Source organism: Bos taurus, chromosome 12 (genome assembly GCF_002263795.3).
Source record: "Bos taurus isolate L1 Dominette 01449 registration number 42190680 breed Hereford chromosome 12, ARS-UCD2.0, whole genome shotgun sequence".
NCBI lineage: Eukaryota > Metazoa > Chordata > Mammalia > Artiodactyla > Bovidae > Bos > Bos taurus.
The window spans coordinates 11,474,646-11,611,698 of record NC_037339.1 but is presented as its reverse complement, the minus strand read 5'-3'; the positions used below and the strand labels follow the sequence as shown (position 1 = coordinate 11,611,698).

General features: G+C 41.5%; 2 protein-coding genes across 12 annotated transcripts; both read right to left on the bottom strand.

The window, feature by feature from the left end:
* Positions 1-1,531: 1,531 nt before the first annotated feature.
* RGCC (regulator of cell cycle) lies at positions 1,532-16,822 on the bottom strand. 2 transcript variants are annotated; one of them, NM_001102276.2, is given in 5 exon segments: positions 1,532-1,905; positions 3,610-3,672; positions 6,287-6,394; positions 15,747-15,932; positions 16,581-16,804. In NM_001102276.2, coding segments are annotated over 5 exon segments (414 nt in total). In that variant the 5' UTR covers positions 16,630-16,804; the 3' UTR covers positions 1,532-1,897.
* Positions 16,823-68,900: 52,078 nt separating this feature from the next.
* NAA16 (N-alpha-acetyltransferase 16, NatA auxiliary subunit) lies at positions 68,901-132,779 on the bottom strand. Of its 10 annotated transcripts, NM_001103100.2 has the most exons (20): positions 132,447-132,779; positions 128,262-128,346; positions 126,509-126,613; positions 124,190-124,347; positions 121,898-122,032; positions 115,892-116,045; positions 112,862-112,981; positions 110,287-110,382; positions 103,015-103,121; positions 88,384-88,456; positions 86,100-86,269; positions 85,607-85,759; positions 83,668-83,796; positions 77,976-78,189; positions 76,845-77,035; positions 74,742-74,850; positions 74,228-74,326; positions 73,774-73,917; positions 71,802-71,899; positions 68,901-71,037 (listed from the first exon to the last, which is right to left on the bottom strand). In NM_001103100.2, the coding sequence occupies exons 1-20, from the start codon at positions 132,498-132,500 to the stop codon at positions 70,840-70,842; spliced, it is 2,592 nt and encodes an 863-aa protein (NP_001096570.2). In that variant the 5' UTR covers positions 132,501-132,779; the 3' UTR covers positions 68,901-70,839. The 10 variants fall into 10 exon arrangements, with proteins under 10 accessions (NP_001096570.2, XP_059748073.1, XP_059748074.1 ...); XM_059892090.1 differs by lacking the exon at positions 110,287-110,382 and having other exon boundaries at positions 132,447-132,755; XM_059892091.1 differs by lacking the exon at positions 112,862-112,981 and having other exon boundaries at positions 132,447-132,755.
* Between the last annotated feature and the right edge of the window lie 4,274 nt (positions 132,780-137,053).

Sequence of the window (137,053 nt, the reverse complement as noted above, 5' to 3'; positions counted from 1 at the left end):
CTGCTGCTGCTGCCAAGTCGCTTCAGTTGTGTCTGACTCTGTGACCCCGTAGACGGCGGCCCACCAGGCTCCCCCATCCCTGGGATTCTCTAGGCAAGAACACTGGAGTGGGTTGCCATTTCCTTCTCCAATGCGTGAAAGTGAAAAGTGAAAGTGAAGTCGCTCAGTCGTGTCCGACTCTTTGTGACCCCGTGGTCTGCAGCCTACCACGCTCCTCCATCCATGGGATTTTCCAGGCAAGAGTACTGGAGTGGGGTGCCATTGCCTTCTCCATAATCAGCTATACTCCGGTATAAAATAAAATTTTCTAAAAAATGAAAAGTTAAAAAAAAAAAGAATTAAAGAAAATATTTGGGTTCAACCCAAAAGGTTTCCCAGAAATTTGGGGAAAAGAAAAGTTTTAAAGAAAAGGCAATTTAGTTTGCCAATGCCCTAAAAAACAGACCACATTAGTAGTTATCTTTTGAAAGTGTCAATAAAGTCATAAGGCCTTATGGATTTCTGTAAAAGTAGAAGTACTTATGTTTTGGATTTGTGTTCTACAGGAACATAAGGACTGGAGTTTTTACATAACTTGATTCTGCATGTCAAAGCAATGCCTGGTTATTTCAAATGTTTTAAGGGTAGAAAAGCATAGACAAGAAAACTATGGACTTGCCTGTTTTCACGGCTCACCCCATCCTCCATAAAAGGCAGGTGGGGGCGGGAGGTGGGGCTGTTGGCTTCTACAAACAAGCCTACTGCCTGGGAGACCTTGCATGTGGGCCCCCAGCTCCACTGGGACCCCTCCAGCTCCCGGCTCCTGCACATTAGCACCCAGGCCAGCACATCAAATTTGCCTCAGCACACAGGTCTTATGAGAGCACCACCATTTACAAGTCCTCCAGCTGCCCCAACCTACCCTGGATTCTTCGTGCACCTAGTATTTCCTTTAATTGAAGGAAAGCACACATGGCAACCAAACAGGTGCTAAGAAATGGGGAGAACAGAGGAGAGAAACCCAACTTCCATCAAAACCACAGTCCTCAAAGGATGGAGGGCAGAGACAGGGAGTTTGGGCTGGACATACACGCACTGCTATATTTAAAACAGGACCACCAAGGTCCTCCTGTGTAGCACAGGGAGCTCTGTTCAATGTTACGTGGCGGCTTGGATGGCAGGGGAGTTTGGAGGAGAATGGATACATGTATATGTATGGCTGAGTCTCTTGGCTGCTCACCTGAAACTCTCACAACATTGTTAATTGGCTATACCCCAGTACAAAATAAAAAGCTTTAAAAAAAAAACCCCACAATCCTCAAATTAAAATTTCCCACCAACCATATGCCAGAATTTCCCTTCAGAGTGCAGAATGAGCTTCAAAGTAATACTTTCTCTCACTAATCATCCCACTGACTAGTGCAACGTGGCAGCACCCAGAGTCCCCATTAGAAGTCAAGAGGTATGTTATTTCCACTTGAACACCACCTGGATGGAAACATACTGAAAGAAACCAAGAGGGGGAAAAAAGGAAGGCTTCCAAAAGACAGACTCCAGTTCAAACTTTATTTGCATACAAAAATATATTATAATGGGGAAAGCATATTACTGTTTCCAACTATATATAATTAATTACAAATATTTTCATAAAAGCATTTTAAATTACAGAGAAGCTATGTTTTAAGAGGAAATACAACATTAGCATGAGTCATCTGCTCTAATACGCTGCAAGCAGGTAAACAAAGTCAGTCTCTAACCTGCCCAGAGATGAGCCCAAAGGTGTTTTTAGGACGAGCCTGGTGGTGGGTGAGCAACATCTCTGCCCCCTCCAGCAGCATATTCTGTAGCTGATTTCATCAGGTCCTCTGAGCTTTCTGAAACTTCTCCCTTAGGATGGAAGGACCCAAAACTTCTTGTTTCACATGCCTGTCAATAGGAGACAGAGAAGGTGATCCACTCGCAAAAGCTGACAATTCCTATGCTTAACCATGTGCTTCCCAGGCGGCACAAGTGGGAAAGAACCCGCCTGCCAATGCAGGAGACCAAGAGATACAGGTTCGATTCCTGGGTCGGGAAGGTCTCCTGGAGGAGGGCATGGCAACCCATGCCAGTATTCTTGCCTGGAGAATCCCATGGACAAAGGAGCCTGGTGGGCTACGGTCCGTAAGATCGAAAAGAGTTAGACACGACTGAAGCGACTTAGCTCACATGCTTAACCGGAGCACACCTCCCAGACAGGCATCCAAGCACCAAACTTAATGGCAGGCTTCCCCTGTAATGTACGTCTGAAGAACTGGTATGACTGGGCAGCCTGCTGCAATTTTCATGACGCCAACAAGCACGTTCCACGGGTCTAACACAAAATGTGTTGCAATTACAATCATCTCTGTCAAAACAGACCTTGGTCTTCTGATGGAGGATGGTATGGGTGATAACGTCTTCTAGTACACAGAAATTGCAGAAGAACTTCCCACCTAATAGTAGGTAGGTCTGTCTGAAACCTTGTTTAAGAACAGAATTCTTTTTAAGTAACCAGCTTTGGATCTATTTTTTCAGATCCTATCCAGCTATTTAGCATAGCACAGCATAAGATATGGAAAACTGACTCTTTCATTGTAAAATGGAAGGGGCTAAGATGAAATTCTCCAGGGCTGCTCTGTGACTGAACAAGGCCCCCCAAGGGTAAGTTGTGGAAAGTGTCATCCAGGAAACTCCAGCTGACCCTTCTGGCACTTGTGAGCCTGTTCTTTGGAAGTGGAATGTGTGGATTGATTCTCGGGGTCCTTTCTTCCAGGCACCCCCATGGCAATTATGATCTGATACCTTCAGTTCTCAAAAATTTTGGTCACAGAGAATGGGGTGCCATTAGCGTAACTGACAAATGGGAAACGGGGTACCAAATACCTGATCCAGGTCTTTCAGTAACTGGTGTAGGTCTTTGGTTATAAGATCTCCCCAAGCCAATTTTCTCTTTGGGAACCCAACCCTCTGGAAGTCAGATCAAACCCCTGGCTCTAACTTGTGAAGTTTTCTCCGACCCCTGAGATTGAACCCTCTGGTTTGTCAGTATAATGCTGTTCAGTCGTGAGGTTGTGTCTGACTCTTTGAGACCCCATGGACTGTAGCCCACCAGGCTCCTTTTCCTCCACTCTCTCCCTTAGTTTGCTCAAATTAATGTCCACTGTGTCAGTAATGCTATCTAACTGTCTCACTCCCTTCTCCTTTTGCCTTCAATCTTTCCCAGCATCAGGGGCTTTTCCGATGAGTCAGCTCTATTAATCAGTATAATACTCGGTGGTCAATAAGCTGATTTCTTTTCTGAAAAAGCCTGGCAGGCCATCATGCTGGGAAGGCTCCAACCTCACTTTAACTACTACTTTACTCTCCACTTCTCAAACAAAATGCCATTGTTTGTTGGGGGCCAAGTTCTCACTGGTTGCAAAGGCAGTCAACTTCAATGCCAGCTTATCCTCAGGATTTCTTTCTGAGCCACTAGGGTCCTGTTTCTGAACCTAAAAACACCTTATGATATAACTTCCTGCCACAGACAAGCTGGTAAACATCACTGCACTTTATCAGAGGTGCTGGTTGGTTTTGTTTTGTTTTTTAAACTACCAGGCATGTACTCACTTGCTAAGGTTCTGTCCAGATCAGCAATAAAGTCTTCTAGCTCTTTTGTATCTCCAAGTTTGGCTGAAAAACAAAGAGTTCAGGTTCAGTTTCTATATTCAAGACAGCTGATGAATCTGATTTTTCCAGAATTATATGACCCTCATCTCTCTGTCTTCTGAGATTTTATTAAATAGTGTCCTGTACAAACCCTAAGTGGTTGCTCCAAAGTTTACTTACAAGCAACTCAGAAGCTTTTTCTGAAGATTAGCCTAAATGTTTCTTTCTGAGTTTTGTAGTTCATCATCCCCCCATCCCCCACCCATATCCCAGCAGCCTGGAAGAAGTATCTCTCTTCGCTACTTTAAAAGCTGGGAGGTGGAGGCTTCCCTGCAGTCCAGTGGTTAAGAATCCGCCTCCCACTGCAGGGGACAAGTGGATCCCTGGTCCACAAAGATCCCACGTGCCGCGGAGCAAAGAAGCCTGTGTGCCACAGCCACTGAGCCTGGGCTCTGGTGCCTATGAAACAGAACTACTGAGCCCGCGTCCCTAGAGCCCCTGCTCCACAACAGGAGAAGCCCCTACAACGAGAAGCCCCTGCACCACAATTGGAGAGCGAGCCCCTGCTCACCACGCCGAGAGAAAGCCTGTGCGCAGCAGCGAAGACCCAGCACAGCCAGAAATAAATAAAATCGAGAAGCAAACAAACAAGTTGGAAGGTACAGTGAGACAGGGACAGGGAAGGAAGATTGAAAGTTTTAACTCTCTGATTGTGTAGAATTTGAGTTAGCAGCCAAAATATTCGGGAAGCAATGCAGTGTGTGGAATGCACACCCAGAGTCCCTACTTCCTGCTCAACTTCTCTGACGCAGTCTTGTTCACACTATCACTCCAGGGCAGTACTTCAGCCCACGTGGTGCCCCCAGGATGGAATTCACTAAGCGCTACTGTTCCTTGTCAAAAGGGTACAGGGAAGGCGACAGGGGGCTCCTGGGTCTGGGCGGCCTTGTGCCATGCAGGTGCCAACACAGGGTAACAAGGCCCCACCGTGATCTTGTTCCATCCACATCCTAAGACTTGTCCTTCTTTCTGCGTGTCTTGCTTTCTCCTCTAGAGCTCATTGTTCATGCCTTCTCTGGATGCACGTCTTTATTAATCAGACCCCTCAGTAGCACATGCTCGAGCTTAGTCGCCTCCGATTCTTTGCGATCCCACGGACTGAGCCCACCAGACTCCTACAGCCAAAGGACTTCCCAGGCAAGAATACTGGGGTGGGTTGCCATTTCCTAATCCAGGGAATTTTCCTGACCCAGGGATCAAACCCACATCTCTTGTGTCTCCTGCCTTGGCAGGCGGATTCTTTACCACCTAGGAAGCTGGCTACAAATAACTCACTGTTTTTAGCTTTTAAAGTCAATTTGCCACTAGGGCTTTTTTCCCCCTCTTTAATTTCTACCTCTAGAGGATCAGGTAGCAAATCTGGGCTTGTTTTAAGCCACTTTCTAGACTGTTCTGTCTCTCTCAATTCAACAGATCCATTACAGACGGAGGGCTGGACAATGGCGGAATTCCCAGGGGCTGCTGGCTTTGCTATGTGGGGAGGAGAACTTTAAAAGGTCTCTTTTGAAAAAGGGTGAAATTCTGCCTTCCTGCCTGAGTGAGAAAATGATGAAATCTTCATATTTCTTTTTAACTATGTTCCATTTTTATTGCATTCTGCAACTATTTTCAGTGAGTGTAACATTTCTTAAGGGGAAAAAAAACTCCTTTTGTTTTCAAAGGGCACTTGCCCAATAGAACATTCAGCTCTCTGGCTGGAGACAATTTACTTAGCTCCAAAATATAAGAAACTGTTCATGCATCTTTAAAAACTTTTTTGTCTATTAATATCGCAGTAGAGGCAGGCTGAAGCTGCTATTTTGAATTATGTTAGATCATCACTTGTTTCATAATGATGACCCCATTTAATTGCTAAATTGGTCATCTGAGAGCATTCTTTAAAGAGTTAATGCAATTAAAAAAAAAAAAGAACTCAACTTTCTGCAAATCCTAACTGCTGAGTTTTACATTCTAGAACCAGCCAGTCTAGGAAAGCACTATCATTTAGCACCGAATTGATAACAACACACAAGAGAAAACAACGTCTGCAGTCTGCACATTTTCTTTCTCCCACGGTTTCTCTACATCGTTTCCTGAATAAAAAAGTGCAAGTGTTAGTGGCTCAGTTGTGTCCGACTCCTTGCAACCCCATGGACTGCAGCCCACCAGGCTCGCCTGTCCATGGGATTCTCCAGGCAAGAATTCTGGAGTGGGGAGCCATTCCCTTGTCTAGAGGATCTTCCTGACCCCGGGGACTGAAACGGGATCTTCCTGCATTTCGGGTGGATTCTGTAACATCTGAGCCACCCATCCCCTGCCACCCACCAGTTACCTGATTTCACTTTCATGCTGATCAAAATTCTGAGAAATAACAAAATCTACTCTACACTGTACTGTACAAAGACACTGCTGCTGCTGCTGCTAAGTCACTTCAGTCGTGTCCGACTCTGTGCGACCCCAGGTATGAAGATATTAGTCTTCTCTATTTGTTTTGCACATTTGGAAAAGACTGGTTAGGGGTAAGGCAGAAGAGAGAAGAGGCTGAGGAGTAGAGGGAATAAAGAAGCCAAAAAACTCACATTCCAACTAGTAGACTTACCTTTCCGAGCAGGAGCAGAAGAACAGAGCAGAGCTGGAGTGCTGTCTGTTGGAGAATTCAATTTTTCATCACTGAAGCTGAAGCTGTTCCTATAAAGCGATTCAGCACCTTTCAGGAAAGAAAACATAACTCATTAGAAATGGTTTATCAGTCTCCTAGTCTATTGATAACCAACAGTGTTTCTCCAAAGGGAGCAAAGTTATTAAAAAAAAAAAAATTTGATTTCCAGATTTTATATTTGTTGTTGTTTAGTTGCTAAGTCATGTCCGACTCTTTGTGATCCCATGGACTGCAGCATGCCAGGCTTTCCTGTTCCTCACTATCTCCTGAAGTTTGCCCAAGTTCACGCCCATTTTATATTTATGCTCCTAAATTTGAGACAGGAGAGTATGCCTGTGTATGTGTGAGTGTGTGTCTCCAATCAGGCACACCAAAGGTCCTTGCTTCCCTAAAAAAAGAAGGGTCAACAGGACCATCATGACCAGACCAGCCTCCTTTGCAACACATGGGTGCCCACTGCCCAGGTGTCTGACAGCTAAGCCAACGTTTGGCCGATGGAGGCCAGGGGCGGGGGGCGGGGGTGGCTTGGGATGTGAGACATAAGGAACCATCTTTCCTGAAAAATGTCCCTTCAGCTCTCTGAACCCCCTAAAATACAAAGTTAAGGTTGGATCCCACTACTTAATAATCCTCCCTGTCTGCTCACCAGAGAGTCTTTGGCATGGTCTTTCCTGAGCTCCTGTATTCTGGGGATAAGCTAGAAGGTCAAAGACAAAGATTTCTTCTCCTGGAGGCTGTGGATTACAAACACGTTGGGTGACTGGGTGGCTCCATTGTCCTGCTCCTGAAAACAAGAGCGAGGCAAGGTACCAGAAGCAAAGCTGAGCTGAGCATCTAGGAAATCATCTCAGCTACCAAGTATTTGGGAGCCCTGGAACAAGACAATGTCTCTGGGCCCTTGCTTGTGTGTGTGTGTGTGTGCTTGATCACTCAGTCGAGTCCAACTCTTTGCGACCCCATGGGCTGTAGCCTCCTCTGTTCATGGGATTCTTCAGGCAAGAATACTGGAGTGGGTTGCCATTTCCTTTTGGGGGTGGGGGGTGGGTTTTCTTACAGAATGGACTTGAAGGATGACTCAGTCCACCTTCCCATTATACAGATGGGCCTTTGCTTACCCATCTGTAAAATGGGAAGGTGGACTGAATGATCCTTAAAGTCCCTTCCAGCTCTGAAGTTCTGAGATCCTATTTCTGAGTCCTGCCAAGGGAAAGGAAACCAACCCCAACCAGCCCAGTCCTATGGTGGTGACACAGAAAGGGCGCTCACTGCTGGCTGAGCTGTACCAACTCAAAGACTCAGAGGCAGAGCCGGCGGTGGAAGCAGGATGTGGCCTCTGAGGTCACAGATGAACAGCCTTCCTGGTTAAAACAAAACACAAAGCCTGGCACGAGGGTAGCACAGACGTGCTCTGGGAAGGCTGCTCAGGTGCAAGAGGGCAGCTGAACCAAAATGGCCAGGCCGGGCTCCCTGTCCTCCTCGGGATGCACCTGGTTTCATCCAATCGCCTCCAGCTCAGGAGGAGGCAAAACCATCTTTCTTTGCTCCTCTTAACTCAAAAGGAACAGGACTCAGTGACAAGAGACAACCAGAATAAAAGACAGCTTTCAGAAACAGAAGGTTCTGGCCTGAAGAGAATTCCTCTTCATCCCTAAAGAAGGCACCTCACGGGTCCCCCATGGCCCCTAGGAGGTGGTCCCAGGCCATCTTGTCTTCCTGGCCAACACACCCATCACGTTCAGTTTTCCAAACACATACAACCCTCGCGGTTGATCCTTCCTTCTTAGGTCCAGTCCAGGCCACCTAAAAGGACCACAAGCCTTTTTCAGGGCTTTGATGACGAACACCTACTGAGATCTGAAACTCTGAATGTTAGGCTTACATTTCCGCAAAAATGTATTTCCCAGAATAGTGGTCCTTTGAGAAGAACTGCATGGTCCCTGGACCCTGAGACACACTGAGCCCCTTGGAGGGTCCTCTGATGAAACTCCGACGTGCCTGAGATGTCTTGTGATAAACAAGCCGGCTTAGCCCTATTTGGCGGTTTCACGTGCCCACGGGACACTGTTTTGGTGGCACCTCTGTTATTATCTCCCGGGACACTTGTACTCGGTGAACTCAAAGTGGGAAGCCCTCGCGCTGGCTTGTCAGCTGAGCCCCACTCGAGCGATGCGGGTTTTCTCAAGTGAAGGCCTTTCCCCCCGACACACGGGAGAGCAGTCATGCTCACTGCAGACCCACCACGTCATCTTACCACCTGTCACCTCATAAGAGGCAAGGGAATCGCCATAAATAGAACCCAAGAGACTTGTGGGGAAAAGGCGAAACGAGCCTGAGGGGCAGGAAAACCACAGACAGCCCAGGGCGGGCAGGCCTCAAGACCGGACCCGGGAGCCAGGAGGAAGGCATGCAGGTCTCTGCCACAGTGCCTTTGGCTGCAAAGGGCCCCGCGAGCATCGCCCTCTTCCCGGGCCCCGCAGGCGGCACCCTGGCCTCCACCTTTCAGGGGCGGTTGGCCCCGCCACAGTCACCACCCTGCCTCCCCGGCATTCCTGCACCCGGTCCTGCACCCGGGCCCTGGTTCTGGGCCTCACTTCTGTCCTGCCCCAACTCCCCAGAAATTTTACATCGACGTATACTTACCCCTTGGGGACGGGGAAACACACACACACACACACAATTTGTTTGCTTCACACACCAAGTAGACCAAGTGCTATTGAGTTTGGGAGAAAGTAATGAACTAGACATGGAGATGGTCCCCGAAAAATGGTAGGGAACAGGAATCCGGTGGGGATTCACGACTCCTCAGGTAACTCGGTTGCTTTAGGGGACCCTGCAGAGTCACACTGCACCAGGACATCACCACAGCTCACGGCTCACCCTTTAGAGCCTGGGGCTTAAATTCCTTTTTGTATTAAATTCCTTTAATTATTTTATTAAGTAATTATTTAATTACTAAATTTAATAATAATATTTATTATTATTAATTGATATTAATTAATATTTTAATTATTAAATATTTATATTATATATTGTAATTTATATTATATAATATTAATTAATAATATTTATTATTATAATTAATTGATGTTAATGTTTTAATTATTAAATATTTAATAATTATTTAAAATATTAAATAATTAGTAAATTATTTTATTAAATTCCTTTAATTATTAAATTCCTTAAATTCCTTTAAGTATTTTCCTCAACCTCAGGAAATGTATATAGACAAGCTGACTGCTCCTTGACTGGCAGATTCAGCTGCAAACTACTGAGCCAACCTTTCAAATAATCAGGAGTTGCCTCTAATTGATAATGAGCTCAGGCTACTCTCACAATGAGACGGAGGGGGGGGAAAAATCCTAGTTGCTGTCCCCCTAGAGCTGTGTGGCACCGAGGCCGTGTGATGCTGTGCGAGTCACTTCGTCTCGGAGCTTCAGTTTCTTTTAAGAAAGGGGGATAAGAAACCCAGGCGCTCCGTGTGCTGCCTATGGTTTTCAGGCTTTATTTTTTCAACAAACTGGAGGAAGGCATGCTCAGAAGAAAGGCCACCACAGGGAATAATAAGACTCCAGATTCTGGGGCCAAGCTTCTTCCTCTTCTTTAGAGAGTAGCAAAACTCTTAAGAAAAAAATTTATCTTCAGAGGCGCCTTAGAACAAACCTCCCAAGAACAATCCCACCAACACAGAAGTAATCCAACCTCTCTCAACCCTTTATCCAATAAAGTTTCATTCCACAGTGAATAAGATTGCATGCTAGGTGTAAATTAAAAGGGAAGCAAAGCTTGCCTTCCTGTTCTTTTCACTCCCCTAGAACTCGATTTCTTGCAAAATAACAGCCAGTTAGTCTGACAAGTGACAGCAATGTGTTGCTGGCTGATAGCATAGTAATGTACTATTGCCCGCCCAGTATCAGTCACTGCCATTAATAAGGGCTCAAGGGACATATAGCAGTGATGATCTGGGGACCCCTGGCAGGTGGCAAGGCTAGATATTGCAAGGCCTTACAACATCTACCGCCATCAGCTCCGCAGTCCCATCAGAAATGTCCTTGGCAAGTCGAACTGGCACCCTGAAGCCAGGAACCTCAAATTCAGGGAGCAAGTTTGCTAAGACATCATCAAAAGAAATGTGAGCATATTAAATATTCGAACATCTTAACCATAGGAGCGCCCACAAAGCTTGGAAAACCTGGCTATAAAAACAAAGACTTGTTTAAAAGGTAGACGTGTTGTTTTCATTTGGGGGTGGGGAGAAAGGTAATTTGGGGGTTGGCACCAGCGTGTGTTACTCCAGAGGGAAGGAAAACCACAGACAGTAACCGTGGCCCGGAGCTCCTGTAAATATAGAACAATCCCACATGTTTCAGGCAAGCAAACCATAGTAATTAACTGAGAAAAAGAAAGCCTTGGACCTGTTTCCCTTTCGCCACAGGGAATGGTTTGTGCGGGGTGGGGGAGGGGGTCAGCTCTCCCACTCAACAGCTACATCCCAACAGCTACACCGATAGAATAAGAACGCATTTCTCAATCTCACCACTATTGTTCCAGCTTCTCTTCTGGGGCTGCTCGGTCCCTCTATATGCCTTCAGGTGTCCACCAGTGATGGGGCTTCCCTGGTGGCTCAGCGGTGAAGATTATGCTTGCAACGCAGGAGCCTCTGGAGACCCAGGTTCCGATCCCTGGGTCGGGAAGATGCCCTGGAGGAGGGCACAGCAACTCACTCCAGTATTCTTGCCTGGAGAATCCTACAGACAGAGGAGCCTGGCGAGCCACAGTCCATAAGGTCACAAAGAGTCAGCCACGACTGAAGCGACTTAGCACACACATGCATACACGTCTACCAGTGACACTTGTTCACACCAGGACACCCTGAGGGCTCCGAACCCCTCATTCCCTCTCGGGTTGAACAAGTTCAAGTCCTGGCCTCAGTGGCTCTTACGTCAGATCAGCTAGTAGGCTACCTGTCACGTGTGCCCCCCAGGTCCTCTCTCCCAGGGTCAAGCTAGAACAGTCAAGGCAAAGAAATACAGACGATCTAGGTCTTGCACAAGCTGCTGCTGCTGCTAAGTCCCTTCAGTCGTGTCCAACTCTGTGCGACCCCATAGACGGCAGCCCACCAGGCTCCCCCATCCCTGGGACTCTCCAGGCAAGAACACTGGAGTGGGTTGCCACTTCCTTCTCCAAAGCATGAAAGTGAAAAGTGGAAGGAAAGTCGCTCAGTTGTGTCCGACTCTTCTCGACCCCATGGACTGCAGCCCACCAGGCTCCTCCGCCCATGGGATTTTCCAGGCAAGAGTCCTGGAGTGGGGTGCCATCGCCTTCTCTGTTGCACAAGCTAGAGAAGCCAGTTCCTCATTCCCTCCAATGGCCCAACAGAATCATAAAAGCCCCAGCATGCAGAGTAGACCTTGGACCTTTTCTGTTAAGAAGCAAAAAACTTCCCCCCTCAAAGGAAAAAGGAACCTCCAATCCATCAAAGATGTGAGTTCACATCACCTTTTAAAGTGCCAGTTAATATTGGAAACTTCCTGTAAAATCAATCTGTGGAATCATAAATTAACACTTTGGTTAAAATTTAGTATATGATGAGTTAAAATGTTATTGAACACATTTGAGAAGTCACGATGTATACATACAGTGCTGAAAATACTGAAAGAACAACAGGGTTTTCGAGCTAAGTTCAAATCAAAGATGTTCACCATGCCTGCAGCATGTCTGAGGATCAGGCTTGAACTTCACTGCCCCGGCTCCTAACCGAGCTGCCTTCCACTGCTAAAGCTGAAACTGCTCTCACGAAAATGCCTGGTGTTGACTGTTGGAACCAAAATCTAGAAGAAAAGTACAATTCTCATCAAGCCCGATTTGAATCGCTCCTAACGTGAAGTTGCCTCGCCACTGTTACAGTGGTCCTCTTCAAGTCTTAGGAGGATTCCCTGTAAGTAGAAACAGGAAGACATATTTCCTTATTAAACATCCGCTCTTCTCTCCAATGGATGTAACTTGCTTCTCTGGTTAAAAGAAGGAATGTCTAGTTTTTCTCCTTTGGATGCTAGCAACCAATTTTTTAATTGAAATGTAGTTGATTTACAATATTGTATTAGTTTCAAGTGTACAGCAAAATGATTCAGATACACATATATACTCTTTTTTTATTCTTTTCCATTATAGGTTATTACAAGATATGGAATATAGTTCCCTGTGCTACACAATAAATCCTGCTGTTTCTCTGTTTCATATATGGTAGTATGTATCTGTTAGTCCCATACTCCTAATTTATCCTTCTCCCTGCTCCCCCCGCCCTCAGTAACCTTGTTTCCTATGTCCGTAAGAGTCTGTTTCTGTTCTGTATATAAGTTCTTTGGTATTATACTTTTAGATCCCACATATATGTGATATCATAGAACATTTGTCTTTCCCTCTAAATTTTTTTAAGAGAAAAAGAAAGGTTCTTCAAAAAAGCAGGAATGCAGTGGGTACGTCTTCAGAGTGATGGAGTTGTAAAATGCAGAGCGAAAAACCAAAGTCCCAAAGGTTCAGAGCTTCGTGGGAGCTTCATAATAACATGTTCATGCAAAACATTGGCCCAAATGTATCTGGCCTATGTGACACACCATGGCATGTGCATTTTATTGTTCTCTTAAAAACATCAAACAGGGCAAATATTTTCTTTCTAATCCTGAGCTTATGGATGTTTCTAGTGAGTGAAAGTCGCTCAGTCATGTCGACTCTTTGCGACTCCATGGACTATACAGTCCATGGAACTCTCCAGGCCAGAATTCTGGAGTGGGTAGCATTTTCATTCTCCAAGGGATCTTCCCAACCCAGGGATCGAACCCAAGTCTCCCACATTGCAGGCGGATTCTTTACCAGCTGAGCCACAAGGGAAGCCCAAGAATACTGGAGTGGGCGGCTAACAGCATCATTAAATAGAATCCTTTCCATTTCACAGCTAGAGAAACTAAGGCCCACTCCTCATGCAGGGCCCCAACAGAGCTCAGCCGTGGCTCCATGGACCCAGCGAGGGGGCCACGGCCTTGAAGAGACACCTTCAAACATGACCATGATTGACAAACAGGCACGTGATCCCTGTCCAAGTCTATCCAGGAGGGCCTGGTTTCCATACCAGCCAGCCATCCACGGTGACAGACAAAACCTTAGAGACTGTCCAAGTGGTTCCACTATTTAATCAGAAAAAAAGGAGACAATAGGGCCTGCATTGCTGGACTGTGGTAGGGAACGTGGGAGATAGCACATTTAAGGCTAAGCAAAGAGCTTGCTAATCGTGGACTAATAGATAATAACAGTAATCACAGAAAAGGCTTGGCAAAAGAGAGCTGCTCTTACTTCCATCATCCTAGGGTGTCTCCTTTTTGCTGGGGAGATCCTACATTTCAGTAGGACCCACCTCTCTCAAATACTCTCTTCCACAGAAAAGCACTGAACAGATAGATGAGTATAACAAATGTCTGTGATCCACTCTTGGCGGCAATTAAGACACGTATTATGCATCCTCAAGAAATGACTATTTAGATACACAGCGCTTCTGCCAAGACTATTTCTAACCAGCCTCGTGAGGGCCAAACTACACATTTATAGGAAAGACTAATGTCATCCAAGCCTTCTTCATACCCTCCCGTTTACTTCTCTAACCACCAAACCAAGGGTTAGTTTAGCAGTTAACAACAAAGGCAGAAAACACAGTCCACACACCCTAAGAAAAACTACAGACCATTCCAAACAATCTCCCCTGAAGCTGTGAAGAATGTGTTTCGAGTGCCTTTTCTTTGAGGCCCCCCTGAAAACGGATCCCAGATCTGAAATCCTACCCAGGGGGAGTTGCAATCACCCATGAATGAGTGAGCTCAGGCCCTATTCTAGCCAAGTGCAGCTGTGGTTTAGAATGGAGCTGTTCTTTGCAAGAGAGCAACCCTGAACACACTGTGCCAGCTTTCTTTCCCACGGGGGAGAGAATTTGTACTTGATGAATGTGCCCCAGTAGAAGGAGACACATTTAAGTTTGGCTACATACATTGAGACAAATTTCAAAATTTTCTCGACTTCCCTTTGAAATTGAAAATAAGCGGTCTGGTCATTAGCAACAAAGTCCAAACATACAGAATGGAAAATTAACAGCAGATGATTCCATTCCCTTTCACCTCAAAAGCTGCAATTAGATCTAACCCTTGGGCAGGGCTGCCAAGGCAAGTCAAGCTGGAACTCTTAAGTTTCTGACTCCAGGCCTGAACTGGATGGCCAGTGCTCTTTATTCCTTTTCAGGAGGACAGCTCATGTGTAAGTCCAAGACTGTATCTTTGCCTGTAACAAGGAGAAGCTTCAGATGGCAAAAGAAGGGAATCACAAGGAAAGCTCATTGTTTTTACTTCCAGAGTAAAGGGCAGCAAAGGGAGTGACATTTTGGCAAGTAACCCATCTAGGGAATGAAACCTCAAGAATTATCCAGTAGTGTTCAAAATTCACTTTGAAAAATAGTAAGTCATGCGGGTTGGGAAAAACGACAGTCACAGAAGATTGAAAAGTCACCCAGTTTGCTGTTTGATCCTACAGGACATTTGAGGTCCTGGAAAAAGTGGCCTTTCTTTATAACAAGGTGATTTAGGGCAGCCTGGGGGGTGGTCTCCACCATGAAACAGTAAGCAGGAAGCAGCTCTGCGTCCATCTGCTCTCTACCGGCACCCACCCACCCACCCACCCACGCCGCCGCCCCCGCCCCAGCCCTCTCCCACCCTATCCCCTCTTCCTCCCCACCCCCAGCCCCAGACTGGGTACCGGGGTGGGGCCGGGAGTCTGAGCCAGCAGTTCACGTCATGGACCTGCCTGAAGGATGAGGGACACTCTCTAAATACTTGGACTTGGCAGTGCTAGGATTCTTTCAAAACTTCGGACAGTGTAATACCAAGTTCGGCGGGCTCAGGGCCAGGAGAAAGTGCAAGAAGCGTTTCAAACACCCCAAGAACGGGAGCTTAAGAAACCTTTCCTGGTTTCACCAATATGTCCATCCTGCGCCCTCTCGGGGGCCCTGGACCCCACGCCTGTGGCGCTTTCTCCACATCCTCTGAAGATGCCGCTGAAAGCGGCAAGGAGCAGGGAGAGGGCGCCCTGGGGAGGCCCTCCTGGGTCCTGACACCTGCCGGCGGGCGGCGTGGAGCCCAGCCTGCCTTCCGGAGACCGCCCTGCGGGGTCTGGTCCCTGCCGGCCTTGCGGCCCCGGAGACTCCCAGAGTCCTAGAGACGGCGCTGGGCTTCGGGGCTCGCTCGGCCGGGCCCCCAGCCCGCGGTTTTCCCGATGAGCACGCGGAGCCCCGAGCCCTGGGCGCTCCCCCGCGGGCCGGGTGCCCGGAGTGCCCGGGGCGCGACAGCTTCCGCGGCGGCGCCACACTCACTCTCGGAGTCGCTGAAGCCGCTGCTGTCACTGACGCTGGCGCTGCTGCGCCGCTTCATGCGCTCCAGGTGCTCCTCGTAGCGGAAGTGGCGCTCGTGGAAGGGCGACGCGAAGTCGGCCAGCACCGCATCAAACTCGCACAGCGCGTCCGTCAGGTCCCCCGCGTCGGCAGAGTCCAAGGCCGGGGCTGCGCAGAGGCGGAGGGCGCGGGTGAGGGCGGGAGCCGGGCCACGGTGGGGTCCCGCGTCCCGCCGGCGCCCGCGGGGTACCCGAGGGTCGCCAGACCACGTGGACTGCTTTCCGGCCGGGGTCGGGCGGGGTGGGGCAGCCCGCGATCGCCGCCGGCCGCTGGCTGTTACCGTTCAAGACTCCACCGCCCCCTGAAATGCGCGCTAGCATCGCGCCCATTTTAGAGATAAAGAAACTGAGCCTCCACCCGGGGGAGTTGCAAGTCAAAGGTCACGCCGCTAAGCCGCACGGCCGAGCTCTTTCGGGTGGTGGACGGATCCCCACGCTCGCGGCCCCGGGGGCGGCGGGAGGACTGAGTCAGGATGCGCCCGTGACGTGTCCCCCAGCCGGGCGGGGGCAGAGGGGAGGCAGGGGGAGGGATGGAGAGAGACTACGCGGGACCCTGCTTCTTTCGCCCCCAGCCCCCTGCAAGTAAGTGAAGTCGCTCAGTCGTGTCCTACTCTTTGCGACCCCGTGGACTGTAGCCTACCAGGCTTCTCTGTCCATGGGATTCTCCAGGCAAGAATACTGGAGTGGGTTACCATTTCCTTCTCCAATGCCCGGGTTTAAGGAGACCCACCCCCCACCCCCACCCCTCGCCACTCACCTGCGGCCGCGGCGGCCGCGGGGCTGCCCTGCGCGGCGGGCGGCTTCATGGGGGGCTCCGCCGGCGCGTGTCGCTGAGGGGCCGGAATCCTGCGAGGTCTGGGCGCTGGGGTCGTGCAGACGTGCGTGCTGCTCGCGCCGTCCCCTCTCCGGGCAGCGTCCCGCTCAGTCTGCTCCCTCGTCCGGCAGTGCTCCAGCCGCGCCGCTGCCGGCACCGCGCGCCCGCCCGCCCTTTCCCGGGTCTCCTCCGCCCGCGCGCCCCGAAGTCTTATAGCCGCGGGCGGGGGCGGGCTGGGGCGGGGCCGCGGGAGCCGGGCCGCCGGGTCTGTCCCCGCCGCCGCGCCTCGGATGCCTCTGTCCCCACCCCGGGCACCGGGCACCGCCCTCGCCACGCGCGCGCCGGGGAACCGCGGTGACGCCCAGTCGCCCGAGCCCGGGTTACAGCCCCAAATATTTACCCGCCGCTTCCCCCGCGCGCCCTGACGACGGGCCCCCACGGACGTGGCTTTGGCGACACCACCAGAATCCCCAAGACTTTGCGGCTGTGCCTCCCTGCCGGTGCCCTTAAGCTCCTCCAGCCTCCGTTTCCTCATCTGTGAAAGGGAAATGCCTAGCCCTCCGGCTTTGTTGCGAAGAATAAAGCAGCCAGGAGCCGTGGGAGACCCTGACCCACGTTGGAACCGCAGGGGTCCCTCCCGCGGGTTCCCTCGCCATTGCTCCCAAGGCCCGTGAGGACTTCGGGTGCACGGAGTGCTGAGGGCAAGGGGGCAGAAGTCGTAGAGTCCACGGTTTTACAGTTGTTCCCATCTCGGCGCCCGGGGCCTGACTACATACAGTCCTGGGTCTTCGTGGTAGAATTTTGTTCAGGGAAGAAATTACTACGTGGATGCAGCGCTAAGCCGGCGCCTCTCAGGGTCCACACTGAGCCACCCCGCCCAGCCGCCTGGCAGGGGACCAGTCCTGACCCTAAAAGCCCTACACGGTGCGCTGCCCCGAGGCTTTAGCCCCTTGGCACAGGTGGCTTCTTAAATGTAAAGCAACTGAGTTGTGTTTTTTGCTCAGTTGTGTCTGACTCTTTGAGACCCCCATGTAGCCTGCCAGGCTCCTTTGTCCATGGGATTTTCCAGGCAAGAATACTGGAGAGGGTGGCTATGCCCTCTTGCAGGGGATCTTCGGCATCCAGGGATCCAACCCAGGGCTCCTGCCATGTCTTCTGCATTGCAGGCAGATTCTGTATTGCTGAGCCACCAGGAAAGCCCATAGGTAACTAAAATAGAATAGAATAAGGTGAGCAATTCAGTACCCCAGTTGCTCGGGACATCTATCAGGTGCTTAAGAGCCATCCTCACTCAAAGTCCTATTGAACGGTGCTGCCAGGGTGTCTGCCGGCAAACCAGCCTCGGAGGGAAGGGAGGTGTCTTACTCCAGTTGTCAAAGGCCTCCTTGGGCAGGTCTTGGCGTGCACCCTTTTCAGGCCCACAGCAGCCTTGAGAAGTAGAATTACTGCTTCTGTTTACACGTGAGGAAACTGAGGCAAAGAGAGCTTAAATAGCATGCTAGTCACCTAGTGATGGAAAGGCAGGTCTGTCTGGTTTCAGAGCTGCTCAGGGCTTCTAGTAAAGTAGAGAATGGAGCAAACAGGAGGAAGAGGCTCCAGTTAAGGGGGCAGTTAGCCCAGGTTCTTGATGCAACGAGGCAAAGCCTACACATCCTTTTTTCTTCCTTTTGCCACTTTCGTTGCTTTTTAAAAATCTCTTTCCCTCTGTCATACTCTTTGACTTGCTGTGGTACCCACAGGGGGGTGCCCTGGGATAAAGGAGCAGTCGCCCACCTGGGAGCTGAGGCAAAGAGGGCTGCCTTACAAATGCAGCAGCCCGCTCTTTCTTTGGCTTGGCTGGGAAGCAGAGCAGTGGACATCCCAGCCCAGCTCTTGCACGACGGTTGGGAAGTCAGGTCCTCTGGGTTGAAGAAACAGTTTAGCTAATCTTCAGAGAACCTTGTTGTTATTCAGTTGCTCAGTCATGTCCACTCTTTGTGATCCCACAGACTGCAGCACACCAGGCTTCCCTGTCCTTTACTATCTCCCGGAGCTTGCTCAAACTCACGTCCCTTGAGTCGGTGATGCCATGCAACCATCTCATCCTCTGCTGCCCCCTTCTTCTGCCATCAATCTTTCCCATCATCAGGATCTTTTCCAATGAGTTGGCTCTTCACATCAGGTGGCCAAAGTACTGGAGCTTCAGCATTAGTCCTTTCGATCAATATTCAGGGTTGATTTCCTTTAGGATTGACTGGTTTGATTTCCTTTCAGTCCACGAGCCCACAGAACACTTTTTAGTGGCTATGCCAATTTACTAAGACAGTGACAATGAGGATCACCTTACCTCTACCAGGAGAAGTTGGTTGGTTGGTTGGTGTCTTCTGCACCCTACTGTAAGGGAACTCCCTCGCCCAAGCTCTGGGGAGATGGATGGGCAGGGGTCTCAACTCAAAGTGTCACCTCCTCTAGGAAGGTGTCACTTCCGTTCTGGAGAACTACTGCTCCCTCTCTTTCCTAATTATAAATGTAATAGCACTGTGTACCCACCACTGAAAATGAACACATGTTAACGTTCTGTCATTTTTGCTTCAGATTTTTTGATGTGTAACTTATATACAATGAAGTATGCAAATCTTGAGTGCCCAGTTTGGTAAATTCCTGCCTATATGTGTGCTCAGTCCATGCTCGGCCCCTCGGTTGTGTCTGACTCTTTGCGACCCCATGGACTGTAGCCCACCAGGCTCCTCTGTCCATGGGGTTTTCCAGGCATGAATACTGGAATGGGTTGCCATTTCCTTCTCCAGGGGATCTTCCCGATCCAGGGATCAAACCTGTGTCTCGTGCATCTCCTGCTTTGGCAAGTGGATTCAGCACCACCTGGCAAGCCCAAGAATAGTAGCCTTTCCCTTCTCCAGGGGATCTTCCCACCTCAGGGATCAAACCTAGGTTTCCTGCATTGCAGGCAGATTCTTCACCATCTGAGCCACCAGGGAACCTATGTGTACCCCCATGTAATTACTATCCGGATCAAGATACAGTAGTTTGTCATCATCCCAGAAGGGTCTCTATGCCATTTTCCAGTCAATAGCTCCTCAAAAGTAACTCCTATTCAGAACAGTAACTCCTCTTCCGAATTCTGCCACCAGGAGTGACTTTTGCCAACTAAAATCGTAGTGTATGTATTATTTCATATCTGACTTCTTTTGTTTAACATTATGACCATGAGATGCGTCCATGTTGTTGCAGTATGAACCCATCCTCCTGTTGGAGATGTGAGTTGTTATGCTGCTGTTGTTGTTGCAAATGTAATGTAATGTAACAACAAGTATTCTTGCACCTGTCTACTGGTATACAAAATCATTGTCTGTGGGATATACATCTGGAAAGGGAATAACCAGAATGGCTTGAGGATCTCTAGTCACTGGCTAGTATAAATAAGCTGCTATGTACAGCTTGTACATTTCTTTTGCTGCCCATAAACACTCAAGTCTCTTGGGTTGATACGTAGGAGGGAATTTCAGAATCACATGATGGGTTTATGTTTTGCTTTTGAAGATACTGCCAAAGGGTTTTCTGAAGTAGTTGAATGAACTGTCAGCAATGAGAAGAATTCCAGTTGTTCCATATTTGGGTCAATACATGATTCTTGTTCATTTTAGCCATAGCAGTAACTGTGTACTAGTATCTTACTGCGGGTTCTTTTTTCTTCTTCCTGTGACTTTAATTCATACTTCCCTAGTAAGTAAGTAAATTGACCACCTTTTCATATGCTTCACACATTTCTTGGCAAGAGAAGTAGAACAATACAGGTACAATGGAAAACTCCTTTTCCGTCCTTCCAGGTCCCATCCTCTCCCTCCCCAGAGATCAACATGACCATGAATTTGGGAAGTGCCCTCTCAGTCCATGTTTGTGCAACTAAATCGTATGTACACTAAAAAAAAAATAGTATTGCTTTGTGTGGTTTTTAAATTTACATAACTAACGCTGAACATGCTTCGTTTTCATTCAACAGTTTTTACATAAGTTGATACACACAGATCTACTTTATTCACTAAGTCTGCCAAATAGAATTCTATTGGATGACTACAGAACAGTATATTTACCCACTCTCAAGTTGATGGGCACTTAGGGTTGTTTCCCGTCTTTCTCTGTCGCTCGCAGTCCTTAGCTAAGCTGCTCTTACCCGTCTCTTAGTGTAAGCATGCGAGTCCACTTCTACGTTCATTGTGAGTCCTTTCCTAGAACCATACAGAAGGCAGAAGTTAAACCCTCTCTCCCTCGAGCCTTCTGGCCAGGTTTCGTTTTCTATTCCAGGGCCTCTGTGGTCGTCAGTTACCTGACCTTAGTGATGAAGGTGGTAAGTGACCATATTGTTCGGGTGTGACCTTGTCTCTCACTGAGGAGGGCTGGGGAGCCTTGTCTTTCATGAGCCCTGAACCCAAATTAGCTATAAAGTCTTTGCAGTATGAGGGCTTCATTGGTGACTCAGATGGTAAAGAATCCGCCTGCAATCTGGGAGATCTGGGTTCAATCCCTGGGTTGGGAAGATCCCTTGGAGGAGGCCATAGCAACTCACTCCAGTATTCTTGCCTGGAGAATCTCCATGTACAGAGAAGCCTGGTGGGCTACAGTCCACGGGGTTGCAAAGAGTTGGACACGACTGAGCGACTAAGCATGGCAACACACTCACTTTACACTATAGTTTACATATATTTCAAGTTCCAGAGGTCATTCGGTCACACAGGTCTGCTTTGAGGAAGACTTGAGGTAGCTTATAATTCTGAAACAGGAAATCACAACTTCTTACATTTTTAAAGACCAGTTCTCTATCTTAATTGGCATCTCTTCCCCTTGCAAACTGTTAACCACTCTCTCCTGAAAGTTTTTCCTGCACATCTGTCTAACCACCTCTCCATTTCTTCTCAGAACCATTTCGTCTCTACTGCATAATTAAAGTCTGAATCCCCTACAACTCTTTCTTCTCACCTATACTCTGGCTGGGCCATCTCATCCCCTATCAAGATTGTAACTAACATTTATAAGTTTTCAAAGTTTTATCTCCAGACAAGATTTTTTTCCCCTTAAGCCTCTAAAATCCAATCAGCAAAAGACTCCTAGCATTCCTTTACGGGTGTTATATGGAAGAAACTTTTGTTTCCTAATGTCGGTTCTCCCCTTCAGACCCATGGATTCCTGAAATAAAGACTGTATTTCTCAACTGCCCTTGCAGTTGTGAGTGGTCATGTGACTTAATTCTGGACCACAGGTTCTGGGCAGATACTCTATGCAAATCTTTGAGATGTAGCCTCAAGGGAAGGGGACAGGCACCCTTGTCCTCGCTACTCCGGATGGAGACTTGAAGCTGGATTTCACACCATGAGGTGGAAGCTGTATATTGAGGATGGTGGTGAAAGGATAGAAGAATTCCAGAGCCTTATTTCCTGCCGCCCCCATACCAACCAAATCCAAGAATACCAACACCTACATGAGAGAAAAACAAAAAACAGTGTCCATCTGTGTAAGCCACTACTGTGGGGATTTCTGACCTTTATAGCTGAACTTCATCCTAACACCTAATACCTCGCACAAATCTCACCAGGAGTCCATCATCTCTGGACGAGTAAGAGATAGGCATTTCCTTATTGCTTAAGCAGGTTTGGATTATGTTTCATTGACTATATTAGTTTTCTAGGGCTGCCATAAGCAAATACCACAGACTGGGTGGTTACAACAAAAGAATTATATTATCTCACAGTTCTGGAGGCCAGAAGTGCAAAACCAAGGGGTCAGCAGGGTTGGTTCCTTCTGAAGGCTGTGAGGCAGAATCAGTCCCACGCCTCTCCCCAAGCTTCCGGAGGTTTCCTGGTCTGCAGATGCATCACTCTGATCCCTGATCCATCTTCACATGGCCTTTTCCCTGTGTGTCTTTGTCTGTGTCCCTTCTCATCTTCTTAAGGACACAGTCATATTAGATTAGGGTTCACCCTAATTCAGTATGTGTGTGTGTGCACTCAGTCATGTAGCAACTGCAGTCCCCCATGAACTGTAGCCCACTGGGTTCCTCCATCTGTGGGATTTTCCAGGCAAGGATACTGGAGCCTTGTGCCATTTCCTACTCCAGGGAATCTTCTCAACCCAGAGATCCAACCCACGTCTCTTGTGTCTCCTGCATTGGCAGGAAGATTCTTTAACACTTGTGCTACCTGGGAAGCTCTGTACTACCTTGACTTACGTTGATTACATCTATGCTGCTGCTAAGTCACTTCAGTCGTGTCCGACTCTGTGCAACCCCATAGGCGGCAGCCCACCAGGCTCCCCTGTCCCTGGGATTCTCCAGGCAAGAACACTGGAGTGGGTTGCCACTTCCTTCACCAATGCATGAAAGTGAAAAGTGAAAGTGAAGTCGCTCAGTCATGTCCGACTCTTAGCAACCCCATGGTCTGCAGCCTACCAGGCTCCTCCGTCCATGGGATTTTCCAGGCAAGAGTACTGGAGTGGGGTGCCATTGCCTTCTCCTGATTATATCTATAAAAAGCCTATTGCCAAACAAGGTCCCATTCACAGGTATGAGGGCTGAGGACTTCAACATATCGTTGGGGGCTAGCAAGGGGTTAAATTCAACTCACAACAGTGCTATAAGTAAAAAAATTGACCTATAATAGTGAAAATCATCTTGCAGAAGAAATTAAAGTTACACTATCTGATTTTAAGACTTCCTTTAAAGTTAAAGTTATTAAAATTGTATTATTGGCAAGGATTGCCAATACCAGAAAAAAGTTCAAAAATAAATGCACGCATATTTGGTTAATTGATTTATGAGAAAGGTGTCAATGCAGTTCAACAAGGAAATAAAAATCTTTTCAACAAGTGGTGCTGGAATAACTAGATATCTGTACAGAAGAAAAATGAACAATAAAACTTACTGTACACTCTATATAAAAAGTAACTTGAGATAGATCATAGACCTAAACATAAAAGCTATATGTACAGAGCTTCTAGAAGAAAACATAAGCACGTATACTCAAGGCTTGGATATAGGGGAAGATTTTTAAACAGTATATAAATGACACTAATCATTTTTTAATTGAGAAATCAGACCATCAGAATTTTAAAATTTTGTTCATTAGATACCATTACAAAAAGAAAAAGGCAAGCCACAGACTGAAAGAAAATATTGAAATTTATACATCTCACAGGATTTGCTTTTAGAACATAGGAAGATCATCTATTAATACAAACTAAGAAGTTGGACTGTGAAGAAAGCTGAGCACCGAAGAACTGATGCTTTTGAACTCTGGTGTTGGAGAAGACTCCTGAGAGTCCCTTGGACTGCAAGGAGATCCAACCAGTCCATTCTAAAGGAGATCAGTCCTGGGTGTTCTTTGGAAGGACTGATGCTAAAGCTGAAACTCCAGTACTTTGGCCACCTCATGTGAAGAGTTGACTCATTGGAAAAGACTCTGATGCTGGGAGGGACTGGGGGCAAGAGGAGAAGGGGACGACAGAGGATGAGATGGCTGGATGGCATCACTGACTCGATGGACGTGAGTTTGAGTGAACTCCAGGAGTTGGTGATGGACAGGGACGCCTGGTGTGCTGCAATTCATGGGATCAAAAGAGTTGGACACGACTGAGCAACTGAACTGAACTGAACTGAAGAAGAAGATAAACAACCTAGGGGAACAAAACATGGACAAAACATTTGAACACACATCTCACAAAAAAAGATATAGGAATGACTAAGAAACACATGAGAAGTCCAACATGGAATGACCCTGTGGTCTAGCAATTCTCATACATTTTTGTCCAAGGAAAAAATATATGTAGGAATGAATTTTTATTCATAATAACCAAACACTGGTGACAAGCCAAATGTCCATCAACAGAATAGAAGCACAACTGAGTATGTTTACCAGAATACAGCTCAGCAAAGAAGAAGCAAACTACTGAGACACTCAACCACATGGACAAAACTTAGAGATATGGTGCTCGCCAAAGGATGCTGCAGCAGGCGGGATAACAGCCCTCAAAGACATCCAGCTCTAATCCCCGCGACCACATGGCAGAAGGGAAGGTGGGTGATGGGGGGAGGCTGTGCTTGTGTGCGGGCAGGAGGTCACTAAAAAGTCTCTGTACTTCCACACATTTTGTTGTGAACCTAAATCATTCTTCATAACAAAGTCTACTTAAAAAAACAAAACAGTAAATGAAGTCATGGCATAGAAACAAGGGATCTTTCAAAGAAAGAAAACTACCTACCTCCATGTGACTTTTTTCAATTATCTCAGGATAATCACAGAGAAAGCACTGGCAACCCACTCTGGTGTTCTTGCCTGGAGAATCCCAAGGACGGGGGAGCCTGGTGGGCTGCCATCTATAGGGTCGCACAAAGTCAGACACGACTGAAGTGACTTAGCAGCAGGATAATCAACATGCAATAAACTGCACAAGCTTTGAGTGAACAATCTGGTAAGTTTTGGCTTCTGTTCGCAAGGTAGGGAACGTAGCCACCACCCCCAGAGTTTTCTCCTGTCCTGTTGTCATCCCTTCCAGCCCCATTCCCAGGCAACTGATCTGCTTTCTGTCACTCTAGATTAGTTTCCATTTTCTAGGATTTTAAATAAATGGAATCATACATTTATTTGTATGTACCCTCCTTCTGTAATTATTTTGAGCCTTTTCCATGTTGTGGTGTTTATCAATCACTCACTCATTTTTTATTGCTAAATAATATTCCACTGTATGGATATACCACAGTTTATCTCTTCACCAGTTGATGGAGATTTTGGTTGTTTCTAGTTTTGAGTATTATAAACAAAGCTGATACACAAGTATGGGCAGATGGTTTTGTTTCTCTTAGAAATACCTCAGAGTAAAAAGACTGGATCATAAGGTAGGTATGCATTTAACTTTTAACTACTAAAGAAAGAAAAGCACTTTAATATGATTTTAAACCAAGACAACACACAGCGAGTCTCAGGCAGTCTCAAGACAGGACTTTCCCTAGTGCCAGATTCTGTGACTTTCTGCTGCCACCATCTGGGGAGCACAAAGAGGAGACAGCTGTCCTCAGAAGTTCACTCCCAGGACCAAGATCTGTCCTGCCTTCTCTGATCTCTCTAGCTATGTGGCCCCCATCCACAAACCCACAGCCCACTGCCCATTCATTAGCCACTTGCCGAACTTGATTATGCTCACGCATGCTTAGTTGTGCTAAGTCCTGTCCAACTCTGCGACCTCGTGGACTATAGCCACGGGGTTGCAAAGTCTGTCCATGGGATATCCCAGGCAAGAATACTGAAATGGGTTGCCATTTCCTCTTCCAGGGGGATCTTCCCAACCCAGGAGTTGAACCCACGTGTCTGCATCTCCTGCATTGGCAGGTGGATTTTTTACCACTGTGCTACCTGCAAAGCCTCTAACTTGATTATAGAGATGGATTTGAATGGTTAAAGCCACAAACAGAACTCTATGGGAAGGAGCAAGAACATGGGCGTAAACCTACTCTCCAGCGCTTTGTAGCACCTTAAAGTCACAGAGGAAAAAAGAAATTCGAACGCTGGAATTGAGCTAGCACTCTTTTAAACCCAAACCAGCGTGGCAAGTTGTAGAGGTGTTTTTTAATTCCAGCATCAGGCGCCTGGTAAGTATTCCATTTGCATTTGAATGAGCAAATGACTACCACACAGTCACACAGAGATGCAGTTGGTTCAGGGCAGGAGCAAGTAATGAACTAGGGGTTCAGAAGGCCTGGACTCCAGTGCTTGTCTTGCTGTTAAGCTGCCTGTGTACTATGAGAAGGACATGGAACTTTTCTGAGCTTCAGTTTCCTTAAATATAAGATAAGAAAATAACATGATGTCTTTAGCTTTGGGGGCATTTAAATAAGATGACGCATGCAAAAGCCCTTTTAAAAATGTCTACCTTTACAAAATTTATTTTGTAATACAAATGTATTAGCAAATAAAAACAGTCATACAACATGGCCTTTTTTACATTGTATCCCTGGGTCAGGAAGATCCCCTAAAGAAGGGAATGGCAACCCACTGCAGTTTTCTTACCTGGAGAATCCCATGGACAGAGGAGCCTTGCGGGCTACAGTCCATGGGGTTGCAAAGAGTCGGACATGTCTGAGTGACTAGGCCATCCCCAATACCCAGGGTTTATTTTAGATGAACATTTGATCTGGGTTGGGGTTAGGGGACATGACTGTAGATGGGAAGTGACAAACGATGGCCCTCTGAGGTCTGGACAGTGGATTCTCCATCTTCTACATTCCATCACACTGTTTTGTGCATTCCATCGGGATCAGTTGACTCCTGTGTTTTAACACAAAATCTCACATGGGTAGAAATGAATAAATGGGGACTTCCCCATTGGTAGGCAGATTTTTAACCAACTGAGCTACCAGGGAATCCCTGGGGACTTCCCAGGTGGTGCTAATAGTAAAGAACCTACCTATTAATGCAGGAGATGTAAGAGACTCGGGTTCAATCCCTGGGTCAGGAAGATCCCCTGCAGGAGGCCATGGCAACCCACTGCAGGATTCTTGCATGGAGAATCCCATGGACAGAGGAGCTTGGCAGGCTACGGTCCATAGGGTCGCAAGGAGTCGGACATGACTAAAACGACTTAGCAGTTGCAATGCAGAGGGTGCAGGAACTAAGATCCCATTTGCTGCGTAGCTACTGAGCCCACGCACCACAGCTAGAGAGCCTCCAGGCCACAGTGAAACACTCTGCATGAGGTAACGAAGATCACTCTTGTGGCAACAGAGACCCAAAGCAGCGAAATAAATAAATGAATAAATTTAAATGGTTAAGATGGTAAATTTTTACAAAAGAAAGACATGAATAAATAAACACAAATTTAGCAGACACACCACCAGCATTGTACATGTGGAGAAAAATAGAGAGAAGAATACAAAATTTCCTTTTGATTTTACCAGAATCCCCTGGTAGGGAAAACCTCAAAATAATCATACTAATTGCAATGAAATATAAATAAGGCAGTGATAGGTTTTTCAATTAAAAAAAAAAAAAAAGGGGGACCAGCTACAGGGTTCCCAGGGCAGTAAAAGTAACATTACTCGTGACCCCACCCTTTGGAGACGAATCTGCTACAAAGCTATCCTCTTCTCTTTCTAGATGATACTTTCATACTCTTGAAATACTTTGAAAAGATGACTTTTCGAGAAGGAAATGCAGTTTAACTTTTTAAAAATTGAGAGTTTGGGTAACCTTGCATGAAAAAGAATCAATGAAAGCAGGTTCTATGTTGTCAACATAGTAGGAAATTTTTGCGTTCGATAAAACCTCATACTGTAAGTAGAATCCAGTAACATAACATGTTCAATGGGAAAAAATGATCAGTGTGAGCATCGAACATTTAAGCTCTCTCACTGAATGTGTCCCGACGTCCGCAGCTGTTCTTTGGATCCTTCCTGAAGCATGCAAACATAACTACCAGCAGGATTTTGTTCTCTAACTTCACTGAATGGAAAAAGGACTTCTTGGAGAAAAGTTTATTGAGTAACAGGGAAAAGGGAACAAATCTCTGAATCTGGATCATCTTGCTGTTTCTAGTAAGCAAAAATGCTTTTTAATTTTCTTTTTCTTTTTAAAAAAAATGTCTGCTGTAAAGCAAGGTAATTTGGTTATACACACACACATATATATATACACATTTTTAAAATATTCTTTTCCATTATGGTTTATCATTATTGTTGTTCAGTTCTTCAGTCGTGTCTGACTTTTTGTGACCCCATGGATTACAGTACTCCAGGCTTCTCTGTTCTTCACCATCTCCCAGTGTTCGCTCAAACTCATGTCTATTGAGTCAGTTATGCCATCCAACCATCTCATCCTCTGTCATCCCCTTCTCCTCCTGCCCTCAATCTTTCCTAGCATCAGGATCTTTTCCAGTGAGTCAGTTCTTCGCATCAGGTAACCAACGTATTGGAGATTCAGCTTCAGCATCAGTCTTTCCAATGAATATTGGGGTTGATTTCCTTTAGGATTGACTGGTTTGATCTCCTTGCTGTTCAAGGGGCTTATCATAGGATAATGAGTATAGTTATCCGTGCTACACAGTAAGGCCTTACTGTTTACAAAGATGCTTTTCAAAAACATCTGCCATGGAGTAACTCAGAGTGGGCTCCCCTGGCCATGTAATGACAGTTTAATATCATCTTCTTCATAGACAATGTAGATCAGTGGTTCTCACACTTGAGAGAGTCTCAGAAACATATGGAGCTGTTAAAACCCACATCACTGGGCCCACACCCTAGAGTTTCCAATCCAGCCTGTCTGTAACACGGCCCAGGAATCTGCATTTCTAACAGATTCCCAGGTGAAGCTGCTGCTGATGGTCCAGAGACCACACTTTGAGAACCACTGGTATACATTACCTTAGCTGAACTGGGTGATTCTGTGAGCATCTATGAGCATCATTCCAATACCCAAAAGGAAAAAAGTCAATTATAAAATGTACAGAAAGGCAGTTACACAAAAATTATGTTTATTAATATATATGGATGTTTGTATCTTCCTTTTAAGTACATGTTGGTTTATAAAGCATAGTCTTTTTAAAATCTGTGAAAGCAATGAGTAGAAATCCACAAGTTAATGAAATAACTCTAGGAAAAGCAGAAATTGTACCAAAAGCAGGAAGAACTTAATAGCATTATAGAAAGGAATCCAGTCCTCAATCAGCACCATTTAGAGCACAATAATTCATCAAATCCTCGTGTTCAAAGATGGTAAACTAGTGAGGTGGCCCAAAGAAGAGAACTAACTTGGTGCCTCGTTGTCTCGGGAAAAGATCTCTAAATGCATCATTGTGACAAGATGTTCACACACACTCCTAGGGAAGTGATATATTTTCAATTAATGTATCAAACAAGGTTAATATGTCATAATGGCAAGACAACAAGTTCGGCAACCTCAGCCGTGTGGAACCCAAACCGACATCCCTTCCGAGGAAGACACCAAGTTTCATAAGCTATGAGAAAGGAATAGACTTGAAATTCCCACTGATGAAACCAGGTGGACTATTAGGGGGAACACTCACTGAAACCACTCACCCTGGCCAGGCACCATGGTCGCCATTTGCATGAGTTATATTACAACAGGACGTCCCAGCCAGGGACATGGAACTAACAAGCTACCACCAACTGAAAGAATCTGGGAAAGGTTAAAAGGAGAGAGGAGATGCCAGTCCATCTGCCCTTCCAGAATCCTTCTCGCTGGCATCCATTTTGGCTGAAATGAGTGTGTCGCCAGGAAGGACCCTGAGTCACAGTGCTTGGCAAGAGACCACCCAGAAGCTAATCCCAGCCCCATAAAACCCGAGACTGCGGGCCACGTGGCAGAGCAGTCCTGGGCTCCCTTACACTACTGCTCTCTGCCCAGGCCCCCTTGCTAAAGTCTGTCACTTTGTCAGCATGTGTGTATTATTGGACAGTTCATTTCCATGTGTTAGTTCAGTTCAGTTCAGTGGCTCAGTCATGTCTCACTGTTTGTGACCCCATGAACTGCAGCACACCAGGCCTCCATGTCCATCGCCAACTCCTGGAGTTACACAAACTCATGTCCACTGAGTCGGTGATGCCATCTAACCACTCATCCTCTGTCGTCCCCTTCTCATCCCACCTTCAATCTTTCCCAGCATCAGGGTCTTTTCCAATGAGTCAGCTCTTCACATCAGGTGGCCAAAGTATTGGATTTTCAGCTTCAACATCAGACCTTCCAATGAACACCCTGGACAGGTCTCCTTTAGGATGGACTGATTAGATCTCCTTGCAGTCCAAGGGACTCTCGAGAGTCTTCTCCAACACCACAGTTCAAAAGCATCAATTCTTTGGTGCTCAGCTTTCTTCATAGTCTAACCCTCACATCCATACATGACTACTGGAAAAACCATAGCCTTGACTAGATGGACCTTTGTTGTCAAAGTAATATCTCTGCTTTTTAATGTGCTATCTATGTTGGTCATAACTTTCCTTCCAAGGAGTAAGCATCTTTTAATTTCACGGCTGCAATCACCATCTGCAGTGATTTTGGAGCCCCCAAAAAATAAAGTCTGACACTGTTTCCACTGTTTCCCCACCTATTTGCCATGAAGTAATGGGACCAGATGCCATGATCTTAGTTTTCTAAATGTTGAGCTTTAAGCCAACCTTTTCACTCTCCTCTTTCACTTTCATCATGAGGCTCTTTAGTTCCTCTTCACTTTCTGCCATAAGGGTGGTGTCATCTGCATATCTGAGGTTATTGATATTTCTCTCAGCAATCTTGATTCCAGCTTGTGCTTCCTCCAGCCCAGCATTTCTCATGATGTACTCTGCATATTAAGTTAAATAAGCTGGGTGACAATACACAGCCTTGACAAACTCCTTTCTCGACTTGGAACCAGTCTGTTGTTCCATGTCCAGTTCTAACTGTTGCTTTCTGACCTGCATACAGGTTTCTCAGGAGGCAGGTTAGGTGGTCTGGTATGCCCATCTCTTTCAGAATTTTCCACAGTTTATCATGATCCATTAAGTCAAAGGCTTTGGCATAGTCAATAAAGCAGAAATAGATATTTTTCTGGAACTCTCTCACTTTTTTGATGATCCAGCGGATGTTGGCAATTTGATTTCTGGTTCTTCTGCCTTTTCTAAAACCAGCTTGAACATCTGGAAGTTCACGGTTCATGTATTGCTGAAGCCTGGCTTGGAGAATTTTGAGCATTACTTTGCTAGCATGTGGAATGAGTGCAATTGTGTGGTAGTTTGAGCATTCTTTGGCACTGCCTTTCTTTGGGATTGGAATGAAAACTGACCTTTTCTAGTCCTGTGGCCACTGCTGTTTTCCAAATTTGCTGGCATATTGAGTGCAGCACTTTCACAGCATCATCTTTCAGGATTTGAAATAGCTCAACTGGAATTTCATCACCTCCACTTGCTTTGTTTGTAGTGATGCTTCCTAAAGCCCACTTGACTTCACATTCCAGGATGTCTGGCTCTAAGTGAGTGATTACACTATCGTGATTATCTGGTTCGTGAAGATCTTTTTTGTACACTTCTTCTGTGTATTCTTGCCATCTCATCTTAATATCTTCTGCTTCTGTCAGGTCCATACCACTTCTGTCCTTTATTGAGCCCATCTTTGCATGAAATGTTCCCTTGGTATCTCTAATTTTCTTGAGATCTCTAGTCTTTCCCATTCTGCTGTTTTCCTCTATTTCTTTGCATTGATAGATGAGGAAGGCTTTCTTCTCTCTCTTTGGTATTCTTTGGAACTCTGCATTCAGATGCTTATATCTTTCCTTTTCTCTTTTGTCTTTTGTTTCTCTTCTTTTCACAGCTCTTTGTAAGGCCCCCCCAGACAGCCATTTTGCTTTTTTGCATTTCTTTAACTTGGTGATGGTCTTGATCCCTGTCTCCTGTACAATGTCATGAACCTCCATCCATAGTTCATCAGGCACTCTATCTATCAGATCTAGTCCCTTAAATCTGTTTCTCGCTCCCACTGTATAATCATAAGGGATTTGATTTAGGTCATACCTGAATGGTCTAGTGATTTTCCCCACTTTCTTCAATTTAAGTCTGAATTTGGCATTAAGGAGTTCATGATCTGAGCCACAGTCAGCTCCCAGTCTTGTTTTTGCTGACTGTATAGAGCTTCTGCATCTTTGGCTGCAAAGAATATAATCAATTTGATTTTGGTGTTGACCATCTGGTGATGTCCATGTGTAGAGTCTTCTCTTGTGTTGTTGGAAGAGGGTGTTTGCTATGACCAGTGCATTTTCTTGGCAAAACTCTATTAGTCTTTGCCCTGCTTCATTCCGTATTCCAAGGCCAAATTTGCCTGTTACTCCAGGTATTTCTTGACTTCCTACTTTTGCATTCCAGTACCCTAAAATGAAAGGGACATCTTTTTTGGGTGTTAGTTCTAAAAGGTCCTGTAGGTCTTTATAGAACCATTCAACTTCAGCTTCTTCAGCATTACTGGTCGGGGCATAGACTAGGATTACCGTGATATTGAATGGTTAGCCTTGGAAATGAACAGAGATCATTCTGTCGTTTTTGAGACTGCATCCAAGTACTGCATTTCGGACTCTTTTGTTGACTATGATGGCTACTCCATTTCTTTAAGGGATTCCTGCCCACAGTAGTAGATATAAAGGTCATCTGAGTTAAATTCACCCATTCCAGTCCATTTAACTTCGCTGGTTCCTAGAATGTCGACATTCACTCTTGCCATCTCCTGTTTGACCACTTCCAATTTGCCTTGATTCATGGACCTGACATTCCAGGTTCCTATGCAATATTGCTCTTTACAGCATCGGACCTTGCTTCTATCACCAGTCACATCCACGACTGGGTGTTGCTTTTTCTTTGGCTCCATCCCTTCATTCTTTCTGGAGTGATTTCCCCAGTGTTCTCCAGTAGCATGTTGGGCACCAACTGACCTGGCAAGTTCATCCTTCAGTGTCCCTATATTTTTGCCTTTTCATACTGTTCATGGGGTTCTCAAGTCAAGAATAGTCAAGTGGTTTGCCATTCCCTTTTCCAGTGGACCACATTCTGTCAGACCTCTCCACCATGACCCACCCATCTTGGGTTGCCCCATGGGCATGGCTTAGTTTCATTGAGTTAGACAAGGCTGTGGTCCTAGTGTGGTTAGATTGACTAGTTTTCTGTGGTTATGGTTTCAGTGTGTCTGCCCTCTGATGCCCTCTTGCAACACCTACCGTCTTACTTGGGTTTGTCTTACCTTGGACATGGGGTATCTCTTGACAGCTGCTTCAGCAAAGCGCAGCTGCTGCTCCTTACCTTGAATGAGGGGTATCTCCTCACTGCCGCCCCTCCTGACCTTGAATGTAGAATAGCTCCTCTAGGCCCTCCTGCACCCGCGCAGTCACTGCTCCTTGGACGTGGGGTTCCTCCTCTCGGCTGCCGCCCCTGGCCTCGGGTGGGGGTAGTTCCTCTCGGCTGCTCCTGCGCTGTTGCTGCCTGGCACTCTCGTCCGCTGCCCCTGACCTCGGACACAGGGTAGCTCCTGTCGGCTGCCGCCCCTGACCACGGACGTGGTAGGGGTACATTTTATATGTAGTAGTGTCAATAACAGAGAAGGCATTGGCACCCCACTCCAGCACTCTTGCCTGGAAAATCCCATGGACGGAGGAGCCTGGTGGGCTGCAGTCCATGCAGTCGCCAAGAGTCGGACAAGACTCAGCGACTTCACTTTCACCTTTCACTTTCATGCATTGGAGAAGGAAATGGCAACCCACTCCAGTGTTCTTGCCTAGAGAATCCCAGGGACGGGGGAGCCTGGTGGGCTGCCGTCTATGGGGTTGCACAGAGTCAGACACGACTGAAGCGACTTAGCAGCAGCAGCAGCAGCAGTGTTAATAAATATTGTATATGTCAATCTCAATCTCCCAATTTATCCCTCTCCCCCTTTATTCACTAAGTTTGTTTACTGCATCTTTGACTCCACTTCTGTTCTGTAAATAAGTTAATTGTACTTTTTTTTTTTTTTTTTTAGATTCCACATAAAAGTGAAATGGCAACCCACTCCACTGTTCTTGCCTGAAGAATTCCATGGACAGAGGAGCCTGGCGGGTTACAGTTCATGGGGTTGCAAAAGAGCTGGACACGACTGAAGTGATTTAGCATGCAGCAAGCAGCACAGAGACTGAGACAGACTGTGTTTGAGTGTCTCCTGAGGAGGTACAGGTCAGCAGTGGACTGCTGCAAGGACAGCAGACCTGGGTGTGGCATAACCCTTCTTGAAGGAGGTCGCCATTAACCCCACCACAGAGCTGCCAGAACTTACACAGGACTGGGGAAACAGTCTCTTGGAGGGGACAAACAAAACCTTGTGTGCACCAGGACCCAGGAGAAAGGAGCAGTGAGCCCACAAGAGACTGACCCAGCCTTGCCCATGACTCTCCAGGAGTCTCCGGCAGAGGCATCGGTCAGTGGTGGCCTGCTGCAGGGTTGGGGGCACTGAGTGCAGCAATGTCTGCATGGGACCTTTTGAAGGAGGCCGCCATTATCTTCATTACCTCCACCATAGTTTGGCCCCGGGTCAAACAACAGGGAGGGAACACAGCCTCAACCATCCACAGAAAATTGAATTAAAGATTTACTGAGCAGGGCCCCGCCCATCAGAACAAGACCCAGTTTCCCCTTCAGTCAGTCTCTCCCATCAAGAAGCTTCCATAAGCCTCTTATCCTTCTCCATCAGAGGACAGACAGACTGAAAATCACTATCACAGAAAACTAACCAATCTAATCACATGGACCACAGCCTTGTCTAACTCAATGAAACTATGAGCCATGCCATGTAGGGCCATCCAAGATGGGTCATGGTGGAGAGTTCTGACAAAACGTGGTCCACTGGAAAAGGGAATGGCAAACCACTTGACTATTCTTGACTTGAGAACTCCATGAACAGTATGAAAAGGCAAAAAGATAGGACACTGAAAGGTGAACTCACAAGGTCAGTTGGTGCCCAGCATGCTACTGGAGAACAGTGGGGAAATCACTCCAGAAAGAATGAAGAGACAGAGCCAAATAAAAAACAACACCCAATTGTGGATGTGACTGGTGATGGAAGTAAAGTCCAATGCTGTAAAGAGCAATATTGCATAGGAACCTGAAATGTCAGGTCCATGAATCAAAGCAAATTGGAAGTGGTCAAACAGGAGATGGCAACAGTGAACGTCGACATTCTAGGAATCAGCGAACTGAAATGGACTGGAATGGGTGAATTTAAATCAGATGACCCTTATATCCACCACTGTGGGCAGGAATCCCTTAGAACAAATGGAGTAGCCCTCATAGTCAACAAAAGAGTCCGAAATGCAGTACTTGGATGCAGTCTCAAAAACGACAGAATGATCTCTGTTCATTTCCAAGGCTAACCATTCAATATCACGGTAATCCTAGTCTATGCCCCGACCAGTAATGCTGAAGAAGCTGAAGTTGAATGGTTCTATAAAGACCTACAGGACCTTTTAGAACTAACACCCAAAAAAGATGTCCCTTTCATTTTAGGGTACTGGAATGCAAAAGTAGGAAGTCAAGAAATACCTGGAGTAACAGGCAAATTTGGCCTCGGAGTATAGAATGAAGCAGGGCAAAGGCTAATAAAGTTTTGCCAAGAGAACGCACTGGTCATTGCAAACACCCTCTTCCAACAACACAGGAGATGACTGTACACATGTACATCACCAGATGGTCAATACCGAAATCAGATTGATTATATTCTTTGCAGCCAAAGATGGCTATATACAGTCAGCAAAAACAAGACTGGGAGCTGACTGTGGCTCAGATCATGAACTCCTTATTGCTAAATTCAGACTTAAATTGAAGAAAGTGGAGAAAACCACTAGACTATTCAGGTATGACCTAAATCAAATCCCTTACGATTATACAGTGGAAGTGACAAATAGATTCAAGGAACTAGATCGAATAGACAGAGTGCCTGAAGAACTATGGACAGAGGTTCGTGACATTGTACAGAAGGCAGTGATCAAGACCATCTCCAAGAAAAAGAAATGCAAAAAGGCAAAATGGTTGTCTGAGGAGGACTTACAAATAGCTGTGACAATAAGAGAAACAAAAGGCAAAAGAGAAAAGGAAAGACAGACCCATTTGAATTCAGAGTTCCAAAGAATACCAAACCCTTCCTCAGCGATCAATACAAAGAAATAGAGGAAAACAATAGAATGGAAAAGACTAGAGATCTCTTCAAGAAAATTAGAGATACCAAGGGAACATTTCATGCAACGATGGGCTTGATAAAGGACAGAAATGGTATGGACCTAACAGAAGCAGAAGATATTAAGAAGAGGTGGCAAGAATACACAGAAGAACTGTACAAAAAAAGATCTTTTTTTTACAGTTAATCACTGTAAAATCACCAACTTTTTCACTCTCCACTTTCTGGTTCCAAATTGGGAAAGGAGTATGTCAAGGCTGTATATTGTCACCCAGCTTATTTAACTTAATATGCAGAGTACATCATGAGAAATGCTGGGCTGGATGAAGCACAAGCTGGAATCAAGTTTTCTGGGAGAAATATCAATACCCTCAGATATGCAGATGACAGCATCCTTATGGCAGAAAGTGAAGAGGAACTAGAGAGCCTCTTGATGAAAGTGAAAGAGGAGAGTGAAAAAGTGGGCTTAAAACTCAGCATTCAGAAAACAAGGATCATGGCATCTGGTCCCATTACTTCATGGCAAATAGATGGGGAAACAGTGGAAATAGTGACAGACTTTATTTTTTGGGGCTCCAAAGTCACTGCAGATGGTGATTGCAGTCATGAAATTAAAAGACGCTTGCTCCGTGGGAGAAAAGTTATGACCAACCTAGAGAGCATATTAAAAAACAGACATTACTTTGCCAAAAAAGTTCCATCTAGTCAAAACTATGGTTTTTCCAGTAGTTATGTATGGATGTGAGAGTTGGACTATAAAGAAGACTGAGCACTGAAGAATTGATATTTTTGAACCTTGGCGTTGGTGAAGACTCTTGAGAGTCCCTTGGACAGCAAGTCCATCCTAAAGGAGATCAGTCCTGAATATTCATTGGAAGGTCTGATGTTGAAGCTGAAACTCCAATACTTTGGCCACCTGATGTGAAGAGCTGACTCATTTGAAAAGACCGTGATGCTGGGAATGATTGAAGGCAAGAGGAGAAGGGGACAACAGAGCATGAGATGGTTGGATGGCATCACCGACTCAATGGACATGAGTTTGAGCAAGCTCCGGGAGTTGGTGATGGACAGGCCTGGCGTGTTGCAATTCATGGGGTTGCAAAGAGTCGGACATGACTGAGTCCATGGAGTCTCAAAGAGTTGGACCCGAATGAGCGACTGAACTAAACTGAAGTATAAGTGAAAGTGATATCATACTTGTTTTTGTGTGTCTTACTTCACTCAGTATGACAGTGTCTAGATCCATCTATGCTGCTGTGAATGACACTATTTTGTTTACCAAATGTTCATTAATAAGTGAATGAATAAGCAAATTGTGGCACATCCATACTGTGAAATAGTGCTCAGGAATAAAAAGGAATGTAGTATTGATATATGCTACAACATAGACGAATCTCAAAAATATTATAAGCCGAAGAGACTAGACAAGAGTACCGATGGTATGATCCTTTTTATTTTTTTTAATGGTACAGTCTTTGTGTTATTGTATGTGGAATAACTCTCTAGATGTTTAAAACATTTATAAGAGTTAATCTATTGGACTGCTGAGTTCATTAAATGTTCAGAAAAACTGGATGATAATTTTCAACCAATGTTGAAATGAATGGGGGAATTTAATTTGGCAAAATTCAATATTTTAATTTATTAGTTTGGAAGTCATATAAATATTTGAAAGAATATAAATTTTAATGATTAAGGGAAAGCAAATCATTCAAAATAGATATAAGAAGAATACACTGTTACATTAAATAAGGCACAAGAGAAGGAAGCAGAAAAACAGCAGAAAAACCTGTTACGCATTAAATAATGCATCAACATATATCATATGAACTCACCCCCAGGCTTGGTCGATAGGAACACATGTGTTTGGCAGAGCTCTCATCACTGTGTGGAGGTGATCTTGGGTTCTGTTTTTTCCACTTAATGACATTTCACATGTACAGTTTTAGCTATAGAAGTAGCCCACAATATTGTTGTTTTTGAGACTCTGATAAGGCATCTATAATATACCATAGTTGCTGGACTTTTCCTCCACTGTTGGGGCTTAAGTTCAAAATCATTAAAAATTATAATTACTGGGAATTATAATCCCTGGCAGTCCAGTGGTTTGGACTCTTACCTTCCATTGCAGGGAACACGAGTTTGATCCCTGGTAGGGGAACTAAGATCCCACAAGCCACATGGCATGGTCAGAAAAAAAAAAATTATAGTTATCAATAAAAAGTTATGGTCACCAATCATTTCTTTCTTGCCACAGGGCTCTAGCCATACTGGCTCAGGATCCTGGCTCCACCCCGTCATACTCCTGCGACCTTGAGCAGATCTCCTGATCTTTCTGATTCTTACCTGTCCTAGGGTTTCTGGAAAGGATTACATAAGGCACTTCTGGGCTTCTCTGTGGTCCAGTGGTTAAGAATTTGCCTGACAACGCAGAGGACACTGGTTTGATCCCTGGTCCGGGAAGATCCCACGTAGCTTGGAGCAACCAGGCCCATAATCCACAGCTACTGACACCCAAGCTCTAGAGCCCATGCCCAGCAAGAAGGGAAGCCACCGCAGTGAAAGCCCGTGTAGCTCCGAGAGTAACCCCTGTTCGCCACAACTAGGGAAACCCGAGTACAGCAATGAAGACCCGCCACAGCCAAAACGCTGAACAAGTAAACAAGGCAAGTGACAGCTCCTGGCACGTAGTAGGCTCTCAGAAACCTCGAGTGCTGGATCTAACACTCACCTTCCTGATGTTCCTTACTCTCACCGAACGTCCTCTTCAGAGCAGCGACGTCTTTCACTTTTGGTTATCAGTTGTACCACTTTGGACCTGATATTCTTCTCATTCTAGACAGAGTCTTCCCCACTTTCAGTTTTTGAGAGTTGATTCAAGCTTGCATGTTTCATCCTTCAATCCATTATTTCCCTGAGTCTTTGTCGGTTGTGCTCGTTTTCACTCGAGTCCTTTCCACCTGCTGCTCTAGCTGTAGCCCACGGCCTTCTGATCATTTACGCTGCACTGTCTCCTCTCCTGCGTGGTGTCTGTCTTTCCAGCCCGTTTCCTTTAGGCGTACACTGGTGTACCGTGTGTGTTACTCGCTCAGTCACGTCCGACTCTTTGCGACCCCATGGACTGTAACCCACCAGGCTTCTCTGTCCATGGAATTCTCCAGGCAAGAATACTGGAGTGGGTTGCCATTCCCTTCTCCAGGGGAACTTCCCAATCCAGGGATTGAACCCTCCCAGGCAATTTCTTTACCGTTTGAGCTACAGGGAAATTCTGGTGTATATACTTCATATAAGATCATACCTTATATTCTGTTCATAACCTGTAACTGTATGATCAGTTTCCACGTCAGATATGTTTTCTCATTGTTTTAATAGATGTGTTGGTAAACTGCAATTTAGTTATTTCCTCATTTTTAACATTTAGCTTGCTTTTACTTTTTCACTTTTATAGATGATTCTTTGAAGAAAATTCTAGTAGCTGTATCTTTAGGCTCATCCACGATTGCTTCCTTGGAATCAACTAGTTAGTGCGTTAGTCATTCAGTGTCCGACTCTTTGAGACCCCATGGGCTGCAGCCCGTCAGGCTCCTCTGTTCATGGGATTCTCCAGACAGGAATACTGGAGTGGGTTGCCATTTCCTTCTCCAGGGGATCTTCCCAACCCAGGGATTGAACCCTGGTCTCCACCTTGCAGGAAGATTCTTTACCATCTGAGCTATAGATGTTGAATTGCTGGGTCAAAGGAAACATAAAATTCTAGGTCTTTTAGTATGTATTTTCACATTATCTGGATAAAGACCATACACAATAAGGTTATAGCTTATTGCAGAATATCCAAGACAGTATTATCACATCAGTTTCCTTTAGGATACTCCCCTACAGATCAATCTTTAGAAATATTAATATTTAGAGCTGTTTTCCTGAATAAAAAATCAAATACTACAAGCTCACATTTTTATAATCTGATATAAAAGAAGTAACTATCCTCTGGAATGTCACCTTTATTAAACCAGGGCTCTCTGAGAGCACCTTACAATGCAGTGCTTGTTTTATAAAAACACATTTATTTCATTTCGAGATCACTTTGTGAGGGGGCCTGGGGGTATTCCCACCCTCTCTGGTGCTCTGATTCACCCTAGCAATGCCGACTCAGCACTTTGTTTTCAACCACAGGGTCTGCTGCTCCTTAGCCATACCATGCCTTTTAGATTAAATCTGATTTCTTCCTTCAAGTGGATGCTTTATTCTCATAGCCAACAGGGCACAGGGTTCAGAGAAAGAAGATCATGTTCTATAATGTTTATTAATGTCTTAAAACTATGTGCCCATCTGTTCTGAGTCTGAAAGAAATCAAAGTTGGGCTTACAGAAAATCAGGCACAGTGAATCAATCAGTTAACCACTGCTGAGTGCCAACAATATGTAAGGCAGCAGAAATCCTCAAAATCGGAGAATACAGAAAATACTGTACTTTCCTTTCATTTTGGTTGCTTTTTCTGAAATACTGGATGAATGTATGTTTGTATTTTGTTTTTCTAGACTCTTCTTTTCTTAGCCTAGAGGAAGATTGAAGTGGCTAAGGTTTGAGAGTATCCTGATTTTCCTCAAAGGATGCTTTTTAAACTGAGGAGATTGAGTGTCTTGCCATATGAATGTTGGCTTTATGTGTCTCCTCTTCTCTGAAGTGTCAATTTATGTCTTTCCCTATCTTTCTATTGGGTTATTGTCCTTTGTTTATTGACTTGTATAAGTTTTTAAATATTCCTGGTAGATTCTTTGTGATATATGACACATTTTCTCTGTTTGTAGTTTATCTTTTTACCTTCTTTAACATGTCTTTTGATTAATACAAATTTTTAACTTCAGTATAGTCAAATCCATCACATTTAATTGATAATGGGCTTTTTTGGGTCCAATGTTTAAGAAATCCTTCCCTAGCCCCAGATCTGAAGATATACACTCATATTTTTTTTTCTGAGAGTTTTAAAGTTTTGCTTTTGATATTTGAATCCATAATCCATCTGGAGTTGATTTGCATGTCTGATGTGAGATAGGAATCTGATTTATTTTTCATATGGATAATCATTCTCTTCCTATTTCATTTATTGAATTTCTCATAAATAATCCAGGAAATGCAAATCAAGACCATAGATACCAATTTACATCCATATAGCTGGCAAAAAATTGAGGTCTAATAATACCAAGAGCTGAAGCAGATAGATCATTAGCATGGTGAGAATATAAATTGTTACAGCTGCTTGGAAAACTGGTTTATACTGCAAAGGTAAATATGCACAGTACCTACAATTGACCCACATTCCATTCATAGATATAAACCGAGGGCAACTCCAGCAGGTGTGCACTGGGGGAGTAAACCCCTTATGAGAATGTTCACTGCAGCGAGAAATGTGAAAACCGGAACTCCAGGACCCAGGAGGCCAGATAAATAAACACTGTATTTCACACAATGCAACGCTATACAGCAGTGAAGATGAATGAATCATAGTAGCCCACAACTCTTAGTAATACAAGCAATCGAAAACTAAATGAAAGTGTCCCAGAAGACTATATACAGAATAATATGCTTTTTATAAAAGTCAAAAGCAGTGAAAACTCATCAATTTGTTTGCATGCATATACGTGTGATACAAATATTTGAAATCAAGAGTGAATAAAAATACAAGATTCAGAATTGTGCCCACACAGTGGGCAGAGGGCAGGCAGTAGGGGGCAGGGTGGGGAGGGGAAGGCAAAAGGTGGAAGTTTCTCTCAATGTGTTAGTTCTCTAACTAGATTGTGAGTTCAGGGGTATTCATTACATTATTAACAAATAAACACACAGGTAGATAAAATAAAAGAGGGCCTAATTTGGACCAATGATGAGAGTGGGAGGGGCAAATCAGCACAGAGCTGAATTGCCCTAAAGTGTGAAGCGATGATACTCAAAAACCAAGATCAAAACGCTATTTGAAGGAATTCCTTGGCTGTCCTGTAGTTAGGACTCTGCCTTTCACTGCTGAGCGCCCAGGTTCAATCCCTGGTCAGGGAACTAAGAACCCACATGATATAATGGCATGGTCCAAAAAAAGCTATTTTTTGTAACAGTTGCTGCTGCTAAGTCACTTCAGTTGTGTCCAACTCTGTGCGATCCCATAGACGGCAGCCCACCAGGCTTCCCCGTCCCTGGGATTCTCCAGGCAAGAACACTGGAGTGGGTTGCCATACTAAATCAAAACTCCTCACTGTACTAATTTTTTCACCAGATCCTGCTTAGGTATTAGGGATTCCCTTGTGGCTCAGCATAAAGAATCCACCAGCCAATGCAGGAGACATGGTTTGATCTCTGGGTGGGGAAGATTCACTAGAGAAGGAGACTGGCAGCCCACACCAGTATTCTCACCTGGGAAATCCCATGGACAGAGGAGCCTGGTGGGGTACAGCCCATGTGGTCCCAAAAGAGTCGGACACAACTTAGCAACTAAACAAGTACACATGCAGCCTGCATATTTAAATTTAAAGTCCATGTCCTTTCAGCTCTGCCTGGACCACAGCAAAAAAATAAATAAGTTCTCTAGGGAGGGACTGGGTGGAAAGAGAAGCAAGCTGACTAAGAAAACCTTCAGTTCTTCTGAGGACTCTCATTATGTCATGAGAATAAGTTAAAGACTACAGCATTTCCAACCTTAAAAGCAGCTTGCATTTTCCTAGGATTTTATATTTGCTTAGTGTTCTCACGTACATGCTTTATTTGATGGGACAAAGAGCCTGTCAACTTAAAAAAGAAATATCGAGGCTATCAGATGTTCGTGATGAAAAATAACAATACAAATGAAACCGTGCTGGCGTTATCTGAAAGTTGTCTCTGTAGATAAGAGCCAACTAAAGACAAAACAGAAAATGAGAGGTAAATTAATCAGCGTGATCTTTTTGTGCTTTAATTCTTTAAATCTTTGTCTAAATAGGAGGTTGCCCTTATTGTTGTTTCGGTCACTAAGGCGTGCCTAACTATTCTCAACCCCATGGACTGTAGTCCCCCAGGACCCCTGTGTCCATGGATTTCCCAGGCAAGGATACTGGGATGGGTAACCATTCCCTTCTTCTGCAGATCTTCCTTCCTGACCCAGGATTTAACTTGTGTCTCCTGCATGGGCAGGCAGATTCTTTACCGCTGAGCCCCCAGGGAAGACTGAGGTTACCCTGTGCAAGCATGCTAAGTCCCTTCAGATCAGATCAGATCAGTCGCTCAGTCGTGTCCGACTCTTTGTGACCCCATGGACTGTAGCCCACCAGGCTCCTCTGTCCATGGGAATTCTCCAGGCAAGAATACTGGAGTGGGTTGCCATGCCCTCCTCCAGGGGATCTTCCTGACCCAGGGACTGAACCTGAGTCTCTTATGTCTCCTGCATTGGCAGGCAGGCTCTTTACCACTAGTGCCACCTGGGAAGCCCCGAAGTTACCTTATTGTTGTTGTAAAAGGACAACTCAACAAATATTCATTGAATTCCTAAAATATGTAAGCATTGTGCTTGGTGGAAGAACAAAACAATGAACAAGAAAGACAATAGACATGGAGCTATCAATAGATGCTATTTAGCAAAATAAATAGATTTCTGTTTTTATTGTAAAAACTGTATCATGCATGATATCTTTGATGAAACTTTAGCTGTCTTTCCCTGAAACATATCCAGTAGATAAACCTGTATGCGAGACAGCAAAAGAGACACAGATGTAAAGAACAGTATTTTGGACTCTGTGGGAGAAGGCGAGGGTGGGATGATTTGAGAGAACAGCATTGAAACATGTATATTACCATATGTGAAACAGATCGCCAGTCCAGGTTCGATGCATGATACAGGGCCTTCAGGGCTGGTGCACTGGGATGACCCAGAGGGATGGGATGGGGAGGGAGGTGGGAGGGGGTTCAGGATGGAGAACACATGTACACCCGTGGCGGATCCATGTCAATGTATGGCAAAACCACCACAATAATGTAAAGTAATTAGCCTCCAATTAAAATAAGTAAATTTATATTTTTTAAAAAAATTTAATTTTCTTTTTTTTTTTTGGCTGTGCTGGGTCTTCATTTTTATACACATATTTTTAAATTAGTTAATTAACTTACTGTGTGGTCAGCTGCACTGGGTTTTCCTTGCTGTGCACAGGCTTTCTCTAGTTTTGGTGTGCAGGCTTCTCGTTGCATTGGCTTCTCTCGTTGCAGAACACAAGCTCTAGGACTTGAGCTCAGGAGTTGTGGTGCACGGGCTGGGCTGCTCTGCAGAACGTGGGGTCTTCCCAGACCAGGGGTGGAACCCGTGCTCCCTGCATTGGCAGGCAGATTCTTAAACACCGGACCACCAGAGAAGTCCCCATATCCAGGAAAATTGTTGGCTCCGTATCTATCTCCATTAGACCTCACTGTGCTTCCTTATATTCAATAGTATTCGTCGTGCTGACTTGCAATCATTTGTACAGACATCTGCAGTGCTGTGCTTAGTCGCTCAGTCGTGTCCAACTCTTTGTGATCCTGTGGACTGCAGCCTGCCAGGCTCCTCTGTCCATGGAATTCTCCAGGCAAGAATACTGGAGTGGGTTGCCATGCCCTCCTCCAGGGGATCTTCCCAGCCCAGGGATCAAACCTAGGTCTCCTGCACTGCAGGCCGATTCTTTACTGTCTGAGCCACCAGGGAAGCCCAAGAACACCAGAATGGGTAGCCTATCCTTTCTCTCGGGGATCTTCCCAACTCAGGAATCTAACTGGGATCTCCTGCTTTGCAGGTGCATTCTTTACTAGTTGAGCTACCTGTGCGGTAGATGTCTGTCATTTTTCTTCTGTCCAGGCTCTTTTCCTCTCAGAAACTCCTTTCTCCACCTTCTAAGGCTGTCAGACACATGGCCCCGCCTCCCCTACCCATGGAGAAGCACAGGACACAGGCCGGCATGAAGAGGAGGTTAAGTCTGTGATGCAAGCAGAAGTTTTTTGGAGGCTTGGTTTGGATCCTGAGAAGAAGAATGTGTCTCTTCTCCTAAAATCGCTAGTACTAATATCACGGATGACGCTTTGCCTTCATGAGAAAATCTAAGAAGCCAGAGGAGAGCAGAATTGTGAGATGGAGACACCGAATCCTGATGATTCACTTTAAGCCTGATCCAGCAGTGCCTGAAACCCATTATCTCGGTTAAAAGAACCAATATATTGACTTCTAGCTTAAGCTTGTTCGGTTAGTTTTTTGTCACTTAAAACTAGGCAATCCCAACCAGTGTTGTGCACGTCCCTTAACCAGACCGTGAGCTTCTAGGAGCACCTATGAGCAAGGGTCCAATTGGCACCAACATTGACCTGGTGACAACTGCTGACACAGCAGGTAAATATCTAGATAAAATTGTTCCGCATCTAGAACAGGCATGTGTAACCCTAGGTGTGCGAACTTCTAGTTGGATCCATGAGTGGATGTGTATATGTGGATTTTTCAGGTAAGAAAGTTAAAACTTGTTATCAGGACTTACCTGCTGGTCCAGTGGTTAAGAATCCACCTGCCAGTGCGGGGGGACTTGGGTTGGATCCCTGATCAGGGAAAATTCCACTTGCCTCGGGGCAGCTATGCCTGCGCACTGCAACTACTGAAGCCCACGTGACCTCGAGGCCAGCGCTCTGCAACGAGAGAAGCCACTTCAGTGAGAAGCTCTCACACTGCAACCAGAGAGTAGCCTGCAAGCATCAGCCGAGACCCGGAGTAGCTAAAAATAAATAAATGAATTTTAAAAAAAAAGCAAAACTTATTTTGGAAATACTAGTCATCAGATGCGCAAAAGAATCCCAGACGAAGCGAGTTCAGGAACTCCCACTGGTTTTAAAGGCTGTGCCTGGCAAACTCAGCTTGGTTTCAGGGTTGTGGTGAAGGTTCACAGTATCAGGTCCAGCGTACGGCGATCAACACCAAGAGCGGTCATCACATCTGCAGATGTGGAGCCGGGGGAGAAAGAGCTCTGCTAGAACTTTCCTTCAAGTCTAGGCAACACGCAAGCTTGCTGTATTCCAAGTACCATCTTGCCAGGTTTGTTTGGCTTGATACTTTTAGTGTGTGGATAATTTCCGGTCTGTTTTTCTAACTCCACTGAGGGATAGAGCTGGGAAATGTAGGTAAGAGGAGAAATCCAGGCCCCTTTGACCACAGGCCCCCCACGACCTCCCACTCCCGCACCCCTCACTCATCTCACGTAACTGACAGAACCCCTCCTGCACCCCTCCCAACCCATGGGCTCCCTGGAGTGCTGACCACGCGGAGTTCTGCTATCAACCTCTAGACCGCTCTTTGCTTTTGTTTATTGTGGTAAAACACACATACCATCGAATTTACCTTCTTAACCTTTCTTTTAATGGAAAGCCTCACAATTTATTTATTATTTATGTATTTTGGCCACACCATGCCGTGCCACACAGCATGTGGGATCTCAGTTCCCCAAGCAGGGGTTGAACCTGTGTCCTCTGGACTGGAAGCCCAGAGGTTTAGTCACTGGACTGCCAGGGAAGTCCCAACCACTATTAAGTGTACCATTCAGGGGTGTTAAGTACCTCCATATTGTTGTGCAAACATCCCCACCATTCATCCACAGAACTTTTCATCATCCCGAACTGAAACTCTGTGCCCATTGAACACTAATTCCCCATTCACCTCTCCCGCAGCCCCAGGAAGCTCTATTTCACTTTTCTGTTTTCTGAAATTGACTAATTTAAGTGCCTCATATAAGTAAAATCATACAGTATTTCTTCTTATACATTTTTTTTTTTACTTAGCAGAATGTCCTCAAGTTTCATCCATGTTGTAGCATCTCATTTCCATTCCAAGTGACCTCTGGACCACAGTGAATTAGCTTCCCAAGCCTGCCCCTTTGAGGATGCCACGTGGGCTGGCTCTCAGAGAGCTACACCATATGCTGAGCCTGATGCTGTGAACCTTCACCTCCCTGGAACAAATGAGCCTCTCTCAGGGACTTCCCAGGCAAGCCGATGGGAGAGTTTATTATCCCAGGCTCATGAGGTCTCTGAGTATTGCCTTTGTCATGACATCTACTTCTCCCACAGGTATGACTTGTTGGGAGATTGCATCAAATAATTTTTTGGAAGTTCTTCATATGTATTTGCTGATCTCTCTCTCCCATGCATGGTCATCAAATATTTATTGGCTATTGCCATGTAATAGGCTTATCCTAGGTGCTTGAGATATAACTGCTGCTGACCCAAGATATGACATGAGAGCTAGGACCCCAGCTGGTGATCTTGAAGATGGAAGCCAGGTTCTGAGGCTGATGGAGCGGAAAAAGAGACACCTGTTACCTTGTTGTCCTGTGAAGCCACCAGGTCAGCCCAGGCCTAGCGACCATGAGAAATGAGAAGGAAAGAAACTTCTCTTTTAAAAGATAATTGGTATTTTGGGTTTTCTGCTATATGCAGCTGGAACTAAGCTCCAATTATTAAGGTTCTCTACCCCTTGCTGTTGTCGTTCAGTCGCTCAGTGGTGTTCGACTCTTTGCGACCCCGTGGACTGCAGCATGTCAGGCTTCCCTATTCTTCACCATCTCCCGGAGTTTGTTCAAATTCATGTCCTTTGAGTCGGTGATGCTCTCTAACCATCTCATCCTCTGCTGCCCTCTTCTCCTCCTGCCTGAAATCTTTCCCGGCATCAGGTCTTTTCCAACGAGTCGTCTCAACATATTTACTGTCCTTGGACCAGCAGAATCAGCATCATCTCTAAGATTGTTAGAAATGCAGACTCTCAGGCCCCACACCAGATCGACTGAATCAGATTTTGCAATTTCCCTAGGAGATTTGTATGCACAGTGAAGTTGGAAAAGCATTGCTTTAAGCCATTTAAGGAGGCTGACTTTCCTATAGTAAGTTTTGGTTCCATTTTAGTATTTTTTTAAATGATGGACTATATCACAACATGTGGACTGGATATAGACATGGATAATTCTCCATATTCATTCATATGGATTTTCTTTATTTTTTCTTGAGATATAATTGGTCTATACCATTATAACTGGTACAACATAATGATTCAACGTTTGTATACATTGCAAAATGATTACCACAATAAATCTGTTTAAATTCCATCACTATACAGTGTACGAATCTTTTTTTCTTGTGATGACAACTTTTAAGATCTACTCTCTTAGCAACTTTCTTTTTTATTATTTTTAAATTTTTACTTATTATTATTTTTGACCACACCACACAGCATGTGGGATCTTAGTTCCCCAACCAGGGATTGAACCCCAGCCCCTTTCGTGGAAGTGCAGAGTCTTAACCACTGGATAGCCAGGGAAGTCTCTCTTAGCAACTTCCATTAATGGTTTTCAAAGATAAAAGATAATCTTTGTGCACCAATACACATGTGGATAAAAGAGGGTATCAGATCTTTCATTCCCAGGTGGTACAGTGGTAGAGAATCCGCCTGCCAATGCAGGAGACGTGGGTTCGATCCCTGGGTCAGGAAGATCCCCTGGAGGAGGAAACGGCAACCCACTCCAGTGTTCTTGCCTGAAAAATCCCATGGATAGAGGAGCCTGGCGGGCTACAGTTCATAGGGTCGCAAAGAGTTGGACACAACTGAGCGACTGAGCATGCCTGCAAATAAAAGGTATCAGATCTTTCACTAGGTGAGGTCGGAGTAAGCTCCAGAGCAGCGATAGTGAGGAAGAGAGGAAATGCTAGTGAAGAATCAACCAGGACTGGCAGCTACTCCCGAAACATAAGCTTTCTTCTTAGGACAGCTGGGCTGGAGGACACAGTGGGACCTCCTGCTCCAATCCCACTTGATCGAGAGCAGTCGGGTTTTGTAGGGAATATGCTGTGCACAAGCCTGAACTATCATCAGCAGGGCTTCTTTGAAAAATAAGAATGACTTTTTCATCACCCCCAGGCGAAGGGCTGGGAGCAGTAAAAAGTACATCATGGAAAAACATCTTGAAAACAAGATGTCCAAGTACTGATGTGACTAATGGAAAACCATTAGTGACCGGTCCCCTAATCAGAGCCTTGAGGGAGTTGCTGTAGAAGGTCATCACTAGCTGAAGGGCTAAACAGTCATGAAAGGCCTGAAGGTTTGACATTGAGGACTGTGCCGTTATATATCTTTATCCCCGATCTGAGATTGTAAAGAACAGATATCTCTAGGGCACATATGAGGAAGTAGATGTTAGCAATAAAAAGCAGGCAAGGATTAGGATCTGGGCTTCTGCCGGCAAATGGCATCAGCCCCTGATCCCCACTTTATTTCTGAGTCTTCTTTTTCTTTATTCTTCTGTGGCACTGCTCCCTCAGGTTGGTTTGTTGTTGGGCTCATCCCAACAAGGTCTGTGGCTGAAAAGGTGGCAAGGATGCGCCTCTCCTCTGGGTGGCCCTGCTCCAGGGCACCGATGACAGCAAGGCTGGTAGCACAAAACCCACCCCCCCTAACACACACACACACCTGAACAAAGGCAGGTCCAGGAGGGGACCGTCAACTGCTCTTGCCACACGGGGGTACCTGTGACCTTGACTGGTCAGCCACCCTGTCAAGAATCCTGCTTGAACTTGACCATCAGTGAGTCACTCTTCCATTCAGAAGCAGCCAGAAAAGGGATGAAGGGAGAGGCAGGAAGTGAAAGTATTGGGACTGGTCATTTTTCTCCGGGCTGAGGCAGGGATGAAGAGCGAAGGGAAAGATAAATCCACCTTGCAAATTCCAGAAAAGTCAGCCTCACAGTGCCTGACAGCAACAGCCTTCAAACTGGAGATAGCAAAGACTGGCTGGTTTGTGAGCTCTTGGCAAGTTCTAGGAAATTCATTAGAAGATCCTCAACTTCAGTTTGTCTTCTTTCTTAAAACTGTTCGGCCAGAGAAGCAATGTGGCCAAGGTATCACGTCGCTAAGTCGTGTCTGACTCTCGCGACTCCGTGGACTGCAGCCTGCCGGGCTCCTCTGTCCATGGGATTCTCCAGGCAAGAATGCTGGAGTGGGCTGCCGTGCCCTCCTCCAGGGGATCGATTCCGGTGTTCTATTTCCTCCTCCGTGTTCCAGTAGTGCTGGTGCCACTTAAAAGAATCAAACTCTCGCTCATCTCAATCTCCCAATGATGGTTTACCATTCTGTGTAAAAGTCTCCAGACACCCAACAAAGGGCAGTATGAGATAGTGGTGTTGGGACTTCCCTGGTGCCCAGTGGTTAAGAATCCTCCATCCAACACAGGGGACGTGGGTTCCATCCCTGGTCTGGGAACTAAGATTCCACATGCCACAGGGCAGCTAAGCCCACTCACCACAACAAGAATTCTGTTCTGGGGAAGGAAGATGCTGTGATCAATTTTTTTATTTTTACTTTTTTCCTTTTTTAAAAAATTTTATTTTATTTATTTATTTTTTAACTTTACAATATTGTATTGGTTTTGCCATATATCAACATGAATCCACCACAGGTATACACGTGTTCCCCATCCTGAACCCTCCTCCCTCCTCCCTCCCCGAATGGGCAATTTGGAATGGAAACATAGGTTTAAAGAGAAGAGAGTGATGGGAAATGTCTTACTGTTAATATAGGGCTTATTCTTTTTTTTTTAATGGATGATGGATGGATAAATTTAAGGGACGAATTTGGATACCACTGGATATGAATAAAAGAGTGATACAATTATTTTATTTTAAAATGTATTTATGGAACCCAGGAAATAACATCCTTTCAGTTCCACGTGCTTACAATGAAAAACTTCTAGAAGTCACTCTAAACTTCTCTCAGAAAATATATTAAAGTGGCAGTGAAAGTAGTAGTCACTCAGTCGTGTCCGACTCTTTGTGACCCCATGGACTGCAGCCCTCCAGGCTCCTCTGCCCATGGAATTCTCCAGACAGGAATACTGGACTGGGTTGCCATGTTCTCCTTCAGGGAGATCAAACCCAGGTCTCCTGCATTGCAGGCAGATTCTTTACCATTTGAGCTACCCAGGAAGCCCCTTCGCTAAAGAATACTGGAGGGGGTTGCCTCTAAATCTGAATTGCAGATTCCCAGAAAAGAGGGCCTGATTGGTCCAATGTTGATCAGATAGCTTATCCCTGGTAGAATCAGTTGTGGTCTGGGAGGTGAGGTCACAAGACTTGCTGTCCACTCAGTAGGAGCCGTGAAGGATTGGGCAGGATTTGCATGATGGTCCTCAGAGAAGAGAATGGTGCCCAAGAAAGCTTAACTACTTAATAAAGGTTTTTACTTAATATGCGAGCACTGTTACCAGTGCTAAGGAACAATTAGCCTACTATAGGTCAATGGATTTCTATGCTGAATCCATTTTTAGAATATACGTATACTGCAGGAATAGGCGATGGTCACTCAGAAACACGTTGGCACCAACTCTCCGGAAAATCTGTAGGCGCTGATTTTCAGAGACCATTGAGGACACTGACCACACAGCCAGGCGCCACCAGCTCCGTGTGCCTCCAACGAGGGATGAGAAGCAAGCAGGCTCTCTGTTCACGGATGGAAACACTCAGCACATGAAATATCACACAAACCTCCTTCCTGACGTAAGTTTCCTTCCTCCTTCCAGGCAGTGGTCCAACGTCTATTTTAGTTTCCTTCTTTAGCATCCGTCAGTGTCTCTACCTCTTCTTTCAGAAGCCAACCTATATTTTGCTCTTATATTTTTAATTGGGCTGAGTAATACAGCTACTGGTTTAGACCAGATTGAATTGATTTGCTTGTGACTATGAATAACACCACGGGGAATAAAAAGGAAACATGAACAGACAGCGTGTCTCCAGAGAGGCACAGGAGATCGTCTGAGGAACAGCAGGCTTCAATTCAGTGTCTCCCCATGCTTTGGACACTTCTGTACTCTCTTCATGAACTTAGCTGCGTCACTTGCTCCTACTTGCACTTAAAAAAAAAAAAAAAAAAAAGCTGTATTGGGATATAACTCATCATTTAGTGTACAATTCAGAGTTTTTTTAGTATACTCACAGAGCTGTACAATCATGCATTGAGTGCTTAGTCGCTCAGTCGTGTCTGATTCTTTGCAACCCCAGGCACCATAGCTCACCATGCTCCTCTGTCCATGGGATTCTCCAGGCAAGAATACTCCAGTGGGTTGCCATGCCCTCCTCCAGGGGATCTTCCGGACCCAAGGATCAAACCAGCATCTCCTACACTGGCAGGCGGATTCTTTACCACTAGCGCCACCTGGGCAGCCCACAATACTCACCATCATCTAATTTTAGAACATTTTCATTGCCCACAGGACAAAGTCCAGACCCACTAGCTGTCCCTCCACATCCCAGCCCCCACCCCCAGCACACACACTCCCCAGTGCTAAGGAACAATTAGCCTACTATAGGTCTCTATGGACTTGCCTAGCCTGGACATTTCACATATATGAAATCATACAATTTGTAGCTGACTTTTTCCACTCATACAACGTTTTCAATCCTTTTCCTTGTCAAATAGTATTCCAGAAATGGCAACCCACTCCAGTGTTCTTGCCTGGAGAATCCCAGGGATGGGGCAGCCTTGTGGGCTGCCGTCTATGGGGTCACACAGAGTCGGACACGACTGAAGCGACTTAGCAGCAGCAGCAGCATACCTAGATATACCTCTGTATTAGTCAGTGTTCTCCAGAGAAAAAAGAATCAACAGGATGAGTATGCATGTATACAGAGATTTGTTTTTTTAATTTTTATTTTATATTGGACTATAATTAACTTACAATGCTGTGTTAGTTTCAGGTGTACAGCAAAGCGATTCACGTATACATATACCTGCTCTTTTTCAAATTCTTTTCCCATTTAGGTTATTACAGAATATAGAGCAGAGTTCCCTGTGCTACAGAGTAGGTCTTTGTTGGTTATCTATTTTAAATACAGTAGTGTGTATATGTCAGTCCCAAACCCCCAATTTATCCCTCCCCTTCCACGTTTCCCCTCAGTAACCATAACTTGTTTTCTAAGTATGTGAGTGTGTTTCTGTTTTGTAAATAAATTCATTTGTATCATTCTTTTATACCCCACATTTAAGCAATACTGGGCATCCCCCAGGGTTCAGCAGTAAAGAATCTGTCAGCAATGCAGGAGCTGAAGGAGACGCAGATTCAATCCCTGGGTCAGGAAGATCCCCTGGAGGAGGGCATGGCAACCCAGCCCAATATTCTTGCTTGGAGAATTCCATGGACAGTGGAGCCTGCAGGCTACAGTCCATGGGGTCTCAAAAAGTGGAACACAACTGAAGCAATTTAAGCAGTATCATATAATACGTCTTTCAGCACTGCAATGATCTTTGTGGGGCGTGAATCCTTTTGAACCATGGTTTTCTCCAGATATAAGCCCAGAAGTGGGATTGCTGGACCATATGGTAGCTCTATTTTTAGTTTCCTAAGGAACCTCCATACTCTTCTCCACTCTACTCTTCTTACTTCACTTACTGTGATAATCTCCACGTCCATCCATGTTGCTGCAAATGGCATTATTTCACACTTTTTCATGGCTGAGTAATATTCCATTGTATATATGTACCATATCTTCTTTTTTTTAATTTTAATTGGGGGATAATTTCATTACAATGCTGTGTTGGTTTCTGCCATACAACAATGTGAATCAGTCATAAGTATACACATATCTCCTCCTTCTTGAACTTCCCTCCCAGCCCTCCCAACACACGCCTCTAGATTATCACAGAGCACTAGCTTGAGCTCCCTGTGTTACACAACAGCTTCCCACTAGGTACCTACTTTGCATATGGTAATGTATATGTTTCAGTGTTACCCTCTCAATTCGTCCCACTCTCTCCTACCCCCCCTGTGTCACAAGTCTATTATCTATGGCTCCATCTCTAATCCTGCCCTGAGATAGGTTCATCAATCATTTTTCTAGATTCCATATATATATGTATTAATATATCATATTTGCTTTGCTCTTTCTGACTTACTTCATTCTGTATAACAGGCTCATCTACCTCAGTTCAACTGACTCAAATGTATCCCTTTTTCAGGCTGAGTAATATTCCATTGTATATATGTACCACAACTTCTTTATCCATTCATCTGCCAATGGACATTTCAGTTGGATCCATGTCTTGGTTACTGTAAACAGCACTGCAATGATCATTGTGGGGCATGCTTCCTTTTGAACCATGGTTTTCTCCAGATACAAGCCCAGAAGTGGGATTGCTGGATCCTATCGTAGCTCTATTTTAGTTTTCTAAGGAACCTCCATACTGTTCTCCACAATGGCTGTACCAGTTTACATTCCCACCAACAGTGCAGGAGGGTTCCCCTTTCTCTACACCTTGAGACATATTTATTTTTAAGTAGCTGGCTCATATGATTATGGAAGCTTGACAAGTCAAAAATCTCATGGAGTAGGCTACAGGCTGGAGACCTATGGAAGAATTGCCATCCAAGTCCAAAGGCAGTCTACTGGCAGAATTCCTTCTTGCTCAATTTTTTATCCTCTTTGGACATTCAGCTGACTGAGTGAGGGCCGCCTTCATTACGGAGCATCATTTGCTTTACTCAGAGTCTATAAATTTAGTGTTAATCTCATCCAAAAGATACCTACACAGAAACATCCAGAGTAATCTCTGATCAAATATCTGGATGCCTGGCTCAGCCATGTAACTGTACCAAATCAACTATATTGTATTTATGCATGCAACAGGTGATGAAAATTTGTGATTTCATTTTTTAGTTATTACAATGTTGCTATAAAGATTCATGTACAAATTTTTGTGTGGACACATGGTTTCATTTATCTAGGATTGAAACTACTGAACTAAATGGCAATTCTATGTCTGAAATTTTGAGGAACTGTCAAAATGTTTTCCTAAGCAGCTGCACCATTTTACAGTCTCACCAGCAATGTATGAGGGTTCCAATTTCTCCACATCTTTGCTAATACCTATCATCTTTTTCATTATAGCCCTCCCCATAGGTGTGACATAGTATCTCATTTCCATTTTCCTGATGACTGATAATATCAAACTTTTCTTATATGCTTTTGACTGGCCTTTTGTATATTCCTTGGAGAAATATTTATTCAGATTGTTTGCCCATTTGTTAATTGTGTTATTTTTTCTTATTATTAACTTATGAGTTATCTACATATTTGAAATACAAGTCCGTATATTTGAAATATAATTTGCAAATATTTTCTCCTATTCTGTGGGTTTTCTTTTCATTTTCTTGACATCATTTTGTAGCACAAAACTTTTTACTTTAGATGAGGTACCATTTTTTATTTTCCTTTTGTTGCGTATGCTTTTGGCTTCAAAAGTTAAACAAAAATTACCTAATCTAAGGTCTCAACATTTACTTCTGCATTTTCTTCTGAGTTTCATAATTTTAGCTCATATAAATGTGTGTAATTTTGAATTAATTTTTATGTGTGCTCTGAGGAAGGGATACAACTTCATTCTTTTGCATGCGTCTTCCTAGTTGAGCCAGCACTTGAACTTTTGCTTTTATTACCTAATAATTTCTGAAATCATTTTTTCATGCAAACAAATTATTTTAAAGAAAACATCATGGCATACTGTGACTGTACAGCAAGTATGATTTGCCATGAAAAGAGGGGAACATGTAAATACCAAGAAAACAAAACAATGCTATAAAATGCTAGAGATACAGATGACTGCTGAAGGCTTCCTTTCTTTGTTAAAAAGGGGAAATCTGTGAGTATTCAGTTCAGTTCGGTTCAGCCACTCAGTCGTGTCCGACTCTTTGCGACCCCATGAATTGCAGCACGCCAAGCCTCCCTGTCCATCACCAACTCCCAGAGTTCACTCAGACTCACATCCATCGAGTCAGTGATGCCATCCAGCCATCTCATCCTCTGTCGTCCCCTTCTCCTCCTGCCCCAAATCCCTCCCAGCATCAGAGTCTTTTCCAATGAGTCAACTCTTCGCATGAGGTGGTCAAAGTACTGGAGTTTCAGCTTCAGCATCATTCCTTCCAAAGAAATCCCAGGGCTGATCTCCTTCAGAATGGACTGGTTGGATCTCCTTGCAGTCCAAGGGACTCTCAAGAGTCTTCTCCAAAACCACAGTTGAAAAGCTGTGAGTATTAGGGCATTATTAAGGATATACCAGCACCAAATGGAGATGTTTCAATTTAGAAGAATAAAAAAGAAACATTTGTCTCACTGAGTGACTTGAGGTGCATTAGGGCCTCCCTGAGAGTATGAATAGATGAACAGGGAATTCTCTAAGCACCTTTTTTTAAAATATAAATTTATTTATTTTAATTGGAGGCTAATTACTTTAAGTGAGGGTTGGCCCTGCAGGAAACACTTTGTATCCCTAGCCTCAAGAGTAATGGAAGAACCTGGGCTGAGGGGGGCATCCACCAGGAGTTTGAGCCCAGGTGCATCACTTATCGCCTGAATCTGGGCAAGTTAGCTTTGCTGAACCTTGTTTGCTCAGCTGCGGCTAATTTCTTTCTAAAGGGTGGTCTGAGGATTTACTACTGGGTTATGTGGAAGGCAGTCGGACAAAGGGTCAGCATAAAGAAACGTGAGTGCCCTCTCACCACTTCAAGAAAAACAATCCAGTACCCAGGTAGGGTTTTCCAAAATGTGGGATGCTAGCGCCCTAAGAATCTCCCCGCAGAGGAGCCTGCAGCTCAGTGGCTCCACTGCATGCCGTAGGGCTCTATGGCTTCTATCACTTCTGTTTTGACAGACTGGCCTTAGTGAATTTTCCATTCCTGAAGACACAGCCTCTGACAACCATTCCTAAGGTCCTCTCAAGGCTCGGGGAATTCGATGTCATGACTCTAAGGAGAAAACGGCTAAAAACATGGAGAATCCAAACACACTGCCGAAAGTTCAACCTTCCTAATGGCAGTAGCAGCATCCATGGTCTGTCCCACTCACTTCCTCTTCCCAACCTTCGGTGACGAATCTTAAGAAGCAGAAACAAGGTACCCAGGCTCCCCCTGGGCTGCAGAAAGGAGGGATTGAAAATCCCAGCTGAGAATAATCAGTTTCTGAAAAACCACAGGCTCGTTCGTGCCGGGAGGAGTTACTGAGCCCTTCCCCCGGGACTGTGCAGTACCGGGACCGTGGGGTACCGATGTGAGACAGGATACAGGAACCCCTACCTAGGAGCCCTCTGCCCTGATGGGGAGATGAACCACACAGGAGGGGTCCCAAGCTGTGACATCTTGGCTCGGTTCAGGGGAGGATGGAGCCTTGCTGGGGAAAGAGAGAAAAACACATGGTCCAGAAGAGTGGGTGGAGAGGCTGGAGAGCTAAGGTGCATGGTGGGGTCGGAGGTGGCCGTGAGGGAGAAAAGCAGAATGGAAGCCGGATGTTAGAAACCTGGCGATCTTTCTTCAAGGCAGTCAGCTCCTTCCACCCTGCGTTAGGCCCTGGGTTTCCGGTTCCGGTTAGCATGGGAATCCTGACAGCGGACTTGAGCCTACATGCTCTCCTAGGTGGGGTTGTTTTTTAAGAAAGCTACCTAATGCACATGTATGGGATCTGGAGAGATGGCACTGGCGAACCTAGATGCAGTGCAGCTGTGGAGACGCAGGCGTGGTGAGCGGGCTCGTGGACACAGTGGGGCAGGGAGAGGATGGGACGAATTGGGACAGTAGCGCTGAAGCATGTGCACTGCCGCGTGCGAAATAGACGGCCAGGGGGAATCTGCCGTGTGACTCGGGGACCTCAGATCGGAACTGTGACAGCGTGGGGGGTGGGGGGAGGCTCAGGAGGGAGGGACACATGAATACCTGTGGCTGATTCCTGTCGATGTGTGGCAGAAGCCAACACAATACTGTAAAGCAATTATCCTCCAATTAAAAATAAACTTTTTTTTTTAAAGAAAGCTATCGACAGACCACAGAAGCTGTTGGTGGAGGTGCAAGAAGTAGATGAAATGCTCACCAGAGCGATTTAAAACTGGTCAGATAAATGTGGGGCTTGAAAACACTCAGAAGAAACTCCTCCCTGCTGCCCTGTCTGTAGCCTTGCCTAGAAAGTGGACACTGGTAACCATCCCACTGTGCCGTTTACATCCACGAAGTCACCCTTACATGACTGCCTCTGTCAAATCCCCTTGGAAGGAGGTGGTCTTTTAAAGTTTAATGTTCTCTCCCCTGTGGTGTATAAGCTTTTTTCTTTTTTAATTACAGTTGATTTACAATGCTGTGTTAGTTTCAGGTATATAGCCAAGTGATTTAGTCATGCGTGCATGCTCAGTTGCTTCAGTCGTGTCCGACTCTTTGTGACTCCACGGACTGTAGGCCCCCAGGCTTCTCTGTCCATGGGGATTCTCCAGGCAAGAATACTGGAGTGGGTTGCCATTCCCTTCTCCAGGAGATCGTCCCGACCCGGGGATCGAACCTGTATCTCCATGTCTCCTACATTGGCAGGAGGGTTCTTTACCACTAGTGCCACCTGGGAAGCCCATATATATGTGTGCATTATATATATGTGTGTGTGTGTATATATAGTAGGGTGTATCTCTTAATTCCAAACTCCTAATTTATCCCTCTGCCCTTTTCCCTTTGATAACCATAAGATTGCTTACTATGTCCATGTGTTTGTTTTGTAAATGAGTTCATTCATATCCCTTGTTTAGATTCCATAAGTAAGTCATATCATATGATACTGGTCTGACCTACTTCACTTAATGGTATGGTGGTTACAAAGGGGAGAAAAGCCAGCACAAAGACGGGAAGGCTAGAATCACACTGTCCCAGCAAGTGGTGGGGGGAGATAGAGGGATAGATGGAATCAGACAGGCGGCCAGTGGGGCCAACCCTGGCGGACATGGACCCCACCTCCCGACCCCTCCTCCACTGATTCCACTCGACTGAACCTGGGCATTTGTTATCCTCTTCTCTCTACTTTTTTGTATATTTGAAAATTTCCATAATAAATCATTTTTAAATTGTCTGATTATCATGGAACCAGATGTACCAAATTGTATTTAAGATGTACTTAAAAGGTATTTGTTGCTCCTAAAGTATCTCAAGTTGAAGTTATTTTGTTCAACTGAAGACCCTGATGGGATGGACACATGAATAGATACATGAATAGACAGATGGAAGGATGGATGGTCAGATTGCTGCTAAAACAAAGGCTGGTTTTGGGGCCCTGGTCACTCAACTCCAGAGAGCACTTACCTGCCCAGTTCGAAAGTACCAACCCTTGCTGATTCCATCTCTGATTTTCCTTCTAAAGTCAGATCCCCGTGTCAAGTTAGACAAGATGCTTTTCTTTCCACCTCCTTTCGGATTACTGACATCCCTGAAAGATGCGAAGCGCTGACCTCAAGATGAATGGCTCCATAGCCTGTCACCAACCCCCCCAATGACCTATTTCTATACAACAGGCTCTAGTTACATTCTAAATGTGGGTGTTTGCCTCTATTAGCATTTCCTGCTGTTGTCCATCCTGACCCCTTTTCCTTTAGGAAATTAATGGAGGTCTCACATTCACTCTATCCACGGTGAACCCCCACTTGTTAAACTCTTATTGTGTGCTACTAAAATTCAGCAACAACGGAACCTGCCGTGCCTTTTTTGTGGTTCTCAGAGGATCTGCTGTTATATGCTTATGTGAGGAGAGTGGGTTTTCAAACTCTTTGGGGTACGCGTTCCAGTGGGGCGCTGGAACGGGCTCATTCAGACCTGGCTGTGGCTTCCCTCCCCAACTCCATGTTCCGTGACACTAAACTGGCAGCTTGAAACCAGCTGGAGTACGTATACCACAAAGCCAGCACATTCTCCAAATCAAGATTTCTGCCCTCTCACCCCACAGAGCCAGTTGTAAAACATTTCCCAGGATAAAACAGGCTTTTTGCATGTATTACCCCATTTTCTCTCTACACTACCTCTTAATGTAAACAATTTGCTCATGAGAAAAGCCAAGCAAAACCAGCAAGTGACAGGACCAGACAGTAAAACATGCAGCCCAGTGCCAGTGCCCATGGTTCCAAACCAGGTCCCACTCCCCTGGCACGCCCACAGCCCCCCAGCCACCTCCTCCCCACCCTCCTAACTGTAGTTGGCTCTCTTTATTTATTTTTGGCTGCACTGGGTCTTCATTGCGGCGTGAGGGCTTTTCTCTTGTTGCAAGGCGTGGGATCTAGAGCATGTGAGCTTCTCTAGCTGCAGGGGGCGCTTAGCTGCCCCGTGGCATGTGGGATCTTAGTTCTCCGACCAGGGATCGAACCCACGATCCCTGTTTTGGAAGTGCAGAGTCTTAAACACTGGACTGCCAGGGAAGTACCTCTCCTTCTTTACTTCCCATCTTTCCCCTTCACTTTTTCCAACCAGATATTAAGAATAAGAAATAACAAGATAGAAGATGAAGTGGAAACGGGGCAGGCTATGGCTTTTTTTTAATATAATTTTTTTAAAGTAGATGACAAAGGTGGCATATAAGCTAGACAGCAGCACTTGTCATGGGGTCTATTACTGATTAAGACCCTCACAAGCTAGCCTGGGGAGTTTCACAATATGCATTGAAAAGGGTGATTTTGGGCAGTGATAACAATTAAAAAGCAGAGACATTACTTTGCTGACAAAAGCCCGTCTAGTCAAGGCTATGGTTTTTCCAGTAGTCATGTATGGATGTGAGAGTTGGACTATAAAGAAAACTGAGCACCAAAGAATTGATGCTTTTGAACTGTGGTGTTGGAGAAGACTTTTGAGAGTCCCCTGGACTGCAAGGATATCCAACCAGTCCATCCTAAAAGAGATCAGTCCTGAATATTCATTGGAGGGACTGATGTTGAAGCTGAAACTCCAATACTTTGGCCACCTGATGCAAAGAGCTGACTCATTGGAAAAGACCCTGATGCTGGGAAAGATTGAAGGCGGGAGGAGAAGGGGACAACAGAGGATGAGATGGTTGGATGGCATCACCGACTCGATGCACATGAGTTTGAGTGAACTCCAGGAGTTGGTGATGGACAAGGAAGCCTGGTGTGCTGCAGTCCAGGGATGTTCCAAAGAGTCAAACACGACTGAGCAACTGAACTGAACTGAATAATTATTCTAAAGACCAGCAGGATATTAGAAATGTAAAAAAGAATTATTTAGCAATAGATTATTTACATTCTAGATAGAGACTATAGATAAGAGACCAGAAACCCAGAGCCTTGGGATTTATAATCTCTCTCCACGCATGCATGTATGCATGCTAAGTCATGTCCGACTCTGTGCGACCCCATAGATGGCAGCTCACCAGGCTCCTCTGTTCCTGGGATTCTCCAGGAAAGAACACTGGAGTGGGTTGCCATTTCCTTCTTCATCTCTCTCCATAGATCTCTGAATTTTCTTTCTTGTTTCATTATCTGAACATCCAGGTGCCGTGAAAAATAGGAAGATGACCTATTAGAACCCCCAACTTGGATTCTCCAGGCTGGCTCCCATTTTATATTATTACATATTGTATCAAAACCTTAAATTTGTCCTTCCTTATGAAATGTTACCTAAAGTCACTGAATGTCCATCTTTTCATAACTTTTCATATAACAATTCACAGTTTTTAATATGATTTATGAGGTAGGTTTAGCCTGGCTCTTTGGGTCAGGAAACACAGCCTCTGTATGGGGACGGTCCTGACCCAGGGCACTTGTGGACGGCTGGAGGAACTGGCTGTAGCTTGTGACTCAAGCTGGGTGATCTTAGAAGGAGCAACTGCCTCTTTGGGCTCAGAAGGCTCCAACCAACTACCTTGCAGAGAAACAAAAAAGAGATTCAAGCACTTACTAAAGAGGACAGCTTCCGTTTACAGGTGGCTGCAAGGCTACAATGAGGCGACATTTGCACTGCATCACCCGTGAGGCAAGTAGGGGAGTGACTTGCCCCAAGTCACCCAGCTTGACTAGATGGGGCATCTCCAGCCAGCTTGAAAGGCGATGCCCATCTTCCTCCAAAACCTGTGTCCTTTCCTCAATGCCCTGGTCTCAGGTCACTGGGAATAGACTCGTGAAGAACCAGGAAGATGCTCCCAAAGAAAGCAATGGGTGGTCTCCCGTGACCCTCCCTCCAGCACAGCCACCCCATGCTCTGCAAGCTCTCCAGTTTCTGTCTTACCAGCTCCCAGGACAGAGCATGTCAACATCAGAATCAGATCCGAAAAGGGAGCTTACGTAAAATGTCTAGGGCCAGGCCCTCACTCAGATCAACTGCATCAGAATATGTGGAGGGAGTGCCCTAAATGCAGTATTTTTTAAACTTTCCTTAAGTAATTTTAACATGCAGCCAGGATGGAGAATCCCAGGGATGGGGGAGCCTGGTGGGCTGCCGTCTATGGGGTCGCACAGAGTCGGACATGACTGAAGCGACTTAGCAGCAGCAGCAGCAGCAGCAGGAAGGGGAACCATGGTCTCCAATTCACACACAATAGCCTCTTCCTGGGCCACACAGGTTCTTACATTTCCCAGCTCTGTCCCAGGCAATCAGATCTGAATCACCGAGTGTTGTCTTTTAAACCATATTACTCTACAGTTTACTGTGGGGTATTTTCACTTAGTTACTATGTTTTCATTAGTTAATTTATGGGATATAGTTTGATCATTATTATTTGTTGTTGTGTTGTTGAGTTGCTAAGCCATGTCCAGCTCTTTGTGACCCCATGGACTGCAGCATGCCAGGCTTCCCAGTTGTTCACCATCTCCTGGAGTTTGTGCAAATTCATGTCTGTTGAGTCAATGATGCTAACCATCTCATCCTCTGTTGCCCCCTTCTTCTCCTGCCCTCAATCTTCCCCAGCATCAGGGTCTTTCCTGATGAATCGGCTCTTTGCAGCAGGGGGCCAAAGTATTGGAACTTCAGCTTCAGCATCAGGGCTTCCAATGAATAATTCAGGGTTGATTTAAGATTGACTGATTTGATCTTGTTGTCCATGGGACTCTCAAGAATCTTTCCCAGGACCACAGTTCAAAAATATAAATTCTTCAGTGCTCAGCCTTCATTATGGTCCAACTCTCACATCTGTACATGACTACTGGAAAAAAAAATTGCTTTGACTATACAGGCCTTTGTCAGCAAAAGTGATGTCTCTGCTTTTTAATATGCTGTCTAGGTTTGTCATCACGTTTCTTCCAAGGAGCATCTTTTAATTTCATGGCTGCAGATACCATCTGCAGTGATTTTCAAGCCCAGGAAAAGAAAATCTGCCACTGTTTCCACATTTCCCCTTCTATTTGCCATGAAGTGATGGGGCTGGATGCCATGATCTTAGTTTTCTGAATGTTGAGTTTTAAGCCAGCTTTTTCACTCTCCTCTTTCACTGATAATTAAACAGGAAAAAAAAAAAATCTCTGCGAGGGGCCTAGCGTTGGTTTCTTAGCCTCCCCACCTGATGGCCACAGGCACCTGGTGGGGAGTCACAGAACACAGCGCTGTTTCCTGCGGGCTGATGGAGCACACAGGCGTCAGAGGTCTCAGGAGAAGCGCTGGCCAGAGCTCCTATTGTTTAAAAGGAAATTCCTCGAGGCCCAGCGGAAAGCCTCCTACACTTGGAGAATCCATCGGAAGCCCACATCCTCGTAGGCGTCCCCAGCAAGGCAGTATGAGAGACAAAGATAGTAACAATGCCTGAGGACACTCAAAGGGTACTGTGTGGGGGCCGTTGCGAGTGCTTTGCACATAACTCATTAAGTCCCACTGCAGCTAAGTCTGTGAGTCAGAGGGGTATGTAAGTGACAGCAACAAAGAGGGATCTAGGGTACTACAGCCCATAGACCTTCATCTCAAAGCAACATGGGTTTTTATACCATAGTGGAATAGTGGGCTGAAAGCAGTGACTGGGAGTATGGATACCTATTTTCTATGAGAAAATAAACAGCCTCCACTTGAAAGACCCGCATAATGGGTGGAGATCTCAGTTAAGGTCAAGAGAAAAGGAAATGCTGAGGGCAGAGACGGAAGATGTGTTGAACTATGATAACCATATCTCTTGACATACCTATCATAACTATGATAACCGTAACTATGATAAATCTTGTGCGTCCCTTGGATTCTACAAGAGATCGAACAAGTCAGTCCTAAAAGAAATCAACCCCGAATATTCATTGGAAGGACTGATGCAGAAGCTGAAGCTCCAAAACACTTGGCCACCTCAAGAGCTGACTCACTGGAAAAGATTCTGATGCTGGGAAAGTCTGAGGCAGGAGAAGGGGGTGACAGAGGATGAGATGGTTGGATGGCATCACCGACTCAATGGACACGGGTTTGAGCAAACTCTGGGAGATAGTGCAGGACAGGGAAGCCTGCTGTGCTGCAGTCCCTGGGATGGCAAAAAGTCAGACCCCACTTAGCGACTGAACAACAAAGGTTAACCGAGGTGTGGAATATTCCCAGAGGGAAAGTTGTATAGAACAAAAGGAAGAGCCACAGAGGGAAGCCCAAGGAGAACACAATGAGGATGAGAGTCTGGTTCAGAACAAGCCAGAGGGGTTATGTCTTAAGTGGTCACTATGAAATGGGCCACAGCTCGGTCAAGAGGATTAGTCCCGACAGATCCTTGGTGGATTAGGATAGGGTGAGGATGGGTGAGCTGGCTTTCAGAATTCAGCAATGGTCCAGACAGGAGTCCTTTTAAAGGCAGTCTTAGCTTCTGATAATTAGAAAATCTCCAAACAGTCCGAAGTCAGCTGTGGGAACTGATGATATGGCTGCAGATTCAGAGGCTCCTGAGCCAAGGCTAACACATAATCCAACTCAGGTGATACAAAGACTTTAGCAACTTGAAGATAAAGTTCACTTAATCACAATTTGTATGGTGTGTGTGCTCAGCCATGTTCAACTCTTTGTGACCCCATGGACTGTAGCCCGCCAGGCTCCTCTGTCCATGGGGTTTTTCAGGCAAGAACACTGGAGTGTGTTGCCATTTCCTCCTCCAGAGACCTTCCTGACCCAGGGATTGAAACTGTCTCCTGCATTGGCAGGCAGATTCTTTACTACTGAGCCACCTGGGAATTTTAGAACTAGCACCCACACGTTCAGAAGGAAGGGGATAGAGCTAGTAGGTACGCTATTAGTAATTAAAATCATTTTCACAAACTGTTAAGAACGAAAGCTATTAATGAGATCATACAATCTATTTCATAGCTAAAAACTTACCAGACCTCATTATGTTGTAGCCACGCGTTCCGGGAAACAAACTCACTCAGAAGAACAATGCAGATGGTGAAGTGCAGTTCAAGGCAGAGTCTCCTCTTAGCCAAGGACCCTGACCAGTTTTTGTGAAAACCTTATATACCCTAAGTGTATGTGCCCAAACCCACCTCCCCAAAATTCCCTGAAACCAGTCTGAACAAAGGAAGAGAAAGATACAATCAAAGTTAACCTGTGATTCATATGCCTTAAGCCTAGGTAGGTAACAGTGGACAATTATCAATAGGCCTGTGGTCATACCTCAATAAGCATAATAGAACTTATGATTCTATACAGATAATTAGGGTGTTCTTTTAGGCAATGGAGAGTCTAGGTATGAGCCCTGGGGTTCTTCCATCCGGGGGGCCTGGTTTTCCAGTTGGTGTCTTTTCCACAGATACTGGGCGTATAGCTCAAAGTTCATAGTCCAGCCCATGATGGAGTCCTGCTTTCAAGATGAAGCCTGTTCTGTTTCCTCCTTCAATTAACTTCTCAGAGGAGTCACCAGGCACTGAAATCCATTGTAATTGTTAAGTTTTGTAGCTACTTAAATCTACAATGTCCAAACATTTTTATTCCACAACATATTAAAAAACTGGAGCCACTCAGTCATCTACTAACAATTCTCACCTCAAGGCCTTGAGCCTGTTAAGTCCTCCTGGAAAAGTTCTTCCCACTAATATCTGATCAGCAAAGCTGTCCAAATGTCATCCCACTAGAAATGCTTTCTTGGCCTACCGTACTTAAAAACAGTAAACCGTTCATCACATACTTAGTGAAGAATAATATATACACACTATCTCAAACTAATTACATGGTCTGTCTTCAGTTAACTGCTGTTTATCTGCTTATCTTTCAATTTTTGAGAGGGGAAAAATATGTATTAAAATCTGCAATTGTAATTTGGTATTTCTATTTCTCTCTTCAGCACTCTATTCTTGCTTGATATAAACTAAGGTATAAGTAAGTGCATGTAAGTCAACAGTAGACATACCTTCTCATTTTTATTGAGATGACTAAGGTAACAATTTCAGGTGTACAACACAATTCACTGTATGTACACACTGCTATATGATCATCATAGTAAGTCCAGTTAACATGTATCACTACAGTTAAAAATTTTTCTATTTTTTACCATTTATAGTGTTAAATTTGTATTTTTATCAATGTATATATAATTCCTCTTTGTTGCTGTATTCTGCATTAAATTCTATTCAAACTATTACTCCATCTTTATACTGGTTCATATTATATTAGCTTGCTGTATTTCTATCTCCATGCTTTTATTTCCAGTGTATAAACAATTTTAATACAATCTAAGAATCTGAGTTTAACCCATTTATTGTCATCAGTGGTCCATCAGAATTTTTCATTCACTGTAATCTGTTCCTCTTTTTCTGCTTCCCACTAGATAAATTTTTTTATATTTTTAGTTTTTAATAATCATATTCATGTTTGTGTATAGTGAAAAATTCATCAATTTCTTAATCTTTTCAATGTCTGTAACATCCTCTTAAAGCACTTCAGCTCTTACTTTGAAGAAGGCTGAGCGCCAAAGAATTGATGCTTTTGAACTGTGGTGTTGGAGAAGACTCTTGAGAGTCCCTTGGACTGCAAGGAGATCCAACCAGTCCATCCTAAAGGGGATCAGTCCTGGGTGTTCTTTGGAAGGACTGATGCTAAAGCTGAAACTCCAATACTTTGGCCACCTCATGAGAAGAGTTGACTCATTGGAAAAGACTCTGATGCTGGGAGGGATTGGGGGCAGGAGAAGAAGAGGACGACAGAGGATGAGATGGCTGGATGGCATCACTGACTCGATGGACGTGAGTCTCAGTGAACTCTGGGAGTTGGTGATGGACGGGGAGGCCTGGCGTGCTGCGATTCATGGGGTCGCAAAGAGTCGGACACGACTGAGCGATTGATCTGATCTGATACCTCTAGCCCTGATGGTAATGCCTAGAATTTTGTTACATTAAAAACAGGTTGGTAACAGTCAACTCTGCAAAGTTACTTGATCACTCTTCTCACTGTATCTCTAGAAGCATCTTCCTGATTTTGTTACCTCTTAATATTGTTCCAAAAGTATTTTCTACTAGGACCTTTCTAAGGCGAATCTGAGGTTTAAATGACTAAGGATATTTTTAAATGCTGTCATATTCTAATGCTAATTTGTTTGGATATACAATTTTAAGCTCAGAGTAACTTTTCTTCAATCCTTAAAAAGCCTTTCATCTTCTTACATTCAATAATGCTTTTCAGAAACCTGATTTTTATTCACAATAATTATCACTACCTGACACTATTTAATAATTTGTTTGCTCTCCCCCTACTAAAACACAAACTCCATGAAAATAAGGACACTTTTGTTCACTACTGGAACGATGTCTGACACACAAAAGATGCTCAATAAAACACAGACTGGATTATATATAGCTTTTTACCCTGTAGGCTTTGCCTGCTAAATCCATTCCTCAAGAAAGAAACCAGGAAATTTCCTCGCAGTCCAGTGTTGAGGATACTCTGTGCTTCCACTGCAGGGGCAAAGGTTCCACCCCCGGTCAGGGAATAAAACCCACAAGCCATGTGACAGGGCCAAAACAGGAAGAAACCTAAAGTCAAATTCTGAAGTCATGACACAATCACGCGAATCTTTGCCTTTTCCTATCTGTTCTGATAAACCTGGCAAGTTCAAAGGACTTTTCACGCTGAGACTAGAGATCTCACTAAGTACTTGGCTCTCAGATGCATCTCCTTTAGGTTTATCATTATTCTCCTTTAGCTTTCCAAAACTAAAAGATCCTCTGCCAAACTTGGGATAGGGCGGAGGGACGCGACTGAGAGACACGACACAAAACCCTTACTAAAAAGGATCCCTACCCACATTCCAGGTTCACAATGCTTACACTCAAAATGGGGTGGAAGTAAATAGATACAATCTCTATACACAGAGGAACACACCACTGGGTCTCACTAATCCCAGCGTCACTCTCTTCCTGCCTTCCACACCGTAAACCTAACTTCCCACGTCTCCACTGTACCCACCCTACGTAACTCAGAAGCTCCAACGATCTCAATGGGATCCTTTTTAAAGACTGCTGTTGAAAGCGCAATTTCCACATAAATTATGATTAACTGGCATCTTTTAAAGAAATGGCATCTTACTGACAGTAACATGAAAAACTACATGTTTCCCAGGCTATTTAGTGACAAAGATAGCCTACTTCTAATATTATTAAAACACTAAAAAGAAGCCAAACTGTTGTGGCACTAATATTGGTAGGTGGTTATTTTTTTTTAAATAAACTTGTAAAACTATGATAATTTTGTATTCTGTCAAAGAAAAACATTTTGCAAAAATATTTTGATAGTGTAAAGCAATAAAAAAAACACAAATAAGCAATTTTGGTGGTGTGAAGCAATAACACAAACACAAGTACAAAATAATTTATTAAAGCATTATACAGGTTGGCATTATTTTACAGTGAATTCTTTTCTCTCAACAATTATGAATCTAAATATATACTTAGCGTGAAGGAAAACAATTTTAATTAGAACAGTTTCTCTAAATAAAATCTTTTGAATTTATATTTGTTTTAAAAGGAAGTATTAATGTTACAGACATATTTATATGGTTCTGAAAAGAACACATTCAATGATACTATTACTGTTTTCTGTACAAGATAGAACAAAAGCTGCTGCTGCTACTGCTAAGTCGCTTCAGTCGTGTCCGACTCTGCGACCCCATAGACGGCAGCCCACCAGGCTTCCCCGTCCCTGGGATTCTCCAGGCAAGAACACTGGAGTGGGTTGCCATTTCCTCCCCTGCTAAATATTGCTCAACAACACTATGTTTTAATAGTTACACTGTTGCAGGGAGGAAGCCAATCCTGACCCCATGTTGGAAATGGTTTCTTTGACTTGCTTCTGTTATTATGATCACACTTAATGGCTTGGCTGGAGGACCCTGGCCTTGTGCTTGCCTATAAACTAAAGTGCCTTTCTTCAGAACCCTGTCCACCTGCAGAGGGCAGAAGGGAGAAATTAACACATCCCCTGACTGAAGCTTGCCATTATGAAAGATGTTTGCAAGACTAACAGTCTTTTTACTTTGCTTCCTCACCTCCTCCCATCTCTGATCTGTAAAAGAACCTGGCATCCAGACCCTGTCAGATGGTTATTTGGAGGCACTGGCCTGCCGTCTTCTCGGTCAGCTGCTTTCCAGATAGTCTCTTCCTTGTCTCAACAGCTCGTCTCTGGGATTCACTGCCCTGTCGTGTGGCAAGCAGAGTGAGCTTGGACTCGGTACCAAAACTAGTTGATGTCTAGATTCTCACTGTGCTGATATTAAAATGTATTTAATAGTCAATGTATAGCTGTAAGAGTACGACTATCTCAATGAAATCTGTCTTCTGCCCCGTCACGTCCTCCTGAAGCACACCACTCATATATAGACTACTTAAACTCCCTGGGGACACACAAACCGATTTAGTCAAAAAAGCATAGCTCTGGCCTGTGGGTTAAGACTGACCTAGATATGCAACAAAGTCACTACTGAACTTCCATGGGTAAGAGGCAAATGGATCCCCACACCCTGAAGCATCAACATACAGCTGCAGTACCCTTATTCAACACACAACAGCGTTTTCATGGACACTAAGAAGAAAATGGTACAAGGTGGACAAAGCATCACACTAAAGTTAAGCTTTAAGTAAGTATTTGCCAAAAGGAGTTCCATACCATTTCTGACATACAGTTAATACTTGAATATTGATGTGCTTTAAAAAGCAAACAGACAATAACAAAACAAACCAAGAAGGGATCAAAACATAAAATTCTGAAATGAAACCTGAATCTAAAGAAAATAATACAGTGGAGCTGGATTCAACTTAGGTTAATTAGGAAATTATCATCGTTACAATATGAAGTGACAGCAACCATCACAATGTTGATAAGTGAAAAATTTAAGACAACTGTACAAGAACAAACAGGTAATTTTAACAGATTTTTATGTAAAGTGGCAAAGTCAGATGATACCCATTACAGCTGACCTTTGCGCAAAGCAACAGTTAGGTGCTCTGACCCTCCGTGTAGTCAAAAATACACGTACACTAATAGTCTGCCGCCTGTGCACACACAGTTCCTCCCTACGTGGGTTCTGCATCAGATTCAACCAACCGCAGACCACAGAGTAAGGTAGTATTTACTATAGAAAGAATCAACATATTAAGTGGATCCTTGCAATTCAAACCCAAGTTGTTCAAGGGTCAACGGTATTTCATTTCTTATCTATATTAAAGTACAAAATGGAAGAGAAACCTTAACCTGAATTCAGCTTTGAGTCTAAGAGAAGTCAACTTTCTAGAGGATTTCAAGTTTCATTTGCCAAGACATCACAGTTGGCTGTGTGGTTCCGAGCCGCACCGTGACTGCCGACTTCGCTGAGAGCCGGCAGGAAAGCAGAAGTGAAGGGAAGCAGCCTGTGACACGCCATCCTGTACTCCTCATACTGGGAGTTGCAGCTCCCAAAGCTGCCATCGAGCAGAGCCTCAGAAACCTTTATTAAAGTCTATTAAACAAGGAAAAAAAGAAAACTATTCAAAAAATAGTCTGGTTAATAATCACCTTAATCAAAAGATGCAGTTTGTTAATTAAGCAACAGAAAATCAACAAGGCCTCACTCTAAGATACCTTCTTGCTATCCATAACAAGTAATCACCACAAAAAGGTACATTTAAAAAAATCAATTCTATGAGGCCTTGAAAAAGCAACAGAATTCTAATACTTTAAAAAGGTGAATCTCTGAAACCATAATCAGTCGTGTGTGACTTTCTGAGACCCCACGGACTGTAGCCCACCAGGCTCCTCCGTCCATGGGATTTTCCATGCAAGAGTACTGGAGCGGGTTGCCATTTCTTTCTCCAAGGGATCTTCCCGACCCGGGGATTGAAGCTGGGTCTCCCACATTGCAGGCAGACGCTTTACCCTCTGAGCCACCAGGGAAGCCCATAATTATTGATGTGTCCTTTATTAACAGCAATAGTTCCCATTTACTGAGTGCTTACTACATGTCAAGTACCTCACAGTTTACTATTTCAGTTAACTGTCATGCTAACTCTGAGATGGACCGCCTTTTCATCCTCAACTTACAAATGAGGAAAAGGACACTAAAGAGGTAAACTGCCTAACATGATCAGCTCACAGTGAGCAGAGCTGAGATTCAAATCCAGATGTAACTCTGAAGGCCCACTCAGGAATTACGTTGCAAAGAGATGTTTTGTTAGCTCACTCGGTATCCACAATCTGTGGCTATCGGTTGGTGAAAAATCTTACCTTTACATTTTTATCTTTTATAGCTTCATCCAGTCTAGTGGCAATAGCAATTGCTTTCTCTTGCCTTGACTTGTCCAGAAAATACATCATTTTAGCACCTGAAATACCAAGACATTTCAAAACCAGTAAATGTGGACATCTTAGATTTGATCTGAACCGACCAGTGACTTAAAATACGGCTCCAGGTATCCAGTCAGCAGTGGGCTGCACACGACTGTGGCCGTTTTCCCTAACTCCTTATTCCATGATATCCCACTGACAGCTTGGGGCCACAAGAAAAGTATTTGTATTACGTTTAGACACACACACAAAAAGGCCCCTACAAATTGGGGCTTTTTCTGTGACAAAGAGATGGCTGTGAAACATTTGAGACCAGGGTTAACAACTCCACCCCTCAGAAATGTAAATATGGGCTACCCCTGTGGCATCAGTCAATATTTTAACTAAAATCATTTTTGAAACATGATCCTCTAAAATAAAACACCTAAGGAACAAACTATTATCAGAGTAGTGTGATAGATGGACAACAGGAAAATCTTTGCATATTTATGAAGAAAGTAATTTTTAAACCTATTTTAAAGTAAAACCCAATTTATGTTCCCCCTATAAATTCATGGTCCATGTTCATTTTTTATTGGTCTTTTATTAATTTATATTTTTATTATTAATCTATACGATTAGTATACATATTATTAGCTTTACTCAATTACATATCTGTGAATATTTTCCCTTCTTGGCCTTTTGACTTTCTTTATGGCTTCTTTTTTATTGAAGTAAAAATTATCTTTTTCTGAGAACATAATGTTTAGAAAGACATTTCCCATTATTATAATAAATAAATATCTCCTTCCATTATCCTGTGTTTTTGATGAGAAATTCTTACCTGCCCTTACTACCAAGAAGTGCTGTAATTTTTCATAGGAATTAACTTTTTTCATAGATAACAGAACCAAGCAGTTTACCTTTACAACAAGAAAGCTTAGGTTAAAATATTTAAATATGTGGCTTAAAGTAGGAGCATAGTTAATTACATTATGTACTTCATTAATTTTGTCCCCAGTTCCACTTCCAGCCTTCCTCTAGTTTGCATGTCATGCCACCTTGTCATTTTATGAATTTGTATAGACTGCCTAAAATCCTTCCTGTAACAGGGCAGGATATAGTAAGTCCTCAAAACACAAAATATAGAAAGTAATCAAAATACAAGAAAAAAATAAGTCTCACATAACCTCAACATTCAAAGTCAACCACTTTAATACATGCTTCTCCTCAGCTTTTATGCTATGGATATTTTTACACAGCTGAGACTGTATTATACGTCAATTCTCTCTCTACACTGCTTGCTGCTGTTGTAAATCTTTTGTATAGACATCACTTTCTATCACCACCTGGTGGTCCAGCCTACAGGACCACTGCTTCCCCTGTAACTGGACATTCATTAGATTTGCTTCCATCCTTTCCCTATCCTCACACACAGAATTCCAGTTAATACCTTTGACCTTAAAACTCTTTCTTTGCTTTGGATTCTTTAAAATTATTTACACAAGTATGTACAGCTATAGCAAAAGACAAAGTTCTTGATAAGAACGACAAGTTGTCTTTCTACTTGGTCAGGCCAATTCACACCTGCAGCAGTAAAATACAAGACTACTTACACACTACAGCTTCCCCATACTTTAGCCTTTTTTCAAACATGAATAACCTTTCCTTTTAGGTGGTAGGTTAGGTTAGAGATTTTTCTTATTTTCAGGGGAAGGCTTGTACTGCTATGAACTTCTCTCAAGAGTTGCTTTGGCGGCATCCCATAGATTCTGTACGGTTATGTTTAAAAATAATCTTTCCTAATTTGAAAGATCACAATGGTACTATGTTCTTTTTCTCTGATAGTTTGATCATCTTGCCAAACTTTTTTTTCCCATCATATTCTAACTTTTTGCTATAAACATTTTAACCCTGGGAGCTAAATACCAACCTGAAAGTAGATGCTGAAGAGAAGTAGCATTATGTGTGAGAAAATCCTCATTAAAACTTTCCAAATCCTTGTTAACAAATATTTTCTGCATTTCCTGAGACAGAACTTTGCTCACGATGTCTGGAAGATTACTGTGATTAGACACTGTAAAAACAGAACATTTACAGTCTACAGTATGTTTGGCCTGTCCTTTGAAACAAAATCAATTGAAATACATTCATATTTACTATTAAGCCTGATACATTTTACATAATAAAAATAGGAGTGCTCCTTTGGAATACAAATACATTCCAGCTTAAAATGCACTAATTTCTAACATATCTTTGCTAGTATCTTCATTTAAGTACTTTGCAAACTTTTTTCTTTGTACTAATCTCTTTCATGTCCAGCTTAATAGAAGACAGGCAAACTGTCATAATTACTTTTACATAAATATTACCTTTTTTATACTTACCAGATTTAGAAAATTTAATTAAACATTCATGTAGCCATGGGTTATTCCTGTTGATAGCAAAAGCTCGTTTAACAGACTGCAGCATTAACAGAAACTTTCCTGTGTCAGAAAAAATTAGACAAGTAACAGAATCAATATTTAAGTATGTTATTCTCTTTATTTTAGCCTCACTTAAAATCCAGACACAAAGTATTATCTTTCCTATAATCTTCAAAAGCAAAATTCAAAGTTGATTTTGGTTATCAGAGACTTTTATTTTCTAAAGAAATGCTTGAAAAATCAAGAATTACTTCAGGTAAACAATCTGTATGCCTATTCAAATAATTCATTTGATCAAAATATTCTAATCTATTACTCAGTGAAGTTTTGAGTAGCAAAGGAAAAAGGGATTAAGAGCCTTTGTGGGAGGTTGAAATGAAGGTCTAAGAAACAAAAACGGATCTAACTCACAAACATTATACTGAATATGGTCACCAATAAAATAAAAAATTAAAATCTGAATCCAAACTATTACCTTTTCTAAAATATATTTCAAATGCTAACAGATGAGTGTCAATGTTATCAGCAACAAGGTTCTTAAGAGGTATAAGAAACTTGATAGCTTCTTCTAATGGATTTTCTATCTATTTTGAAACAGAAAGAAAAATTATTGTATTTAAAAAGCAGGCACACAAGTCAAATTTCCCCCCAAATCTTATACTAATGCATAGCTGAAGTAATCTAGATAGTTCTTTTTATATATCTAAGAAGCAAGAAAAAAATTTTAAACTATCAACTATAAACAAAGTATAGTTAATACTATTCAAAATGGAAATAGCTCTATTGTTTTCATGATTAGAAAATTCAAAATAATTTTATAAAAATAAAATACAGAAAATTATTCTGTAGACTTAATGAAGTGGTACTACAAATACCAATGTAATACCAAGCCCCTTGACATTCTAAAGTAAGGAGACAAACTTGAAAAAAAGTCAAGTTTAAAATACTAGATTCACAGTGAATAAACCAGAAAGCTAAATATTTCTCTAAATCTGGTTCCTAAATAACTATTAATATTTTGAAAAAATTGTGGAGATAAGCTACTATTCTCTTTGTAGCTAAAACATTATCTAGCCAAGTATATAAAATGCTGCCATATTTCACTGTATTGCTGCTCTAACAAATTACCAAAAATTTACTGTATTAACACAAATTTAGGTATTTCTCTGGCGGTACCATGGTTAAGACTCTGTGCTCCCAATGCACGGGGCACGCGTTCAATCTCTGGTTATGATAAGGACAGCGTAAAGGGACAAAGTAGGTGATGAAAGTTAATCCCACAAGGCAATTTAAGTAGAAAAAATATGACGACCTCTTTAAGTTAATGATTACTCAAAGAAAGCAGGTTTACTTAACCACAAAACCAAGCAGCCTTGCTTGGCAGCAAAGCCACGCAACAGAAGCACAGGACGTGCCCCAAAACAAAACAAAAAAAAACGGTGGCACGAGACCCACATCCTGCCCAGTGAGCTCAGTGCACTAATGATCCCGAGGACATACGCACACAAGGAAGAGTAATGTGTGAACCGAGCCTGACCGTGTAGGGACAAGAAAAAAGTCCCCACCCAACCTGGAGGAGAAGCAGGTGATGGAAGCACAGCGTCCGCTCGGGAAGACACACAGGTCCTCTTCCTCCTCCTCACTTGTGCTTTGATTACAGAACTGCAGCCAACTACGTTCTCGGACGTGGCACTCCCCACCTGCACACCTGTAAGCCTCCCGAAGAGTCCAGTCTAACAGATCACTTTGCTCTTGCTGAAGTCTCTCTGCACCGAGGCATACAGGACTGTGGTACTAGAGTTCTTTGGAGACCCTCAAATGACACCAAACAGTGTCCGGTGGGCCACTAAGTTCCCTCATGCTGCATACTGCAGCCAAAACAAAACCCCACAAATTTATCTGACACGGTTCTGTAGGTTAAAAGTCCAACGTGGGTCTCACTGCACTCCAAGAGGGCTGCATTTCCTCTTGGAGGTTTTAAGGGAGAGTGTTTCCACGCCTTTTCTCGGCCTCTTCAGGATGCCCACCTCTCCTGGCTTGGCGCCCCTCTCCTTCACAGGCAGCCACAGAGGACAGAGTCCTTTCCCATCACTCAGCGCTCCCCGCCTGCTGCCCTCCTCCCCTTAAGGCCCCTGTGATTAACCACACTGGGCTCACTGGGTAGTTCAGGAATCCTCTTTCTGTCCAGTTTTTTATTTTTCAGATTTTTTTTTGGCTTCACCATACTTAAGGCATGTGGGATCTTAGTTTGTCTTATTTAAATATAACCTTAAATTTAATTTGCCACCTTAATTCTCTCTGCTGTGTAATGTAACATATTCACAGTTTTCAGGGATTAGAACATGCATGCATTTGGAGGGCTATTATTCTGCCTACCACAAGTACAATTCTACCTATAATCTGCATTAGCCCAAACTTACATATTATCACCTAAAAGTAACTGACGACCAGCATAATGATCTTAGCTAATACTACAAATTTGGCTTCTGATTTACAGATTTAAATAAATCACATTTATAATCAGCACAGAACTAAATAATACAAATTTTATCAAATAAACACAGTGTATTCATCTCACCCTTTCTAATTTTTCAGGTAGAAGTTCTTCTTTGAAACCACTGGTTTCTTCTTCTTCATCCCGTTTTTTCTTTTGATTTTTTGGTTGATGTTCCCTTTCCACATGCTTTCTCACTTCTTCTACTTTAGCCTTTTTCTCAGCTCTTCTCTGCTTGCTAAGCATTTTCTTCAATTCTTTGGCTGATAGGTTTTCTGTAAATATTCAAATGAATGAAAACTCTGAGTCAGGCTCTCAATTTCCTCATATTCTTACTCAATGCATATTATTAGTCTATCTGGCCTTCCCCGGTGACTCAGAAGGTAAAGAATCCGCCTGCAGTGCAGGAGACCCGGGTTCAATCCCTGGGTTGGGAAGATCCCCTGGAGAAGGCAAAGGCTACCCACTCCAGTATTCTGGCCTGGAGAACCCCATGGACTACAGTCCATGGGGTCGCAGAGAGTCAGACACTGCTGAGCGACTGTCACTAGTATGTGTGGGGGGAGGGGAGGACCTGTATGAAAGTTTTTAGAGAGTGTATTCCTAATGATCAACTTACACAGGCACACCAAGGGCAACAGCAAATGCTGCGTCAACTAAAACTAACCGACTCAAGCCTAGGTCCTCCTCCCACACAATACATGGGCTTAGGCAAATCCTCTCTCTCAGTCTCAAGTCCCAAACTGTATAAAGTGGAGTTGAAGATTATCCTTTTGGAAAAATTCAAGAAGTGAGACAAAGCACACAGGCACAGGTGATCTGATCAGAAATCTGCTTTCATGCCACTATTTCTCAAATATTCTTGGGTACTGACATGTTAGTGAGTAAAACGTATTCAGATATTCTCATTGGCACTACTATTTTCAGTCAAGTTGGTATTAGAAGCTGTACAAATATATTTTTTTCTCTAAAAAGCTCAGTTATTTTCAATTACCACTTTAAAAAACAAAACAAAACATCCCATAAACATTATCAGTTACAGGACAACACCCTATCAACTTTTTCTAAGTATTCCCCCTACTTTTTTGGGGGTATATCCATTATCTAATGTTGCCTTCACACTCATTTGATAATATACTATTCCATCATGAAGTTAATGACATTCTGAAATTCTGTGTTCTCTTCAAGTCTCTTTAAGCAAGTCTCTTTAGTTACCTGAATTTCTCTCTTGTTGTTTGCTTTCACTGGTCAAGGGATTATCATACAGTTTCAAGTATATTTCAATAGCTGATCTAGCAGCCTTGAAATAAAATCCATGTCTCCTGAGTATATCTTCTAATCTCAAAAGGTCAACGTAGGCCCGAAGGGTCATCCTTCTCATGCAGTAAGTATGGAAGTCAAACTGATCGTCAGTTATCTCAGAGAAGTGCTTAAAAACAAAACCACAAAGTTATTCCTTACATTTATGTCAATAACGCCTACTTTTTTAAAAGAAAATTATAAAAAGCCTGTAAGATAATGTAAGCAGTCACAATTTCACTTAGTTGCCCTCTCCAGGGTTTAACATACAAAGGACCTCAAGTTGTTCTTTGCATTCAACTTAAGCTTCTCTTCCTTACATTCCATCCCCATTCCCTAGAAATCATGTTTCAGGATGATACCCAATTTATATGTAATAAGTCAGATGAGGGGAACTTCCTGCTAGTCCAGTGGTTAAGCCTGGAGGAAGAAATGGCAACCCACTCCAGACAGAGGAGCCTGGCGGGCTAGAGTCCATGGAGTCACAAAGAGCTGGACACAACTGAGCACCAGCAGTGAGGACGTGGTGCTTTCAACCCTGGCTGGGGAACTAAGATCCCGCAAGCCATGTGGCACAGCCTAATAAAAGAAAGGCAGATGCCCAGGTTATTTTTTAAACCTGGAAATTAGAATATACCAATACTTTTGTTTCAATAAATACTTCTCAGTATTCCCTCAAAATCAGCAAGGTAGAGTTAAACAGAACTCTGAATGGAGACTAAACATATACAGGTTTACAGTGAATGTCTATACATCAGATGGCTCTACTCAACCATGAACTCTTCAAGGACGAGCCTGTCATATCCATCCCCACTCCCTGGCACAGGGCCTAGCACAGAAGACATTCAGTAAGCATAGTATGTGCCAACTCAAGAGAGAAGCTGCTTTTCAGGCATGTGACTTCGTAATTTCCTACAGCCTCAGTTATTTAACCTAAGTTAGGAATAAAAAATATATATACAGCCAATCTCATAGGTTGTTAGGGGATCAAGTAATTATTTTAAAGTTCATTCTAAACAGTAAACTGCTTTAGAAGCACAGAGTGTTGTGGCTTTCTCTCACTCATTAAACTCCTGTTTATCTAACTATATCCCATTTTAGCAAAAGTTTTTAATCTGGAGTCTGTGTATAAACAAGCATAGTAATGTTTTCCTAAGGAGAGAGCTTGAAGCTTTCAACCGATTCTCAAAGTGTCCATGGCCCCCAAAGGATTAAGAACTAATCCCTTACATGAAAGAAAAGATGACTAACTCCCCAACAAAACAATTTATACTTCTATTTTCTTCCCTATGTGCATCTCCACCTCCATCTTCTTTCTTTTCTCCTACTTTAGCTTCTCCAAAAATATACAGAAAAATGAATGATTCATCACACAAACACAGATCAAACTCTTCTACTATTTCACCTCCCTCTGTCCTGGGGGCCTAGTAACTCACTGTGCAGAAAACACATTAGTAACTATCCGTATCATTCGATAATTTTAGTTGTCTTGGTAATTAGAAATACATCATACACAGAATTACATTAAGAGCCTTATATTCTAAAATATTAAGATAAAAAAAATAAACGCACACAGTGTGAGGGAAAGAAATGGTGAAAAAAATGACTATTCTACATTAGTTTATATTTACTACTTCACGAACCATGCTTTAATGGTATATTTTAAAGTTTCATTCCTCCCATCAATAACACAAATCAAGTAACTTATGAAGGAATTACATAATTGTTCATGGTTAATATAAATACCGTTATACCTAGCACTATAATACCTCAAAATTCAATACAACTGAGGAAAAACGGCAGTGCCCCAAATCATGGAGCACATAACGAGATGAAAACGTCTTAAAGAGGTTGCAGTTTTCTTAGAGTGAGAAACCTTTATGTGTAAAAAAAGGCAGACGCAAGTTTCAAGAGACATTCCTAGAGCATGAGGTTTGAGTGAGGTCTCGAGGGAGCCACACGGAACCACAAGCGTGTGATCCGCCTCTGTATCAGTAGCCGCCCATAGCCTGCCTCTCTCCAGTCACCGTCTTCCAGAAACAAAGCAACCCACTTATCCTAGTGTGTCTGAGGCTTTCTCAGTTCTTGCGCTCAAACCTCTGTGTCTCAGGAACCTGCTGAGGCTGGCATATTCCTACTTAAGAGCAACTATGTCATCTTAGGCTGACTTTCTTAACTTTTCGTTTTGAGATGAGCATGGACAAAGGAGTTACAAAGGTGGTACAGGGATGTCCTATGTCCTCTTTGCTCAGTGTCCCCACCAGGTTACACCCTGCAGATGACTGCCAACACCCCCACCAGGCTACACCCTGCAGATGACTGCCAACACCCCCACCAGGCTACACCCTGCAGATGACTGCCAACACCCCCACCAGGCTACACCCTGCAGATGACTGCCAACACCCCCACCAGGCTACACCCTGCAGATGACTGCCAACACCCCCACCAGGCTACACCCTGCAGATGACTGCCAACCCGAGGAGCTGAGATGGGCTTGATGTGCGTGAGCAGTTCCATGTGACGTCACCATACGTAGGTCTCTACAGCTGCAATGCAGGGGACACAGGCTCAATTCCTGAGTCCCACATGCCGAGGGGCAACTAAGCCTGTGAGCCCGAACTACTGGGTCCACGTGCCACAACTTTGAGAAGCGTGCATGCCGCAACAAAGCTCTCCTGTGCCACAACTGGGGCCTGACATAGCCATGAACAAACAAACAAGTAAAAGAAGTAAGAGCTAGACCAACCAGGGCAATGATCTTAATTCCTTTACAGAAAATCGGTCGTTAGAACTTAAGTTCTAAACATCAGATTGGGTTGGACTACATAATCACTACATGTAATCTTAAACCCTGTAAGGAAGGCAAGAAGAAGGCAGAAAAAGGACTACAATGGACCATTCTAGAATTCTAACATTTCAAATCCAATTAGTAAGAGTGCAAAGCAGTATGTCCTAGGCTGAAACTGCCTTCAGTGAAAGAATTCTTGAAGGCAGAAGGACTCAGTCCTTCTTAGAACTTAGTTCTCTATTCAATAACCTTCTATTTAGAAGGTCAACTGCAAAATTTTATATATATATATATATTATTTTTTTTTGCCACACAGCATGCAGGATCTTAGTTCCCTGAACAGGGATTCAAACTGTGCCCTCACTGCACTGGCAAAGCAGAGTCTTGACCACTGGACTGCCAGGGAAGTCCCCAAAGTTTTATTTTTGAATAAGGTGCTGTGTCTTTACTAAACTATTTAAAACCCAGGCACAAAGGTAACCCAAATAGGTATCTGTTGTATCTTTTAATTCTGTAATTACTCCTAAATCCTTATAATTGTTATCATTAAGAATTTTCTTTCAGATGACATTAATGTTATTAGAAACTAATTTCAGAGAGCTCCCTGGGGTCTGGAGATTAAGAATCAGCCTTCCAATGCAGGGGACCTGGGTTCCATCCCTGGTAAAGGCACTAAGACCCCCACAGGCCTGAGGGCAACCACGCCTGCTCAAGACAAGGAGAGAAGCCAGCGCGCTGCAACAACTAAGCCTGTGCACCACAGCCCGCGCGTCACAACCACTGAAGCCACGCTTCCCAAGAGAAGCCCTCGCACTACAACCAGAGAAGCTCCTTCGTGCCACGACACAGACCCAGTGCAGCCAAAATGAGAGAAAAATTAATTATTTCAGAAGCGTTCATCAGCAAACATTCAATCACCCTATTTGTACTCTACACTAATGTTTTTCCTTTTAGCATGAATTACTCACTATAAAGACTAGCTTATAAGCATAATATGAATAGGATCTTTTCTTGTGTATCTGCCTCTGGTTATATTTTTAAGTACTAACAGCAAACCCTAAAGATACTTAGTAAAGTTTCCAATGATGATAATTACATAACATAACCAGAGGGTGATGATTTCTACCATCTCTGATAACCAGTGATCGTCTATAATTTTTTTTCCTTCAAAAATGCTTTCTACCAGTCAAAACACATTTCTTAAACTGGAAATACAGGTGACCCTTGAACAATAACCATGTGGGCCCACTGATATGTGAGTTTTTTCCAACAGTAAATTCTACTGGACCACGTGATCATGGTTGGTTGCATCCATGGATACGGAAACAGGGATACGTAGGAACCACGTATACAAAGGACCAACTGTAAGTCACAGGGAGACTTTCAACTTCCCAGAGGGCTGGCACCCCAACACCCACTTTGTTCCAGGGTCAACTGTAGTTATTCAAAACCACTAAAAACTCAGGAGAAAGCATAATCTAAATGAAACTTAGTAATGGAACAGCTAGTGATCATAGTCTAACAATTTTTTAATAAAAAACATTAAAAAGTCACTGTTAGGAGGAATGGGACTAGAGATGGAGAATTTCCAATGATCCCAAGGTGTTGAAATTTGATTTCCACAGAAAGTCTGATTAACTTCTAATTACAGTCGTGCTGGAACAACTGATACATAAGTGCCAAGCTACGGCTCCTTGAGAATGTTCTGGGTAACAGAAATGCATCTTTCCTCAGTAATGAGCAGAATGCTTTTAAAGTGATGATCGTCTAGGATGTCAAACAAGCTAGTGATCTATGGTTTGGTCACAGAAATCAGAGCCTGACTTAAACTCAGGATGACTGGATATTGCCTGAATATTTCACATATCATCCAAAGGCTTTACAGTTTCCGAGAAGATGAGAAGGGTTTCCCCCGGCAAACAGCCATCAAGTTTAGGCTTAAAAAGCAAAGAACAAAGCAAAAGCTACACTACTTCTGAAAGGGCTCTAATGGAATCTTAGTTCCAGTTCCCGACCAAAGCCACCCCCTAAGAGGTCCAGCCTTCCTTTGAGCAACTTCACAACTTTCACATGGGGAAGAAGGCCAAAGTGGCTGCCAGGGTGCAGACCGCAGGCTCACCTGACTGCGCCAGCTCAGGACGGGGCTGCCGAGTGACCCCTGGCTGAAGGCTGCTGAGGCCTGCCTCGGGGGTGCATTGTGGCTCTCTTCCTCCCGTGGTCCACTTGGAAGGAGAGTGCTTCAGAGATGACAAAGAACAGGAAAACAAAAATTCACACACAAGGAAAAGAAAAGTCCCCCTTACTAAGGCACATCGCACACATGATCCTAGCAAGTCGTAACATAAGCCTGCAAGCCAGCCACATGTTGGGTACGGAACGTGCTGAAGGTGAGAACACACACCCTGGCAAGACAAACTGGAGAGAGGCTGACGACAGAGCAGATCCTGACACAGAGCAGAAAGAGGTGGCCCTCGGCCTGTGCATCTTTCCAGGCTGGGGATGAAATCAAGTAATGGCCCAATTAGGAAAGAGAAATTTTGAGTACATGTTAGTAATAGCAACAGTAACTTAACTAATCCTCCTCTTCTTGCTTCAGACAAAAATATGCAGACATGTCTACCTCATTACCACCTGAGGATCCAAAGAAAGGAATCATTTATTCACAATTTCTGAATGTTTGAAAGGCTAAAGATTGAGAATTTTTTCACAGTGAAGTTTTCCAAAGTCGTGAGAAGACGTAGATGAGACTTTGTATAAATCTACCTGCTTTTCTGGTCACCTTATAGGAGAAAAACGAAGCCCAAACTCTTGTTAACTTACCCTTTCTACTTCATGGCACTTTTTCAAAGCGTCCCCGTACCTCCCCAGGCGCTGGTACGCGGAGATGCACTCTGTCTGAAACCACATGCACTGCATCTCATTTAGGTTCTCCATGGCAGACGTCCCTTCCTGAAACGGAAGCAACCGCAAATAAAGGAAGCAAACGACACAAGAGAGCCTAAAAACCCCGTTTTCTCTTTCACAACAATGTCTATGAGGATTACGGCGACAATAAGTAGCAGTGACAAATTATATAATAAACACGTCGATGTGCTTCCAAAAGGCTCCTACCAACTTAAAACTGTGTGTCTTATTTACCCAGCTCTCTTGAGACCGTCAACAATCTACACAGAAAAGACTACAGGTTACTGAAGCTAAGTTTTAAACACCAGAGCTTTTATTTAACCTATTTAAGACAGGGATCCTATGAAGCACTGCCTATCTTTGTCTATTAAGCAAAAGCCATTTAACCTTTTCCTTGCTGACTTAGGATCACTGCTATTTACAACATTGTTTTCAAATCTCTTCATAGTAGTTTCAAGCCCGCTTTTCAGTTTTGCAAGTCTCCTTCCTCCACATCAAGGCATCAGTTGTCACTTCCTTTCACAACGATGTCTATGAGGATTATTATGACAATGAGCAGTAGTGAATTATACAATAATACATTAAAATTTTTAAATAAAAAGAATATTCGCTAATTCGGGCTAAGTGTGTATCCCAGGAGAATGCAAAGCACAGAGTGCCTGGTCTCAGTGCAGGGACGTGGAGCTCTGTCACAATGGAGAACAGTTATTTAAAATGCATGTTACAGGACCCCAAGAATGACAGCAAAGATACGGGTATATTTACGTAAGTTCAGTCTTCATTTCTTTTTCATACCCACTGTTGTTATCAGTTTAATTTTCAGAATTCTCATTGAAAGTATAAAAACCAATTATCTCTGGGTAAATAAAATTATGGTGGTATTTTATGTCTTCTTCATGGCTACAGATATTCCATCGTTTGATAACTACCTATGTTTATAAGAAATCTACCGTATTTTTCATTTCAAAACTTTACCAACTAGAACTATTCAACCTGCCTCAGCAACTCTACAAATATTATAAACTGAAAAATTTGCAAGAAGGAAATAGGAGCACTTCACTTACGTATTACAAAGCAGATATAAACTGATAGGGAAGTCACGAGCAGCCCTCCTCCCCCAGCTCACTGCTGCCCACCACCGTCAGGGACACGCCTGGCCAGTGAAGCAGTGTGGATAAGCTAACCAGCTCTGTACACAGCACAGCAGCCTGTTAAAGAGTGGACAGCTGGAGGCGATTATGACAAGCAAGCTGAGCCCCAGACTTTGGGAACTACTTTCCTCAAACAGCTGAACTTTCCCCTTCTTTCCCATTCTCCTGGGTCTTTTCAGACATGTCCTAGTTGGCTGTGGTTTGCTGCGTGGGTGTTTTGTTGTTGTTGTTTTTTAAACCACTGAACTTATTTAACTTAAATATCCTCATTTCTAATTGTACTTTACTTCTCATCTCTACAGGGCTTCCCAGATGACTCAGTGGTAAAGAATCTGCCTGAAAATGCAGGAGACACAGGAGACGGATTTCGATCCCTGGGTCAGGAAGATCCCCTGGAGAAGGAAATGACAACCCACTCCAGCATTCTTGCCTGGAAAATCCCATGGACAGAGGAGCCCAGCAGGCTACAGTGCATAGGACTGCACAGAGTCAGACAAGACTGAAGCGACTTAGCACACACACACCAGAAGCACATGCACACTCATCAACCACAGTAAGAAATCACACTTAGGATACGCGCTAAACAAGATTTAAAAAATGACAACAAAAGTGAATTCCGAGGAACTATAGCAGCACACTTCACACATCACCAGGGAATTTAAGTTTAATTTTACTAACTCAGACAATGACATGCTATTTCTTACTCTTGTGAACTTGGAGCACATTTCCTCTGCTTCCTTTATCATATTTGCCCGAAGCATATACTTTGCGCATTTGGAATTGATGAATCTATCAGCCGTATCCAAAGACTGAGCTTCATCCATCCACTTGACAGCTTCTCTGAGATTACCCATATGCTTTAAGAGATGAAAGTATTAAAGACATCACTGTTATGATTAAGAGAATATGGGTACACTACAACAGAAAACGTTCTTAAAGACAAATTAGAAATGTTACATTTCTGTCAAATCTATCTAGAAATTTTTATATACATTAAAATTCATATTTACTAAGAGCTGAATGAAATGATTAACACTGATTATATGACTATGCAACATAAAACTCCTTCGGATTATTAGCGTATTGAGAATAAATAATCAGGGTGCCCTAAAAGTTATCTCCACACAGAAAGAACTCCATGGGTCCTTAAAATGGCCAAATTCTTTAACTATTCAAAAAACATGACCAAGATTTTACCTTGTAAATTTTTGCTTTCATATAGAATAATTCTATTAGAGTTGGAGTGCTAGCAATTGCAGCATTAATATAATCCAAAGCCAAAGAATACTGCCCAAGCTTATCAAAGTGCTGTGCCAGGAAGTACTGAACCCAGAGTAGTGTCGTTGGGGGTTCCTTCTCCCCATTCTCTGCAATCAAACACAAAATTATTATAAGGAATGAGGCAAAGTGAAGCAACTCACTTGCTTTCTTTCTCCCAATGCATAATGAAATCAATTACTATTAGAATAAAAATCTAGTAAAAATGACCAATTTCAACAGAAAGAGATACAACCTCAAGTCACAAAGTTCAGGAAGCAGTAGCCGAGCAGAGCAAAGACGCTGCTTTCCCAAGCTTCTACCCACACCTCATGCCAAGGAAACAGTCTGGGAGAAGAGGCAGATCAACCTAACTCTACGGATTCTCAGGCAGACAGCATTAAGGCAGCAGGTCCAGGAAAAACCAAGGAAAACAGCCTGGAGAAAACACGTCCCTAACCACCACGGTAAAACTTCCACAGAGGCAAGAACTGCCAGAGCTTACGTGGACCGTCCAGGCCTCAACACAGACCAGGGAAACCCAAAGTTGAAGGGTATCAGGAGGGTACACTCTTGACCAGATTGTCACAACCAACCATCTGACCTCTATCTGGCTCCCCATTCTGTGCCCTGAAACTACAGAAGAATAAATAAGAAACACCTAGCTCTCAAAATGGGTATCAGAAGGGAAGACACACAGGTATAAAACGAGGTAGGAAGAGCAGAAAGGAGAATTTACTCATGTTACCTCAGAAGACAAGAAGGTCTCCTAGACTAGCTGACCGAATGAAACGACAATGCAAACACACAAATTAACATAAATTAAGACACAAATAATAAATATGAGCAAAGAGCCAAGCATTTATCTTGCTCCTCTTATATACACTGTATTTCAGGGGGGGGTCAAATATCTGAGGAGGAAAAGTTCTTTACAAGAACTCCAGCTAGTATTAATAAATGCAGAAGGAATGATGATCAGAATGAAATAAGGGATCAAGGCAATTTTTGCAGTGGCTGCAAAAATCATCAGGTAAGTGACCACTAAGAAACACTGACTGCATGGCCAGATTAGGCTGACAAACATCTAAATTCTGATGAATCTTAGTTTCACAAAAAGAGAGACAACGAGAATGCCTTCGGCCTTCAGATGTGCTGTAACAGGAAGTTCAAAGTGTCACCTATGAAGTATTCACATGGAACCCAAATCTAATCGAGCCTATAAACCTAGGGGACTTCCCCAGAGGAAGAGTGCTCAGGATTCTGTGCTTCCACTGCAGGGGCAAGGGTTCAGTCCCTGGTCGGGGAACTAAGATCTTGTATGTTGTACAGCACAACATGCAAGAAAGGAAAAAAAAAAGAGCCTATAAATCTAACTTGAAGTTTGTAAGAAATATGGAAGACAGCAAGATGTATTAAACACTACCATGAGAAAACAATTGGCAAAATTCAAAGCATGGTGCGTTCCACGAGACAAATGACCTTTCAACAAACAGCCTTTAAAAAAAGAGGAGAAAGGAAAGACAGGACAGTACCACCCAAGATTAAAAGAATATCAGAAACATAACAAACAAATGTAAACTGTGGACCTAAGCTGGATCCAGATTCAAAGAAACCAATTACACATTTTTTTAAATAATGAGGAAAATTTGCATGTGGACTAGGTGTTAAGATATGTGGTATGAGAGTTAATTTTGTGGAAGACACATTAGGGCTTCCCCCATGGCTCAGCAGTAAAGAATCCACCTGCAAAGCAGGAGATGTGGGTTCAATCCGTGGGTCAGAAGATCCCCTGGAGGAGGGCATGGCAACCCAGTCCAATATTTTTGCCTGGAGAATCCCATGGACAGAGAAGCCTGGCGGGCTACAGTCCACGGGGTCGCAAAGAGTCGGACATGACTGAGCACACAAACATAAAAGTAGAAAGAACAAAAAACTAGGAAGTCAGGAAAAACACATCTTAACATTAACTACTGGATCTTGGTCAAGCTACTCAACCACGTGGGATTCTGTTTACTCATATTAAAATGAGGTTAATTCCCACATCACAAGACTATGGAAATTTTTAATTACTTTAGGTTGCAAGTGCTCTTCTCATTTCATTCACTAATTAAAAAACTAGTGAACAGCTATCATGTAGCACATAATGAACACAATTTTACCGTAAGTGATTAAAAATGGACTGAAATGAATAATCAAATTTCAACTCAATCTAATTTAAACTTACCATAAGGGCTAAAAAAGTCACACGTTTTAAGAGAGGTTTCATAATTAGTAACCAGCTCCTGGATTATGGAAATCTGTTAAAGAAACATAGTTTTAAAAAATCTTTAATAGTATTTTATTTTTTATGGATTAGATTTGGAAACAATATACAGTTTATTTCAGAACAATAAATTAACTATAAATTGAGATGCTTGCTTTCCCCACTCCCACCCTCCATGTTGGAAGGAAAATGAGAAAAACACAGAAAATGTACTGCTCTCTTTATTAATAGTAAAACAGAATCTCATTAATTTCTCATCTCAATATCGAGTTTCAAATTATGAAACTAATGGACAAATTATCACTAGTTACCACATACTCCTTTTTGGCCAAAGAACACATCTGTATAATTTATTAAGTTTATCGCTTTTTGCTTCCCACTGTCACAGGGTGAAGTTGTAAGCCATTATATTCTCAGATTTTCTAAAATGTCAATACAAAAAAAAAAGTCAAGTGAAATAATCTAAACTACACAGTGAGTTGATGGAAAAAGTTAAGTAAACTCGTAATTAAAGGTTTAAACTGTTTTCAGTGATTATTTGAATAAATTTTCATTCCAATGCTATACTTAGGTAGGACTAAAAGATCATAAGCTACACTGCAAACATGCTATGCCCAGCAAGTACAAAAGAAAAGTGACATGAGTTAGAAGTCGCAGGAAAAAAGCAGCTTCTGTGTACAGTTTGTTTTAAATGTCTGTTGATGTTACCTGTTCAGAATACATCAGAAAATATAGCCATCTTATTTATGAACTTCAGAAAAACAAAGGTCAAAAGTGAAGAAAAACAATTAAAATTTATAACAGTATGTGATCAATATAGAATTATTTTAATACCGTCCCACTGAAAGCAGTCAAAAAACAAAATACCAAATTAAAACACTTCTCAGGCCTATATATCTTTCTGATAAGAATACTGCACTATATGGTGTAATTCTCTCAGATAGAAGGGCAATAAGGAATACATGGGACAATATATTAACAGTGGGGGGAAATACGTAACATAAACAAAAAAAAGAAAGAATTTACACTCATTACTGAAAATATGACCAAATGGATTAGGGTAGTAGAATATGAATACAGTCTTAAAAAAAAGTAACAATAATGCTGTATTATTTTAATAAGATATTTAAACAAAGATCATTTTAAAAGAATGTTTATTAAAATCTGAATAGACCTATATCTAGTAAGGAGATTGAACAAGAAATCAAAACCTACCAACAAAGAAGAGCCCCGGACCCTATGGCTTCAATGGTAAAATCTACTGAACAGTTTAAAAACTAACACCAAACTTTCCCAAAAAACTGAAGTGAAGGGAACACTTCCAAAATCATTCCGCAATGCCAGCATTACTCTCATACCAAAATCCACCACAAGAAAACTACTGACCAACACTCATGATGAATACGGATGCAGATCCTCAACAAAATACTAGCATATAGGCCTCAGCAGCATGCTAAAGGATCACACACCGTGACCAGGAGGAATTATTCCTGGAATGCAAGGACAGTTTACCTTAAAAACTGATTAGTATAACATGCCATATCAACAAAATGAAGGACAAAACCCCACGTAATTATCTTAATTGTTGCACAGAAAGTATGTGATGAATTTCACCACTCTCATTATAAAAACAGTTATTGAACCATGAACAGAAGGAAATTATATCAATATAATTGATGACAAACATGAAAAACCCACAGCGAAAATCAGACTCAAAGGGGAGAGACTGAAAGTATTTCTACTACTAAGATACACAACCAGGCAAGGATGCCTGCTTTCATCACATCTACTCAACACGGTTCTGCAAGTCCTCCTGCTGGAAGGCTAGAAAAAGAAATAAAAGGCATCCAAACTGTACACAAAGAAGAAGTAAAACTTTCTCTGCAGATATTTCCCAAAAAAACAGCAAGACACAGAAAGTTAATACACAAAAATCAGCTGCACTTTCACACATAAAAAATCTGAAAAGGAAATTACTAAATCAACTTCTTTCACAATAGCATCAAAAAGAATAAAATGCTTAGAAATAAACTTAACCAAGGAAGTGAAAGGCTTGTACAATGAAAACTATAAAACACTGCTGAAAAAAATTCAAGATGACATAAATAAATGGAAACACATCCCATATTTATGAACTAGAAATTTTAATATTATTAAAATATCAATACTACCCAAATAGACCTATAAACTCAATGCTATCTTCATCAAAATCCCAATGTTTTTTCCCAGAAATAGACAAGCCCGTTCTAAAACTAACATTTGGACTCTCAAAGAATCCAAATAGCCAAAACAATCTTTAAAAAGAAGAAAACCAAGAAGACTCACTTCTGATTTCAAAACATACTACAAAGTTACAGTAATTAAAAAAAAAAAATACATTGTGGTATTAGCATAAAGATGGACATAGAGACTAATGGAATAGAATCTAGAGTCCAGAAACAATGCTCACATTGGTGATTTTTTACAAGTGTCAAGACCAATCAATGGAGAAATAAAAGTCTTTTCAACAAATGGACTGGGAGAACTGGATGTCCATTTGCAGAAGAATGAAGGTGAACTTAACCTAATTCCACATACAAAAATTAACCCAAAGGACCAAAGACCTAAAATAATGAAAGTCTTAGAAGAAAACACAGGACAAAAGCTCCGCAGTATCAGGTTTGACAATTTCTTGGATTTAACACCAAAGGCCCAGGGAACAAAAGAAAAAATTGACGAATTAGACTTCATGAAAAGTGAAAAATGTGTACAACCAGATGCCATCCACAGAATGGCAACCCCCAGAACGGGAGAAAATATTTGCAAATCATGTATCTAGTAAGAGCTTAGTATCCAAAATACAAAGAGAACTAAAATTCAACAACAAAAACCCCATTCAATGTTTGATAAAATACTTAACAAACATTTGTCCAAAGATATACAAACAGCCAGTAAGCACATGAAAAGATTTGCAACATTACCAGTCATTAAGGAAATACAAGTCAAAACTACAATGAGATGCCACCTCACACCCAGGAGGATGGCTATCTAAAAACAAACAAAAAACAGAAAATAACAACTGCAGACAAGGATGTAAAAAAAAAATGGAAACTGTGCACTACTGGTGGAAGATGGTACAGCTGCCGTGGAAACAGTACGGCAGTGCCTCAAAAAATTAAAAACAGGACCACCAAACGACCCAGCAATTCTACTTCTGCTATAGATCCAAACAAACTGAAAGCAGGTCTCCAAGAAATATCTGTACACCCATGTACACAGCATTGCTCTTAACTGTCAAAACGCGGAAGCAACCCAAATGTGGGGGAGACATATGACAGGTATTATTCAGCCATGGAAAGAATTCTGCAATGTGTTACAACACGGATGAACATTATGCAAAAGGAAATAATCTAGTCACAAAAAGACAAATACCATATGATTCCACTTTATGAGTTGCTCAGAGTAGTCAAAATCATAAAGCTGTAAAGTTTAATAGTGGTTGCTAGGGGCTAGAGGGAGGGAAAAACAGAGTTACTATTTAATGGGTACAGAGTTTTATTAATAGTGCCACAAGATAAAAAGAGTTATGGGGATGGATGGTGGTCATGGTTACAAAAAAAGGTGAATGTATTTAATACCGTTAAATCATACACTTAAAAATGGTCAACATGGTAAACCTTAGGTTAAGTGTATTTCGCCACATAAAACAATGACAAAAGTGGTTCAAAAAGCACAATCCTCTGACCATTAATATCATAAATGTTAACATCAGCATGACCTGGTAATCTGTAGGCATGCAAATTTCTGAGCAAACCCCACATTTAGAGAATCAGAAACTGAGTCTAGCAACATTTTCAGCAAACCCTCTATAAATAATTCTAATACACCCTAGGGTTTGAGAACTGATTTTTTTAAAATGCTGCAATAAGACTATTACTATTAAGCAAAATAAAAAGTATTAGGCATTTTTAAGCCATCAGGACTAATTTCATTCAGAGTATGTGTAACTTTAAAAAAACCTTCAGGTTCAACTTACGGAAATTCAGCACTCAACTTACAGAAGCAAAAAGTTTTTCATGAACTTCCACTACCATCTACTGGCAGTTACTAAAACTGCAGCTAGAGTAGACTTTTAAGTAAGGGTGTACCTTTTTGCATCTCTAGGGTGGAATACATTTTAAAAATTAGTTTTAATAATTTTAAAAAGTACAACAAAATACTGAAGTTACACATAATAATGTTACACTCTTAATAAAAGAGTGCAAATACTACTGAATAAAATAGAATCTCTAGCTTCAGAACTCAAAAACAAGATTTAATTGAGGGAATAAATCAAGGTAATGGAAAGTTCACATGAAATGTTCTAAATAAAAAACTGCAAAGATCACTGTCCTTCCTGGTTTACCTGGCATATATATTGAATCTAAAAAATGTGTTATTATAGTCACTCACTAAGTAATTAACTAAAAAATTCAATTTTCCAAACTTATCTATGAAAGTTAGTCTAAGGAGTTTTACTGAGGTATAAAGGATCCATTTTACTTCAAGTTTACTTACCATTTACATTGCAATTATACTGTATAATTATATATTCAATTATATAATTGTATACCATATAACTATAGTCAATTGTACAATATAACTGTATATTCAACTTCTTTCTTCTACAACTTAATAAGTAATGGCTAGTCTTGAAAACAGTATTTCCACTGGCATTTAAATCAAGAAGTCCAATCTACTCACATTAGGTATCTAATATCACAATAAAACTTCAAGCCTTAAAATAGTTTAAAATCATACAAAATTTTCTATGAACTGAAAATATTTCAAAGTTCAACCACCTTCTCCTGATTTAAATACTTTCTTCTAACAGTTATATTTGACCAGAATTGAAAAAGCTTTGCTTTTGCTAACCAAATCTAACATGGGCAAATGTGACTATTGTAGATAATTCCCCTAAATTATTGATTGCCCTTAACCAGCTTTTCTTATATATGAGTTAAAAGAATTCTTTATTAACGTTAAAACAAAGTCCTACAACACATATACGACACACAATTTTTCACAATATAAATACAGATCGAGTTTAAAATGTTACTGTAAAACATGAAAGCCACTGAAACTGTCTTTTCAAATTTTTTTAATCCAAATGAGAAAACCAAGCACAAGAGTTTATCAACAAGGACCAAAACTGGATTAATTTCTAATAAATATACAATTAACATAAGGGACAATTTTGGTCCCCAAGCAGCTAGCTGAACTGTCCAAGAACTATGACACTAAAATGAAAGTAACTTCTTGCAGAGATGACCTGTGACGGGGTGCGGATGGTGAGAGAGCGGAATTTACAAACTTAATCATTTAATTAAAGCACACATCAACTCTTTCAGTATTAATTGCTCCAGTTTTATAATCCAGAAACAGAATCAGGGAAGTGCTCACGCAAATATGTGATGGAGTCAGGATTCCAAACCAGGCTTGATTCCACAGCAATTCTCTTTTCCCTATACCAATATTTCCCAAAGGGTGACCACGCAGCTAATTCACCAACTGAAACTTTTAAAGTTATATTTTAATATTAGATTTTTACTTTATGACTATAGAAACTGTATTAACACACATCTGGCTTTTATGAAAGACAAAAAAAATAATCAAATTTGGTGAAAAATACTAAATAAATAACACTGTAGTTGTTACATAGATTCGGCAAAAATTGTAAAAGGGATTAATGAATAAGTTGACATGACACTATACTAAGACACTTTCCCAGGTAGGAAAAGTACTTGCTTTTATTTCCCTCTCCCAAAATTTAATTGTTTTTAAACAAGAAATGAATTCATGAACGTCATTACAATTAACGGTTGATCAGCATATCTGAAAAATACTAACTCTGACACTGTTACCACTGCAAATAATGCCTTTTGGAATTTTTAACAACAGAATTTTTTTCCTTTAGTGAGAAATCCAGGATTCTAAGAAATTTTCTTTTTCCTTTTTTCAGAGAGACTGTATTTGCAATAATTATTGCAAAAGGGGGAAAGGGCTATATTTAGTGCTGTGAGCTGGCTGTTGCCACAGAAAGAACCAGTGTCCATAAGATCTGCAGAGTTAGACAAAAGGGCTTTTATAAGAGGAGTGGACAGAGCTAGAAAGAGCCTGGTGTGGGGAGGCGGGATAAGAGGACGGCAGATAGGACAGTGTTTTATTCTGACACCAGCCTCTTCTCCAGGAGAGCCCTAGGAATAGTGGCTGTCTGCTGTCTCAGGCTGAGAGCAGGCTCAAGCTCAGGGACCTCCTCCTGGCCATGAGCCTTTACAAAGTCACCCCCTACGCCAGAGCAACTCCCCTCTTTCTGTTTTTCTTCTCTTCTTCCTCCTCAGTCTGCAGAATCTAAGAAACATTCTTAATGTAGTTCTTCTATTATTTGGGGCATCTAAGAAAAAATCCCTTATACTGCCCTTAAATACAAATCAAACTCTTGCTTTCCTTGGTAATTACTCCCATATATAGTTTTCTAAAACACCTAGTTTTCCAGAAGTATATAGGAAATAAAGCATTCTTAGAATCATTCTGCTTGTCCATTAACTGTGATGTCATTTTTATAATGATGACAGAACTCTGAAACTTCATTTTCTCCCCTAACTTACCTTCACAATTAAAGTTAGTTAGTAAATAGACACAAAACTCAATTTTATACCCACCTGAGTTAATTCAAAAGAAAGAAACAAAGATACTTAGAGACAATATATTCCAGGATCAACATCTTAATTTACCTCCACCTCCAGCAACAAACTATAGGTGTTTCCCAGTAACCAGAGCCAAACAATTCAGTACTTTCCACAGACATATTTCAACAATGTTCACGATGATTCTCTTTCTGCAGTGAACAGGCCAAGTGTTCTGTAACTCTTTGGGCCTACTGTCATCGGTTTCTAAAGGTCACAAATACCTCAACAGGTCCTTCAGCTGAATGAGGATCTTGACATATTTTCACAGTTATGGGCAGATTTAACACAAGAAAGAAAGGCTGTCTTAGAAGCAGCCTACCTTCCCTTCCCGTGTATGGACAGCCATACGTTTTCTGTTGAGACAGCTGCGCTTCACCAGTCTGTCTCACCAAGCACTCAGATTCCATGTTCTCACCCATGTTCAGCGCACCTATGCATCGGTGTCCAGATGCTATGGAATCAAATGTACCTGTAACCACCCATGCAAACCGTGATGATTCACTGCGTTCACTCAAGAGTCTGACACAGTGAACAGCTAAGCAAACTGCCAAGTACTTTCCCCTATAGGTGAAAATGGAAGTCCAGAATTAATTTCCACCTCTTACCAGGGTCACTTTGGTTTCTTTTAAAAGCCCCCCAAAATATTTTTAAAGTATATGCTGTAACCTTGATTTATCCTTCAATTAAAAATAAATAAATTTTTTAAAAAGCAATTGCAAAAAGATGAGCAAATTAAATGTAAAACCAGCAGAAGTAAGGATATAATAAAGACCAGATTTGAAGACTAGTGAAATAGAAACAGAGGGAGGGGTCAACAAATCGAAAACTTAGCCTTCAGAAAAGACTGACAAAACTGGCTGCCTTTAGTTACACTGACCAAGAAAAAAAGACTCAAGTTATTAAAACTGGAAATCAAAGAAAAGCACTACTTATTACTGACTTCATAGAAGTAAAATGATTATAAAGAAATATGATTAACAATTATATGCCAATACTGGACCATTTAAATGGACAAACTTCTAGAAAAACAAATCTCAGAAACCAAATAAGAAGAAATAGAAATGAATAATAATAAATAGTTGAAACAAGTAATCAAAAACAACCCACAAAGAAAAGTACAGCCCCAGACAGCTTCACTGGTAAATTTTACCAAATATTTAACACCAACACCAATCTTCACAAACTTCTCAAAAAAAAGAAAAAAGGAGAGAAAATTTCCCACCTCATTATAAAGTCATTATTACCCTGATATATCAAAGCCAAAGACATTACACAGTATTTGTTAGAAATTCAGATACAAAAATCCGCTATAAAACTCTAGCAAATTGAACCTGAAGTCAAGTCGCTCAGTTGTCTCCAACTCTTTGCAACCCCATGGACTGTAGCCCCCCAGGGAATCCCAAATGCAGGAGACCCTGGTTTGATTCCTGGGTCTGGACGTTCCTCTGGAAAGGGACAGGCTACCCACTCCACTATTCCTGGGCTCCCTCTGTGGCTCAGCTGGTAAAGAATCCACCTGCAATGTGGGAGACCAGGGTTTGATACCTGGGTTGAGAAGATCTCCTGGAGAAGGGAAAGGCTACCCACTCCAGTATTCCGGCCTGGAGAATTCCATGGATTCCATAGGGTCACAAAGAGTCTGACACGACTGAGCAACTTTCACTTTCAAATTGAACCTAGCAACACATAAAAAGAATTACACATCATGACCAAGTGGGTTTTATCCCACTAATGCAAAGCTGTTTAACATCTGAAAATCAATTACTGTATGACATAATTATCCACAGAATAAAAAATAACACATGATCATCTCAATAAACATAGAAAAAGAATCTGATAAAATTCAACACCCTTTCAAAACAAAAATGTTCAACAAACCCGAAGTAGGAAGGAACTTCCTCAACATCATAAATGGCATATACAAACATATCCATAGTTAAAACAATATTTAATGGAGAAAGACTAGACACATTCCCATTGAGACTAAGAACAAGACAAAATCGTCAATTCTTATCATTTCTATTCAACATGTATTGGGGGTTCTAGACAGAACAAATAGTCCAAAAAATAAATAAAAGGGATACTAATTGTAAAGGAAGAAATAAAACTTTCTATTTGTGCATGACAGGAATTCATTATACCAACTGTAACAACTAGTAAACAGATTTATCAAGGCTGCAGAATATAACAATATAAAAAAAAAATCTACTTACTAGCAAGAAAAAAAAAAAAACTGAAAAATTAAATTAAGAAAATAATCTCAACCCAAAGAATACAAGAACACTAATCCAAAGAGACAGATGCACCTCTGTGTTCACTGCAGGATTATTTACAATAACCAAAATATGGAAACATCTTAGATGTCCATCAACGGATAAATGGATAAAGATGTGGTGTGATACATGGACTATTACTCTCCTCAGCCATAAAAAAGAATGACATCTTACCATTTGCCACAACATGGATGGACCTCGACAGTGTTATGCTAAGTGAAATAAGTCAAAGAGAGACGAATGTCACATGATTTCGCTCACACACAGACTTTTAAAAAAGAACAAAATAAAACAAAAACTGATAGATACAGGTAACAGACTAGTGAGGGAAGGGAGTTGGGGTGAGTGTGAAATGAGTGAAGGGGCTCAGCTGTATGCTGACGGGTGGTAACTAGGCTTGCGGTAGTGAACAGATTACAATGTACACGGACATCAAATTATAACTGGCTCTGTAAGTTTCAACATGTGCACCTGAAACTTATAAAGAGAAAATAATTCTACCCAGCATAGCATAAAAAAGTAAAATACTTAGGAATGAATTAACGAAAGATGTATAAGAGGTACACTGAAAACTACAAAACACTGTTCAAAGAAATTAGGGACACTCTAAATAAATGGAAAGACTACCAATGTTCACAGATGGAAACACTTGTGTTAAGATGAAAATGGGAGTTCCCATAATGGAAATTCCCAAAGTGATCTACAGATTCAAAGCAATCCCTATAAAATCCCAGCTGGCCTCTGTAGAAGCTGAAAAACTGATCCTAAAATTCAAATGAAAATAAACCCTTAATGGCCAAAAGAAGATTTAAAAAAAAGAACAAGGAATATTCACACTTCCTAATTTAAAAAACTACCCGAGAGCTGTAGTAAGCAAGACAGTATGATACAGCCTAAGGTGGACACACAGAGAGCCCAGAGACGAACCCTCATATCCACGGTCTACTCATTTTCAACACGGCTATGTAGCCTTTCAGGGGAAAAAAAAGTAAATGGTGGTAGGAAAGTGGACAGACAATGCAAAGGAATGAGGCTGGACTCCCACCTCACAAAAATGAACACAGAATGCATCACACTTTAACATAAGAACCAAAGGTACAAACTCAGGAGTAAACATGTATACATCTTCACGACCCCGTATTTGGACACGGTTTCTTAATATACAACACAAAAGCACAAGCAACACAAGGGAAAAAAGATAAAATGGGGTTTATCAAGACACTTTCAAGAAAGGAAAAAGACAATCCACAGAAGAGTAGAAAATATTTTCAAATATTTATATTATTTCAAATATCATATGTCAGATAAGAAACTTGTTTCTAGTATATATTTAAAAACTTAAAATTAATAATAAAAAATAAATAACCCAATTAAAAACTGGGCAAAGAACCTGAATTGACATTTCTCCAAGGAAGATATACAAATGGCCAACAAGCACTTGAAAAAATGCTTAAAATCATCAGTCATCAGGGAAATGCAAACCACTTCACACCCACTAGGATGTAGGTTAGAATCAAACATCATACAGTAAGAGGTGGATCGCTGGTGAGGATGTGTAGAAATCAGAATCCTAATAGACTACTTGTGGGAATGTAAAATGGTAGCAGCACACTGGAAAAGAACCTGACAGTTTCCAAAAAGTTTAAACATGCAGTTAGCATTTGACTTAGCCATTCCACTCCTGGAGTATATACACCCAAGAGAAATGAAAACGTGTACATGCAAAAAACTTTACACAAATGTTCACAGCAATATGGGTACTAATCAAAAGATACAAACAACCAAAATGTCCATCAAGTGATAGATAAAATGCTCTACAGCCATACAATGGGACATTATTTAGACGTAAGAGGAGAAGTGCTCATGTTACCACCGGGATGAAAATATTTAATGCTAAGTGTAAGACACTAGAGAGAGAAAAAACCACCTATAGTTTGATTCTGTTTGTATGAAATATTCAGAATAGGCAAATCCATGAACAGAAAGTAAACTAGTGGTTGCCTGACTGGGAGAGTGGGAGTGGGCAAATATGAATGGGAGGTTTCTAAAATCATGTTGATGGTTAGAAAACTCTGAATATACTAAAAATCAGTGAATCTGTAAGCTTCAAATACATCAATTTTATGGTATGAGAACTGTATCTCAATAAAGCTGTTAACGGGGGTAAGCTACTGACATCCGAGCAGCAGAGGCCAAGGACACTGCTGCTGCTGCTGAGTCGCTCAGTTGTGTCCGACCCTGTGCAACCCCATAGAGGGCAGCCCACCAGGCTCCCCCGTCCCTGGGATTCTCCAGGCAAGAACACTGGAGTGGGTTGCCATTTCCTTCTCCAATGCATGAAAGTGAAAAGTGAAAGTGAAGTCGCTCAGTCGTGTCCAACCCTTAGCGACCCCATGGACTGCAGCCTGCCAGGCTCCCCCGTCCCTGGGATTCTCCAGGCAAGAGTACTGGAGTGGGGTGCCATTGCCTTCTCCGAGGACACTGTTAAACACCCTATCATACACTGGACAGCCCCTAATAACAAAGGGTTATCTAGCCCAATTGCTGATTATGCAGTTCTTTCTTATAGGGGCTGTCCTCTGAACTGCAGAAGTATCAAGCAGCACACCGCCACCACAGTGACAATCAAGCCTCCAGACACCGCAAAATGCCCCCTGGTGGCCTAATTCCCTCCCGTCCCACTTTGTGAAGCAGTGCTCGAGACGAAGGGGACTTTCCAAACTTTTTTTAAAACAACAGGTGAAGTTCTACGATAGAAATAAAGATCAACAAATCTGGTTACATTAAATTTTAGCTTCTTTATATTTAAAAGAAAAAAATCTCCTGAGAAAAGCAAACACAAGAAAATATTTAACACTGCCTAATGCTGGTGAGGAAATAGTGAACCTTTCACACACCTTTGCTACTAGCAATACAAACTGATGTTTACAGCCTTATAGAAATCAGTATATCAGTGTTTACCAAGAATAACAGAATGTTCATACCTTTTACCCATTAACTTATTCTGAGAATTTATGGGGGGAAAAATCCTAAGTAAAAACTATGCGTACAAAGACTTTTTTTTTTAACAGCAAAGTTCAATAACTAGAGGTATGCTTTTAATAAAAGACTATGTTGTTATGAAAAAGAAGAAATCAAAGACTACACAATACAACATGAAGTCCCTGTGAAATTGCTAGGTGGAAAAACAAAATTTTTATGGTCAAAATTACTATAGCTACATATATACATCACAAATAAATTCACAGGGAAAAAAATTTGGAAAGGAATTACATGAAAATTGCTCTTAAATTGTGCATTCACAGTTTAAAATGCCGGAGACATTTTAAAACACTTTTCTACAACTGTATTATATCCAAGGCTAACTTCAAAGGCTCATCTTTTATTTCCATGGTACCCGTCGTGGATTATTTTTTTACTCTTGGAATTTTACAAATTAAAACAATTGTAATTGTTCATCATCCTTAACCTCTTTGAAATCCTTCAAGAGTTAAAAAGAGTCCTGCATCCCTGGAGGGGCTTCCCTGGTGGCTCAGAGGTAAAGAATCCACCTGCCAATGCAGGGGACACAGATTTGATCCCTGATCTGGGAGATCCCACAGGCCTGGGAGCAACTAAGCCCAGAGCCACGACTACTGACGACTACTGAGCCTGTGCCTGGGAGCCACAACCATTAAGCCCGAGCACCCCAGGGCCTGCGCTCCGCAGCAAAAGAAGCCACAACAATGAAGAGTCTGAGCACTGCAAGGGAGAGCAGCCCCCGACCCCCTACAGTGAGAGAAAAGCCCATGCAGCAAGGAAGACTCAGCACAGTCAAAAATAAGTACTTTTTAAAAAAAGTTTATTAAATAAAAAAAATGCAGCCCTTGCTAAAAATCAGGACTCACTGCTGATTAGAAATATGCAAATTTTAAAAATGTCCCTTTGAGTAATCACAAATATATGCAGCCAAAATGATTTGAGAAGAATTTCCCATACTTGTACACTTTTTAAAAAAATATACTAAGTTCTGACAACTTAAACTCAAATTTCTGCATTGTAATTCAAACATCAAAAACATATGGTAAACATTCCTGCTGTGTGCTTAAAAATTAACACTAAAGATATATGTCACAGGTTCCTGTACAGGTCAATGCATCCTCAATGCCTTCTTTAAAAATGCAATTTCTAATATTTATAAAGTATCAACAAATGCTTAATACCTTTATGATGGTAATTTGGGATCAGTACTGAAGGGATTTTTGTTTTAAGTCTATGCCTCTTATGAAAACTGAGAAAGCCAGGGAAAGCTCACTGACAGCTTTAAGAGGAACAGATTCTGAAAGGACTGCTGTATTCAGTACTCGCTGTAAGACAGTTACACACATGCGCTTTATTACTAACAGTGCCGACACTTCATCTCTTCTTTCTTCTTTGTCAACCTTGCCAAAATGAGTAAAAGAAGCACTTTGGCAAATGCTAATTTAAATAACCTACAGAAACCACTGTTAGGCACTGCTTCATGTTTTCATACACATCACTCACTCAAAAAAAATAAGACAACAGAAGAAAAATCGACAGCAATACCATAACAATCAAATAAAGTATACTACAGACATTAAAAGAACTATAAGGTCTTTTGGTTTTGTTTTTTTTTTTTTAATGCAAATGATACTTTCTTACTGATCAGGCACTATAGGTATCTTTCTAGAAGTGGGGATGTGACCAGCTGACAAGGAGACTGGGTACACAGCGGCAGGAAGAGAGTGCAGAAGTTCTGCAAGCCAGCCTCAGCCACTCCCCTCTAGATATTATGAGTCGTGCCTTTTAGTTTATGAACCTGCTGCCAAAGGAAGAAAGGGTCAATCGGTATACCTACCACTGACCTTTCTGAATAACTTATTATTCATAATTATGCTAAGTTGCAAATAATTACCGGTCAAAGCTAAGTAAAGTGATGAGGTTTAACTAAAAATATTTAGCTCTTCTAATAAAGTCTCTTCCTTATCCATTCAACTTTCAAAAACTGTTTACACAAGAGTTTTAGATCTTAATAAGAAGCAACACTTGGAAATAGAAGTATAACTTATTTTCTATTAACTTCTAATTTTCTAATTATCTTTCTAATATAAAACCACATCTATTTCCTAATTTTAAAAAGCAGAAGGATGACTCTTCATGGGAAAACCAGCTAAACCTATCTTTATTAAAATGTAGCCTGTTAGTTAAAATAGTGCCTAGATTTTATTGTTCCACTAACAATTACCCATGCTCTAACTTTAAAAGCAAGCATACAAATTTAAAAATCCACAATCACACTATTAAGTAATAGATAACTAATCGTGAAACAGTTAAATATAGACCTTTGGTGACAATATGTCAAATTTATTAATAAAATTCCACTAGAAAAGTATACCCATTAAAAACAATAACCTTTTAGTGTTCTTATAAGCCCCTTACTCAGTAAATTTCAGACTGACATTTCCTTTGACACTACTTATAGTACATGCATATAATTTCAGTTCATCTATTATTAAGCTAAGGTGCACACCATTACTTGAATAGAGAAAATCTCTTTCTATAATAAAGTGAGTAAAAAGACTACAGCAAACTGAATAAAGACCAAATTTTACCTTTTCTGTATTGTAATACAGAGATTTCAAAGTAGTAAACAAGGGCGGGCAGCCTTTACTGAAGTTAACCCTCAGGAACTTATCCATTAGTTCTCTAAATTTTTCACCTAGGAATAAAAGTGTACTTTGTTAAACTTCAATTGATGGAAACAGCTCTCAAAGTTATTTTATAAATAAAAATAAAACTTCTTCAGCAACAACAATTCCCCTATCCAACGTTTAAACCCAAAAAGTTAGCATTGCTTGTTTGTTACTGCCAAAGAGTGTAACACCAAATATCTCAGTTGGCACGTTTATTTCCCCTAGATATAGGTTCAAAATATCTTCAAGTAACATCTCAAAAGACCAGCAAGCAAAATAACTAGGCAGTTTTGAAGAAGAGTAACCTACTATGCAGTCTGCTGCTGCTGCTAACTCCCTTCCGTCATGTCCGACTCTGTGTGACCCCAGAGACGGCATCCCACCAGGCTCCCCGTCCCTATGACTCTCCAGGCAAGAACACTGGAGTGGGTTGCCATTTCCTCCTCCAATGCATGAAAGTGAAAAGTGAAAGTGAAGTCGCTCAGTCGTGTCTGACTCCTATCGACCCCATGGACTGTAGCCTACCAGGCTCCTCCGTCCATGGGATTTGCCAGGCAAGAGTACTGGAGTCTACCTTTCCTAATCTCACTGACCAGCACAGGCTCAACCCTACTATCTGACATCTCAGAAGGCACTCTGCAAACTTTAGAAAAGGGTTCTACTGTGACCAGCACCGTATGCAAGTAGTAGTCAAAATACCTTCTTAAACACTAACATATTTACAAATGTCTTCCAGATCAACTAATGCTTTACTCCATCATTCGTCCCACAATCATCTATCAAGCACCTACTATGTGCCAGGCACTGTTTCAAGTATCCAAGATATAGCTGTGATTAAAACAAAAAAAATTTTTTTAATTCTGCCCTCATAGAACTTATTAACATTCTAGTGGGCGAGATGGATAATTAAGTAAAATAACAAACATAAGACATCAGTGTCCTGGGGCATGCTAACATTAGAATTAAATAAATACCCCATTTGTAACATTAAGTAAATACATCTCCTATTATTGCTAAACCCTTACCAAAAAGTTTCAGTATCACTTTTTAAAAGCAGAAAGAACTGAAAAACAAAATTAATTTTAAATATGAAGGCTCTAACTTTTTGACAGTAAGGGTTAACAATTGTAAGAGCATGGATCTGGCCATGCAAAAGAAAAAAATATATAGGTCATGAATGGTTTAAGCTAATGTAAGACTACTGAAATGAATTTTCCTAATGCTTCTCTATGAAATCATGACATTTTACCAAAATACTCAACAACCCAAGTGGTTTTTATCTGCTGTGACTAACATTGTTGAACTAAACATGCATACTCAACATATTACAGATGTCATAAAAATTAAGAGAAATTCAAATTTTATTGGATTACAAATTTATCTAACATAAAAACAGGTTCAAGATTTGTTACTTATAAAGGCTGTTGTCAGATGATCTCTAATCTTTGTAACAGAGGAAGTACTGGAAAGATTTATCTCTGAAACTATTTTTGATTTTAAGGAAGTAATGATATATATTTAACCCAGAGTAAAATTTTGTGCAATCTTCATAACCCTGTGCAGTCTTGATAACCTTGAAGTGCTGGGCTGGATGAAGCACATGCTGGAATCAAGATTGCCGGGAGAAATAACAATAACCTCAGATATGCAGATGACACCACCCTTATGGCAGAAAGTGAAGAGGAACTAAAGAGCTCTTGATGGAAGTCAAAGAAGAGAGTGAAAAAGTTGGCTTAAAACTCAACATTCAGAAAACGAAGATCATGGCATCTGGTCCCATCACTTCATGGCAAATAGATGGGCAAACAATGGAAACAGTGACAGCCTTTTTTTTTGGGCTCCAAAATCACTGCAGATGGTGACTGCAGCCATGACACTTGCTCACAGAAAAGCTATGACCAACCTAGACAGCATATTAAAAAGCAGAGACATTACTTTGCCAACAAAGGTCCGTCTAGTCAAAACTATGGTTTTTCCAGTAGTCATGTACGGATGTGAGAGCTGGACTATAAAGAAAGCTGAGTGCTGAAGAATTGATGCTTTCGAACTGTGGTGCTGGAGAAGACTCTTCAGAATCCCATGGACTGCAAGGAGATCCAACCCGTTCATCCTAAAGGAGATCAGTCCTGAATATTCCTTGGAAGGATTGATGCTGAAGCTGAAACTCTAATACTTTGGCCACCTGATGCGAAGAACCGACTCCTTGGAAAAGACCCTGATGCTGGGAAAGATTGAAGGCAGGAGGAGAAAGGGATGACAGAGGATGACATGGCTGGATGGAATCACCGACTCGATAGACATGAGTTTGAGCAAGCTCCGAGAGCTGGTGATGGACAGGGAAGCCTGGGGTGCTGCAGTCCATGGGGTCGCAAAGAGTCAGACACAACTGAGCGACTGAACGGAACTGATAACCTGGGATTTTCAAAAGATTATATACAAAGTATGCCAAAACTACAGAAAATATCACTTTGGGTTGGATATACATGATTATTTCCTCAAAAATAAAAACTAGTTTTAGAAATCAAATCTTTCCAGCACTTGCTCTGATATAAAACAAAGGTTAACAATATTGTGCTAGGCGGTCAGAGACCCTATTGCTTACTTCCTGTGTGACATTATCCACTCAAAGATGAGGATACCATCACCAGCCTCAAGAGTACTCTTTCAAGGCTCACATGAGATGAAAAGTATAGAGTGTAAGCACACAGTAACCACTCAATAAATGCTGTCTATCATCACACGCATTGACATTTAACAGCTGTTGAATTTCTAAAGTCAGAAGTGTTTCCACATGCACTATTATCGACTGAGACAATAGGCATTTTATCTTCATGTCAGAGGCTACTCTAAAAACTCTTCAAATCTCAACCTATTCAGAGGATACTAGCAAGATCTCATTTAAAAAACAAGGCATTCCTTTCTCAAGTACCCACTAAAACCTCTTCTCCCATTAAATTGTTATTCCAACTGTGCAAAAGGTCTTCTGTACTGATACAGGACTGAACTCCAGACAGAGTCCAGTGAAAAGGAAAACCAGGTACAGAACAACCTATGCTCCTTTTGTACAAAAGGGAGAGGAAAAAGGAAAATTACACATAAGCCCTCACACACATACTTTTGCTTGCATACGCACAATTTATTTCTGGACGAGTACACCATCTACTAGTCATAATGGCTGTCTCTGGGGAAGCAACCCTGGTGGCCAGAAGACAGAGACATGCAGAAGGCCTTTCAGTTGAAGCCCGTTTTGACCCTTTTATTGGGAACTATATGAACACGGTGTTTAAACCAGAAGCCTATACTGCTACTCAACTGCCCAGTCACACACTATATCCCCAAATTACTATTTACCCATCTCATAAATGTATTTTTTTATATTAAGAAAAACTTATTCACAAACTTATTCACAAAAATAACTTCCCTTCTTCCTAATTACTAGGACTCCCATAGGCTTTCCTTTAGAGGCGGAAAAAAAAAACTATCAATTATTATGTGCCTATTTAGAACTGCAGCTTGTAAAACAAGTTTTCTATCTTCAGAGACGCTATGCTAATTCTTCATTAGATGTAGCAGATTCACATAAAAATTGATATTCCCCAAAACCACCACTAAAATAGTGAACAAAAGCAAGATCAGACAGTATCTGATAACCTGGAAATTTATTCTAAATAATGGTGCATGTTCTCACTACAAAACAGAAACGATAATCATGTGACCTAATGGAGGTATCAGCTAACACTACAGTGGTAATATTGGAATATATAAATGTATATTATATCAATACCTCATACACCTTAACATACAATATGTCAATTATATCTCAATAAAAAACAAAACTAATCCAATGAAACAAAAATAAAATAGGAGCAAAATGTGATGAGCATTCTCTGTTTAATACTCTGGATCATCTCCTTCCCTCTTTCTCCCTCCTTGGCCAGTGAAGACTAATACATCACGATGAATTAAACTAGGTATTTTGAAAAGCTCTGTTTTCATAACACTTTTCAGGCTGTTGGAGAATCTCCTCAGGACTTTGGCTGTGTTCACTAATCTGTTGGTAATAAATCTTTTTACTTAAAAACCAGAAAGCCTTTTTCAAAACTTGTATCTTCAAGGCCCATCACATTTCTAGGAAAACATCTTACTAGTAGCCTTTGGTAATGCTGAGATACCTTTCTTATGACACATAAAAATATTTCTAAGCAGGCAAAAAAACTTCATGAAGTAGTCACCTGTTGCACAGGTTCAATTAAGTAGCTGCATAATTTTATATATGGTCCCCAGAGCTTTGTAAACACATGTTTATGTTAGAACCTCACATGATGGTTGCTGACCCTGAAGCCCAAGCCCTCAAGAGCCCTCAACTAAGGCCGTGCTTGTAAAAAGACCCCTTTAGCATTTCAAACACAGAACATCCTAAAGGGTCCAGAATCATTCCATTTTAACCTAGATCACATTTTACAGTCAAAGCTGGCTCCAGGCTATCTTTCAGTAAAAATCTATTTCCTACCCTATACACAAAAGGCCACCCACGGTATGACTCCAATTACACAAAATGTCCGAAACAGGCAAGTCCACAGGCACAGAAAGTTAGACCGCGGCTGCCTGGTGCAGGGGCGAGAGCTGGGAGTGACTGCTAATGGGTATGAGTTTTCTTATTGGAGTGATGACCATTTCCTGAAACCAGAGAGTAATGATGGGTGTGCAACTCCCTGGGGATACTAAAACACTGAGCTGCACACTTTAAAAAGTGAATTTTATGGTATGTGAGCTACATTTCGACAAGTTGCTTTACTGTTTTTTGTTGTTTTTTTTTTTTTTTTTAAAGAAGATACAGAAATGTGAGTCCAAGCATTTTCCAGAAAACACTTTTTTACTAGGGAAATGCTCCTCCAAGCTCAGTACATTCCACCTTGGAAACTCACAATGTATCTACTGGAAGTTCCAGGAAATCCTGCAGAAACCTGACTGCTACATTTAACCAAGTTTCCCAAATTCACCTGACTGAAAAATATCTCAGTACATTGGCACTCTCCCCACCAAGCCTATTAATATCCACTTGGACTTAATGTTCCCTTGAAAACATTAGCAAATTTGCCTAGTTCACAAAGTCAAAACAAAACAGAATCAGAGAAATACTATTCATCATTTATGTAACTGAGAGGCACTATTTATTTTTAAATAAACTTGTATCTACTGTCTAATCCAATACATTTCTAAGAGGTATTGCATATATTTTTAAAGTCAGTCTACTAAAAAGCTCTTAATTTCCATTAACTTTTTGATAAAAGGAAAACAACACAATTATTTAAACAAACATTTCCATTGTAAATGAGAAAATGCCTAAGAAAATACATTCCCTAATGTAAAAAAGTTAAAAATAAATTAAAAAAAAACAAATCACACACAAAAAAGAAAACACTTTCCCTCCTCACCTATGCTTAGGATAGAGATTTTTAAGTCACATTAGCTTTCTAAGGTCTGACTTGTTTCAAAAGACAAGCCAGAAGTCTCAATAAATAATTCATTATCTAAAGCACTTGCAACTAAAAAAAAAAGATGACTTTCAGAAAAAGGCACATGATACCTTCTAAAACTCTCAGGTCCTCAAATCCTGCACAGTGTTGGTATTTCTATTAAAATTGGTAACCAAGTATTAGTCAACCAGTCATACATGCATCTATTATATGATATGTACTCAGCTCTATATACAGAGGTAAGAAATGAACCCTCTCCTCGTACTTAAAACTTAGATTTATGTGTTTTTAAAGCAGGCAAGGAGAACTGGATGGATTTCTATTTTATTGGCACCTTTAAAGAACTGTGTAGACAAATCAGATGTATACAGCCTGCATTACCAAAGAACACATTAAATTTGTGATGGTTAGTTTTGGTTTTTTAAAAAACATATGCAAGACAGCAAAAGTTTTTTAAAAAACTATATGCAAGACAGCAAAAGAGACACAGATGTAAAGAACAGACTTTTGGACTATGTGGGAAAAGGCAAGGGCGGGATGGTTTGTGAGAACAGCATTGAAACATGTATATTACCATATGTCAAACAGACGACTAGGGCAAGTTCAATGCATAAAGCAGGACACTCAAAGCTGGTGCTGTGGGACAACCCAGAGGGATGGGCTGGGAAGGGAGGTAAGTTCAAGATGGGGGGACACATGTGTACCCATGGCTGACTCATGTCAATGTAGGGCAAAAACCACCACAACACTGTAATTAGCTTCCAATTAAAATAAAAAAATTAATTGGAAAAAAAAGCGTCAAAAAAAAAAAAAAAGATGGAAATAATCTAAAGCAACTTCTAGAGGGAAATATTTCAAAAAAAATTTTTTTTCTGGAATACAGATGTGTTCAATGAGATCTGTATGTTGTATTGTGTTAAACTGTAAATAATGTGATTTTGATTTATGCTGTGTTAGCAATAATTTTAAAAGGAAGCTGGAGCAAAAAAAGAAAAAGGCACATAAAATCATCAATGAAGTCATTAACTATCTCAAGAGCTAATATACTCTCTACCTCTTATAAGCTCAATAGCAAATGAATTCAGCTACACACTACAATTCAGATCTAGGTCATGAATACACTATTGTTCAATAAAAACAAATCATAAGAGTATATACCACAGTGCTCCAAATTACCTAAAGTACAAAATGGGGTTTTCTGTTTTTATTTCTAGGGATACAAAATACATGGTTCTACAAAAATGATAAAAAGCTAAATTCAGGAATGTGGTCAACTCTGAGGAGAGGGCCCTGCACAGGATTGATGACATTCTTAAACACTGTGGCAGGAACAAAGAATTCACAACTCTCTGAATTTATGTCCTAAAAAAGAAAATCTAGAACTTCAAAACTTTTACCACTTAAATCACAATACCTCACATATAATTTTTCATCAGTTCTATGGAATTTAATTTACCTTCTAAATATGGTTTTTAGTTTTTAAAGTCACATAAGAAAAACCATTTTATATAGATAACTTCTGACACTTAAAATCAACATAAAGCTAAACCAACATAAATACTCTTAACAACATATATATAACAAATTAATAACTGATGACTCCCACCCCTAAGACTGGTGTGCTCTCTTCCAGAAACAAGTTTTTAAAATGTGATTGGCGTTGAGTAATTTGAACAAGTAATGATTAGTGTTACAAAAGATATCCTAATATTACCTGGGGCAAGATTCAAAGGTAATCTTCTAGGTGAAATTGCTCTGGGGTGCTGCTTACTAATGTCTTCATAAATTTGAAGTCTCTCTTCTAAAGTGCCTATTATCAGTAAATATGTGTGAGATTCAAAGCATCAGAACTATTATCTATGATAAAAACTTTAAAACTTTTATCTAGGATAAAAACTAATAAACTTTAAAAAAAGTATGTTATAAATTAAAAATCTCATGATCAATATTAAAACTTCTCTTTTTGTAGGAATCACATTAAAAACTCGGTGGTAGTGAAATAATATAACCAGTAAATGATCATTTTAAATTCAAAGTCAGAGAAATCCAAAACCTGTCACAACAGATTCTACATCCAACTCAAATCATATACACACAACACTCACAGAAGCAACATACCCCTCTTACATTCCTGCATGCACAATCCACAGAAAAAAAAAATGTTCCTTTAGAACATACCTTACATAAATCCTCTAACCTAATATAACCCATATAAATCCAACAGAAGTCTATAGCACCTAGAGATAAGCTTAAAGAAGCAACAGTTTTAGGGTTATGACTGCAATATCTTAAAAGATAAGAATTAAGTTTCTAGGGTCACTTTGACACTTAAAATCTTCAATGAAACTGTATAATAAAGAACTCCATCAGTTCATGTCCCTGTCCAGGTGCCCAAGAAAAAGTACAGACTTTTGAAAGTGGCAATTACTTCACCCAAGTATTATGATATAAAATGTACTTCTAACAGAAAGTTGTATCTTCCCTCTCGAGACCAACCTAATTTTATAGTACCAAACACAGTATCTATAAGTAAACTAAAGTAACAATCTGAAGAATAGGTTCTAGGTCTAGTTTATTACTCTAAAATACTATCCTGCATAATCTACAGAAAGACTATTTAATATGAGCGATAAGATATTTACAGCAAACATCAAGAAAAAGCAAACAAACTCGTTTTTAAACTATAAGGTTCTAGGTGGATTTTAATTCAGACCACACATACGTAATTATTGTAAGAATAACCGTTGGTGCAAGCAGTCAAGGTATCTCCACAGTAAATGTAGTGTTCAGTACCAAGATTATAAACACAGAACTTTAAAAAGTCAAGTCTGGTTTTATTTAGACTCCTTCCTTCCTCCAATAGTATGTTTCGGAGCTCCAAAGTGGTTGAGTTTTTGAAAGTGGGATATGAGAAAAATTATTCTCACACTCTGTTAATGATCTGGGAACTTCAGGAAATATTAAGGATCCTTATACTAATATTTACAAGAAGGTTATTGCAAAATTCTAAAATGCAGTTCTCATATTTATGCCTAATCCTGGGAAATGAAACAAGCTGAGTACAAAAACAAATTTCCCACTAGCTCAGATAAAACAAGTCTTATAAACGTAGTTAAATCAAGACCAACCCACTTCAATGTCCTTTGTGAAGTCACATGTTGGAGCTCCAGAACTTACCATGGGGGAGAAAAGGTTCTAAGGAACCGAGAACAATAATGGAATTAGTTTCATAATCAATGTATTTTATAGTGAGCATGGATCCTGGCAAATGGAACACAATACATTCATTTTACTAAAACAGTTATTAATGAACGTCAGTACCTGGTAGTTTAAAGAAAAATCAGTTATCTCACACTTCTAACCTTCCGACACGACTTTGTCCCTTTTTTTTAAAAAGAGATTACTAATCTAACCAATATTTTAATTTTCATTATTTTCTCAAAAACAATTACGTAAGGAAATGTTTTAGTAATTTGTGATATTACATTTTAAATACAAACACGAAACTTGGATTTAAGCATACAGGTAATTAGGATAACTAAAAATAAATTTTTTCTCAAATTTCTTCCTACTGTAAATATGGATAGGTACCTATTTACCATATTTTTTGGATTTAAAAATTTTGCTATTTCAATACCTTTGAGTTTCATAATTATTTCATACTAGTTTCATAATTATTTCAGCCAAATACTTACCCATGAGTAAATATAATTTTGGCAGTACTAACTGCTCCTAAAAATACTTAATTATGAAAATACTAGGGAAAGTTTAGAATAATATTCTAGATTCTGAAAGAAGTCAAGGTTATCAAATTTCAAAATATGTATTCATATTCGGCACAAATTAGCCTAGTTTGAAAGTAAAACGATAGTTTTTATGCTGATGCAGTGTACAACATACTCTCAACAACCTTGCTTTGGTCCAATTCTTATGCTTAAGAGATTGAGAGTAACAGTCCTCTAATTGTTTAAAAATATTTAATAATTATAGCATTTCCCAGAAAGGGAATGCCCATTTTCTTCCCCACCATTCTAGTCACCTAAATTGGTAATTGACAATTGGGATGAATAAACCTAAAATTATCTGTAAGTGTTTATCACTGAAATATTTTAAATATCTGAATTCATTTTCACTCCCATGTTTAACCTGCAGCTTTCCCAAATGGAAAAATAAATGCTAATGTTAAAAATATACATCCTCAAATATGACTATAACTTTATATTTTACTACTTTTTTTACTATACTTCAAACACTAGTTAAGAGAAGGTAGGAGAAAAATCATTACATACTAAGTTGCAGAGCTTTTTCCAAGCCTTCATAATAACACCAATTTTCTGCATTCCGATCAATCAAGTTTTTGAATACTTCACTCGCTTCTTTTAATCGCCCCACTTTCAACAGCATTTCCCCTAAAATTAAGTTTAAATGTCACATTCATTTTACTTAAACATTAAATACCTTTCTGAGCCCAGAGGTTTTCACTAACCATTATTAGTATAGTAGATATTTATGAAAGACAGAATTTTGTGTGCTTCCCTTCAGGGTTTGTTGCCATTGTAGTTTAAATAACTAAAGATTAATTCAGAGTTTGCCTTCAGAAATGAACCTTCATTTACATATTCTATTAACATTCATTTCTGGCTCCCTCCCACACCCCAAATATGATATTAATTAGTAAAAATTTTTGCTATTTTGTACATTTTTATACACCCTTTAAGATAACTAAAGACACCCTATTTACAGATTGGTAAATAATTCCAATGAAATATCTCTACCTTCCTACTGCAAGATTTTCAATGTACTTTTCCTTACCAATTTTTGTGCTAAACAATTCTCCATTTAATTCTCTTAGTGTCCTTTCCAGGTCACTAAAATCGGAGAAGTTTAACTCACAAAACAATAACACTAAATATTATTTCAGAGCAAGAAACTACACAAAACAAGTTCACCTGAGAGTCATCTCTAACACTCCGTTCCTTTAACTAAGCCATATAAATTGCAAATGGGAATGGGAAAGGGCATCTCAACTTCTCAGATAAAAGCAAATCTAATCAAGACAATGGGGAGAATCTCGAAAAAGAATATACCTCAACTTTCTAACACTAAGCTTTCCCACTTCCTGAAGAATCTGTTTCAAACAACCCTTTGAAATGTCTTCAGTCATACATACTATTTCAGCTTTTATCATCATCATATTATAGTGGTTATTATACGTATTATTTTGCTATTTACATGTATTATATATTACTCAATCTCTAGAATAAGACTAACAGGAGTGGGAGAGCGGTTCAAGGGGGGAGGGGACGTATGTACACCAGTCACCAATTTATGCTTACATACAACAAAAGTAACTATCCTCTAATTTAAAAAAAGATTAACAGGTATAATTATGAATTTTACCACTTTCTAGCTTTGGAACCCTGAGTAACTTATAAAACTTTCAATTCCCATTTCCTTGCTTGCAAAATATCAACTGTATCAGTCTATTTTTATGATCATCAACTGAAATAATGCACTTAAAATGGTCAACACAGTACTTGATACAAAGTGAATACAAATAAGCATCTTCTACTTAAAACTATAAATAGTATGTCAACTATACTTCAATTTAAGGAAAAGGAAAACAAAAACAACAACAAAAAAAAACCTGTGACTGTGCCCCATTCCTCCGCAGGAGTAGAGGAGAGCAGTTAAAAGGACTCAAAAAATGGCACGAAGGAACCTTAAAAGGATACTGCTAAGTGAAAAAAGCCAATATAAAAAGGCGGCTGCTGCTGCTGCTATGTCGCTTCAGTCATATCTGACTCTGTGCGACCCCACAGATGGCAGCCCACTAGGCTCCTCTGTCCCTGGGATTCTCCAGGCAAGAACACTGGAGTGGGTTGCCATTTCCTTCTCCAATTATAAAAAAGCTACGTACTATGATTCCATCTCTAACACATACTGTAAAAGGTACAAGTAAGGAGACAGGAAAAGGATTTTGGATTGCCAAGGGCTGGAGGCAAGGAGAAACAAACAGGTAGAACACAGGATTTTTACGGCAGTGAAACTATCCCGTATGATACTACAATGGTAGATACATGTCATTACACATTTTTTAAACCCTAGAAGGTGTGCAACACCAAGAGTGAACCCAAATACAGACTACAGGCCCGCAGCAGGGAGGAGTCTGCGCGCGTGTGAGGACAGAGGGCGCATGGGAAACCTTTGTGTCTTCCACTCAGTGTCTACGCACCTAGAACTGCTCTAAACAATAAAGTCTATTTAAAGCAAAGCAAACACACACACAAAGTAAAGGCTCTGAAATCAGAAAGGTATGTTTAGAAATTAACTCCTAAAAGGCTAACCTCTTCTAGTTTCTTCAAATACAAAAAGGGGAAATAACACCCGTGTTAGAAGTGATAAAATATTCCAAGAAATTAAGCCAGTTGAGCAATTACTACTGTGAAAGACTAAATAAATCTTGGCAAGTATTTTTATTAAGCTTTAGAAGTCCTGCAACTATATGAGATTTTAGTTTTAAACTAATTTGTAATTTAAATGGACAGTCTATACAATATTCCTCAGGAAATGGGTAACTGATCAGCAAAGTTAAATATAAAAAAGAAAATGTTTGACTTTGTTGAATAACCCTTTTAACAAACTATTTCTCAGGATTCTGTCTTATTAGCCCATAATGAAAATAAATGAATGTTGCTTTCATGATGATCCCAGTGTCACCATTTACTAATCTCATTTTACTACATATGAAGGTAAGAATTGGGAGAGGAGATGAATATGAAGGCAGTATAACACACTACTTTAGAAAATGGAATCTGGTGTCAAAATCCCTGCATTCAAATCCTGCACTACTAAGCCTAATTGGCTGTGTGACTCTGGGCAAGTCACTTAACCTCTCTGTTCCTCAGTTCCTGATCTCTAAAATGGATATAACAACTACATCATAAGGTTGTTATGAGGATTACATTAATTAATAATGGTTTAATAATAGAACTGTTTAGAACACTGCCTGATATATAGTCTCACTTAAGTGTTAGGACATGAAAGTGAAAGTGTTAGTAAGTCCTGTATCTTTGCAACTGCCAGGCTCCTCTGTCCATGGAATTTCACAGAATCCTTGAGTAGGCTGTAGGATACTTGTGAGAATACTTGAGTAGGTTGTTATCTCCTTCTTCAGGAGATGCTCCCTGACCCAGGGATCACACCCTCTGCAGGCAGATTCTTTACTGTATGAACCACCAGGGAAGCCCAAATACAGCTTCTATTCTCATCTTTAATTGAGACCATTTTTTAAAAAAAGAAAAAGCAATTCAACTAACCTTTAATTTCTTCCACCAAAAGTTTATCACATATTTGTTTCTCATATGTTTCTATATGTTCCAAAGATTCCTGAAACAGATCTGCCTCCCTCATCACTTGATTCTGGTACAGTATCAGTTCACTGTATTCATAGTCTATTTTGCTGGGAGGAACCTGGAAAAACAAAACAAAACAAATAATCTTATTTATATAATAACATAAAGCAGTTACAGATCTTTAACTGACTTCTCAGGAATGTCATTCACACAGACTTTAAAAAGCAACCTACAAGCAATTACACATAGAAGAGTGATCAACAGCAAAGATTAATATATTCTTTAAAACAAATGAAGGGATGGGGATTTCTGCAAAAGGAAGAGATCAGCATATCCTATTACCAAAGAAAAGTAAAATAACGGGATTAAAATCCTAAAGAATCTTCCAAAAAAGAAACCTACTAGAAAATCACTTTAGCAAAGTGACAGAATACAAGACCAATATATGAGAATCAACTATATCTCTCTATACCAGCAACAAATAATCCCAGCCCCCAAAAAATTAAAATAATTTCACTCACAACAGCACTATAAAGAACATTCAGGAATATATTTAAGAAACAAGACTCATACCAAAGAGTACAAAACATTCAAAGAGAAATTAAAGACCTAAATACATCAACAGACATTTCATTCCATGTACATGGATCGTAATACTTAATATTTTTTGACTCAGTATTTTTTCTCCCACGTTGATCTAAAAATGCAATGCAATCCCTATCAAACTCTTAGTAAGGTTTCAGAAACCGACAAGCTGACCCAAAGGTTCAAATGGAAACCGAAGGAACCCTGCATGTACCAGCAGAATCATAAAAAGAAAAACAAAGTAGGAAGACTTCAAATTTCAAACATATTATAAAGCTACATCAATAGAGACAATGTGGTTGGTAATGGCATAAGGGCAGACATAAAGATCAATGGAACAGAATACAAGCTTCAGAAATAAGCCTTTATAACCTGGTCAATCAATTTTCGACAGATGTGCCAATAAGACAGGGTAGTCTTTTCAACAGTGATAGTGGAACAATAAAATATCCATATGCAAAAAAGTAACCTTAGACACATATCTCATACCATATACAAAAATTAACTCAAAATGGATCACGGACCTAAATGTGAGCACTAAAACTATACAAGAAATCTCAGAATAGGAAAAAAGTCTTCATGACTATTTGTATAAGAAAAAAGTTAGTAAACTGGATTTCAAAATTATAAACTTTTCCTCTTCAAAAGACATCATTAATAGCATGAAAAAACAAATTACAGACTAGAAGAAAATATTTTCGAATGATATATCTGATAAGGAGCTTGTACTGAGAATATAAAAGAAATTATTAACAAATAACCCAACTAAAAAATGGGCAAAGAGTTGAACAGACATCTTATCAAAGAAGAAATATAAGTGACTAGTAAGATATGTTACTAGTAAGTAGTTACTAGTTATCATGTTACTAGTAAGTAACATGATAAAATACTCAGTATCATTAATTTCTGGAAAAATGCAGATACAATCAAAACAAATATTACTACATACCCACTAGGAGACTATCATCAAAAAATTGAACAGTAACAGGTATAAGGATGGGTAGAAATTGAAATTCTCACACATTGCTAGTAGGAATGTAAAATGGTCCAGTCACTTAGAAAAACAACTGAACAGTTTATGGAAAAGATAAATATATACTTACCATAGAACCAAGTAATTTCATTCCTAAGTATCTACCCAAAAGAAATAAAAATATATGTCCACACACAAACTTATACACAAATGTTCACAGCAGCACTATGCATAGCTAAAAGTAAAAACTACATACATGTCCATCAATTGTTGAATGGATAAACAAAGTGTGGTGCATCTCCAAAATGAAATAGTATATAGCACTAAAAAGGAATTAACCACTAATACTACATGCTCTAACACCGGTGAACTCAAAAGTATTCTAAATAAAAGACTCTAATGACGAAACACTACATTATGATTGTCTTTATTTGAAGTTTCCAAAAGAGGTCTAAGTATATTCCCTAATGTTAACATATGGAGAGCTCTGTTCTTCCATGTCTTCTCTGGACCAGGCTCTGGACCACAAGGCAGGGACAGAAAGGTTAGCATAGAGGACAGTTACCATGAAAACTCTGTAATTAGAATTACTGGATAAATGAGAAGAGAAAAAACATCCACCATTCTAGCAGGTAAAATTACTTTGGCTATCAAACCCATCATGTTTTGGGTAATGTGTCAAAAGAAAAAGTTTTCATTAAGAAGATACAGAGGGTGATGTCAGGAGAAATGGCAAAGAACTCTAAAGATTCACCTCTCCATATGAGAAAGGAAAGAACAGGTAAAAACTGTCAGAATCACGCTATTCAGAACTCTGAAAATTAACCAAACGCTTCCCTGAGGGCTCACACGGCAAAGACTCCACTTGCAACGCAGGAGACCCAGGGCGATCCCTGGGTCAGAAACATCCCCTGGAGAAGGAAATGGCAACCCATTTCAGTATTCCTGCCTAGAAAATTCCATGGACAGAGAAGCTTTGTGGGGCACAATCCATGGTGTTGCAAAGTTGGACACAACTGAATGAATATCACTTACAGCTATCTGGGGAGCAATTACTGAAGAAAAAAAGCTAGATCTTAAGAAGACCAGTGAGTTTTATGTCATTATAACTTGCCTTAGTCCTATCCCTGGTGGCTCAGACAGTGTCTGACTACAATGCGGGAGACCAGGGTTCAATCCCTGGGTCGGGGAGATCCCCTGGAGAAGGAAATGGCAACCCACTCCAGTATTTTTGCCTAGAAAATCCCAAGGACGGAGGAGCCCGGTAGGCTACAGTCCATGGGGTCGCAAAGCGTCAGACATGACTGAGTGACTTCATTCACTTCACTAGTCCTATCCAAAGCTCTCCAGCTACACAGCAGCCTTGAGAAATAAGCTTGTATTCCCATAGCAGTTTGACAGTCACCAGTGAGAAAAGAATGAAGCTGGGGCTCTTTCAAAGCTTCCTTCCCAAGAACTGTAATTAACTGACCTATCTCCTGGTTCACTGCAAGCCTCCAAATACAAGCCTAACTCAGAGTGTGCCCAGAGCAAAAAAAGCCTCAGGGGGAAAGGGAGAGAGCCTAAGTGCTCAACAAAACTGATCACAAGGGGCCTTTCCTAGTGGTCCAGTGGTTAAGAACCCCTCTGCCAATACAGGGGACACAGGTTTGACCCTTGGTCCAGAAGATTCCACAAGCCGCAGAGCAAACTAAGCCCATCAACTATGACTCCTGAGCCCACGTACCCTAAAGCTCCACAAGAGAAGCCACTGCAATGAGAATCCCACACACCGCAACTAGAGTCGCCCGCGTTCGCCACAACCAGAGAATGCCCGGGCACAGCAATGAAGACTCAGTGCAGCCAAAAAGAAAGAAAAAAGAAAAGCGATTAGAGGCATGTGTTTTACTTTTACAGTGCCTGAAAGATGGGTAACAGTCAGGGCAGACAACAGACTACACAAAAGCCTTAAAGGAATAGCTGGGCAATGTGACGTCCATAGGGGGCACTGAAGTCACACACATACAGAGCTATACGCAGGTTCAAGAATTACCCGAGACAGTTCTGCTGACCTTGAGACTGCACAAGTAAGAGGTCAAAGTTAAGGCAGAGTTGTAAACTGCCTTCAGTTCAGTTGCTCAGTCATGTCCAACTCTTTGTGACCCCATGACCCACAGAACGCCAGGCCTCCCTGCCCATCACCAACTCCCGGAGTCCATGCAAACCCATGTCCATTGAGTTGGTGATGCCACCCAATATCTCATCCTCTGTCATCCCCTTCTCCTCCTGCCCTCAATCTTTCCCAGCATCAGGATCTTTTCAAATGAGTCAGCTCTTCGCATCAGGTAGCCAAAGTATTGGAGTTTCAGCTTTAGCATCAGTCCTTCCAAGGAATATTCAGGACTGATCTCCTTTAGGATGGACTAGTTGGATCTGCTTGCAGTTCAAGGGACTCTCAAGAGTCTTCTCCAACACCACAGCTCAAAAGCATCAATTCTTCGGTGTTCAGCTTTCTTTATAGTTAAACTGTCACATCCACACATGACTACTGGAAAAACCGTAGCTTTGACTAGATGGACTTTTGTTGGCAAAGTAATGTCTCTGCTTTTTAATATGCTGTCTAGGTTGCTCATAACTTTTCTTCCAAGGAGCAAGTGTCTTAATTTCATGGCTACAGTCACATCTGCAGTGATTTTAGAGCCCAAAAAAATAAAGTCTGTCACTGCTTCCACTGTTTCCCCATCTATTTGCCATGAAGTCATGGGTAAACTGCCTGGCTGATGCTAAGGCATACACCAACACAGAGAAATTTAACAATACTACAAGATGAACAAATCGACAAGTCTTTAGTGGGAATGACCGAGAAAGAAAGAAGGCTACTAAAATTGAGAATAAAAGGAAGACCATTACCACATACTCTACAAAAATAAAAAGGATTATAAGGGACTGTTAGGCAAAGTGGTATGCCAACAAATTAGATCACCTAGATGAAATGGACTGACTCTCAAAAAGCACAAGCTGCTGAAACTGACTCAAGAAGAAACAGAAAATCGGAACAGACCAATATCAAATAAAAAGTAAATCATAATTACCAATAATCTTTCCATAAAGGAAAGCCCAGGACCAGATGCCATCACAGGTGAGTATTACCAGATGTTCACCTAAGAACTAATACCATCCTGCAAAAAATACTTCCCAACTCATGCCTTGAAGCCAGACACAGACATCAAAAGAAGAGTACGGCTTAATATCTCTTATCCCAGTATCCCTCACTAATAAAGAAACACAAATTAAAAGAACAATGAGATACACTTCTTCACATGTAGAAGACTGGAAAAACTATTAGTCAAGAAGACTAAGAAAAGCTAACAGTAAGTATGTCCGTCCAGGAAGGACACAGGCAAATAATAACCATCAAACCTTGCTAGTGGGCATATAAATGAGTACAAGTACTTCAAATGGGGAAAACTGAAGACACAGATCTGCAACTCTGCAATTCCAGTTTTAGGTATAAATTGAACAGGAACTCACAAATATGGCTAATGAAACAGCAGAAAAGAATATTCACCATAGCACTAATTTTTAATAGACACAAAACAGTGTAGCTATGGAACACCAAACAGTGGTTTAAAATGGATAAACTAGCCCTACATGTATCAACACAGATGTACCTCTAGGAATGTTGGATTTTAAAAACTGAGTATCATTTCTGTAAAATTTTAAATATACAAAATAACGGTTTGCAACTTTCATGGACTTAATACATAAGGTAAACATGACTAGAAATGATCTATACCAAATTCACAATAGTGGCTACCTCTAGGGAGGGACATGGGAGGATTCTGGCTTTTCTGGAACATTTTAGTTCTTTAAAAAATAATTAAATCTGGAGCAATTATTGCAAAATGCTAACATCTTTTTAATTTCTCTTGGGACACACACTATATTTTTCGCATTTTTACTATTTTTTTTTACTATTTTACTGTTTTATATTTTTTTCATTTTTCTATTTTTTACTATGCACAGTAAAATGTATTTATTATCATGTTTATATAAAATATAAAGCAATATATATTAAAGAAATTCCCACAGTCACAAAACTATTTTCAGTTTCATGTATTCTTTTCTTTATTCATTTGAATATTATTGAAATTATAGCATAAAAACATTTTTATATTGGGAATGCCTAGAAGTCCAGTGGTTTGGACTCTGCACTTCCATTGCAGAAGGCATATAGGTTCAATCCCTGGTCAGGGAACTAGGACCCCACATGATGCATGGCATGGCCAAAATAAAAGAATTCTACATTATAACTTTCTCCAATTATTTAAAAAAATTTTCAATTTTCCCAAAGATCCTTGAGGGGTGGAGGCAATATAGCAGTCAACCATTTTAGCTTGTAGAGGAAGGACATGTTGAAACAAACGTCTTACTTGCTGAGTCTGTCTAAATTCTTCGAGCAGTTTCAGTGCCATCTCATAGTCTTTCAGTAGATGGTGTGCCACGGCATAGCCAATCCAGGAAGCACGTTGTGTCGGGCGCAACTGAAGAAGCTGATATCTTGTCTCCTTAAAAATAAAAAAAAAATCTTTTAAATTCTCTTCACTGTCTTAAGTTTCACTAAAATATAATCCATCAGTTTTAAGACAACATACCTTTAATTCCTTTCTAATGAACTGAATGAACAAGTATCACTGAACTCCAGAATAAAACAAAAATACTGAGGTGGACAAAAAAAATTCATCCAGGATTTTCTGGAAGATGGTACAGAAAACCTAGATTGAACTTCTTGGCCCACCCAATACTTTCTATGTTCCTCATCTAAACTTAAACTCTAGAATACTCCATAACGCTCACTGAAAGACTGTCACTGAAAAGCTGTCCTTGGAGTCAATGCTGTTGGGCTGCCTTATAAAATTAACTGTATATAACAAGAATGTTTTCTGGTAACTGAACACCTTAAGAGAGAGAATAAGATCGCTTTTAATGACAACAGTTTTCTGCATATTAAATTATGATATAAAATTAAGACCTACTTACATTGTTATAACAGGCCCACAGACAGGCTGGACAGAACCAGAGAAAACACTCAAACACCCGACTGGACTTTTCTAGCAGAAAACACCACCGCTGCTACTCTTAAGACAGCTCAGTATTTATGACATTAGGAAGAAAACGCCAGAAATTCCACCTGGTTGCCAGGAAGAATCAAGACCAGCACAAAAGCTTCAGACCAGCACAAAATCTAACTTCCCTACACAGCTCCAGCTTCCTCGTAGTTCATATATGTCTCCAGGTTTTAAGCAAGTGTAACTGCCTAGAAGAACAGGGTCTCATGAAAAACCCTAGCTGCAATGAGTTTTAAAAATGTAATGTTTAGCTTCTATGACTGCCACTGGAACGTGTGCTGGCCATCTACGCTATAGGCCATGAGGAGAACCATGATTAGATCTTTCTTTAAAAGAGGTATCTTTGACAAAACAATTGAGACAATATTCACATCTAAGTGTCGTTCCTTCTAGGAATACCGCATTAGGCTCTTAACAATCTCACCCCTTATTTCCATTGTTATTTCTCTGTCATCCCCCTACTTCATTAAAGTCTGCCTCAGTTTTCATCTCTCTGTCAAATCCTGCCATTATCCTGGGCAAATGCAACACTAACCATCCAATAACTTTTCTTCTTGGAGCCAAGATTTCCTCCTCTTTAATGATCTCCACCCTGTTTCAGGGACCTACTCCCACTACTACACCCTAGACCTTACTGCCGCCCAGAAATCATAAATTCAGGTATCTCACTCTGGCTACAGCTCCTTTGCTATCAAAACTCTCACTTGGGACCTTCCCACCCTTGTTCCTAGATACCACCAGTACCTCTAGTTCCTGGAGTCTTTCACTTCTAACCACCAGCTCTTTTATCTTTATTTATTTCACAACCCCTCCTAGCAACCAGTCTCCCGCAAATACTGTTCTTTATTCCTAAAGATAAATGATTTGAACTCTCACCAAACTTAGCCTGCTAAGTCCTAACCAAAAAAAAAAAATCACATAACCTTGATGAATTAATTGGTGCCATTATTAAGTTCAGCAGAACCCTTGAAACTTCTGCAAAAGTCTAAGTATAGGGTAGAAGGACTTACAGAGCAGTAGAAGGGCAAAAGGAAAAAAGATAATGAAAGAAGACTTACCTAAAGAGAACTATTAAGTCTCGGTAGCCTCCTTCCCATGAGAAAGGGGGAGAATTCCATTTTGAACATTTTGAATTAGGATACTAAGTGGGGTAAGCACCTGTAGATGCCCAGTAGAGTTGACAATAATGGTCTGGGACTACATGTATGGCAATCCTTCTCACGATATCTTGTATTTTCTAACCCATAATAAAGCAAGCTAGTCAATCTCTACATTTAGATTTCTATTATAAAAGCTGTTTGCCAAATTTGTAAATATCAAGCCCACAAAGAATATGGTACAATATTAGGACATAGGAGATACTCTAGCTTTTATAATAAAAAGCATTAAATGAATAAACCAGTTACCCTTTTTGATCAATTTATGCAATTCTGCAACTATCACTGGAGGGGAGATCCCAAGTAACTTCCCCCTTCTACTATAGAATGCAATTAACGATCAAGTCTACATGATGTTAAGTTTACCTCATTCTGAATTCACATGCTTTTAAGTTATAGCTATCGCAAAAACATGTACACTTAAGACTAAAATACTTACTCGATAACCTTCAAGGTCTCTCATTTGGATCTGCAACAGAGAGAGATCCCTCAAAATTTGCAGATTATCTTTATCTAACTTGAGGGCATTTCTGTAACATTTAATAGCTTCATCATATCTCTTATCAGAACGCTGCAAGAGTCCATATACATGCCAACCTATTAAGTTAAGGAAACAGACATTCACAGATACTAGAATATACTATGCTACATATTTAACAGAAAGCTTACCTTAACAAAACCGTATTTTGTTTGGGATTTACCTTAGAATGACTTGAGTAAGAGGGGGATGATACTGCTACTGCTAAGTCACTTCAGTCGTGCCCGACTCTGTGCGACCCCATAGACGGCAGCCCACCAGGTTCTCCCGTCCCTGGGATTCTCCAGGCAAGAACACTGGAGTAGACTGCCATTTCCTTCTCCAATGCATGAAAGTGAAAAGTGAAAGTGAAGTCGCTCAGTCGTGCCTGACTCTTAGCGACCCCATGGACTGCAGCCTACCAGGCTCCTCTGTCCATGGGATTTTCCAGGCAAGAGTACTGGAGTGGGGTGCCATTGCCCTCTCCCAAAAGGGGGATGATAGTGAGATGATAAAAGATGAAACCAGATCAGCCCTGATTGACAGTTGTTAAATTACTGAAGCCAGGTGATAGGCATATAGGGTTTCATTATTCTAGTCTATTTTTGGACATGTCTGAAATTTTTCATAGAATTTTTTAAGTAACCTTAGAAATTACTGGTAGGAATTCTTCACATTCCCTACCCCAAGTCCTTCACTTTCCTATGCCAGCATCTCAACATGCTCTTAATATCAAACACTGTGTATTAAAACAGAATATACACAAAAATTGCAATTATCTTTTAAAACAAGTATATATTCATTCAATCAACTACAAAACATGTTTTAATTCACTAGTGATTAAAGATGGAGGAGCCTGGTAGGCTGTAGTCCATGGGGTCACTAAGAGTCAGACACGACTGAGCGACTTCCCTTTCAGTTTTCACTTTCATGCATTGGAGAAGGAAATGGCAACCCACTCCAGTGTTCTTGCCTGGAGAATCCCAGGGACAGGGGAGTCTGGTGGGCTGCTGTCTATGGGGTCGCAGAGTCGGACACAACTGAAGTGACTTAGCAGCAGCAGCAGCAACAGTGATTAAAGACCACAAAAAAAAGTAAGTTTTTATTTAATATAAATTAAAGTCTTAGTATATCTTGGAGCTACAAAATGTATCACACTTACACACCCTTTCTCTTCACTCTGGGGTAAGCACTGGGATAAAGAAATAAGTATTTAGTATTCTGAGAGAACCCTAAGCTAAATATGTAGAAAACAACATTAAGACTACTGATGTTCAATACTGGTCAAGAGCTAGATGATTTAAATGCAAAACATTAACATAAAAGGGCAATACGCGAATTCTGAGTAAGTATACAGACAAGCAAAACATAAATTAAAATAGTTTCAATGATCATCCCTAAAGAATATTTTTGTTTTCTTACACACTGGGGTAGTGGTAAGTATCCAGTGAAGTAACAGCTAAGTCCTTGTGCAGCAGAAACCAAGTTGAAGAATCAATATGATAGTTATACTAAATAAAATCTATCTTACAGGTTCCTTCTGAATGTTCATCTAAGATTTCTAAAGCAAAGTTTAAGGAACTTTTAAGGAACACAAAGTTTACTATACAGGTAAGTCATTCGGAATGGGGAAACTATCACTCTGTTTATGGATGTATATGAAAAAAACAATGGGTTTTAAGTCACATATAATTATCAAAGTTGGCTTCCCAAGTGGCGCAGCATTAAAGAATCCGGCTGCCAATTTAGGAGACACAGGAGATGCGGGTTCGATCCCTGGCTCAGGAATATCCCCTGGAGAAGAAAATGGCAACCCACTCCAGTATCCTTGCCTGGAAAATCCCCAAGGACAGAGGAGCCTGGCAGGCTACAGTTCATGGGGTCACAAAGAGGCGCACATGACTGAGTGAGTGCGCACGTGCACGCACACACACACACACACACATGCAATTATCAAAATTACTTTTCTCTTACACTAAGTACAACTGCAGTAAATATACAGTGCATAGGGATTCCTCTTAAAATCTTCCAATAAACAAAAAACAAAGGGTAGGGAACAGATGAAACTAATATTAAAAACGCTGATAATACTGAAGCTGGACAATAGGTACACAGACTTCATTAAACTCACTCTTTCTTACAGCTTAAAATTTTTCCACAGAAGTTTTTTGAGTTAGAAAAACTAGTAAACAGAAAACAATAAATGAAAATTAAAACTACTCAACTACTACAAAAGGATACAGACATGACTCTTCACATTGTTACGGAGTCCTTTACGAACGAATTCATATGCTTCTTCTTTTTTTCCTAAACAGTTCAATGTTAATCCTTTCATAGCCAAAGTCTCTGAAAAACATTTTCAACCTGTATTTACCCATGAAAGATTCAAATTATTCTCTTAGCAATATTGTAATATATGAGATCTACCAACAGGTACAATATCCATTCTTTAAACCTATAGTTAGAAGAACTTCTCTCCAAATAAAAAGTAAAAATATATTTATGTATCTGCTTAAAGTTTAGCCCTATCCTTTTCTGAAATTCCTTAGGCTGGAACTGAGTTGGTAAAAAGCTTTCTGCCTTCCTGAAGACTCTATAAAGGAAGTTAAGATTATTCTGCTGAAAAAAGGTAACACAGCAGGGTCCTGAGTCCTGTTGAGTTAAATCTACTGCAGCCGACCTCACCTTTCACCTGAAGTCAATTCTACTAAGAATCTAACAATCTGATTTATACTCCACAAAATCACTCAATCTACCTTAAAGTGATGTACACAATTTAAAAGTCACCTACTCAATACTGGACCAGACTTCATTTTTGGTTGTAAGTTTATTCCAACAAAGTCCACTCACTTAGGCTAGTTAACATCAGTTTGCAGTTGAAAAGCACAACACTGGACTGTGTGAGTGGTAACTAACCCAAGAATATGTTTAAGGTAGTTAATGGAAGAGTATATAGAATGAAATAATTCTCTCAATAATCCACAAGACCGAATTACAAAAGATAAATGGTTTTCAAGATGATCTCTATGGACTCTGGTTTTCAGAATACGGTGATCCAGCAGTTCAGGCTCCTATGATCAAACATCTTATTTTATCTGTTTTGACATAATGAACTTCCCCAGAAGCTCCCATTTGGATAAAGGCCTGGAGAATCCCATGGACAGAGGTGCCCGGCGGGCTCCAGGCCATAGGCTCACAAAGAGTCGGACACCACTGAGTGACTAACACTACTCTATTGCTAAATAGCTTGAAAATAAGCTTTAATTTCTAAAATGCTATGAAACAAAAGACTTCTTCCCACTTTCTTCAAAGAATGCTTTAAGCATTATTAGAAACTGAGTAGGGCCAGGCTAAGATGGTCTCGAGAATTACTCAAGTCTAATATTCAGAGACCCAGTGGGCTTTCCTTGGCTATAGGACCATAACTTACATGTCCAACCTGATTCATCCTTTTACCAAGCACTGGTCACCAGTGAAAAAGGATCAGACAAGAAAATACAGACCTAACTGATATCAGTACTAAAGAACCAAGATAATCCAAATGTAAATCAGTAGTATCCTATTTACATATGAAGATCAGCAGATATATTAACAATACATCTACCAAAAAATAAAATGCATTTGATTGTATCTTCATTCTACTTTGGTGTTGCAAATATTGTCCTAATTTTATACATAAGAAATCAAAGGATAAGTCCTACTCAAAGCAACAAATGAAATCAGGTCTATAAAAGTAGAGGTATATGCCTCTTATTTACCAACAGATCAACGATTTCTCATCTATTAATAAAAGTAAAGTCTATAAATATATCTAAGCATTATACTGAAGGAAATAATCTAGAATAATAATGATATGAGGCATAATTTAAAAAGTTAAACATGTATGGACTCTAAGAGGTCATGCAAAGTGGGAAGTATTCTTCTTTCACGGTTAGAAATCCTTTCCATCTGATTGTGGAATTAGATTTTCTCAAAGGACTCTCACAGGTGATACCTCCATGTTCAGCAAATTTCGGATTTGAAAGAATCATCTTGCAAAATTTGAGGCCATTTTTGTATTGCTTCTGTTCATAACATTTCTGAAAAAGAAAAGAAAAATTATTATACAAAATGAATACACATGGAAATAACTTTTCATTGCATTATATAAATTCTAAATTCAAGATTCAAAATTAGGTTTAAAACATATGTGATGGAAAGGTTTTATACCAACTTATATCACTTATAACATGAAGTGTACCTCTGTTACTTACTGGTATCTGAGTATTTTCATTTTTACAGAAAATAAAAAATTGGGACTTCCCTGGTGGTCCAGAGGCTAAGACTCCCAAAGCAGAAGCCCAGGTTCAACCCCTGGTCAGGGAACTTGAGCCCACAGGCCGCAACTGAGAGTGCGCACGCTGCAACTAAAACCTGGTGCAGCCAAATAAATACATATTTGAAAATAAAGACACTTTTTTAAAAACCCCTTATTGTCAATCAATACACTGCTATAGCTTTCTTATTCAAAATCCAAAAGCAAAAACATGTGATCACAAAGAAAAATACTAGAAACAGCATTAAAAGCCTTTGCCACTTCAAGAATGGAACCAAAGCATATACACAAAAAAATCCTGCTATTTATTGAGCAACTAATGTGTGTCTGTACAAAACTTGTTATGACTCATGACAACTCCTTAAGGTAGGTGTCATCATCTCCACTTCACAGATGCAGAAACTTAAAAGTTCATTAAATTTGTTTATAAGTGGGTCAGCCTAGTTGCAAACTCTGGGTTGACTTCAAAGACCATGGTCTTTCCATCAATTACTCTAACACAAATGTAAGCAACCTCTTTATTCCTAAATGTCACCAGCCAGGCTAAGTAACCATGCCTGGCCTCCACAGTCATTAACCATGAGAACACCTTATCTTTAACTCAACCTCTCACTTGTGGTTATAGGTTATTTTCCCTAGTACTCAGCATGCCAAGCTCATCCCCACTTCAAGGCCTCTGCACATGTGCTCTTTCTACCCTCTGAAATGTTGTTCTTCCCCAGACTTTCCCATGGCTGATGATCGAGTTTTCCACATCATCTACCCGACCACTCAAACACCGCCAGCCTCTTACTGTACCCCTCCACACACACATACACACTCTACCGTACTGTTCTATTTTCTACACAGTGCTATCATTTCCTGACATTATTATTTGTTTTTACTTAGTGTCTGTCTTTCCCATCATACTGTAGGCTCCATGAGAACAGGGATCCTGCCTGTTTTAAACATGGCTGCATCCTCAGATTCTAGACAAATAAGCACTGCTCAACACAGTCAATGTGTACAATCTTCTAAGTTCAAAACAAAGCAGGACCAGCAAATGAGAAGAAAGAGATTAATTCTTGCCAACAGGGGTGGCATCTGGAGGGGAAACAGAAAAGTATTCATAGAAAAAAAGTCTTTGAGGCTTATTGATGGCCTCTGGGGGAGAGACCTTAGTGGTTGGGGAGACAGGACAGGAAAACTTTGAATTTTGAATCATGCTAGTATATTATCCATTCCAAAAATATTTTAACATAAAAATTAAAAAAAATAACAATCTGAATCTAGTCACAGGAGTTCATCTGACAAAGACAAGAAGAAAAAAACAAGCAGAAGGAACCACTGGGGAAGAGGAAAAAGAGAAATACAATGTTTTTTTCTGCCTTACCAAGTGATCTGGAAGTAATAATATCATACTATCAACAACAGGAATAATAATAGTTAACACTTCCTGGAAGCATTTACTATGTGACAGGTGCTTTTCTCATTTACTCTTTAAAGACTATGGGATACATGTAATCTCCATTTAGATGGAAACTGAGGCATAGTTACTGAGTCTACATAGCTGGTGTCAGAGCCACAATTCAAACCCAGGTAGTCATCTCCAGTACCCAAGTACTCAGGTTATAGGAAAGTCTTACTAAGTTCAATAAAGAATATATACTTAGTAGAAAAAACAGATTGTAGTTTCAACTTGGCTACTAACCAGTCAGAGAACCTTAGACTGTCATTTACTATTCCTGGATTTGATTGTCTCCTCTGTAAAAGAGGGCATGGAGTAGTTCCAAAATTCAACAAAATGCTAACAGCCAGTTTGGGGAAATAAGATAGGCAGGAACAAGTCATGCAAACTATGTTGATAAGCAACCTGGTAAACTTGTATGGATGTTTAAATATAATGAAAATTAACATTTAAAAGTTACTGTTTGTGGCAAAGCACTCTGGTCCACAATCAAACTAAAAAAATAATTCTATGATAGGCTTCTGAAAACTATGGAATTTGTCACAGCCAAGTTTTACCCACACTTACTGCAATTTGAGATGACAAAATAATTCATTTTGCAGCATGTTCCTAAAGTCATGTAAGCTTATTAAAAAACTACATACTCAGAAAAAATGCTCAGCATTTCCCAATTTGGGGGCGGGGGGGCGGGGATAAAGTGAACTCTGCAACGGTTTTAACTTTTTTTTACTAGAATATAATAAATTAGCTGCTTTTCATTATGCTCCTGATAACGTGATTTGAATTTGAAAATATCCATAGACAAAAAAAGCGTTCTGTCATCTTTCATGTACAATGCAAATATCCTGAAACCCAACTAGCAATTTATATAGATGATTTTTCATTGACATGTTTCAGCTTCCTTAAACGAAAAAAATAACAATAACAAACCAGCTCACCCGAAAGGGGCAAAAAATTCCCTTCTCCAATCCACATTGCGAAAAATAAAAGGATATAAGAAAAACGAAAGTAAAATAAAGATAAAATAAAGGCAAAGTCGAAAGAAGCATTCTGCCACAATTAGGTTTTTACACTCATTTCGCATTATTTGCTCAACACTACTAATTCAGTTCAGCTGCTCAGTCGTGTCTGACTCTTTGTGACCCCATGGACTGCAGCAAGCCAGGCCTCCCTGTCCCTCACCAACTCCCTGAGTTTACTCAAACTCAAGCGTCTGCCTACAATGTGGGAGACCCGGGTTCGATCCCTGGGTCGGGAAGTTCCCCTGGAGAAGGAAATGGCACCCCACTCCAGTACTCTTGCCTGGAAAATCCCATGGACGGAGGAGCCCGGTAGGCTACAGTCCATGAGGTCGCAAAGAGTCAGACACGACTGAGCGACTTCACTTCACTTCATGTCCATAGAGTCGGTGATGCCATTCAACCATCTCATCCTCTGTCATCCCCTTCTCCTCCTGCCTTCAATCTTTCCCAGCATCAGAGTCTTTTCAAATGAGTCAGCTCTTCGCATCAGGTGGCCAAAGTATTGGAGTTTCAGCTCAACACTAAGCACCATATAAAATTAAGATTTAACATTTTCACCGCATTTTCCACGTTGCTTCCCAGGTTTCTTTCTGCTAGGAAACAAAGTGAATGCTCCCTTAAGTGCAACGCCAACCTACCCCAAGAAGCTTTCATCACTTAGCTCATCGCAGGGCCTGTACGAGTTAAACGCAATCCAAGTTCCCTGTGACAACCCAGAGTGGTGGGACTGGGCGGCGGGCAGAGGTTGAAGAAGGAGGGGGCATATTTATGACTGATTTACGTTGCTACATAAGAGAAACCAACACAACATTATAAAGCAATTATTCTACAATTAAAAGTAAAAATAACACTTTTTTTTTTAAAAGCAATCAACAGTTATGCTCGAATTTATAACTTAAAAATGGCAGCCCCAGTCACTGACTTCCCAGAGGGTAAACACTGAGCACCAAAGGAAGACAAACCTCTCTACCAAAGGGAGGGTCGGTCTTCGTCCGAAGTTTTAGCTCCCGGGAACCGGCATAAACCAGATTCCACCCCGCCAGAGAATCGCTCCCTCCTTCACGGGTGTCAGCGCGCGCTGTGCAACAGATTCCACACCGAGCAGAGAACCAGCACACCTGGGTGACGGCAAAAGGTAACCGCGGAAGACGAGGGGCGAGGAGGCGGCGAGGCTGGCCGCCAGGCGCCGCAGCACGCGTGGGCCGAGCCCCGCGCTCAGGCCCAGAGTGACTGCAGCGGGAAGTTCCGGGAAGGACTGTCCAGAGAGAGAGAGAGACGACAGCGGGGAGGCAGCCCGGCGAGGCGGGCGTGCGGGATTCCACAAAAACAAAGAACCCGAGGGGGGGCGCCGCGTCGAGCCCGGGGCTGCCAGCTGCGCGGTCCGCGGCCACTCACCAAGATGCGTTTGAAGAGGTTGTTCTCCTTGGGTGGCAGCTGCACGTTGGGCATGGCGGCCGGCGGGGCAGGCTGGGTGCCCCCCGCGCACAGCCTTGCGGGACAGGCACCAGGGCAAGCCGCGGCTGAGAGTCGGGCTGCGAGCCCCGGATCAGCTCATTGGCCGAGAGCTGGGGCTGGGCGGGCCGGGTAGGGCCGTTGGCCGGGGCTGACAGAGGAAAGAGGAAGACGGTCTGGACAGAAAGCCGCGGCCGCAAGCCCAAGCCTGGGACCCGCGGCGCGAGTCCCGCGCACGGCAAAATGGCAGTCGAGGCCCGCCCCCCTCGAGCGTGGCGGCGCGCGCATGCGCCCGCGGTAAGGACCAGCGGGGCTTGTGTGAGGCGGTCTCCTCAGGCACCTGCCCCCACGGCATGCCTTAGGAGTCCCGCGCTGGCGCAGCGTCACAGGCCGCTGGCTTGTGTTGTGCTCTGCCTGTGAGGCTTTGGGCCTTATATCAGAGTCCGTTTGTGTTTTGTGTGTGTGTGTGTGTGTTTTCCTGTCCAGTGAGGAATTTAAACAGCACTCGACTCAGTAAGTATTTTGGTGTAGGACGAACTTGTTTTCCGTCTTTTTCCCCCTCGACTGACTTGAAGACAAGCCTTTTCTGTGTAGACCAAACAAATACAACGTAAATGAGGTTATTGGACAGGACTTGAAATGGGCTGATGTGAAAGCACGTTTGAAATGTCGAAGAAAAATATTCTCAACAGTATAGAACACCTAACACTGTCAGTGAGAATTATGGTGGTGTCATGGAGGCCATTGATTCTCCAGGTCTACCTAGACTTTCTCCTTAGCTCATTCTTTGTACAATGCCTATGATAATGGAAGACACAAGATTCAAACCCAGGGTCTTCCAACTCTGGGGTGTTTTTCTGCCATTTATAAAACGCACCGTAATGACAGAAATATATCTTTCCTTTTCTCCTTTGCTTTTCACTTCTCTTCTTTTCACAGCTATTTGTAAGGCCTGCTCAGAGAGCCATTTTGCTTTTTTGCGTTTCTTTTTCTTGGGATGGTCGTGATCCCTATCTCCTGTACAATGTCATGAACCTCCATCTGTGGTTCTTCAGGCACTCTGTCTTATCAGATCTAGTCCCTTACATCTATTTCTCAGTTCCACTGTATAATTGTTAGTGGTTTGATTTGGGTCATACCTGAATGGTCTAGTGGTTTTCCCTACTTTCCTCAATTTAAGCATGAATTTGGCAATAAGGAGTTCATGATTTGAGCCACAGTCAGCTCGCGGTCTTGTTTTTGCTGAGTGTATAGAGCTTCTCTATCTTTGGCTGCAAAGAATATAATCAATCTGATTTCAGTGTTGACCATCTGATGATGTCCATGTGTAGAGGCTTCTCCTATTGTTGGAAGAGGGTGTTTGCTATGACCAGTACATTCTCTTGGCAAAACTATATTAGCCTTTGCCGGGCTTCATTCTGTACTCCAAGGCCAAGTTTTCTCCAAGCGAAGGAGAAAAGGACAGATATACCCATTTGAATGCAGAGTTTGAAGGAAGAGCAAGGAGAGATAAGAAAGCTTTCCTCAGTGATCAATGTAAAGAAATAGAGGAAAACAATAGAATGGGAAAGACTAGAGGTCTCTTCAAGAAAACTAAAGATACTAGGGAACATTTCATGCAAAGATGGGCACAATAAAGGACAGAAATGGTATGCACCAAACAGAAGCAGAAGATATTAAGAGGTGGCAAGAATACACAGAAGAACTGTACAAAAAAGATCTTCATGACCCAGATAATCACGATGGTGTGATCACTCACCTGGAGCCAGACATCCTGGAATGTGAAGTCAAGTAGGCCTTATGAAGGATCACTATGAACAAAGCTAGTGGAGGTGATGGAATTCCAGTTGGGCTATTTCAAATCCTAAAGATGATGCTGTTCAAGTGCTGCAATATGCTGCACTATGTTCAAGTCCTGTTCAATGTGCCAGCAAATATGGAAAATTCAGCAGTGGCCACAGGACTGGAAAAGGTCAGTTTTCATTCCAATCCCAAAGAAAGGAAATGCCAAAGAATGCTCAAACTACCACACAATTGCACTCATCTCACACGCTAGTAAAGTAATGCTCAAAATTCTCCAAGCCAGGCTTCAACAGTATGTGAACCGTGAACTTCAGATGTTCAAGCTGATTTTAGAAAAGGCAGAGGAATCAGAGATCAAATTGCCAACCTGTGCTGGATCATCAAAAAAGCAAGAGAGTTCCAGAAAAACATCTATTCTTTATTGACTATGCCAAAGCCTTTGATTGTATGGATCATAGCAAACTGTGGAAAATTCTTCAAGAGATGGGAATACCAGAACACCTGTCCTGCCTCTTGAGAAATCTGTATGCAGGTCAGGAAGCAACAGTTAGAACTGGACATGGAACAATAGACTGGTTCCAAATAGGAAAAGGAGTACATCAAGGCTGTATATTGTCACCCTGCTTATTTAACTTATATGCAGAGTACATCATGCGAAATGCCGGGCTGGATGAAGCACAAGCTGGAATCAAGATTGCTGGGAGAAATATCAATAACCTCAGATATGCAGATGACACCACCCTTATGGTAGAGAGTGAAAAAGAGCTAAAGAGCCTCTTGATGAAGATGAAAGAGGAGAGTGAAAAAGTTGGCTTAAAGCTCAACATTCAGAAAACAAAGATCATGGCATCTGGTCCCATTACTTCATGGGAAATGGGGAAACAGTGACAAACTTTAATTTTGGGGGGCCCAAAATCACTGCAGATGGTGACTGCAGCCATGAAATTAAAAGGCACTTGCTCCTTGGAAGAAAAGCTATGACCAACCCAGACAACATATTAAAAAGCAGAGACATTACTTTGCCAACAAAGGTCCGTCTAGTCAAGGCTATGGTTTTTCCAGTGGTCGTGTATGGATGTGAAAGTTGGACTGTGAAGAAAGCTAAGCACCGAAAAATTGATGGTTTTGAACTATGGTGTTGGAGAAGAGTCTTGAGAGTCCCTTGGACTGCAAGGAGATCCAACCAGTCCATCCTAAATGAGATCAGTCCTGAATATTCATTGAAAGGACTGATATTGAAGCTGAAACTCCAATACTTTGGCCACCTGATGCGAAGAACTGACTCACCGGAAAAGACCGTGATGCTGGAAAAAATTGAAGGCGGGAGAAGAAGGGGACAACAGAGGATGAGATGAATGGCATCACCAACTCAATGGACATGAGTTTGGGTAAACTCCAGGAGTTGGTGATGGACAGGCAGGCCTGGTGTGCTGCAGTCCATGGGGTAGCAAAGAGTCGAACATGACTGAGTGATTGAACTGAGCTGAAACATGCCACGAGATGCATAAACAAAAAACCCTCACCACCAAGATTCAAGTCGGAACCTTCATCAAAAACAACAAATTGCCGATGGAACCACAGATAGTGAATGCAGCCTAGAATTGGTACTATTCAAAGGCCCTGGGTCAGCGCAAAAACATCCTCTAGAGCCCATGCTCCACTGGAGAAGCCACTAGTGAGAAGCCTGCACACTGCAACGAAGAGTAGCCCCTGCTCACCACATCTAGATAAAGCCCAGAGCAACACACACTCAGCACAACCAAAAAATAAATAAATGTATTTTTTAATGTTTAAAAAAAAGAGAGATAGACTCTTTTAAAAAAAAAAGAGACCAACCAACAGATTCACACCCTCCAGTCCTGTCACTTCTGTTGTGTTCTTGTTTGTTTGGCTCTTTGTTTTCTCTCCAAACTCATCTTCCTGTTGCTATTTTCTATGCCACACCTTTCCATTGTGCTTTATCCTCAACCCCTTCACTGAGCATTCTTTTCCTTCTTACCTTCATTGATACCCAGCCCTTCACCAAGGATACTGTCTCTCATTTTGCATCTTCCTCTGCTTACATACTGTAGGAGCTGCTGAGGGAAGAAATCAACATTTTTTTCCCATCTCACTGCCCGTCGCCCCCACCCCCCCCCCCAATCATAAGACTTCACCTTCATTATTTTTGAGTCTACACCAGATCTGTTGTTCTCTTCTCATTTTCCTGTTGGTTGCCATCCTTCATTTGTTCATCTGCCAAGTGACAATAGTTGCCATTTCAGCTTCACTCCTAGTATCCATCTACTATAATTCCAGTAACTATATGGATTTAAAACCCTAGCCTTTGATAAATAAACTGTGGTACATCTAGACAATGGAATATTATTCAATGCTAAAAAGAAATGAGCTACCAAGTCATGAAGAGATACCGAAGAATATTACATGTATTAATATATTACTAAGTGAAAGAAGCCAATCTGAAAAGGCTACATACTATGTGATTCCAACTATATGACATTCTAGAAAAGACATTTATGGAGACAATAAAAAGATCAGTGATTGTCAAAGGCCAAGGATTAGAGGGAAGGACGGATGAATAGGTGAAGCCAAGAGGGTTTTTAGGGCAGTGAAACTCTTCTGTATGGCACTATAGTGCTGGCTACACTGAAAACCTAGAGGGCATACAACATCAAGAGTGAACCCTAATGTAAACTGTGGACTTTGGGTGATAATGACGTGTCAGTGTAGGTTCATCAATTGTAGCA

Excerpts from the sequence above, each read along its gene's own strand:
- NAA16 (NM_001103100.2), bottom strand. The coding sequence starts at position 132,500 with ATGCCCAACGTGCAGCTGCCACCCAAGGAGAACAACCTCTTCAAACGC. Across the intron at positions 122,033-124,189 it reads GAGACCTTGAAGGTTATCGA|GAGACAAGATATCAGCTTCT; the intron begins GTAAGTATTTTA and ends TTTATTTTTAAG. Across the intron at positions 71,900-73,773 it reads TCTTCAGCATCTACTTTCAG|GTGCTAAAATGATGTATTTT; the intron begins GTTGGTATTTAG and ends TTGGTATTTCAG.
- RGCC (XM_059892114.1), bottom strand. The coding sequence starts at position 16,629 with ATGAAGCCGCCCGCCGCGCAGGGCAGCCCCGCGGCCGCCGCGGCCGCA. Across the intron at positions 15,933-16,580 it reads CGCGGCCGCCGCGGCCGCAG|CCCCGGCCTTGGACTCTGCC; the intron begins GTGAGTGGCGAG and ends GCCTCTGCGCAG. Across the intron at positions 11,044-15,746 it reads CGGCTTCAGCGACTCCGAGA|GGCATCTTCCCGACCCAGGG; the intron begins GTGAGTGTGGCG and ends GCCCTCCTCCAG.